Below are 140,813 nucleotides of genomic sequence, written 5' to 3' on the forward strand. Positions count from 1 at the left end.
CTCCAACACATGACACTTTTGTGGACACAGAACTCCCTTTAGAACAGTCATTAATTATTTTTGTACGCATGTTTTCTAAAATCCAAGGATAGATTTTAGGTATAAGTTAACTCAAAGTTTAACTAGTTCACGAAAAATACATTATTTATCAATAATAATATAACATATCCATAAGCATGTCTACCTAAAGGCGTTTCAACCTAATCATCAGCTTGCTTTATGTACAACAAATACACCAGATGCCTCATATAACTTTATGACTTTACCGGGTACATTTAGTCTTCTTGGAGCTAAAGTAATCCCAAATTTAAATTATCTTTGGCTCAAGTTTTTCCCACACCAACCCCCAATCCTTTTTATTTACTTTATTTTCCCTCTCTTCCATGTCTCTACAATATTTTTTTTCTTTGAAAAAAAGAGAAAAGTATAATTTCTTGAGTTTAGAACTAGTTAATGTGTATTTGGGGAAACATCTATGTGTTTTATTTTATAAACTTGACTCATGTAAAGGTAAATTTAAAATTTAATATATATGGTAACCCAATACAAAAATATAATTTTTCATATCAATTTAAACATGGTTTTAAAAAACTAAATTAATAAAATGAACATAACCCCATGACATTTCAACGTTAATCCCATTAATTGTTCAGTATTTTCTTGGCCATGCATATAATCGGAAGTTCATAGAATGAGTTGACTTAAGGCAATGCCGACAAATGAGTGGAAATAATTGTGTTTATAATTTGTGGAAGCACTAAGCAAGTTGATAATGCAACCCACATAGGTATCCCACTATATATATGTGAAGGCCATAGTTATAGATCCTCATTCCTCTTTGCTCCCTAACAAATTGATATACCAACCACGTAGTGCCAGATCTTGGAATCAATCAAGCTAATGGAAGGACAAACATAAGTAACCCTAATATATATATTAGCTGGAACAATGGATTAGATCTACATAATATCTCATGGCATGCCCTATTAGATAAACTATGCCCTCTTGTCTCCGCCCCACCATTTTGCCTTAGTTGTCTTTTCTGTGTGTCAAATTTGCCAACACTGTGCATGCAAACTCCGAATGACTCGGTAATGGTCATGTCCCCTGTCTTGTCGATAACTCTATCTAGCTAAAAATGGTAGGAAGCTTTTAAAAAAACACGATAAGTTACATTTCTTTTTTAAGATATATTTAAACATACTATTTATTTTGAAACTATATTTTTCTCCTTTAAAAACATAACATATATTATACTGCCACTTTTTTAATTTATTTTTTTTTTATAAATATATCATTGTATTTAGTATTAGTTTGAACATTTTTGCTATTCATAAAAATAAGAAAATTAAATTTTATTTGATTAAATAATTTATTGATACAAAATTAAGTCACTCCTGTATTCTAGATGTAATCTTTCATTAAAAAAACTTTGTACCTAATTTTTTTAAGTCATATTTTTTTTTAATTTTGTAAAATAATTAATGGGACAAAAATTAGTATACACCTATAAAGTTATATAATAACTAACAAAACAAAAAAAAAATAGCTGACAATTTTAAAATTAATCAAAATATCATCAATAGTCATTTTTTGGGTAATTCTAATAATTAGCTACTAATGATGAATATATAATTTAAATATAAAATCACAAATCGAAATTAAGGCATTTAATATCAAATTTTTAAATTTTGTCTAAAGAAGTTTAATTCTTCCACCCGCTATATTTTATAATTTCAAATTGTTTAATTTTCGTTTAGATTTTATATTTAAGTCATAGGTGCAATTAAGCACATAATTATAATTATACTGTTGAATAAGATGACATCAATGATAATAGTGTGATAGTTAGCGCTGGAGGATGAGAGCAAAGCCGATGATGACATGCCAAAATAACAAAAATAGTCATACTAGTGATAATAACGATGTAATAACAATGGTTGACATTAATGTTTTAAGAATCATACTGATTATTATTTTTCTCTAAGAAAGGGGCTAAGAGCCCAAACCATACTGATTATTTAACTCATATAGGTATAAGTAAATATATATTTTTATTATTATATATTATATTAAATAAAAAATTAACATAACATATTAAAAATGAAGATAAGTTAAATTTTAAATTGTTATAAAATAATCATATAATGTTATATGTAAGAAAAAATCAATAATAAACAAATTAATAAAAATTTTAAATGTTAATTTTTATAATTAAAAACAAATTGGTATTTATCACTAATTATGCTTTGGTTGATTCTAAGCTAATGGCAATAGTAATGATATCACAACAATAGAGATAATAACTATGGAATCAATGATTAATATAATGTTAGTTCATATTTTAAAATTAAAAAATCCAAATTAATGGTGTTATAAATTTATAAAATTATTATGGAGTTGTAATTTAAAATTTTAGAAAATTAATTAGAAAGATTAAAAAGATGGATTTGAATTACAGAAAATATTCTATGTTGAAATCCAAATGTTAAAAAGAGTAAGAGGAAGGTGGTCACTGAGATATATCCACCAAGATACAAACAGGGAGATTGAAATAGAAAGGTAGGTAGTGTTAAATGCGTTTGGTTAGATGTCTTTCATTTCTTATCTATCAAAACTTCCGAATGCGTTAGGGTCTCTTCTAGGACTTGTTAGAGCAAGAATCCAATTGACACTGGTCCATTCTGATTCAGGAGGGGTAGAGCAAAGATATGACTGATGAAACAGTGCTTTAATTTGCTCTTCAAAGACACCAATAACATGCCAAAACTCACATAACTAAATTGCAATGATATGGACCAATAAACCCAACAATCACCTGATGCTTGCTTAAAGCTATTGCCAAGTGCACATAACTTGCCTAACTCTTTTCATACCATATAGACCCCTCTTTTTTGTATCATAAGATAGACCAATCCTTTGTATCATAAGATAGACCCCTATCAGAAACCAATAACCTGGATTTGACACTGCACAAATTTTGTCGACAAATAAGTGCATAAGAGATATTATCCCACATGCACCATGTTCATATTCACGCCTTTGATAACAGAAAGATGATTAAAGGAATTTTTTAATATGTTTGTTTCTGGGTCCTAGTTAAGAAAATCACAATAGTAATGTGAAAATTGTTGTATTGCATATGAATTGGCGGGTGTGAACCCCGTAGACATATGACACCTTGTGACATAATAACTTAATGGTTACATTTTCTTTTCAATGTAACTTTACTTGAAGTCAGAAAAGTCCAAGAGAAGCACAAAATTCTAATTTCGGCTTTAATTTGTTGTAGCTGTCTGAGTTACGCTGATTTAGAAGTTCAAAGGGAGGTGTCAGATAAGATCTCTTCTAATTTCATTTTATAAGGGACCGACAAAAGGTGTGTAGATAAGTTTCCTTAGGAAATGCCAGAGAGTCATTTTCCTTGAATTAATTAGTCTTGCCTTAATTGTGAGGCTTGTTTCCCCTCACCATTACTTGAAAGCTTGTCAAATTTAAAGGAGTAGGTGCGCTGCCAACCACCAACTATGCAATCCCAACAATCAATACACACCACCTCTAAATGATTTTGATGTCGCTTTCTTTTCTTTGATTCATTTCAATTTTTATTTTTTTGTGGGTCAAATAAAACATGCCCATCTCATCTTAGAAAGTACCATGTGGGCTTCACTTAGCCCATATTCTTTTCTACTCAAAGCCCAAACGAATAAAATAAAATTATTACAAATTGGTTTCTAGGCTCTAATACCTCCCCCCTAAGGAAGGCCCTGATACCCAATTCCTATAATGTTATAGCTTTTTTGGCACAGAGAAAAAGTTTAAAGTAAAAGCTTACTTAAAGGAGGATAATAATTAGGATAAAATTATTCATAACATCAATAATCAATGCAACAACAAGACAATCGCAAACTAAGAGTGAGGTTTAAGTATTTTAGGATAAATTTTGGGGTAGTTTACAATTATATAATTTTGACCACTCATAATGCAATACATATGTATTTTTTTTATAAATTATAAAATTGTGACACATTATATTACGAGTGATCACAGTCACATAATTTTGAACTACCCAAAATTTTTTCGCATTTTAATCAAATCAATGTTATTTGTCTAAAGAAATACGTTACATCAATGTAAGAAATAATAATAATAATAATAATAATAATAATGTGATTCTAAAACTTCCACAGCCAACCTTGAACTGAAATAATCTTGCTCTGACCAGCACTGATCCCAAGAGGATTTCTCAAGTGAGGTTGAAGATCCATCGACACCAAGCCATATTAGGGAGCAGTATGATCATCCTTCCCCGTTTGCAAGAGTCATGCATCCAGAGAGTCATAGCAGTATACTATATGATCATGGGAAGTCTAGAATTGGAATTGTATGGTTTTATGGTAGAACCAAAGTTGGCATAGAATTTAGGGCAAGGAATGTTCGATTGAAGAAGCAAATGATGTTCATATATTGTGGTGGGCATTATTATTCCATTGAAATATCTTACATTGAAGGACAGCATGCGGGAATTCTTCTCTAATTACACATTTAGAATGTCTTGCACTAAACTCAAATTAAGACCTGTAAGAGATTCTGATTCCAGGATCAATGTTAGTTGCTTGGTTTATTATTCAAGTTTAACATAATATAGTATTACAAGTAACATATTTTTGGAAAATTTTGCTTAGATAAGGAAAATGTCAAGGATGCAAAAACACTAGTATACTTCTAAATAGAGTACCATTGTTAGTAATACTGCAATACCTACTAATTGACTTGTAAGGTTAAGCTTTTGGGAAATTTTTATTTGTATTATTTTTTTCGAAATAATTGATCACCATTGATACTAATACTGCACTCCCTAAAAAGAGTTATTATCGATTTTGATTGACACAGAGTTAACTTGAATTAAATAAAATAAAAATTGAAATATTTTACCTTAGGCAGAGACTATCAATCTGAAGCCACTGTGGATTTTCATTCTTGACTCCTTAGGCTAGAATACCATTTTATTATAGCTATGAGTATTTATTTTAATTTTATAAACCATAAACTATGGCATCAAGTCTAGCTTTGCAAGTAAGGTATTCCAAAAACAATTATCACGGCTCATATACTATAATTCAATATAATCCATAATCCATAATCCATAATCCATAATTATGATTAAACTTCTTCTACTATAATATGACATTTTTTTGTTTAACTCATTCAAATATTAAAAGATAAAATTAGTTTATAATTTATTAAAAAAAATAAAAATTATCTTCCAATAAAGTAAATATAGGAATGACAATAGGTATAATACTATAATATAATACTTATCTTCTATTTGTATAGATAGCAACTTTAATATTTGTTTGTACTTATAACTATTACTCGTATTTGTCTAGAAAAAAAATCTATAAAAAATTTTATTTATATAACTTTATGTTAATGATATAATAATATAAAAATACATAATTGTAAAAAAAAATTAAAAAAATAAAAATTTATATAAATATTATAATTAATAAAAAATTAATATATTATAATACGAGATAAGATGAATGTTTAGATATTTATATTCATATTTATTTTTATTAAAATTTGCAGATATTCTTTTATACTTATACTCGTGATTATTTAATAGACAAATATTTTATTTGTTGCGTGTAAATTTTATGAATATTTATTAAATACTTTAATCATTGCTATCTTGTTAAATATTATTTAAGATAACCTTTTACAAGTTAGTTTTTAAAAATTATAAACTTTTTATTTATTTATCAAGCAACTTTATTAATTTATTGACTTAGAAAATAAATTATAAAATTTTAAATTTATTGATCACACTCTTAATATATTTAAAAATATTTATTTAATATTATAATTTTTTAATACCTAAATTGATATTAAATATATTTTTCAAATACTAAACATTTTGCACATTTCAAAGTAATTTATAATAGTTTGAGTTAAAATGAATGTTTGGTTTAAAAATAAAATAAACTCTGAAATACAAGCTACTCTTTTTTATGTCCAGCAGATCCACATTAAATAAAAAACATGCACAGAATTATATTTCTTCAGGTAAAAAAATTAAGATAATATTAATTGTTATCTTTCACATATACCGTTTATCTGTATATAAAACATTGCAAGAAAGAATGCAGTTATAGCATTAAATATTATAATTAAAAAATATTATTTATTAATTTCTTAGCATATACCTTTAAACATATAATAAAAAATTTATACTTTGAGTTGTTTATGAGTCAAAATGAGACTCATTGATAAAAGATAAATTTAGAAGTTGAACAATTAATTTAAAAGTATATTAAATTTCAATATATATAATTGTAAATTCCATTTTCTTTAAATAAATAAAAAAGAATAAAGATTAAATATTATAATAGATTTGTTTCAAATGAATGAAAATTAAAATTTTCAATCATTTGATTGCATTATTACCAATTTATTTTTTTCTTATTTCATAATTTTCCCTATTTTTTTTATCAATTTTATTATGTTACCACATTATATTTTCCATTTAAACCACCAAAGCGTATTTGTAGAAATTTATCAATAAATTTAATATGATAATAGTGTAAGTTTTTTTAAGGTAATTATTACATAAATTGATATTTTTAATTATATAAAATTAATAATTTAATAATAGTATTTTCTTTTGTAAAATTTTAATATTTTAATTAAATTTATTTGTTAATGTGTTCTTTAGGTCACATGAGGAATAAACATAACATATAATAATATTTATATTAAATAAAAGATATATATTTTTTTTTTCAAAAAGTATGAAACGCGTTTTTATTTAATCAATTCTATTAAAATTCATTAACTTGTATTTTATATTGCAAGTTATTATTTTCTTAAGCATATAAATGTTTTGACACTGTGTATGCAGTGCCGTTAACAACTCGGGTGTAAAAGGCAATATTAAGTATTTTTAAAATAATAATTATGACTTTCATTTAAAATAATCTATATTATATTTCATATGTCATTAGCACGTGAGTTGGGAATACAAGAAAAATATTTTTTAAAATGTATTTATAGACAAAATAAATAATTTGTAATGTTGAAAACAAACTTCTACACACAAAAAAGTAAACATTTTCAAACACATTTTGATAAAAAAATATATATATTTAATGAAATCTTAATATTTATTGTAATTAACTTTTTAATTAATAAAATAATTATAAATTATAATTAAAATATATGAACATTTTAAAAAAATATATTAATATTAATATTTATTTAACATACTGCAAAACTAAATTAATAACTTCCTATACTAAAAAAGTTTACCAACAATTTGATTAATTAATTTAATATTTAATAAAAATATTAAATAGTATAAATATTTAAAATTTAAATTTAATGTTAAAGAATTACAATCTCTATATAACATCACAATATGTTGTAAAATTTAATGTATTAATAATATTAAATAATATAATTTTGTAATAAATTTAATATTTATTACTTTCTTATTGTGTATTCTTAGAGATGTGTTTAAAAACTCGATTTTTGAAAAAAATGGATTTATTACACTCAATATGTTTAATATTTTTATTATGTTTCTTTGAAAAAAAAATAGTCAAATTTTTTAAGTAATAGTTATACCATAATTGTAAACTATAATTTTATTATTTAAATATTTTTTAAACTTATTTATTACATAATTTTTTAAAATAGGTATAGTAAATTTGTTCATAACTTTTTAATAAAAACAAGGTAAGTAAAGATATTTCTTAATTCCTGTGCTAAAATATTAAATGAGTATTTTTAAAACAGAAAGAATAATAAATATGTTTTGACTTAAATATCATTATTTTTATAAACTTAATTTTAATCTTAAAATATTATTAATAAAAATTATGATTTCTTAAAAATATTATATAAATATAAATATTAATCAAAAAGTGTAATATTAAAGAAGGAATATTTTTTGATATATATATATATAGATAAAAAATATTAAATGAATTAATAATATTAAAATATAAAATATTTAATAAAATTGTATAATTTATTAAAGTTTTTGTATGTATCTCTAAAGATATATTGAAAATTTTATTTATGCAAAAATTTATTGCACTTTATAAATTTAATATAATAAATATTATATTTTGAATAAAAATATTATTTTTATATTTAAATTTGATTTTGAAAGATGATGTTAATAAAATTAATAGTTTAAAAAATATTATATAAATATTGGGTAAAAAGTGTAATATTAAAGAAGGGGGTATTATGTGGATAAAACACAGGAGTGATGTGGAAAGAGACAAAAAATGACTTGGCAATTGCAGGGTTAGTTTTGGTACTCCACAAAACGAACACACTCTTCTTCGCCTTCTTCAAGGTAACCGACCTTCCTTTACATCAGACTCTGTCTCCTACCTCATGTCCCTTCCTTCCCTTCCTTAACCCAATTCCCAATTGCTTCTCCAAACCCCAATTCCCCATTTCCATTCTCATTATTTTCCTCTTTGATTTTCCGTTCCAGTGCATGCACACCCTCGCAAAGTCACAAACTTTTATGATTTCTAAGCTCTGTGTCTGAAATTTCAGGGGCTTCATCGGTTTACTTGGTACTTGCAGCTCTATGGCGAATGGTGCGGATTCAGAGGAGTTTGTTGTGCTTTCTAGGGTACGGACGGGTCTGAAGAGGGAATTTGCCTTCGCCATAAAGGCTCAATCGGAGATTTGCGGTTCTCTCGGTAGAACCCGGTCCAGCCAGACCCGAAATGCAGTTCAGCTTCTTAACCGTTCAGTTGGCAAGAAATTCAAGAAGAACGATTCATTGGAGTCAACGAATGATGATCCCACTGGTTTAGTGAAAATCAAGGATGATGTTGGTGATGTTTTGAGCGAAGAGGAGGCAAAGAGTGACGTGGTGGACCTTGAGGAACCTAAGAGTGAAGTCGAGGCGCACAATGGCAGTGTTATTTCTGGTGAAGGTGAATTCTTGGAGGAGGTGAAGGAAAAGGTGGTGGATGAGATGGCACAACCTGTTTGTGAGATTGAGGTTAAAGAGGGAGAGGATTGTACTCATAAGTATGGTGGTGAATGCAAGGTGAAGCCTTTGAGGAGGTTTACACGATCAACGTTGAGGAAGACACTAGATGATGATGGTAACAGGGTGATGAATGATGTGGGTAATGTTGCTGAGTTTGATGGCGATGTTAAGAAGGAAGGTGAGGGTGGTCCTTCTACTCCAATGAATTTGTCTAAGGCTTGTGTTAGGAAGAAGTTTCCTTTGAAACTGAAAGATCTTCTAAGCTCTGGGATTCTTGAGGGGTTACCGGTGAATTATGTTCGCAGCTTGAAGGTATAACTTTGTTTACTTGTTATAGTTCTTGAGTTTTGCAATATGAGAATTATTATTGGAAGTTTGAGTGTCTAATTTGATTAAGAATTTTGTAGGTACGAACTCCTGGACTTCGTGGACTGATTTCAGGCAATGGGATTGTGTGCTATTGTGATATTTGTAATGGGGTTGAGGTAAGTAAATGAAGATGCATTTTGAGTTTTTGTGATTAGTGTCATCTAAAATCTCATGGCTTATTTTTTTGTTAATCGGTGAATGTAGGTTGTCACACCCACTATTTTTGAGTTGCATGCTGGTAGTTCAAATAAGCGCCCCCCAGAGTATATTTATCTTGAGAGTGGGTCTACACTCCGTGATATCATGAATACATGTTTGTACATTCCATTGGACACTTTGGAGGAAGCTATCCAAAAAGTCCTTGGGGACTTCACAATGAAGAAATCTAAATTTTGTGTGAACTGCAAAGGTTTGAATTTCTAGCGATTTATTTTCAACCCTCTGTTGATGTGTTTTCCTGTTTATTCTAGATAGTTTAATAAATAAAATTGAATTGTCTGTTGTACTTTTGAAGATGTTAATGTCGTGTCAAGACTATTTTGCAATTCATGCGTGGGGAAGAAGGACTGTCAGCCCAGACCCACTCAAACAATTGAGAATAGTTGTGTTTCACTAGCAGTTCAATCCAGGTATATTTATTTTGTTATCATAATTACTGCATCATGGTATTTTGTCAAAATTTAAGAAAGCTTGTGCCTCATAAGACTCTGAACATTTGTTTTATGGGACAATCATTTTGACATCTTAATATTCTAAAGGTGTCATGATATTTAATGTTTACCATATGGTGTTGCCATACATTAATGATAAGCTGATGAAGTAATACTGTAGACCTTGGTAATAATAGTACACTTATGCTGGAATTCAAAGTGCATCTTATCCCCTAATGTTAAAAGAAAATATAGCATAGAATATTCATTATAATATGTATTAGTTTCTACCCTTATAGGTTGGCAAGTTGTTTGACTCTGCTACAACGACAATTTATTTTCACACTTATAGACATGTTTCCATGCATAGTGAACATAATGCAATCTTGGATTTAAGTGTGCATGAATAGCATGGTTAAAGTTGATGTGGTTTGCATTTCATTTGAGCTGTGATAATATAACATCCATCTTTTTACCATTTCAGATCACCTGAACCAGTTATACCTCCAAAGTCATTAAACAATGGAATGAAACACAACAACTCTCATGATAAGAATCAGGGAAGACTAACTAGGAAGTAAGTGTGTTTCTGAACTTGTACATATCTAAAATATTTCATTCATATTTATTAGCATCTTATGTTGTGGCCATACTAGAGATTTAACTTCCTTCTACGTGTTTTTAAATTTTATAGGGATTTACGCTTGCATAAGTTGGTCTTTGATGAAGATGTGTTGCCTAATGGAACTGAAGTAGCATACTATGCTCGTGGAAAGGTTGCCTTGATAGTGACTCATTCCTGTATACCTTTTTATTTTTTCCAATTTTGCACTTTACTGAATGTTTTTTGGCTGTGTGGACAGCAACTGTTGGTCGGTCACAAAAAGGGATTTAGAATTGTTTGTAGCTGTTGTAACTGCAAGGTACTTTTCCTTATGATTTATTGTATGTCCCAACTATTTGCTTCAACTTGAATTTCTTTTTTTCTTAAATATATCAAACTTTGATGAACAGGTTAGTCCTTCTCAATTCGAAGCTCATGCTGGTTGGGCATCACGACGGAAGCCGTGAGTTTTTTAACCTATATTACTGGGTGTTGGTAACTTGTTATATGCAACAAGCTTTGCAATGAAAGGAATATTATATATTGAATTTGGCTGTCTTTATTTTTATTTTCTTGCTTTTTTCTTCTAATTTCCATTGTTTTTGTGAAAAGTCACCCAAGAATTGTGGTATGGTGTTATGGGAATAGACCATTGTTTCCTTTCTTATTTAACATTTTTCTACTACAGTTACCTGCACATATACACATCTACTGGAGTCTCGCTACATGAGTTGTCTATCTTGGCATCAATAGGCCGAAGGTTTTCTACCAATGATAATGATGACCTCTGCAGTATATGTCATGATGGAGGGGATCTTTTGTGTTGCGATGGATGTCCAAGAACTTTTCACATAGGTGAAGTCTTGCTTTTATATTTTAAGTAATTAGTCTTTCTTTTAATTGATATAACTAGTCATGTTTTATGTTGTAGTTTGGTACTTTGGTTGAGAGTTTGGATAACAAGTTCTAATCTTTGCCCATAACAGATTGTGTTCCTCTTCCATGTATACCAAATGGTATCTGGTATTGTAAATATTGTCAGAACTTGTTTCAGAAAGACAAATATGTGGAGCGTAATGCAAATGCTTTGGCAGCTGGAAGGATTGCAGGCATTGATCCTTTAGAACAGATAAATCAAAGATGCATTCGTATTGTCAAAACTCAGGAGCTTGAGTATGGTGGATGTGTACTATGTCGGTAATATGCTGTGTCATTTTTTAGTGAATTATTATGGAGTGAATTTAAATGTAACTTATTTTATCTTTTTTCCCAGTGGATTTGTTGTAAGCGATCAACAAGTAAAAATTTGAGTAGTATAACAAATATTTATTCCTAGGGCTCGCTTCTATTTTTCTCTTCTTTGGTACAAGTTTTTTTAGATTAGCCTCCTGTAATATACTTCATTTAATGTTTCAGAGGCCAAGATTTTAGCAAAAGCTTTGGTCCTCGGACAGTAATTATTTGTGATCAGGTGTTGCTTCATGTGAAGAATTGATTATCGTGCCTTAATAAATTTGTTTTAATTCCTATATACTATTTGAATCATTGATTAAATTATTGATTGTTGTGTTCTTGCAGTGTGAAAGGGAATACCATGTTGGGTGTTTGAGAGATCATAATATGCAGAACCTAGTGGTAAAATACATATATATTTTTTTTTCCGTTTTTGAATTTATTTATTTATTTCATCAATACATACAATTGTTGGGGAATTTTGTTTTTACCAGGAATTACCTGAAGGGAAATGGTTTTGCTGTTCAGATTGTGATCAAATTCATACAGCTCTAGTGAATTTAGTGGCCCGTGGTGAAGAGAATCTTCCAGATAGCCTCAGAAGTTTGATTAGAAAGAAATTTGAAGAACAAGGTTTAGAAACTAGTGTTGGTCTTGATATAAAATGGAGGGTACTAAACTGGAAATTGGTTGCTTCTCATGAGGCTAGGCAATTACTTTCGAAGGCTGTCGCTATCTTCCACGTGAGTTTATTATGGTTTGTGTTATTTTGGTTATTATTATTTTTTCAGTTACACTACTCTTAGTATGAGACTAAGAACTAGTTGACTTTTACATGCTTGTTTTAGCTTTAGTGATTTGAACCAATGGCTTCAGTGATTTTATTCATAACTAGAATCTGTGTTTTTTTAGGAGCGATTTGATCCAATAGTTGATTCTAATTCAGGCCTTGATTACATTCCAACAATGCTTTTCGGGTAAGCAAAATTTGCCTTTTTTGTACTATTGACTTTCTTTTTGACATTTCCAGACATATGATGCAATTTACTTTTTGTTGGTTAAATTTCTACAGAAGGGACATCAAAGATCAAGATTTTGGTGGAATTTACTGTGCAGTGCTAACTGTGAAGTAAGGCTTAGGGTGAAATATTTCTTGTTAAATGCATATTTTTAAGATACTGATTTTGGTGTGTATTTTATGTTTTTGTAGTCAAGTGGTTGTATCTGCAGGAATATTTCGTGTGTTTGGATCTGAAGTGGCAGAGCTTCCCTTAGTGGCAACTGTTACTGATTGCCAAGGACAGGTTGTTTAATTTACTTCAGCAATGAATATATCATTATTCCTAGTGTTTTTTAGTTTGAGAAATTATTAAAAAGTCAATATTGTGTGAAGTATTCTTAATAAAAATGTATGATCTTGTTTCAGGGTTATTTCCGGTTCCTATTTTCTTGCATTGAGGATCTGCTTGGATCTTTAAAAGTTAGAAACTTTGTCCTACCCGCTGCTGATAAAGCTGAATCAATATGGATTAACAAATTTGGGTTTTCCAAGCTAGACCAAGATGAGGTCTGTAACTTTTTTTTTTTTTTTTATGTTTGCTTTTGTTTCCATGTTTACTTATCTTTAATCTCACTATCATTCATCGTTCACGTTACAGATTAACAATTATCGGAGTTATTACCACATGATGGTATTTCAAGGGACCTCGTTACTAAAAAAGCCAATTCCTGCACTCTAAAGTACTTTTCACATTCATGTATGAAAAGTTTTGGGGAACCTCTCATCTGGAAATGTTTTTTTGGCTTGTTTTGCTTATTGCAAAGCAGAACCCTGTTCTATGTACAGGATCTATATTTTGGTGTAGAAAAGGAAAATCATTCGCTCTTGTTATATTTTTTGCAGTTTAATTATGATAATAGGACATGAGATTTTTGAGAAAAGCAAAATTTGATGTCAATTTCATTAATTACTTGTAAAAGTGGTTTTCATCGCGTTCCATCCCATATGTTTATTTATGCAGTAGTTACTAAGTTATCTTCCTACCCGTTAACCAGCTCCAAAATTTTAACTTTACTATTGTTTGTTCTTAAGTTCTTCTTCTTCCTCTCCCTTATAACTCGAGTTTATATAACAAACTAATAATATTTTGAGTTTAATGTAATATTTGTATTGTCGATCAAGTAAAATTCATAACAGAAATAAGAACGTTTTCATGGTTATTTTTTTATTTTTATCATTTCAAGTATATTTTGTACACTAAGTATTTTTAAATTTAAATTAAATTAAATTAGAATTTGATTTTTTTATATCAACCTTTAATTTTTGTATATAATTTGTGAATATTATTATTTTATTTAATATAATATACTATAACACTTATTGTTGAAGAATTTGTACTTGCATTAAGTAAAAATGTTATAATTAGTAAAGTCCTATATATATATATATATATATATATATATATATATATTAGATAAATAACTTATAATTGATGAATTCTGTAAAATTATAACAAGAAGAATGTCCACATTAAATCTTGATATTTAATTTATAAAAAAATAATTTTATAATTATTTATAACTCATGATAAAAAATTTAAAATATAATAACTACGCGTTACACAAATTACAAACTAACAAGTTACGCATAATACCTAAACATCATGAATGAAAATATGGGCTGGGCTATTGATTCAGCAACGTTCAAATTTTTGATTTAGCCTCACCGCCTCATAGAGTGTGTAGAAAATTCGATTGAGAAGCGGGAAAACCAAAATTTGAAATGGAAAAAAATCAAATCCTTAATAGCCGTTATTTTTATTTTAATTATTAAAATTTGAAATTGAATAAGGAAAAACATAAAAAAGATATCAGTATAAGGAATTTACGATTCCCTCCTTATTGTTCCCAAAACCAGTGTACGATATATTCCTTCTTTCTTCACTCTCTATTCCACTTCGCTTTCTCAATTCTCCCTTCTCTGGTAAGTAGCGATCGTTTCCCCCTTTTCTTTTCCGCTCAATTTTGATTCCATGTCGTTTCGCAGAAATCGACGGTCTTCTCAGAAACTGTTTGGTTTGCCTTTTCGCAGATTTTGAATCGACCAAATCACAAACCCTAGTTTTTGAGGATGGGCCAGATCCAGTATTCCGAGAAGTATTTTGACGATACTTATGAATATAGGTATAGGCACTATGCTAATTACTTCATATTCTCTGTGATTTAAATCACATGTCCTAGTTTTATGATTTTTTTAGTATGTTAATATTACTGTTATTTTGTTGTTCAGACATGTGGTTCTACCTCCTGAAGTCGCCAAATTGCTTCCCAAGAACCGGCTTCTCTCCGAAGTGCGTAATTACTTTCTTTTTACTTCCTTCAATTTCGTGCTTTGTGTGTAATTGATAGACGTTTATGATTTTCTCTCTCTTATGTAGAATCTGCTCTGTGAAAAGTGATAGAAATTCTAAGCACTGTTATTTCTTTTTCTGTAATTTTTGTATAAAAAGGCCTTTGGTGATATATCATTGGAGCTTTGGCCCAAGCTGGTGAAATTTATTAAGGATTGTTGGGAATGAGTGATGAAGTATGCTACACTATTTCGATAGGCGGAAGTTTTTTGAGGGGTTAATTGATAAGTGTAATGTATTCAATCAAGGAAAGGGGATATCGTATATAATTTATGTCAACTATTGTGAAGACGTTCAGTTCCAATGATTCTGCTTTTATCTTTTGTTTTGGGGTTCATATATAATTTGCATAAATTTGGGGGTTTTCTAATTGTGCATGTTTGATGAGTGATGCTGCTTTTTTTACAGAATGAGTGGCGGGCAATTGGGGTTCAGCAGAGCCGTGGTTGGGTACATTATGCAATTCATCGTCCTGAGCCACACATCATGCTTTTCAGGAGGCCTTTGAACTATCAGCAGCAGCAGGAAAACCAAGCCCAGCAAAGCATGCTTGTCAAATGAACACTTCTCCATTGAAATCTGAAAATGGAATACAATATTATATAGGTTTTTAATCTGTTCAAACGTGTATGTTGAGATCTAACTGTTGTGGAATTCTCTCTTGTGGAGAATTTTTATTTTTAATTGCCATTTGAATGTGTTCTGAACGGTGTGTTGGTGTACCTTCCGTGTACTCGTATGTTCAATGGGCTTTTAATAGTCATTTTCTGTTAGTTATTGTCCTTGAAGATTTCTGTGATTCTCATACATCAGTGATTTCGCGCTGCATTTGTTTGTGGGGAAGGTTTAACGTACCATGAATTATTGTCTTTGTAGCAAAAGGTTTAGTTAATTTTTATGAATATACATAACATAAAGAAATTTTCTTTCCGTTGAAGTCGAAAATTGGCATATCAAATTTTGAGGAAATACTAGGTTTTATGAGGATCTTAGCTAGATTGCTCACGTGTTTGTGCCACCCAAAAACGATGCCCAAGAAATAATCTCTTCTGTTTGTCAAATATTTCGTACGTGGATAAAATCCAAAAAGAAAAATAAAAAAATTGAATTCAATTAAAATACATTGAAAATATATATTTTTAGACCATAAATCAGTTTATTGCTTCAAGATTTGTTACTATTTTCAGGTGGAGATGGTAAAACAGGTTAATTTGTATTATTTTTTGTCCTGTCTTACATTAACTTTTAAAAACATGGGTTGAGACTTATTAATGTAAATATAATTTAAAATTGAGAGGTACAACTAGTTATCAAATCCTATCTTTAAGACTATGCAAAGTTATAAATTAAATGCATAATATTCTTAGATATAGCATGACAGTATTTTGTAATTAATAAAAAAATTAATGCATTAAATGTGTAAAGATTATTAGTTTGAGTTTTGTTTCTTTCCACGTAATAGTTCATGTAATCAGGAATTGAATCCATGCCGGCATCATTTCGAATAATTATTTTGCAAAAATAAGTTAGCTTTCGATTCTTGATATGCCTTTGAATAGTGGAAAAAGTTTGGTCAAAGTTTTTCAAGTATTTATTATGTTCTTCATTAAAAAATAAAGTTTTTTTTATAAGGTCTTGTTAATTAGTATTTTTATATGTATAAAAAACAAAAAAATTATTAAAAAATATGTTAAATACATTGTTATATTTTTAATTCCTTTGCATTCTTATTTTTTTAAAATTAGATAGCCATCCTTTTCTTAAGTTTTTAATGTTTGGCCACATGCTTACAAATTTACAATAATAACTTGGCTTCTTACACAGGGATTTTAAAAAAAACTCTTAGCCTATTTATTATTATAAAAAATTATATATATTATAATTATAATAAATAACTAAATTGCTTTACTGAAACTACACAATCTCGTATAATATAATAAATTTTTTCTAACCTATATAAAAGTTAATACATTAATAAAATTGAATATTACAATTTTTTAAATAAAATATTATTTTTTAATATGTATAATTTTGCACGAGATAAAAAAATAATACAATATAATATATGAATAAAACTCTTAGCCTATGTATTATTATAAAAAATTATATATATTATAATTATAATAAATAATAAATTACCAAATAGTTTTACTGAAACTACACAATCTCATATAATATAATAATTTTTTTAACCTATATAAAAGTTAATACATTAATAAAATTAAATATTATATTTTTTTAAATAAAATATTATTTTTTAATATGTATAATTTTGCATGAGTTAAAAAAATAATACAATATAATATACGAATAATCGTAGTATCAGGCCGGCCCGGCCCAAATTCTCTCATCTTGTTCTAGTGTGCCATTGCTCCTTGCATCTCCATTACTATCCTCTGATCTTCATTCTTCGCCAAACATTCACTGCAATTTAAAACTCCGATTGGCAAGTCAGGACCTGTTACCGGTTCCTAATTGGTGTTTCTACCAATTTCCAGAGATTAAAAATATATATACAAAATTGGTCCCAAATCTATGATTTTGTTCTTCAAATTCACACAAAAAATCATCTAGGGTTTTGAATTTGGGGCACTTGCATCCATGTCTCGAGCACGCAATCTAGTGGTTGCTGCAGGCTTAGTTGCTTTCGCTGGTGCGGGCATGGCATTTCCCTTCTACATGGCGTAAGAATTTTATTACCTTTTCCTCTCATTTCATCGTGCAACTTTAATTGTAACAATTTCATTTTGTTAATTTGAATTTCTTAGTTCATCAAGGAAACCTGTTATTGACCCAACAAAGCCACTCCCACCACAAGCAACATTTCGAGGGCCTTACATTAACACAGGATCACGTGATGTTGGTCCTGATCACCACACTTATCAGAAGAAATGAAACTCTTATTTGAGTTGACTCAGTTGGGTTAGATTAGCAAGCTCTTATGTATGTTTGTTGTTTGAAGAAAGGTTTTTAACCCCAATTTTGGTGGATCATGATTCTGAAGAACACGTGTTACAAGCATTGGAAGCAAACTAAGCAATAAGCAAGTGTTGTAGACTTGTAGTTATTTCTGTGAGAGGTTTACTTACACACTTTGTATGGTTTGACTTGCTTATTGATTTCAATACAAAGATTAATAATGTTGTTGATCATGTCACTTGTTGTATCTCTTTCATATGGACAAGGAGAACATTAGATTGCCTATCTTGACTTGTGGCCATGAAATTGCAAAAAATGAAAGATTTGTACAACTTAAACCTTTGGCAAGGATTAATTTGTAGTTGGGTTGCGTTTGCAAACTTGATTCTGTAAGGGGATGCCATTCCCTCAATGTGATTTTATTCACTAGAAAGTATTATTATAGTTGTTGCTTCTTGCAGAACTCAGGTTTGGGGATTTGTTTTTTGAACATTGCGATAATTTAATTGAGAAACAAATGCCTATTGAACGTTGTTTTGGCTTCCTCCGGTACAAATTCAAACACACTTCTAGTTGCTGCCAATGTTTTGATGGAAGATTGGCATACAGTTGCATTACTGTATCTACAGTTGAAATTGTATTCAGGTGACTGACTGCAGTTGTATGCTTATGCATTTTGGGCTTCCATATTCTATCTTTCTTGTGATGTTGGTCGCTTTGATTCCAATTATTCGTTCTTAGTTTTCATTATTTTCCTGTTGTTAAAACTGAATTCCTAGCTCTAGTTGAAAGTCCAATGGTGATGCCCGTGACATGGATTTTTAACTAAAGTTGTTGCCAAAAGTCCTCACCTTAACTATATCTCTTCTTAAATATATGATATTTAAAAGTTCAAACAGCGAAATATTTATCACACACCCTCAATTTTTTGAAGAACCTGTTCTTCACAATTCATTACCCCACACCATCTCGAAAACCCAACCCCCTCCTCCCCTCTCACCTCAAAAACTTCCTTTTACTGAATTGAGTCCTCTCATCTCAGGGTAGTCTCCATCATTGTCTCCTTAGGCCACTCCTTTAAACGAGCCTCTGTTGAAGTCTACAAAAACCTCCACTTTACTTAACTGTGATAGCACCACCCTCAATTTTTTAATCTCCAACCTAGCCTTAAAAGCTGCCATTATCTAACGATGCCAAACCACCCCTTGGTCCCACCGCATCTAACCTTTGAAGAGAACCTTGAATGAGCGCTAATATCTTTGAAGCCACACCGATTGATAACAAACATTTGTAGAAATCATAAAAAACAGGACGTATAAAGGGACAACTAGAAAACAACTGAACAACCTAAAACTACTAATGAACCAGTAGAAGAGCATAACATAAAAGGAAAGGAAAGGGGCACCAAGGAGGGCTTCACGAGTGGTGGCAATGGTTCAGGTTTGAGGGGTTGCTAAAGGAGGCTTGAAGTTATGAGGGTGGCTTTGTGTGGAGTAGGTTGAGTCCTTTTCATAACTGGAAACAAACTTTGGTCCGATAAATCATTTTCTCTATGGGCTAACTTGCCCCACACCGCGTGTAGAATTGTAGGCCTTCATTTTTAGACCCGCAAATGGTCCATAGGTTTGTTGGCTAGCCTATGAGCCAGCCCATGTACACTTTTTTTTTAAATTTTAATACGCTTTGTGGACAAAAAAAAAACCCTTTCATAAGTGGTAAAAAATATTAAGGCTCTTTTGCCTTTTGAATAGAAAAATTTAGGAGGGACAGTCACTCATTTCAAAGCAGCAAAATTCGTTTGTCTTAATCTACTCTATTAACCTTATATTTTAATAATGATGGTCTTTTAATGACCTAGAAGTGAATATATTTCTAAATTTAGTAATATCATCAACTTCACATAATTAATTAATGCTAAATAAACATTAAAAACTTGATAAAAAAAGTCATCTAGAGTCAGGCTCATTTTAAATAATTTAAATTTTGTAAAATTTGATTGTAATAAAAACATATTCAGTAAAATATTTATGTTTAAACACTTTCACCCTGGAAAAATGTGGACAGAATTAACATTTAGATAATTTTGATCAAATTCACTTTTCAATAATTAATATCTAAAATAAATTTAACATTTGTATCTCTTCAAACAGATGCATCACAAGTTGAGAGAGGTGAGACAAACGGCCAAACGTGCAGAGAACCATGGAGACTCAAAATTGAACACATGACACTCTAGTCATCCATCGTTTGAGTTCCCACTGTTTTTCCTCCAAAATCATCGTCTAGAAGCTCTCACGCTGTAGATTCTTGATACCACCAATACCAATTTGCCCCACGAGTCCTAAACGTATCTGTGTTACTTGGCAGCATCTCCATCAACCTAAGTTGTGGTTGTGGACGTCCATCGTTCCCTCAAACTCATCTTTCATCTCTCTTTTCTTTTTTCCTCAAGACAAAAAAAAGAAAAGAAAAAAACGATAGAAAAAACTCAAAAAGGGAAAATTGTCAACATAATTAAAGAGAAACATAACAGCAAACTTTGACAGAAAATTTTCATATTTTCACACCTATACTTTTTCGAAGAATTTCATGTTACTTCACCCTTTTATGTCTGTAAATTAACATTTAACACTGTAAAAACAAAACGACAAGACAGGAAAAAAAAAAGCAAAAGATCTTAGAATGACACTGTTGAACGGCATTTTGTCTGGAAACATGAAAGAACAGAGAGAAATATTTGAAACTTGCACGACTCAACAATCATGTTCCATTCGCTTATTACATCTCATCCGAACCTCTTTGTACAATTCTTCAAACATTAACACCTCAGAAAATTAAGTAATAAAGAAAGAATAACACCAGTGATGGCACTCCCACACTCCCTCTCTGCCTTAACAACCACAGTCACACTTTCATCACCGAGAAGCAAACCGCAGAAACTGAATCCCTTCTTCCCAAAGACCCAGTTTTTGGCCAAAAAAACGAGACCCAGAAGCAGAAGAAACGTTTCCCTAACCCCTGCACGCGTTGCTGCGCCACCAACAACAATTGAACCCGATCAATCATTCCCAGAAACCGAAAAGGAGGAAATTGAGGACGAATTTAATGATGAGAGTTCTTCATCGAAATTCTCTTGGAGGGATCATTGGTACCCAGTTTCTCTAATAGAAGATCTGAACCCTCGCTTGCCAACACCTTTTCAGCTTTTGGGTCGTGAAATCGTGCTCTGGTACGATAATTCCAATTCCCAATGGGTTGCTTTTGATGATAAATGCCCTCATCGTCTTGCCCCTTTATCTGTAAGTGTAAAACTCTCTCTTCTCCTGTTTTTGTTACTTTTTTTTTTCCTGGAGATTGAATTGAAGTTAGAGGGTTTGATTTGTGATCAAAATTGGGCGTCGGGTTTTGCAGGAAGGAAGGATTGATGAAGATGGGAAATTGCAATGTTCTTATCATGGATGGTCTTTTGATGGGTGTGGAACTTGTGTTAAGATTCCTCAGGCTTTGCCTGAAGGCCCTGAGGCACGTGCTGTTGGATCTCCTAAAGCGTGTGTCACTAGGTTCCCCACTATGGTGTCTCAGGGGTTGCTCTTTGTTTGGCCTGATGAGAATGGTTGGGAGAAAGCAAAAGCATCCAAACCTCCAACGTAATTGATTGATTTGATTTTGTCTTGTCTGATGAATGAATGAATGAATGATCTTAAAGTAATTGTAGTTGGGCCCCTTATAATGTTGTTTGGTGTTTAATTTATTGTTTTATTGACCTTGATGTGTTTGTTTAGGTTGCCTGATGACTATGACAAACCAGAGTTTGCCACGGTTAACATTCAGCGTGATCTGTTCTACGGATATGATACTCTCATGGAGAATGTCTCTGACCCTTCTCATATTGAGTTTGCTCATCACAAGGTATTAATAACAACTTTCAACTTGACTTTCGGGTGCAGGATATTTTATTTTCGTTTGGTTTGCTAGTTTATAATAATATTTTATTGGATTCTGTTGTAAGTGGAATTTGTTAAGGTATTAACTGATGCTGATGCAGTCCAAAAAGTTTTATCAGGGAGAAACTTTTGATTAGTTAATTCCATTTATTAGACATATCCACTTACTGAAAATGGTGATTAGCACATTTTAAAATTTGAGGGTAGGCTGGTAGGGTAACTGAGAAGCTTTCTTCATGGGTCACGTTTTGATTACACAGGATATAGAGAACCTTGATTCTCACGGCATGCTAGTGTTTCTAACATTCAATCTATTCTCTTGTGAACATTTTGTTAAAATGTTCAGCTGAATCTGGTTGGTCAATTATTTTCAAAGTGAAAGTCGGTGTATTAGGATCTTAAGCTTTTACCCGATGTTTAAAGTATTTGATTGTCTCTTAAGCTCATAGATGTGCTTTGTCTATTCATGGTCCATGTAATTCACTTGTTTCTTTATTCATATTCCTTATTAGTATGTATTATTAATTTAGACTCTACCGGGATAAGCAGTTGCAGTTGGCATTGTCTAGTATTGTTGGGGATTTTAGGGTTATCCATATCACTAACATGATCCACACTCCACAGGTTACAGGACGGAGAGACAGAGCCAAGCCTCTACCATTCAAGATGGATTCACGTGGTTCATGGGGCTTTTCTGGAGCTAATGAAGGGAATCCACGGATCAGTGCCAAATTTGTTGCACCATGTTATTATATGAACAAGTAAGCCAATGGCTTTTGTGTTGGAAGTAGATGTCATATGTATCTTTATTTTATTTCTCATGGGCATTATTTAATGCCAGTATTAATATCAAAGGAAATATATCTATGAATTCTGAATGTTCGTGACTAAAAAAATTGAATCCAAGTAAGAGAAAAATGTTAGCTTTCAAGTATCATGCATTAAGTGTTGAAAGAATCACATCACAAAAGCTAGTGCAATGCCTGGGTCATCACCCATGCCGCTTATATCAGTTGGTAAGAACTTTGAGAGAACTACTTAAATCCCGTACTTTACAATTGAATCCTAACATTCACCCTCACCCTCTAAAGAGCTGCTGGGAAAGTAATGTAGAAAATGTTTAACTTTATAATCAAACCTTAACATATCAGTTGCTGTTTAAGATGAGACATATCTTGCTAAAGTTCACTAGCTGTGTCTTCCCCATGTACTATTGTGAGGTTCTTGGAGAGGATTCTCAGATCAATTGTATGTCAATGTCAATTTAAGTAGGTACATCGATATATAGAGTAAATGCTGTTGCAGGCACATTCAACTCGTACTATCTTTGTAGGATGCTGTTTCCTTTTTTCTTTAGTTGCTACTGTAGCACAAAACACTTGACATTCCCTATTGCAGGATTGAGATTGATACCAAACTCCCAATAGTTGGTGACCAGAAATGGGTAGTATGGATATGTTCCTTCAACGTCCCCATGGCACCTGGTAAAACTCGCTCGATTGTTTGCAGTGCTCGAAACTTCTTCCAGTTCACAGTGCCAGGGCCTGCCTGGTGGCAAGTAAGATTTCTATGCTCATTGCTGTCTTCTAGAAGAATTTGTCTAGTTTGAAAAAGTATATATAAACCAAGAACATACATCGAAAGTATCTGTCTGTCCTGAAAAGGGTTCATGAAGAAGTTCTTTAAGATTTCCCTGACCTTCAACATCATTTACATGCTTCTGTTCCTGTATAAGTTGACATAAAATGTGGGTGTCGTATGTCAACTGAGATTCATGAGCATATTGTGGGAAAAATAGAGACACGGATTTAGTAAAAAAGTGACTTGGAATAATTTTATTTGTATGCGAGCGGTTGACAATGGTTGGATTTTGCATGGACATGGGACAGTTTTAGTAGCTATAACGAGGGTGAATGATTTTTGCAAGATTCCATACTTTATAAAACGTTTCTATTCTTAACTAAGTGTTAGAGATACAAATTTGGGTAAAGGGTAGAATAATAGCCTATGTAATTCCTTATACAAAATCAGCTATATTTAGTAACCATAACTGATGCAAGGGCTTTTGGCACGTCCAATAATTTGGATTGTCTTATCATTCTTTTTCTGACTTCTCTGTAGGTCTCTTCAAGTCAATTATTACTAGTATTCTCATATAACTACTGAGTAATCTCACTGCCTGCATTCAACTTTATGAATGTATTCATGCAAGCTTGGGTCTCACTTTTGGCTTATCCATGTTTCAGGTTGTTCCTAGGTGGTATGAGCATTGGACTTCAAACAAGGTATATGATGGAGACATGATTGTCCTTCAAGGTCAAGAGAAAATCTTTCTTTCAGAAACCAAGGAAGGCGGCGATATTAACAAACAATACACAAACATCACCTTCACACCAACACAGGCTGACCGCTTTGTCTTGGCATTTCGAAATTGGCTGAGGCGACACGGCAACGGCCAACCAGAATGGTTTGGTAATAGCAGCAACCAGCAGTTGCCATCAACAGTTTTATCAAAACGCGAGGTACAGTAACATGATCCAAACTTTTCATTTTGCACTCCCTCATTTAGAATAACACCCAACATTTTACATCATTTTTGTTTTTGCAGATGTTGGATAGATTTGAACAACACACACTCAAGTGTTCATCATGTAAAGCAGCTTATGAGGGATTCCAAACATGGCAGAAAATCTTGATAGGTGCAACAGTTGTGTTTTGTGCAACATCAGGGATTCCATCAGATACTCAGCTACGTGTAATTCTGGCAGGACTTGCAGTTGTCAGCGCGGCCATAGCTTTAAAATTGAACCAACTCCAAAAGAATTTTGTATTTGTGGATTACGTGCATGCAGAAATTGATTAAAATCATATCTCCAAAGGAATCACTGTTAGTTGTAAATAGAGTTGAAGACAAACACTTCATGCTTTAGGAGTGCAAAGGGTATATACAACAAAAGAAACTCTAGCTTATGTTATTGACTTCCAAGGTAGGTTGTGTGGATGATGTTATGTGTAATTTAAGTGTTAATAGTTAGGTGTATTGATGTATCACATGATTATTCCTTTTCTGATCAATTTTTATATTTTTCATGTTCACTTTCTTTTTTATATATTTTCCATTTTATTGTCCCTCTTCCTTTCAATTGCACTATCCATTGAATAATGATCCATTGACATACATTGAACAGGTGCTATATGGGTGAAAGGAAGAGAAATAGGAAAAGAAAAAGAAGAGAGAAAAAAAATGAGGCGTGATAAATAAAAAAAGATAGAAAATGAATATAAGAAAAGGTTACTGTGACAATATATAGCATAACATCTTTTACTTTGTCTTTTATTTTATCCATTTTTCCTTACCTCCCTTTTTTTTATCACTTTTAATTTACTGTCTCTTCTTTTTCTGACCTTTTTCTTTTTTTATATCCATTTTATGTCTTTTTTTTTTTCTATCAAAATAAGGTATCTAAGAATGATTATCCTTTTCTGAATATCACTGCAAAATGGCCCGTCACCCAAAAACCATGACAACACGCGAAAAAACAAAACAGATATTCTCAATTGGGCCAATAAAATTTGTTGGGTATCTACGTACTCGAATCAAATATGAACATGCTAAACAAGTTTTCAATTCATATAACGGGCTACTAAAATATGAGGTTACTACAGTTATTTATTTGATCGTCATTTTTCTTTCATTTTAAGCCTAAGAAAATTACACTTTCGGTAAATAATATCCAGTTGCACATATAATAGGTTAATAAATTATTAAATAAAATGAGTGAGATACAAAGATAAAAAAAAATTGGAGTGCATTGATGCACCTAAATTTGATACAACAATAATATAAATATATGGATTATCAATAAGCAAAATTAAACTAAACTACATTATATTAATTTTGAAAATAAAATTATATTATAGCACTGCTTTATTTGACTGTAAGATATTTTTTATTAATGAAATTATATTACATTCTTCCTCAATTATGTAAATTTTGAAAATTTGGAAATAAAATAATATTCACCCACCAAATATTAATTTTGTGAAAAAAAAAAAAAGAAATCTGCACATGCAATAATTATTTTTTATTAGTTTAATAGATTATGAATTTGGATCCTTTTTTATTATTGATCAATAAAATGTGATTTAATTAGAAAGAGAGATAATTTGATGGGTTAATTTAAATGCGAGAGAGAGAGAGAGAGAGAGAGCTTGGACTTTAAATTTAAAAATAAAAATAAATTATAAATTTTTTAATCTGATCCGATGCAACCTACTATTTATGTAGGCTGCTTTGTGTAGGTTTAGATTGCCTGCATTATTATTATTTTTATGTGTAAAACTAACTATATTTAAGTATTGCCTTATTGTATTTAAATGGTTGAAATTGGATGGATTGATGAGGCTTTTTCATTTGTTACTTGGATTGATACAATTAAATTTTAATATGTTTAATTTGGTATATATATATATATATATATATATATATATATATTCACTCTTATGATAAAAATATGGGCCTTAAAATAAATTATATATAAAAAAATATTATATAAGTTTGCATGCACAAGTCCACTTCTCAAATAAATTTGGGTTGAAACTTTTATTTTTGAAGGTTCAAGTTTAGCTTAATTCGTATAAATCTGTCAGTTATATTGAGTCGAATTAAGTCAGTAACACGAATTGTTAGTTCTATATTTTTTTATTAAATAAAGATTCATTATAATAAAATTAAAATCTATTAATCATATTTGATAAAAAAAAACGTGTCCTAATTTCTCCAGATTATTATTAGATCATATAGTTCGATAACAACAAAGGATTATCCATATATCTTTCAAATTAATAAGAAATGATATATCATTTACGTGTGTATATATCGTTTGAAGTGTAGTTATGCTAACACGGGTGCCGTTAAGTAATAGCAGATTCTATTATTATGAGAGTAAAATGAACAGATATTTCACAAAACATGAATAAATATTGATAAATTATGCAAAGTTTAGGAATAAAATATAAAATGTATAACTTATATACTCACAATCAAAGATATATAATTCAATAAACATCGAACATATATACAAAACTTTGCCTAACTTTATAAGTAACAAGAACGTAAAAATAAAATAAAATACATTGTGGGTTAGCATTTATTCCTTATGTACAATTGGTGACAATATCGTGTAATGCATGTGCTCTTATTAGAGCAAACATGAGACTCCGAGTAATCCAACTCACAAACTAATATGTAATGTACGTGCTCCTCAAACAACATTATTATTATTATTATTAGTCTTTTTTTCTACCTATGAAAAACATTATTTAGTCCTAAGCATATACAGTACTGATCACTATTCCCTTTCTAACATGCATTCTTACATAACACTGAGGTGAAAATAAGCGACATTCTACAGTATTATCACAATCTCTAGTACTTGGAAAAACACCCCCAAGAAACAATAATAAAAGAAAAGACTAACAAAGAAAAGATAATCCTATGAGATTGCTAAGGTGCAAATAAATTAATTTAACACACAATGTATTTTTTAATTAAATTTAAATTTTACTTTGATAAAGATTTACATTTAAAGTTGTTTCAAATTATCAAAGTAAACCATTAAATTTCATTAAAAAATAACACTACTAAAACCCTTACAAAACTTCACCTAAGTTTTTCCCATTATGATTTAAATTGATAACGCTCAGGAAGTGATACCCAGAACCATATATGCGAGGCCACAAACTAATCGAAGCCTACTTTATGCAGCGAAACCACAATTTCACACTTTCAAGCCTGCATACAGAAACAAATGCTGCACCTAAAATTATAAAATACGAACATATAAGTTAGTACAAGAAATCAAGAGATGAGAATAATAATTAATTTCCACTAATTTAGCATTTTTCATACACATATATTGTTATGTGAATGCACATAATCGATTACATGATAATATGGAGTATAGTACTAATGATATTAATTGAAGCTGGAAGAGCACCTCTTGATGATCAATAATCACCAAACACACGTCTCATTTTGAACTACCAGCAATATGCTGTTGTTCTGATTTCCCTGAAATAGCTGGTGTGTGTCCCACGAACAAAGCAACATGACCCATAAGCTTGTCTTTCCTAGAAAACGTAGTGCCACACGAGCACTGCCACTTGGGGTCCCCACAGTGCTTCTCATGTGTCCTCAAATCAGATAGCACCGAGAACTGTTTCTGGTTGCACCTCTTGCAAACATACATTTTGGGGCAATGGCTTCTCTTGTAGTGGTTTTTCATACAAACCATAGACTTCAAGGGTTGGAACCTTGCATGCTTTTGGTTCCACCTACACCCTTCATGAGGGCATGAATATTTCTTTGTACCAGTGCTCTCACCCAATAAGCTCCTTTTGTTTTTCATTGGGTTGCTCAAGGCTGCACTAGTTTTGTACTCATCCCCATGTGCTCTCATGTGCATCCTCAAATTGGCATCACGCTTAAATCCTTTGCCACAAACTTGGCAAAAATGTGTGTATTTTGCTAACAAATCCGCAGCATCCAATTCAATTATATCATTTTCATCCCCACGAGACATTAATTCTCCTCTACTATTAATGTTGGCTTCATCATCTCTAAGATTACAGTTACCACTACTGTTATTATTATTGTAACTTTCAGCAAACCAAGCTAGTGCCTCAGCCTCAGTATTGGAAAAGAAACCTTGCCCTTTAATAGTAATATCAGAACCTATGTTAATGTTACTAAGTACACCCTTATTATTGTCAAAGTTTGAGTGATGATGAGGTAACCTATCATGATCAATTTGTTGCTGCAGGTGCAATTCGTTAGTACTAGTAGTAGTACCTGGAGTAGTGGAGCCAAGAGCCATTTGTTGACAAATGAACCCCATTGAACTTGCAGCCACTATGATTTCTTGGATTGTGGAGTTCATGGTGGATATGGCCAGAGAAGTTGACTCGGGTAGGTTGTGTTCAGGGGTCATAAGAACACCAACCATGTTCTGGAGCTGACTAAGCTTGTCTTTGAGGAGTGAGAGATAGAAGAGGAGAGAACTTGGAGAGTGAGAAACTGAAACTGAGCCAGAACTTGCTTCAGTTGAAGGTGAAACCAAATATTCAGTCACAGGAAACATTTGCAACTCTTGAGAAGCATTTGAGAAGCTAGATGTGGCCTTGGGCATCGTTGTTGAAGTTTCTTAGTTCTTCCACTAAACCTAGCTAGTTTATAGTACCTATTTTATGGCTGCGGTTTAACTGTGACCAAGTTTTGTGGGAAGATTGGTTTTGACTTTGTTGGTTCATAAAAAGACAGGCATTGCACGCTGGGAGATGTAATGAGGAGTGTTTATTTATATAAAGTCTCATAAGCAAACAAATAAACGTCACATAAACATAATTATCTTTGTATTACGATACTATAAGAAAGATGTAAAATGCAAGTCAACTGGGAAGGTGTAACTTGAAACGCATCCCCACTTAATACCTCCCTTGCATGAACCCAATATCACATTTTGCAGAAGGGATAATCCAGTTTCGGTTACATCTTCATTGGACTGCGCCTTTAATTAACATATTTTTTAAGAAAATAAGTGTTTGAGGTTCCTTGTATATATATGTACACATGCCATGGTAAGTAAAATATATATATATATATTAGTCTGATGAATAATAGCAAAGAAAATTTATACTTATTAGTTTATATCTAACTAAAGATACCAAGAGAAGAGTAAAAAATATTAAATATGATCATATAACTGGGAAAAAATCAAAATAAAAAAGAAAGATAAAAAGTTATTATACAGATATATAAATATCATAGCTTAAAAAATAGAGAGATCAAAAAATTGAAAAATGAGTATAAAATTTGGGCTGTGTAAAGAATAAGGTTTTAAAATATTAAATTAACGCGCGCTGAATATTATAAGTTGGACTTAAGTCCTTTTGTTTATCTCTACTCTCTTTCTGTTAAATAAAGAAAATAATTATTTTTGTCATGTGTACTCTCAATTTTTTCTTATTTTTAATTTAACCACGATCTTTATGCTTATCTCTTCTACTCTTTGTGTAATTATTTTTTATTACAGTACTTATCATGTTTACTATGCGAATCATGCGATTGTATTCATAAAGTAAAATTATTTTTTAATGCAAGTTTAAGAATACGCTATAAAACACTAATAAATAATATTTTTTTGTTAAAAATTATAATCATTATTGCTATTAATGCATTAAATTTTATTATATTATGCAACTATTGATAAAACTTAATTATATAAAAAGTTATATTAGGAATTTTTAACACAAACTAAAGAAAACAATAATAAAATCACATAAATTACACAATACTTTTTTTTGTATCTCTCAATTATGTCATTATTTTAGTTTTTTTTTCCTTTTCTCCTTATCTCTCTTATTCATAGAGAAAGCTATATAAAATGTTATATAAATTAAATATCTCATTTATTTTTTTTTTGTTTCTATTTTTTCACTTAAAACATATGAAAATGTTAATTACAATTTTTAAGATTGAGTTTAAGTATATAATATCAATAATAAATTTTATTAAAAGATATTTATTATACAATTTGTAATTTTAATATAATAAATGAATTTTCTGTAATAAAAATTTATCATTTTAAAATACTTGTATTCAATTTTAAAAACTAAAATTAACAAAACCTTAAAACATATAGGATATAAGTGTGAAATGTGAAATGATAATTATTAATTTTTTATTTGTGTTGTGAATCTAAGGCAAGGTTTGAAGGGTTCATATGGCCAATCTTTTGATTCCTGTGAGGCATGACATCACTTGATGGGCCCACGCAGACTCCCTATTAATTTGCTTCGTAGAACCAATTATTCATTTCTATCGCAATCCCTCACCTTAAGTCAATTAAAGTGTGAGATTAAAATCTATTTACGGATAAAGGATTTTAAAATTAAATATAATTATAATGATAAATTTCAAATTTTTTATAACTTCATAATCTATTTATATATATTTATATGCTTATTATAATCTTATTCGCCAAATTTTAAAGTAATTATTATGAGTTTTTTAAGAAAATAATATTCCTACGTATTATTGACACTACGAAAAGAAACGTTGTCATCTTTTTATAATTTTTATTTTTATAAGAGATAGCTATGTTGTCAAAAGAAGTGAGAAATTAATGTATAAATTAATTAGTAAATTTTATTAGCTTTTATTTTTATTTCCACTTTTTTCTTTTATTATTTAATTTTTGATAAAAATTTTCACAAATACCATTGTAATATTTTTTTTAAAAATAGTCAAAATGAATCAAGAACGTTATTCCTAAAAATATATTATATATCTTGGAAATCTTAAATTTCGTTAAGTGATGTTTATTACGATAGTGTCATGTTGATTAAATATTAAATTTGAATACTTATATTATATATTAATTTTTTATAAAATAATAATGTATATTAAATTTTATATAATTTTAATATTTGAAGATATATTATTTAAATTTTAATATTTACTGTATTTCAAAAATATATTACTTATTAAAATAAAAAAAAACATGACAAAATGCTTATTAAACTTTTTATAAAATTGATTTAGTTTATAATTAACATTAAAATTAATGATTAAATTGAATAAATTTAAATTTTATAAAAATTTATTAAATATTGTAAGTATCTAAATTTAGTGCTCAGTATTAATAAATCTTAACTCATTTTAATAATATATGACCAAATAATAACGTGACAATAAAAAATTGTTAAATATTAATTAAAAAGGCTGAAGAATATCATTGACATTTGTTAAATAAACTCAATAGTATATTATTATTTTATTAAAATATTTATTGAAACCCAATAACAAAGATTCTTCGGACCTTTTGGTACGATGCATGAGACATAACAAGGTAATACAACGTATTATAATTTTATTTATTGTTTGAAGTGAGCACTCTCTTTTATAAATTGTGATAAAAAAAAACTATACATTAAAATAATAGGTAATTAAACATGTTTTCAAGAGGGGGATTAGGTGTGATTTAAGGGTTCTAATGCATGAATAATTGTATAAAGCTCAAATAAAAAATTTCTCTAGTTCTGTAACTGATTTAAAATATTTTATAACAAAGTAAACTTCTAAGTATACTTTTAAATAAAATTAGAGATAAATGACTTGTATTATCTAAATATTATTGCTAAAATTTATTTAATTTAGATTTAAATAATTTTTTAAAATTTAATTGTTGACATACCCAATTAAGTAAAATATATTTTACTCCTGGTAAGATTGTTCTTGGAGAGATCTTTGTCATACTAAAATCAAATATATTTTAAAATTATTATAATCTTAATAGAAAATTTAAATTTAACACAATGTATTAAGTTTATAGATATAGATAAAATGACATATCTCAAATCAAATAATTTTTTTTCATAATTTTTTAATTTTACAAGTTTTATCTTTTTGATTTTTTTATCTAATAAAATATAACATAATTATTGAATAGCAATGATGATTTTTCATACATTTGTTTTAAAATTCTATGTAAACTTGAAAACATCCATATATAGTATGAAAAAATTGCTAATTTAATAAACGCTAACAGTCATATGTTGCTCATATATTTTACTCAATTTATACACAAGTCTAGTTCTTTAAAATAGCTAATTTTCAACAAAAATGACAGCAAATAGATGATACTTTCATCTTTACTAAGTCAGATCAGCATCGCCAATGATATACTCAGAACTATTAAATGAAGGTTTCAACCCATAGGCGGCTCAAACAATCCAAATTTTTTTAATTTGACTTATAAGAATTTAAGATTATGGTTATTTGATTTTTGTTCTGATAGTATTGTAGTTGTTTAACATTTATTTGTAATAATTGTGTGAAATTCATGATATTAGAATGTATAAAAGTAAACTCATTTTACTTGTAGAAAGTTTATCACCGAAATTTAATTACAAAATTTATACACATTAAAAATAGGTTGTACTTAAAATATATTGGTTCATTTAAAATGTGACATCGTTGTCAACAGGTTTATACAGTGCAGTAGAAGTCAACTTTTATACTCACATCCATCAATAGAGGCCTAATCTAAAATATTATTATAAAAGTATAAATATTAAACAGTTTTATTCAATCAAGATAACTCAATTAACACTCAAGCACTATGGAATTTTACCCAAAATTTGGATGACTATAGAATATTCAAACTTGTATTCATGTTTTAAGATCACTTTAAAATAGATTATGCTTCTTACTGTTTTTTAAATTTATTTTAATAAGTTTTTAAATATGATTTATTAAAATATTTATTTTATTTTATCACAATTTATGATATAAATTATTATTTAAAAATTTTGTTAAATAAATACATTCATTTAAACATGTGTTTTCTCAGATATTAAGATAATTAAAACTTATTATTAACTTACATATTTTAATTTTCTAAACATTTATATGAAGATTAAATTTCTTCTCTTACAAACTTGAAATTATTAATTTAAGCATAAATTTTATATTTAAAATTATATATATATTTTGCTTTTCTCTAAAAAAAAGCAACGATTATTATTGTATTTTATCAACAACACACATTATTCTTATTTTTCTGTTATAATCTACTGTTTTTTTTGTTTTTGTTTTGCTAGATAATAAGTCGTAAATCAAACGACTATTTCACTTCAAAATATTTCATTACACAAGATTGACAGCATCTTAAGTAAGGGTAAATCAATCGACCACGCAATCAATTTAAATAGTTATCCTAAGAAAATTAATTACCAAATTTAGACAAAGAATAATTTTACTTTTTAATTGTATTCAAGAATTATAAAATATTATCATTTTATGATTTATGATGTCGTTTGATAATGAAACGACGTACAACCCCGAAGAAAAGATAAGAAACAGAACATTGTCATTATTTGAGTTTGCTGAACATCAATGGCATCAGCATTATCTTCTCTCTCCTCCACCTCTTCTTCACTGTTGCAACACACCTTCACAGGAAACTCGAAGGCTCCTACTCAGTTTCCCAACACAAGTGTGCGCTTTTTGGTCTTTGCTCAAAAGAAGGCAAAGAAAACCCGAAAGGTTTCAACAACATTCTATGCACTACTCCATAAATCAAATATTTTTCCGTGTTTTGTACATTACTTTGATGTTAATTTTGATTTTTGTAGTTGCACAAGAAATGGGTATACTTAGTTTTTTCTGGTGTGTAATGTGTTTGTGCTTTGCAGCATTATGTGTTTTTTTTTTTTTTTTTTTTTTTTAATATATAAAAATAAATATTCACTTGCTTAGCTATTTGTGAAATTAGATTATTTTGAAGGAAGATGTGGCTGATGTGGGAAAGCAAGGACAACTTCTTGATGTGAGGGCTGGGTTTTTCAGAAATTACCTGCTTCCTATGGGAAAGGCGCAAATTGTTACTCCTCAGTTGCTCAAGTAATGTATAATTAAACCATCTAGGTCTTATGTAAGACATTACTTAATATATATTTTTAAAATTTCTATACTATGGATTAGTGCTTGGAATTTGTTGTAGAAATAATGGTTTTGAAATACAACAGTGAGTTGCTTGGATAAGTTACTAGTGACGGCTTGTGTGTCGTTGTAGCGTCATGAAAAATAAAACTTCTCTGTAAAAAGCTCGTTTGAAATATGATTTACTTGTGTGTATAAAGTATTAACTGAACAAACTTTTAACAAAACCTTCTTTATTTGATTGGAAAAGATCACAGATATGTCTTAGAGTAATTAATTAGAATAATCATGTCTTTAGGAAGTATTTTTATCTCATCCAATGGGGCCTTGATGTTTAGGGTTGGACAGGGTTTTTATGTTTTCTCATAAAATTCAAAGTATTAAGTGTGATTCCTGCTTTATTAGTTCAGTAATAACTGCTCATCTTGGATTACCAAAGCCAAATTTGTTGTCCTATTTTACCCATGAGATTGCTTTTGTGCCTTCATAGGACAAAATATAAAAGTTCCACGTTTGTGAGTGTGACAAATCTTTGATTTAGTCATTTGTGCTTGTTCTTTGTTTCAGACTGTTTGTGTCTGAATCTTTTTCTATTAGGGAGATGATCATTGAAAATTCAGGAACATGCTATTTCTATGTGCAGTGGGTGCCATAAACTATAAAAATAGAAAATGTTTGCTGCAGTTTTGAACTGAGTTTCCTTGCATTGCCTTTAGACCTCCTCATTTTAACCTCCTCTCTGCAGGGAAATGAAGATAGAAGAAGAAAGAATTGAGGCTGAGAAAAGACGGGTAATGTTTCCTTTTCCTCCTATCCTTACTTGGGTAAAATTTATCTTCTGACAATGTGCAGTGAAGGTTGCTAGCAGTGAATAGGAGTAGGAAGTAAAGAATGCGTTGCTTTTAAGTTTTATCTGTAAACCTTGCATCCAGAGCTCTAAGCTTGTAAACTGCAAGTTCAATATTGCTGAATGTAAATTGCTTTTAAGATTGCCTTCGTATTATCTTCTGAATTTATTAATGAATTTTTTTCCTCCTAAGCAATTTTTCAGGATGTATCATGCTATCTAAGTTTACATATCTGTAGGTAAAAGAAGAGGCACAGCAACTTGCTCTAATTTTTGAAACTGTTGGGGCTTTCAAGGTGAAGCGTAAAGGCGGTAAAGGAAAACAAATTTTCGGAAGGTAATATTTGTTCCACACAATTATGAGAAGTCAATTTATGTCGTTGTATGGATTTTTTGTCTAATGTTTGTTTGCTGTTTAGTGTCACTGCTCAAGATCTTGTGGACATAATCAAGGCACAGCTTCAAAGGTACATTTTTTGATGTACAGAAATCTTTTATTATATCAGCATTAGAGATGTTCTTTGATTGAGTGCTATCCTGTACAATTACAGCTTATGCCTTTTCTTTTATGTGGCTAAATTACGTTGAGCTTCTAAAGTTTTGGACAAATTTCAGTAAGGTGTTTATAATTTCAACTGGTTCTATGATTAGTGCAGATGATTCTATATTTTTATCTAACTTAGGAGGTTTCCAATTTTGAAGTTTGAAGAAAGGACAATATTGATATTGTTTTGGATTAAGTATTTGATATAATTTATTTATGGAATTTAAACCACAATGCTAAAATATTAATACATTCATCCAATATGTGATACTTAATATAGAGAAATTCCTGTTATTTTTTAGCAAATAAGCATATTTGTACATGATACGTTGTTATCATCTGGCAATATTTTAAGTGCATTTCAGTACGATCTATGGCATTTTTTTTCTCTTCTCTTTTCCTTTTCTAGTTGTTAGCACAAAATACAACATAATTGAAATTCATGTGTGTGAGCCATTCTTGCATAATTCCTTGGAATGCTTTGGATGTGTTTCAGTCTATACAATGTTTGGAAAATTAGAAGAGGTTTAGAAAGCTTTTTAGAAATTTTGCAAACTGGATGTGCTCTTCATGTCATAGTCTATTCAATTTCGTTTAGGCTGTCGCACAACTGATTTTGACTTAAAATTTTATATGGTTCAATGGTCACATGTGAAATAATCATCCTAATTCTTGGAACCAGTTGTTCGCAAGGACTAATTGATGATTCTGTGTATTTTAATTTCATCTGTGATTAATTGCTTCGTGATATATTGTGCATTTTCTGTGATTCATTTCTAGGGAGGTGGACAAGAGAATTGTTGATCTTCCAGAGATCCGGGAAACAGGAGAATATATTGCAGAGTTAAAGCTTCACCCAGAAGTTACAGCTAGAGTGAGGGTGAATGTTTATGCTAACTAAGCACTAGTATATTGAGAAGTTCCTGTGCTAAATGGACAATTTGGAGCTAACAACTTGCATAGTTGAAGGTTCATAACCATCTTATGTTGATAAATCTTCATACTTCAAGCTTCATACAGCCTGATGCTTGAATGACTGTGGGAAATGTTACTTATGTCAACATTTTGTTTTGTTCATACCCCATTCTTCAATGTCTATTCATTTTTGAAGACAATGTTTGTAATGTACTACTTTATTGATGGTAAAATGTTTTTTTTTTTTGGGGTCCTTCATTGGCCTGGCCCTGGTGAGCATGAAAATGGAATATGAAGTGAACCTATATTTTTAGTATATCTTGAGTCAATAATCAAACTTAAATAAAAGTGTGAAGATAACTCAACAATCTTGCCCTTGTTGGAGATCAAACATGCTGAAAGATTGACATAAAAAATAAAAATAAAAACAAAGTAAAATGTTGCTGCCCAGGATCGAACTGGGGACCTTCAGTGTGTAAGACTGACGTGATAACCACTACACCACAGCAACATTCTTGCCAGTACCTTTTTACATTATTAAGATAATGAGGTTCCTGCTTCATTGTTCATTCACCTTAACCGAATGACTCAACCTTTTTGTGTTTTTTTATTCTTTAAAAAGGGGTAAACTTATTGCATTCACCACAAATATTAGCATTTGATTGCACACGATGCTCTGAATCATTTTATATTATATTACAATCAAATTAGCGATAACAAAAATTTTAAAAAAATTATTACCAAAGTATCTGATTATATTATTTGTCCTTAAATAGCCATAAATTTTTTTTATCATTGACTTCAAAACAAAATAAAATAATTAACTTAAAAAATTTTAAATGATAAAAATGAAGATTAATTTACAATAGTTTAAAATAAAGTTTAAAAAAGATATTTTTATTATTTTAAAAAAATCAAGAAATTAAATCACTTTCAAATTTATAATTTTATATAGCAGTTAAAATTATGACAAAATATATTTACATATAAAATAAATTATAAAAGCTTAAATTTTCAAATTTTAATTTTTATTAATTATCATTCCAATTTATTCTCCAAAATATATAATTTGTTATTTAAAAGAGTCAAATGTTAATTTAATATATGGAAGCGGTTCAATTAGTCAGAATTTAGAGACAAATCTGGGGCAACAAGGCAACATCTCGTAACCAGCTGAATCATCAGTGGATATATAAGTTGTTTTCGCAAGAATTTAGTACAGCATACTGTTTAATGCACTTCTAATTTCTAATTAGTGATTAAAATTTATTAAAATACGTAAAGCAAATATTAAATTAAAAATGAAAAAGAGTAAGATTAACATAAATTTTAATTAATAATTAAAAGTGGATTACTAATATTTTATTTGTATTTATTATGCTTCCTGTACGATAAAAAAAACTACCTTATGTGATTGGTATATCCACAATTTGGTTAGCAATGTTAAAATCTACTCAGCATTGGTTGTTCACTTTTGGTAACTATATACCTCACACCCCATGGAAAAGCAATGAAACCAAACCCAAATAACCAGTGAAGTGGATTTTTGGTAGCACAGATTCCACAAAAGTAAGAAACAGAAGTAAATTAATGAAAAGGAAGGGCAATTAGATCAACATCTTAAATGAATGGTTGTGGTTGGGATGTTTGGAAATTAAAGGCTTGTTTATGGTCAATACTTAACATCTATAAGGGATTAAGCAAATAGAATTTAAGGCCGGCCAATGCCCACTTTTTGGGTTATGGGTTTACACATGTACGTAGGGACATCAAGCCACATAGTAAACCAACTCATGCATTTGAGGCATTTGTCTCCATCGCCCAAACCATGAACCAATGCTACCGCAACACACTTGTTGTCTTAGCCCAAATGATTTTAACTAGACGTGACACTGCATGCTTCAGTCTACTTCTCTTCATTTTCTACTTCTCTCTTATAATATTTTTAATCTATTTGCTACTAAAGATAATTTATTCGAGCTTAATATATCAAAATTTACACGTGTACCTAGGTGTACTCTCTCTGGGTGTGTTGGGTTAGTTAAAAAACAGGACTGATAATTAATCCTCTTCTTTTTCTTCAAAAGGACATTGACATCTCAGCAGATAGCAGAGGCTTGTCTCATCGTGACTGGTAATTGAGGATGGGCATTTGGAGTAAGCAAAAGAAAAACCGTGCTTTTCTTCTTTATTGGGAAAAAGACAAAACGGTGGATCATATTAAGATGCGGTTCATGCGAATATTACTGCTAAGCCTAAGATAATTAATTGAACAAATGTTATGGAAATAGAGATTAATTACTTGACCATAAATTAAAATAGTCCTTTAATTTAAAGAAGCAAAGTAATGCTTTGTGATATTTTAGAATGAAATGATAAATAAATTACAAATAAGTTATGTATATAATGGGAGGTTACATGAGACGGGGGGAACCTCCCCCACTACATGTGCTAATGTCAATGAGTGATTTCTTCTCTCATATTTGTTATGCATTCGGACACCTCACGCAATGTACGTGTCCACATGCTTCGCTTACCAGCATTCACAAAAACGTGCACATAACTAACTTTAGATAAGTGGCCACTGTAAGTGACTTTAAAGTCTTCTCTCATCTCTTACCCATTAATATATGGTGACTTATGTGCCCTTGTTTCAAGCTATAATACAAATTAATGCCATTTACGTATTTCGTTTCCATGAATGAGAGAAAATGAAAATTGTTGCTGTTCGTCATGTCCTTTTCTCGTCTTTCCTTATGTGAACTGCATAAATAAGCCTCAAGTTTACAGCTACAAAAGAGTGAGATAAACTGTAACGTATGGGTGATGGGTCCAATTCCAAATACTGGACCATTCGTATAACTCCAAATCAAATGCTTGTGGCTTCAAAGTTAATAGTATCTTTCTTGGGAGCATCAATTTTGTATGGGGCTGGAACTCCCGTAATAGATAATCCCAAAGCTAATTATAAATCAATCATTATAGAAATAATAATAATAAATTTGATGAACTTTATATATATATCAATACATAAGAAAAGTAAGAACCAAACAGTTTGTTAATTAGGTGAGACTGATTTATTTAAAGCTAAAACTAATGAGTTGATGTGGGCCATGAAATGTATATAGTAAGATAATTGGTTCATTAATTAGTGTTTTAAATATATAGTAGTAAGAGACAGACAGGCAGCTAAATAAATTGAAAGATACGTGCTGATGGGTGTGCATATGGCAATGGCATAGAGTGCATATTTATCGAACTCAGTTTTACAAATCCTTTATTCTTGCCATTAATGAAAGGAGTGTGAGTGAGAAAGAGAAATTTTAGCTTTATTATAATAAAATCGAAAGCACACAAAGGGAACCTAATCCACGACTTTTGGTTGTGGTCGTGCTGCTGCCAAACCCTAGCTAGCCATGCCCTTGCACTCTCTCTTCCACTTCCCACTTGGCCCTCGCACATAGAAAGAACAAAACCCAACTCCACATAGACCCAAAAATATATGCAAATAACAAATAATTTAAAAAAATTAAGAAAAAGAAAAGGAAAATAAAGATGCCCTATCACTCGCTTTTCGTGAATGAAAGGCAACCATGAACACTAACCACTTACTTACTCAAAGTATTCCGACTCCAACAAGCAGATCATATATATCAAAATGGCAATTATTAATAAACCAAAAGAATAATCGAATGAATATAGATAATTACGAATAATTTGTAAATTAAAAATAACGCTAATTAATAATTCACATTGATCATTAATCAAAATAATAACTTCCAATTCTCCCACCCTGGCCTAATAATGACAACCCACCAAAGGCGGAGCACCAGCCAGCACCATAGACTTTTGGGTCGCCGGAAATTGAAACTTGGCCTCCCGGAGGTCATCTTCCGGCGCCGGAAGATTAAGATCCAATTCTAAAATATTCCGAGGTGGAACATCCACGGTAGCGACAACGTTGGTGATGGTAGTTGTGTTACAACTTGTGTCAGCCATGTTGGTGTTTGACGATGCTCTATGCCTTCTCATGTGTCCACCCAATGCTTGCCCTGATGTGAATTCTGAGCCACAAATGGAACATTCATGAATCTTGGCCTTGATGTTGTTACCATTGAAACCTCTATGCCCATGATTCCCCAATTGAAGCGAAATTGGAGGGCCACGAGCTTCTTCAAACTGATCATAATTCCCAACAACATTCATGTGCGGTGACGATGGTGGCGGTGGTAGCGGCGGTTTCTTTTCCTCAAGTTTGGGCTTTTTGTGACTCGCCCTGTGGCCACCCAATGCTTGAAATGAAGGGAATGTTCGGTTACACGTTTTGCACTCATAAATATAGAAACCAACTTTGGTATTATTAGCGGTTGCGTTGGCAATCTCAGTAAATCTGCGGTTGCTAGCGTTACCCTTTTCTATCTTATTACCATCACCATAGTCATGATCATGATTCTCACCTTGTTGCTTGTTATGATCATGATTATTATCTTTGGGATGATGATGATGATGATGATGATAGGATTCCCCTTCTCTACCTTGGGCTAAGAGAATCAGGCAATTAGCCATGTCTTCCTCTTCTTGATCAGCGCTATCATAAGTGGTGGTGGTTGATGAAAAGGAGGCACCGGAATTTGCACTTGAGCAGCTAGATGTCATAATCACGGTGGTGGCAGCCGCGGAAACGCCACAAGGGGACAAAAGTCTCAATCTTTTGGTGCGTTTTCCCTTGGCTATGTTGTGGGTAGCATCGTTGTTGTCCAACCCTTCCATCTCCATGTCACAAAAATCAGCTACTGTTATCACTCAAACGCAAACAACAGCTAAGGTAGAAGAGAGAATTAGAAACAGAAATAGAGACAGAGAAACAGTGATATATGTTTATGAGTATGAGTGAACTAGTTAGATTGATAGCTATGTATATATATGTGTGTGTGGATTTGGTAGTGAATGGCAACAAAAGACTTTGAAGCCGTCCCTCCTCTTATAACAGCTACTCTGCCACCCAAAATCTTCCTTGCGTTTCCAACCTTGGAAGTGTTACTAACAAGAAAAGTTCTTTTGTTTTCTCACGCGCTTTCCGATGCACTTCTCTCTACGCTTCCATCATGACCACACTTTTTGCTCTCTTTCTGTTTTACTTCTACTTTTTATTTTTTGTTTATAATATTATTGCTCAGGTGTGTTACTTTTATGAACGAATATTTTATTATCCCATGAGTTTGTGTGTGTGTTGCGTATGCCAAGCACATCGTCCAAGCTTGGGTTGGATTTCTATATATATGCAAAATACTATTCTTCGATGATTAAACTTGATTTTTATTTGGCAATTAATGAGTGTAAGTATAATTAATTAATTGTGTAACTTGCGCTTAATTTGTGTATTAAAACATGGAGGGGTTAGCGAAGGGTATAAAAGAAAATTAGGTTGAAATTAGAGGTGGAGATTGATTAGTGGCATCTTGTGGGTAACTGATAAAGTGGAAAAAAACTACGACCGAGAGTTAAATAAAGAAAGAAAGAAAGAAAGGTTGGTGTTAACGCTTAGAGTCGGTTTCAACGCTCTCTTTTGCTTAGAGCTTTAGGCCAACCAAACCAAAGGGAGGGGTATAAGAATTTACTCATAAAACCTATTCAAGCAAAGTGAGATTGCACGTTAAAAGCATGTTAACCCTCATAAGTTCATTCTTAGTCTGTTTAAAGAAAAGTACTAATACATTTGGATTTATCAGAGATTCAATCGGGTGCCTTTCAAGCAAACACCTTCATATCCATAAGAAGATAAACTATGGTAAGCAACTTCAAATGAAATACAACCAAATAACATGACCTTTATTTTATTTTATTTTCTAATTATGTCTAGAATATAAAATGAAATTTAATGTATAATAAATTTAATGTGTTAATAACCTTGAATGTTATAATTTTTAATTAAAAACTTACTACTTTTTAGTTTCTTAACATATGTCTTTTAGATATACATTAGAAAGCCATGATTTTTTTATTATTTATGAATTTTTAAATAAAATAAAGCAAAATATTACCAAATTAGAAAAAAAAAACAGGGCTAAATATTTAAATTTACATTATATATATGTTCAAAAAAATTGATAGTTTAATGACATAGTTTTATAGAAATATACTATTAATTTTTAAAAAAATATATTTAGAATTCTGAATAACCTTTAACTATAATTTTGAATAATAAATCAGTGGTTGATTATTGAGTTTAAAAAGAGCTACATGTAAAAAAATAAAAATAAAATAGGTGTGTTTCTTCTTGCAATAGCTATAAATTTAAATTGTCTGATATATTTCCAAAAGAATAAAATTAAAAATATTTAATTTTAAATTTGATTATGAAAATTTAATAAAAAATTTGTATTACAATATATATATATATATATATGTGTGTGTGTGTGTGTGTGTAATTTTATGTAAGGTTTCAATTATTCTTTTATATTAACTCTAATTTCACTCTATTTTGCTGCTAAACTTTATTTATTATTACTTTTTTAAATCACAGGTATTTTTATTTGACAAAATTGGATAAGATTGTTTTAAATGACAAAATTCTTATTCTACATCATTAAAATAAAATTCAAAATTATATATTAAACTGAAATACAAGTATTTTTTTTATTTAAATTGGATAAGGCTATTTTAAGTGACAAAACTTTTATTCTAAATATTTAAAATGTCTCAAACTCAAAATTATATATTAAACTGAAATAACTTTTTACTTGTTAAAATACCTATTAAGTGTATAATTTTACTTAATTTTGGGTCATGGGGAAAAAGAGGGACATAATAAGTAGAAGGAATGGGTTAATGGATATGGAGGAAGGAAGGGAGTAGCATACAAGTATACTACGTAAGCACTTTAGGACGGTTCCTACTTCCTACTACACACTACACACTACACACTACCATTCCTTTCACTTAAACTTCATCTTCTGCTTCTGCTTAAAGGAATATTGAGCTTAATTACAGCTCACCTGTCACCATAATAAACAATTGTTAAACATGTTCATCATTTCATGTTTCCAAACTAATCATCATCGCTTTTATTATTCTTATAAATAACTCCTTTTTATTTCATTATCAATGTATATAAATAAATAAATATTTTATACTTTTCTAGTAACTCGCTCATTTCATTGGTTGAACTGGAACCCGTTAGTTTTTTATATTAATATAGGAATACTAATAATATATATATCAATATTTTACATTCCTAAAATTGAATACAGTATATAATATATATTAATATAAATCCACAATATTTATATTAATAATATAAGTTCTATTAATTAAATAAAGACTAGAGTTAATTGATGATATATATCATTAATTAGTACATGACATTTTTTTCTTTTTTATTTACTTTCTAAATATAACTATAATGCAAGAATGTACTTCTCACGGATGGTTGAGATGATTAATCGACCATATTATTCAACGTGCGTGTATAGATTCTATATATAATAATCACTGTTGATGCAAGTAAATCTAAAACACCCAAATCATAACTAGCTATGTTAGTGAAAAAAACACGCCAAATGGTGATGCCATTGTAGATCTATAATAGAAATTAACACTAATTAATTGTAGTTGTATAATAGGATATTAATTATTAAATGAAAGATGAAGGCAAAGCAAAATGAAGTGCCAGTAGGAAGCAACGGTGGTTAAGAAGCTAGGCAATTGGAAATGTGTATTTGATTTGATATTATTATAGGATAGTCAAAAACTTGAGAGGAGAGAGAGAGAATGAAGCATTTCATTCTGATGAAGTGGTCCAAAATTTCAATAATAAAACGTTAATTATTGATCAATTTAGATAAAATCATTGACTTAATCGTCTCCACCAAGACATGTCCACCAGTGGGGGAAGCATGTATTATACCCATTATTAATATCTATAACACCGATGAAAATAGAACAGTTGAAGAATTAAGGTACATCACTAACACTGAATTGAAAAGAAAAAAAGTCTGCATCGGTAGTTGCACAGGGTTCTAATAATAAATTTATAATTTACCGTAAATGAATTTTCAAATCACTTCATTTCAACGGTATCTGTTCGATTTGGTGCATCTACTATATGTAAAGGGAGAACTACTTTTTTTATAAGTACTTGTATTTTTTTAAAAATAAATCATTAGTCTTATTATCTGTTAATTTAAAATTAATAATAATAATTATTATTTTAGTGTGAAAAGAAGGAGTCAAAGCTCAAGAAAATGAAACAAAATGCATTAGAATTTTACGGAAAGCCCGATACAAATAGCAAGAATAACCCGCACTTACTCCTTAGGATATTCCTTATGAACCACAAAACTTGAGTATTGCCTAATACTTTTAAGTAAGAAGGTCAATACACTTATTTGTTTTCTTCTTAAGACACGTACAACTCGGACAAATGTCTAGTTGTCATTATTATTGTAGGACCATATTAAAAATTATAAAAAATTAAATTTAATATTAAAGTAAGTTTATTGTTTTATAAAATGTTTAAATATGAAAAAAAAGTATACACACTATAATGGCGTTATACTCTGGTATTTAATTATTAACTATGCAAATTAAGTCCAATTTAACAGCATTCAAAATGTTTTCCCCTACTCCAGTGCCAATTGAATCGCAAATATACGTGCCAATGAAGATTGATGCAGCCATTTAACAGAGAGACACATATATAAGTGACATGCATTTGAGCTGCCAATGGAAGGTTCAATGCACACTGCAATGTAATGAATGAAAAGAAAAGAAATAAAAAAGGACGGCAGATTCTTAGCGTAGCAAATTGAATGTGGTAAGCTGTGTTGTGTGAGGCACGTAATGTGAGGATTGGATGCTCCCATAACATACACCTCTCATATCTCTAATTATTATTATTATTATGCTCTTCTCTACCCTTTTGCGTAGTGTCCATCCCTCGAAATTTTCTTTTGATCAAAAGGGGAAATATACAAATTAGAATTATAACAAATAAGAAGAAAGAGATAAGGGGGGCGGTGGATAAGAAAAATACAGCATTTATGCCATTTAAACTCAATTTGATGTGAATACTCAGTCTTTAATTTCCAACCAATTGCCATGCTACAGTATTCAATTTATTCAACTTCTCAAAGGTGTTACTTGAATAAATGTTGGTATGTGGTTACATTATTCTTCGGAAAACAATATATGCACATTTTGCGTCACCAAAATAAAATAAATACCTATTAAGTCAAATGTGTATCTTTGAGTGTCAAATAAGTATGTTTGCAGCTTATTATTGCAATATATGATCATATGGTAAGATTAGGACATATTCCTCGTTAAGTAAAGGGGTAAAATATATCTATATATAGAAACCACCAAATGCAAATGCAAGAAATTTACCAATGAAGACAAATTATTTATAAAAAAAAAGGTCAAAAGTCCACCTTATACATGATATCTTGTATATATCCTCCTAGCTAGCTATAGTTACATAATTAATGAGATGATAAGGACTGCTCAATTGTCAAAGAGAGAGTTCTCATTTTATGAGAAAAATAAAGACAAACAAAAGGGATATGACATGCTGAACTTAGATCACATATTCAATACTTGTATTTATAAAATAAAATTGTTAACTTGCAATAAATATATAATAAAAAATAGTTGGGAATAACATTTGAGAACACGCTCTTGAGATGGGAGTAGGGGACTCTTCTGGTTTGTGGAGTTGATGTATTCTTATGTTATTCAAGTGATAAACTAGTAAGAGACACTAACCCACACTAGCAATCACCACAAAGACACTGAAGTAGTGGACTTAATACTCCAACTCCACTTTAACTCTTTAACAGTTCACACGTCACTGAGTGAGAGAAGTTTGTGAACCACTCATGAGAACAAACAAGGTGGTTGCAGCTAAAGCATATATATATATATATATATATATATATATATATATATATATATGCATATATTGTTTGGTCAGCAGTGAACGAACTGCCTCTGAAAACGAAATTTTTCATATTATCCAGAATAGTATTAATTAACCATGCCAATCCCATGCGGTCCAAGACAGTGATAGGCCCCAAGAAAAAACACTTTATTTTCTAGATGGCAAAATTCCCACTTCACTTGCACAGGTTTTCTTTTTCCCTCTCAACTTCATTTTTCTGGGACAACGAGAATCAGGCGCTGTTTATTATAATGGGTTTGAAGTAAATTGATTAGTTGTTGATTATGGTCCTTAATGGAAAGCTGTATATTACTAATTAAATTGCTTATATGCAGAAATTTTTGTACAGTTAATTAATTGTTTGGTTGTGGGAATTGTTTGCCTAGATCTGCAGATGAAATGAATGGATTGTGATAGAAAAAATATATATAGCTTTCAAAAAGGGGGGAATCAAGCTAGCTAATTGCCTTCTCTAGTGAATAAGAAAAATGTAATTAACAACTTGGCTAGCTAGAATGATGAAAAATAATATAAATTGTTCATATATTATTTATCTTCGAGTTGGTGGAGGAAAAATCTGAAAAGAAAACAACAAAAGGTGGATTAGATATGATTTTAATATTATGATGATGGTGGAAGACTTGGAAATTAACAAGAAGACCAGCACTGAAAAATACATATAAAACCAAATATTTGATTTACGTGCTAATTAAGGAGTGCAGCTGCAAAATATAGTTGATAGCTAGGTACATGTTGGGCAGGGGCAAGTACAATGCAAGCAGCTAGGCATTGCTTATATCCAAAGTCATGTTAAACGCACACAGAAAACTAGTAAACCTAATACTCACTCCACCTCCACACAAAAAAGACAAAGTGATTCCTTGCAACTAAGCATGCACCATCTCCATTTTACATTATAATTAACAAGCTGTACTGAGCATCTTCAATTTGTTCTTATTTCATAATTCCAATATTCCCGGTTGCATTATTCAACAATAGTTTATCACAGGAGAAGTATGCTGTGATTTCAAGCAAATTTTATTTATAATGTTTTATTTTTATAATTCTGACATTTTTATTTTGTAAAAGAATATATCTAATCTCTACTTGTATATACTATATACTCAAAATTATGTTAATAATTAATCATAACCCTATAATGTTCTTGGTTGTCCATGAAGCAACCGGCTTTGACGGCAAAGTACTAGTACAGTTTTTCTAACATCTGATTAAAGCAATAAATTTTTTTTAATAAATAACATTTTTATTAAATTATAATATTTGATATTATTAATATATTATATTTTATAATTTCAGTAAAAATTTATGTATTAGATTTTTTTATGATACATTTAAAAATTAAATATAAAGATTTGCATATAAATAATATTTCAAAACTACCAAAATAATTGTAAAAGCAATTAAAAAAAAAATATTATTATCTATACTAAAGAAGATTCTATTATACCATTGAACACGTAGATTGCTTATAATAATTTTTATTTAGCTCACTTTTAATGAAAGATAGACAAAAATGAAGTTTTATAATTAAGATATTAATATATAATTCATCCAAAAATAAATTAAAAAAATAAGACATGCAATCATTTGGAATTATATACTTGCTTATAAATGTCAACGACATCTAACTTCAAACGGTATTACATTATTTATTATTTTATACATTTTTATAAAAATGAAAAGGTTTGCGGTTTGAATTGTTACTTTATAACTTTTTATAAAGAAATTAAATAATTAAACTTCTTCTTTACCCGTATATAAATTTTAATTTTACGTATTTTCAGAAAAAAAAAATGTGAACATAAACAAGTGTAACTTTTTCTTTAAAAAAATATATCAGTGTTCAATTTTTGTTTGCCATTAAACTGTGAAAACATGTTTTCGCTTTAATTTACCTTAGGTCATAACTAATGTAGTTTTCTATCTGATTTTTTTTAAATCTTATTAATTGATTTTCTTCAGTTACCTGCTTCATATTACTGAAAAATGAGGGAATAAGTTTCAACTTTTGTATAGATTTTTCTAAGATAACACTCCTTAAGTCAGATAAAAACATATATAGCATTATGCTATTTATAGAATTCAAATATAAAAAATTTAAAAGGAGTAAATGACTTAAAAAAAAACATATATTAGATCTTTACAAACGAAGAACTATACTACCAAGTATATATATCGAAGGAATTTTATGTAAGTTTTGTTAGTTTATTTTTAAAATAGACAATAGTTGGGATAAACATATAATGCTACAAAATATATTATTACTTACGTTATTTTGAATTCCTTTTAAAATTTGCACCATTTAAAAAAAATTCAATAATTATTATTACCAAAAGTAATTTTATTTTTTCAAAGAATTAATGTAAAAAATATAATTTTATGAATTGAAGACGCGCATGGGCACACACATATCTCTTTAAGGAGCTGTATCTTCCGGTAGGCAAATCCACTATTGTATGACACAATTCTTAGATATTACAAAAGTTTAAATATGTTTTTGATATTTCAAAATACACCAATTTTTTATTTTAATTTTTTTAAAATTGTTAATTTTGTTTCTTTTCATTGATCTAATTTCATTGACACAAAAATTGACACATGATAACATGAGATAGTCACATCATCATTTAATATGATAAGATATTAAAATCAATAAATTTTAAAATGTGAAGAATAAAACAGAAAAAAGAATTTTATAAGGACCAAAATCAAAATTTGATGTACTTTTGAGAAATAAAAAATTATATTTATAACCCTATTACAAATTACAATAACATAAATTTTTTTTCCTTTAACAGTTTATTTTTTTTAAGATAATTAACTCAAGTTATAATAGTAGAATCTTTATTTTTTTTTCATTCTTTTAAACTTTAAAATATAAAAATGATAAAATTAAACAAGTAAAGCCACACTTGATACCAACCACTTAAGATCTAAAAAGAAAGAAAACGCTTAAGGTGATGGAAAGTTATCATTGATGAAAAGAGTGAATTAACTGATACTAACTTGAGCGATGTTACGTTGAAGATTCATTAAACTTAATTGATTAAGTGGGAAGTGGGAAAAGTGTAGAGTGAAGACAAGGGAAGTCACGGGTCGGCAAATCCTTTGTTTGAACGACAATGACTCAATGCCAACTCCTAAATTGCATTGTGTTAGGTTTACCGTTTACAAATAATATTTTCACTCTTTAACAGCGTGCATGCTTACCTTGTGAGAAAGCCTTTTCCCTATCTGACTTCAACATGCAAACCAATAACCAAAGCCAATACCCAAAAAGAAAGAACTAAAAAATTGCCTCTTGCTCAAGGTGCAATGGCCCGTGTACACTGTTAGCTCCCATTAGTGTAAGAATAACCAATATGTCACAACATATATGAATAAAGGTTTGATCAACCTGAGGCCATTGAATGGCCATGTGGCATGTTCATATGTGTTTCTACTTCCTAGAGTGAACATAATATATGCTTCCATTTATTGAGTTTAGGTGAAAAGATAGACTGTGATTTCACCCGGAGAAAGAAGGAGAGTTTTGTGGCTGAATTAATTTTAAAAACGAGTTTTTAAATGTTTTATTCTTTAGGGTTTAGTTAAAATAAATAAAAATAATATTTTTTTTATTAAAAACATAATATTGATTATAATTTAATTCATATTCTTAAGGTGATAAATATTTTTCTTTCAATAAAAGTTTGCTACTTTTAATTACTTATTTTAGCCTTAAGAGTTGAGGCTAATATTTTAAAAAAAATATATGACACAAATTTTTACAATTGTTAATGCACACTTAAAAAAATCACTATTTGCATTTTTACTTACTATGTGCGTTTGTATTTGTTGTATTTTAGGTGTGGCCTAACAGTTTAGGAAATAAAAACTTTATAAGAATTGATGTGATTGTACATTATGTGCAAATTTGTGATTGTAAAATTTAGCATCCATCACCAAGTCAGTCCAATCTTTAGTAGTAAATTTGAATTACAGGTTGTTAGTAATCTGCCCAATACCTACCTAATTGCAAGTTGCTTCCATTCTAAGTCCAACTTCCAACTAGAAAAGGTCTTCACTAACAAAGTAGTGATGGTTCATAATTAATAATGGAGAAAGGAGTTGAAGAAGCTTTCCAAAGCCACATGATTTCATTTTACTAACAGAAACATTCTTAAGCCGTAAGATCGATTGCTCTTTGGCATAAAAATGAATATTACACGCTGCGTCAACCAAAATTATGTTCACTCAAGTTATATTTCTTTCATCTCAACTTAAGTAATGATAAGCTGCATTTAACGGTGATATATATATAAAATAATATTTTTATACTAGTGTAAGTCTAAAAAATTTTATTCTTAATATGAATTTTTTTATTTAAGTTACATTTAACATATTATAATTTATTACTTCAATAATCATTAAATGTCTTTCACCTATTTCTCATAGTGTAAATCGATTCTTATTCTGACTCAGTTCCTGGTATTTTTACTGTTTGTAGATTATCAGAACACCGTGGCAAGAGTTTATATTCCAGTTAAATTGAGAGCAATTGCTCCTTTCTCCGATCATGTTTATGAAATATAATTATCAATATTTTTATTAAACATAAAAAATTAAAAATATTTTTAAATCTATTAATTGTTAATTTTTTTATACTTTTATTTGTTATAAAATTTACATTTAAAAAACACTCGGGTATATGACTCATTTAAATAAATATATTTATTCCGGTAAGATTTAACTACAATTCACCTTGACAAAAAAAAAATATAACTCACCAAATATCAACATTAGTATAGTACAAATTCGGCATGTCGAAATCTGTAAATTCAGCAGACAATTAGTAGAGGCAGGTGTGATTTTACAGACGCGCACTGCGGGCCATCTTTTCCGATGGTAGAGTTCTATTTGTTCTTCACCACCGAAATGCAAACAATGTTACAATTACAAGCCAAACAACTAAACGGAGTTACTGCCTTTATTTGTTTAATTTTTATTATGGCCTTATGACAAAAAAACATTTCACTTATGACAAAGAAAAGACATTTCACTTAATGGATCAAAAGAAATTCCTGATAGATGCTTAAATGCAACCACATTCACATGAAGTCATCTCATCCTGGATCCAAAACAAGCCGAAAAAGCTAATTGGTTTCTGCATCACATATTTTTGCAATTCACCCTACAACTTAATTTTTCTTCGTTCAAGAAAAAAACACTATATTTTTTTTCATCGTTTTTAGAATTTAATTTTCAAAAATATATTTATTACATTACAAAAATTAAATTTCAAAAATTCTTTGTAAATCACTTTTAAAATTAAATTTCTAGAAGTAATTTTCAGGAGTGACTTTCGAAATGTGTTGAGCATCTTTCAAAAATTAAAATTTGTAAGTGACAAGAAGTGCAAATAACAAAAACAAGTAGTACAAAAAAAATCCAACTGTGTCATCTTACTAACGTAGCATTCAAACTCAACACCCCACACCAGCTGCTTAACTGAGGGCGGAAATCCTGCACCCAACTGAACATATGAACGTTTAGACACAATAAACCAGCTGTTGCACTTGCACCATTATAGCTAAGCCAGCACACAAGTAATATCGAATATCAACGTAGGTCCTTTCACAAGCAGGCCACAAGGACCACAGGAATCAATTTTATTGAGTACACACTTGACCGCATGATAAATTTTATTGGGGAGTACACACTTGACCGCATGATGAATCTCTCTGGTAAGAACTAAAATGTTTTCACGATTCATTTGTGCACTCATCTTTAAAAGGACTCATAAGCTTCATAGTTTACATTAGTAACTGAAGGAAGCAGACAACAGTAGGCCATGCTTCACAAAACATGGGTAACCGAGGAAAGAAAACATGATATCAGATTCAGACAAAATAACATGACCACTGCAAAAACATTCGCCTGTATTTATACTGGAGTCAAACCAACCACACCTGCAAACATGCAAGCACAACAGACACGTTATTGTAGATGAGAAACACAAAAGTCTATGATTCAGTGATATTGGAGTATAAACATTAAACAGATTGCAGGCATATAAATCAGCTACAGGTTTGGAGATTTGGACTTAATAAGCTTGACAAAATCTTTCCAACTGGCAGGTGACCACCCGGCAGGGCAGGTTTAACCCTTTGTCTAAATGAACATTATGCTTATACAAGTTTCTAATAAACTCAACTACAATAACTTTTTTTCGGTAGTTGAAATTTGAAAAATTATTAACATACTTTTAGTTTATATAAAATAATAGGTTATATTTGCAATGATAACTATGCATAGCATACTATAATTTAAAATATTCATAATTCGGATCAAGGCTGGAGGGTAGGGAGTCTTGATCCCTATGGGCGCACCATGGGGTTGGCTTGACCTGCCTTTAGAGTCTATCCACCCCATTGCCAAGCATGCAACTGAACAGGATAATCAATGCCCTAAAGATGATAATCGGCAATTAGCGTTTCCAAAGCTTTGTTGCTCTAAATCTTATGTTTTGAGACAAATTGCAAGTTTAATTCATAGTTTATATCTATTAAAAAAGTTTATGTACACAAACTACTAATCTGTCAGAAAAGACAGAGTATTCAAGCTGGTAATTTCCTGTTTTTAATTTTAATGTAGGAAATAGAGACCATTTAACATGAAATTTGTCCAATTTAGTTTCCAGACAATATTTTATATCAAAGGAGGCAAAGAAATAGGACAACCCCACAGTTATATCATTGCATAGGTCTAAGCATATATACAAAGATTTTCTAGAACTCCAGTCACCATTTCTCACTATAAATCATGTGCATGAACTAACTTTTAGCAATATATGCATGTCCATAAATCATGTCTCATTTCAAATTGGTAGTAGATGATATGTATCTACTATAGATCAGGAACCAACTTACTTAGCATTTTAAATGCATAACTTTTAAAATTAGTATAGAGCACTTGAAAATCACAAAAAAACCGTGCATTATGTATTAATGCAGTTTGTGAGGAAATCATTGTACTTTTTATCAAGAATGAAAATTAATCACAAAATAACATGTAGTCATATCAGAATAGATAAATTGATAAATACAAAAAGTATAGAACTCTTTTCATACCACATGCTAATCTTCCACCAGCATTTCCAGTTGTCAAACTAAGTTCATGCCCACCTGTAAAAGTATAAGCAATGCAGATGAGACCAAAGTGAAAATACTCCAGTTATGATTAACACATCATACTTAAAACACAATGCTACAATTGGAATGTGAGACATAAAATGTAAGCAAGAGGACAAACAGCCAATTTCATGTTCGTGTCATTCCTCCAGTGAAAAGTACATATTCATCTACTATTAACTTGGGCAATATGAGTGCTGAAACTTGAGAGAGTAATTTCATCTACAGCACAGGATCCAAAGGCAAATATAAATAAGTAAATAAAATGAAATAGCTAACCCTTTCCAAGGTCATCCTCAAGCTCGTGAACCACTAAGGCTCTTCCAACTACAGAATTGGGGCCAGAGAGCGGTATCTGCATGTTTATGCCATACAACATGATTAGCTACTTTCAAAATGGAATTACTTTGTTCCCAAGAGACAAAAGGCTCAGAATTCAGACCCGTCTGCAGGCATAAGAAGCATAATTTGAAAAATATGTATCAAAAGAACAACCATTATGTTAAAATAAAAATAAAAGGAGCACCTGATTATCCACGATTGTAACCTCTGCAAGCCCTGTGATTCAAAACAAATGACAAAACTGAACATAAGCAGGTCCAGAAAGCAGTTCCCAATAGAGGGAGACAAAAGAAAACAAGTAATACCATCTGCATTAGCAACTATGTTTCCCAGGTCACCCGCATGACGGACTTCATCCTCAGGAGCACCATGTGTCAGGTTATTAGGATTAAAATGTGCTCCTAATTATATCATTCAAGAAGCAAACACTCATAACTTACTGAATCAAACCGAACTGCAGCGAAAAAATGAAAACAAAAATTGAGACATAGGTCAAGCTGCCCTGCTTACCCGTTGATATACACCCATTCGTGGTGTCACCATACTCATGCTGCAAAAAAATTGATCAAAGTGTCATGAAAACACAAACACACACAAAATAGCAGTAACAGATAATGATATGAAGTAAGAAGAGAAGAAAACACTAACAAGGTGAAAACCATGAAGCCCCGGAGTAAGACCAGTAACACGAACACTTACTGTAGTTGGGCCTACTCATCAAACAAAGAAACAACCACTCATCAAAATGCACTATCACTTTCACAGTTTGACATATCTACCAAATGCTAGTAGTAGCAGTAAGAAACTAACCAACCAATCTCAAAACTCAAATACATGGATAGAACTATCAAACTCAAAAGTTCATTTGAAGATTACGAACATGAAATTGCTTTATAATTGGGAGTGAATGAGAAGAGTAGGGAACAAACCATCGTCTTCTTGGATGAGTGTGGCGACGCCTTCGACGGCTGAGTTACCTTTGAGGACGACGACGGCTTTCTTAGTGGCGGCGACGACGGTGAGCGGTTTGGAATTGGGAGAAAGGGTCAAGAATTGGGGAGAGAGTTTGACGGAGACGCCGGAGAAGGATGATCGGAGAAGTGAATTAGGCTGAAGTGGTGACGGTGAAACCAGGGTGTGCGACGCCGTGGCGAGTTGCATTGTGACGGAGATAGTTAGTGGAAGGTGTTTGTGATAATGCAACAGAGAGTGAGAGAATGTGTGAGTCAATGGTTGGTTGGTGGCTAAAGCAAATTACTATATAATCTTTTCCACCATCCACTCACCACACTTCACTCACTCTCTCTAGACACCTCCTTTGTCTTGTTTTCATCTTTGGCTGTTCTCAATCTTAGATGGACACCTTTCAACATTTTTTTTAAAAATAACATGGGTCTTAGAATACGTAATAATTTTATTTTCATTGAAAATTATAATATTTAATATTATAAACATTTATGTGATCACCCTCAACAAAAATTTATATTATTAATTTAACTAATGAAAGTCGGCTAATAATAATGACCCACGTTGTTCTTTCTTCACGGTTGTGATCAAGCATTGGTATAGCGGTTTAGTTTTATATAGTGAAGAGTTTATTAGTGCATATTTAAATTAATTCATTTTTTCCATTAAAATTTTTATTAATGACCTTTTAAAAAAATAAATTGTAAAAAAATACTTTTTTTAAAATTCAACTTTATCTAAGATTAGTTTAATATCTTTAGAAACCCATATAATTAACTTGTATTGAATTTATTTTCTTAGCCTAAAAATTGAAGCTCGTCAAAATTAAAATAATCTTTTTTTAGAAGTTATATCTTGTATCTACATAAGTAGAACTTTTATTATAGGTTTAGCATGACTAAGATTAAAGAGAAAACATTACGTAATAAAATAATAAAAATTCTCATCCATTATATTTTATATACGTGGGATTAATCTATTTTACAAAAAAAAATTAAATTAAATTTTATTATGTACAAAAAGAAAATTCAAAGCCCCGAATCTTTTGTGTAAATATGAATCTCTGTATTTTGTACATTGTGTAGTCGTATGAATGAAACTTTGACGCTGAAGTTTCATATAAAATGTTGGACAAGAAAATTTTGCTTCTCAATTTGAAACTTTTAATGTGAGTAATGCAAAATATCACAAGGTTTGAATTCGATTTTTTTTTACCCTAAATGATCTTGTATTTTAAGTCAGCATCATCATCTATCAATTTTTAGAAAACATCCAATTACAAGTAAATTAGTGGAGAATTAGTCAAATATAACTTTATTTTGGCTTTAAAACTCAGACATTTGGCGGTACTGACATAGATTGTCGCATCAATTAGGATAATAACTTTTATTTATACACTTGGGATAGCAATTTTAACACAAGTCTTGCAAGGTGTAGCATTAATCTTATAATTTTAAGATCCGCTTATAGAGAGATAAGCATAAGCGCCAATATAAACATAAACAAATGTATGTCTTTGCGGGGGTTGATTAATCTTTGTAAACATCCTACTAATTGTTCTAAAAAAATGATACGTCTATTAACAGATGATAGCTCAAAATAGAGTTGAGTCAATGTTCATAGTTAACAAGTACCTAGTAGCGACATGTATATTACATAGTTTTATGTCTCATCATAATCGCTCTAATTAATGCAACCTTAATTAGATTACATTATACAGTTATAGTTTGAAAGGTCAAGCATGAAAAAAAGGTATGAATTCAAAGCCTTGGTTCATAAAAGCTCCAGTCACCCTTAGCTTCAAGTTGGGCAGGTTAATTTCTGGCTCAGAGCCTTTTGCCTGTGTTCAAGTTCAACACATCATTGACAAAATCAGTAAGCAAAAACCACAACTATACATAAAATGTTAGATTAGTTAACTATAAACGACAAGGAGAGAATAATTTACATTCAATGAAAATGTAAGTTGGAAACTATCACGAAGAGTGGCCAAATTTGAGTTCTGAACATTGAAGCCAGTCAGAGATTCAAGAGACCTGTACAATGAGGCTGCCACACCTTCTCCTTTACTGGATACTATTTTCACATAAAACCCTCTTTCATCCACTTGAAACATGTCCATCTACAAAGTAATATCCACATATGTTACAATAGCTTCCAGAGCCTAAATAAAACCTGCTTAAGGAGGGTCAACAAAAAAACCTGGATGATCTTCTTGCAGTTGCAGATTGAAAGGCTGTTGTTGGTGAATTGAAAGTTAATGGGATTTTCTCCTGATCCTTGATAATTTTTGGACATCAATAAGGATGTTTCAAGTCCTGCAATGATAGAGGCCTTATCCATCTGCCCATGTAATTATTAGTTATATACATCAGTTATATTTAACTTTCAAATGTAAAGCATGTAATAATTAATTCACTTATTATTAAGCCACCTATCAAGTTTGTTTTGTATGAAATTTACAAGGGCTAGCCTTCTCAACTATGAACCTTAACCTTTACAAAGATAAATTTTAAACGTTTTGCATTTTCAATGCAAAAGTTATCTTACATGGTGTGGAGAGGTTAATTTCTGTAACTAATATGAGATGTTTGTAGCTTCAAGAAACTAGTTATAAAGAAAATTTTGGGTAAGAAAAATACTTTTACATTGGCTCCAAACCTCCAACTCCAATGCTTCAAGACCCATCATTAAGCATTGAATTAAATGTTGATTAGAAAAATAATGACTTCAATAACAGTTTTACTAGCTTATATTAATCTAATTGTTTCTCTCCTAGGTAGTCTTATAATTTGCAATAGGGACATCTACCTTAGTTATGTTGGGAACCAAAGACCTCAATGTATAAAGCTTCTCCTTCATTCTCCCTCTTCTCCTCCTCTCAGAAATCAAAGTCATGGACCTATCAGTTTTTCTTCTTGGCTTAGTAGTAATACTCTTAGTTGCTGTTGTGGTGATTGTTATTGCAGAAGAATCCTCCATGTCATTTTCTTCTTCTCCTCCCTTGGCTTCCCCATCAAAACAAGAGAAGGAGCTAAGTGTAGTAGAGCTTGGATCATAAACATTAACAGAATCACTCTTGCACTGATCAAAAGGGATTGAAGGATATGAGAGGATGGAGTTGTCAATGAAGCAGTCATTGATAAGCTCGGAATTGAAGTTACAGATAGTATCATTGTTATCCCCACGAATCAAATTGATAAACTGATCTAAGTTGGGATCTTCCACAAAGTTGTGTAGCTCGAAGTCATTAATGTGCACCAGAGTCTCCTGATCAAAATCCATTTTGTCCATAGTTGACATATTTCATTAATATAGAGATGATGCGAGTACTGAATTATAAAACCATATGTTAAGGAAATGTTAAAGGCAGTTGTAAATGTAGTCACATATTTCATTTTCAATCATGCTGGTTAGCATAGCATTTGATATTGTTATTTTAATTTGGTTTCATGACTAGTATAATTAATTAAAAGTTGTGTTATAGCTTCTTCATTGGCATAATGGTCACTTTCTGATCATGCATGCACTTGTTTTCCTTCATACTGTGTGTGTGAATGGAATCCAATGGGAACATAATGACGCTATTCCTCACATATTTTAAATTACTGTGACATTGAAGATGTAATGTGGTATACCAACTCCAAAATGTCAAGTGTGAGAGTAAATAATTGCACACTGCATATTTATATACTGAACATAGCTCCTAATTATACAATGATCTTAAGTATATTATTCAAAGTGTAAAACAACTACGGTATTTGAGTGGCTCAAGAGATGTTCTAACATTATAAATTATACTTTTTACGATAAAACATAATTTAATTATATTATTAAAAGTTTTTTAAAATACAAGTTTAATTCAAGTTAACAATTCGGGTTTCAGGCTCGCCCTTATTTAGACCACAAATAGAAGTTAATTCGGTATGAATTTACATTTTATAATTTAACTAATCTAAACTTAATTTTCAAAAAAATCTGAGTGAGTTGGACCAAATAATTCAAATTTATGGCTTGAATTTAAAATTAAAAACTTAAACTTGATGTTTTATTAGGCTTTAATATGATCAGCCCAATCAGGAGCATGCAATATAGGAAATGGTAATTATTGTTCTATTTATACTAATTAGAATCAATAAAAACACAGGCAGCTGGTTTATTCTACACAAATAAAAAAAAAAAGCCCTAAATATTATCGAAGTTTCTATATTTCGTGTGACGTTGGGGGCGGCAGCATGATCATTGATCTCTTCGCTAAGGATTGGCTTGGATATTTAATTATGAACTAAAATATAATGAAATGGAATTGAATGGACCAAAACTATCATTTTCTTATTTTAATATTTTATAAAATTATGTTAATTTTATTATATCCCCAAATTGAGAGAACAAAAAAAGGATAGAGTGAGATAGAATGTATTTTATTAATTATTATTCTTTTTTATTAAAATTTTAACAATCTAAATAATAGCACATAATAAAATATCCCTTTATCTCACTCCCCTAATTGAGTCATCATTTCATTTTTGTTCATTATTTGGGCTACCCAATTGCGTCAATGGTACTATCCCAAAGAATAAAATTTAACTGGACCGTTATAGAACTGGGCTTTATCTTAATAGATAGAGTTAGACATTCTTTTTGGACCAAAGAAGTATATTTATTTTTATAACTAGAAATAAAAAAATAAAAAAAAAGGCCAGAGTGATTATTTAGTTCATTCAGATTTTAAAACAAATAAAATTTAATTACCAAAATTTTATTTATAGGAATTAAGCTTGTTTAATGTGTGCTTGAATTGAGTTTACAAACTTAATTTTACAAAATTAATTTTGATTAAAAAGTAAATTAATTTGATTTAGAAACAATTATTTAAAAAGTTGATAAAAATTATATATGTATACGTGTGTAATTTTATCTCTTAAGCTTTCTTTAAGTTATCTTTATTATAAGAAAATATAATAATTTCTCATCATATCATTATAATTATATAATCATAGATGATTAATTAGTTTTTTTCTCTCTTTCATTGTTTGCCTATGTATTTCATACAAAAAAATATATTACTTTTTCAAACTATAAAACAATAACCAACATAAAACAAATAATTTATAAGAAAAATGGCAGATGAACAACTTTTTACTATGCATTTATTATATGTTCATATCTCACGTTAGTTTCTTATAAAAATTAGAATAGTCTTCTTTCTATGAACAAACTTTTGAGAGTAAATTAAGCTAAAGTTTTTTAATATCATATCAAAGCCTATCCAATTTGAATATTAGATTACCCACAATATCTAGCTTTTGTTAAATTATTCTTGCATATGTCTAATCTTGCAAATTTGATACACTAGATATTTCATTTTAAATATAAAAAAAATATGTTAAAATGTTCCACATTAATAAAAATATAGTTAAATAATCTTTCTATTATGAGCTAATTTTTTAGTGTGGATTAAGTTTAAGTTTCTTAACATCATATGAATCTCAAATAATTCTCTTTATGAAAATTTAAAATGCATTCTACAACTGTTGTTATTCATTTTTCCCCTTTCTAATATTATTTTTCCTTCATGATTTATTATATCGTATGTCAATATTATTCTTCTTCTTTATTATTATTTTCAGACGTGTCTTATTATTCGTCTTAATCCTCTTTTGTCATCTTTTATACACCTTATCCACAAGTCTTATCCATTGCACTTTCTTCATTATATTGCATATGAAGATTTACCCTATTTTCTTCTTGGGTGCATGCATCTTTGCTTATTAAGCTTTATATTCAACCGTTATAATTTACAAAAGATCAAGTGATTGTATTGAAGTGATTTCTTACATATGATAAACAATTTTTATGGGACAAACTGAAATAATTTTTTATTATATAATACAAAAAAATTTATAATATACGTTAGCCCCCCATACATGTATCTAAGGGATGATGATGGTCCCCACCTTGTTACAAAATTGATTGGATAAGGAGAACGCACGCAATAACTTTGGAAAAGCAGAGAGATGGCCAGGCTTGCATTTTAATGCAGTCACAGTTTTGGACTTTTGTTTTATTTATTAAAATTAAATTTTATATATATCTTAATTATATTTAGTAACTTAAAATTAATTTTCTTTAATTTCAAATCAGTAAACACTAAAATCATGACTAACATATATAATACATGCTTGAAAATTTAATGAAACTACGTTAAATTATATTTCAACTTAGATATAATTTATAACATTGAAAACGTATACAAAGATGCCAATAGTCATAAAACTGGACTGGCAATAAAACTGTGTGCCAAAGACACACATACAGATACAGCTATGCCACCATCCACACTCCACACTACACATGAATCATGCATCCTTTTATTAAATAAGATAATTTCTTAAAAGAACAACATAATAATGATATCAATTTAATAATATGAATTCTAAGGTTTTGTCGGTATAAAAAAAGTTTATGTTAATATTTATTATCAAATTTATTGAATAAAATAACAATTAATTATGAATTAAAATTAAATTCTTAAAGCTTTTCCTTCTCCCACTGTATTTTTGTCCGAGTCCGGGTTTCACCTATCAATTCAAATATGTTAAAATTAGAAATAAATCTTTAGTGAAACGTCTTATACAATAAAGTCAAGCAATAATAATTATAATAATAACTTTGCATTTAATTTTAGAAACTTCAGCAAAATCTCGAATAATTGTAGTTTCCATTAATAGAATTAGAATCCATTATCGTTTCAATTCAACTTTCAAATGGGGTTATGACCTTAGCATAGATATTTTGATCCTTATTTAAATATCTCTAATCAGCTATGATCATGTAAGGCCTTGCGTGTTGCCGAGTCAGCATGTGTCGATAGAGACAAACGGTGTGTTATGGAATAATGGAAGTAATACTAAATATTTAAATAATATTAAATTGCCACTGTCGCTGTTCATATAAATACTCCTAAGCTTTCTTCTGCCACCCAAAACTCAGAGCAATCTAACAAGTGGGTTTTGTTAACACTTGCACACAACTTTATGGAAACAACGGCAGAGGTTGTTTCATCTCATTCTCTAGTATCAGAGTCCTCTTCTATGGAACTTGGAATTCAGAATTTTGGGTATGTCTTCATTTTTTAATTTGATCATTTTCAACTTTTTCGTTTCATGTATTTGAAAATTTTGTTGGGTTGGGAATCTTTTCACGTTTTTTATTAAAAAGTAGAAATTTTCTTACCATGGTTTTCCCATTTTGTGTTAGCTGCATGCATTACAAGAGGAGATGCAAGATAAGGGCGCCTTGTTGTGATGAGGTTTTTGATTGTAGGCATTGCCATAATGAAGCCAAGGTATAAAGTTATGTGTTTTTTTTTTTTTTTTTTTTTTTTCTGAGTTTCTTTGGTTTGTGAATGTTTCATGGTTGAGTTGAATTGTATTGGCAGAAAATTCAAACTTGTTGTTACCCATTTGATTTTATTTGAACAGAACTCTGAGGAGGTTAATTCTGCAGATCGTCATGATATCCCACGCCATGAAATTAAGAAGGTTCGTCTTTGTTTGCTTCCTATTACTACTCACTTCTTGAATTTCCATTGGGTGTTATACAGTATGATTCTTTTGATAACTGTTATCTTGCACCTTTGAGTAATTCATTTTCTTTGCATCAAAATAATAATCTCAAAAAGAAAAAGTTACTTACCATCATAGAATTCTCAGAGAATTGTCAGTTTTATACAAGGTAAGGTTGCAATTTCATTTGAGCTCTCTTCTATTTTTGGATTTGAGAGCAAAACAAAATCCTAATAATTATCAAAATTTTCTCACTAGTTTAAACCATATTTTGTTTATTTTCAGGTCATCTGCTCCTTATGTGATACCGAACAAGATGTGAGTTCTAAAAATCTGAAGTTTAACAATCAATATTAGGTATACATAAATATGCTTGCACCTATTGATCTGTTAATTGTTTCTCATTCCCTCAGGTTCAACAGTACTGCATAAATTGTGGAGTATGCTTGGGCAATTACTTTTGTGCTACATGCAAATTCTTCGATGATGATGTAATTCTCATGGAATAGTCTAATAGAAATTGAGCCAGGTTTCCTTCTTTTATTTTGGTGCAAGTGGTAATTGTGCATATCGTATTAAAAGTTGTTCAATTTTTCAGATTTCAAAGAACCAATACCATTGTGAGGAATGTGGCATCTGCAGGTAAAATTCTTCAATCAGTTTGCTGACTGCTATATATTTCACCTTCCGTATTGCTTAACAAAATTTGATCAATCATCTGTTCTATGTAATTGTTTTTACAGAATTGGAGGCAAGGATAACTTTTTCCATTGCAAAAGATGTGGTGAGTTTACTGTTCCAAATGCTTTGTTTCGTTTTTCTTGTACATTTTCACCACTGGTTGATTACTGAAATCTGCCAATGTTTGCTTTAGGATGTTGCTACTCCAAGGTAATGGAAACGGGGCATCGTTGTGTAGAAGGCGCAATGCATCACAATTGCCCTGTTTGCTTTGAGGTAAAACAAACCACTTGTGCTATTCTAGGCTGAAATTTGTCAAAGAAATCTTGTCTGATTCTCATTTACATAATTTCATCTTGCAGTATTTGTTTGATACAGTAAGAGATATTACCGTCTTACCTTGCGGGCATACTATACATTTAGAGTGTGTTGAAGAAATGGAACGACATCATAGGTAAGACATTTATATTTATATGTCACTAATGAAGAAATTAAAGTGTTATTCTGGTATACCTTATGGATCTAATCTTGCAATATTCTTATGCTATGCTGCCATGAGCCAGTGTTGTGTACCTCAGACAACCTTCAACATTAATTCATTGTTATTAATTCATCCTTTTAAACTGGATACAGGTACTCATGTCCTGTTTGCTCAAAATCCATCTGTGACATGTCAAGTTTGTGGAAGAAGCTTGACGAAGTGGTATGTAGATGCCATTTTGTTCCTTCTCCTTTTATAGATATCTTTAGAGTTTTGTTACTTTCAGTCTTTAAAACTGAGTTTAAGCATTCAAAAATAGTAAGTTTTTATTGAAAAAATCCCATTTATTACATTAGTTACAGAAGTGTGATAAATATATTTTTTATAATAAAATTTTACTATTACTAATTTCTTAGAGACCGAGGTTAGCATTTTTCATATTTTTATAAAGAGCTCATGATTACATCAATGTAATCCGTCTTCATATAATTATAACATTCTTGTATTAAAACTTTGGTCAGATTGCCTCAACACCAATGCCAGAAACTTACAAAAACAAGATGGTGAGTGACAACTCTAAAGCTTCTGACCTATGAATTAATTTTAACTTGTAAGTTGTAATGGCCCTCTAATTGAGTAATTGTATAAAATCAGGTATGGATACTTTGCAATGATTGTGGAGTAAACTCTCATGTACAATTCCACATTGTGGCCCATAAATGCTTAAGTTGCAACTCATACAATACTAGACAGATACAGGGAATACCTACTACATCATGCTCATCTAGGGTGACTGAAATGGTAAGATGAACATTGGGTTGCAGAAAGGTCTTGTCTTTCCTGAGGGATGGAAATAGCTCTTGTAGAGCTCAGTATCCAGTTTCTCAATTCTCCTTGTTAGTATTCTTTTGATGATATTGGAAGAGGGCTGAAAGCTTACACAAGAAAGTAGTCAAAAGTTCCACATTTTGTAAACAAAATTTTCCTTCTTTCTTGCAACGTTATTCTTTAGTTATTATCTTTTACTTTATTATCTTCCAAAGAAAAAAGGCTCACTTCAAAAATGTCTTTATGTATACTGACTCCATTTACAGCATTACCTTGACCAATGGCACCAAATGATAATGCAGCTTTAAATAATGTGTGCTAATATGCTGCTCCAAAATTACGGCATAACTAGATTTTTCTTACTAGTCGATTTCACCTAATAGATAAGAATTGTTGTAGGAGTTTCATTAACCCAAGTATGCATTCATAAAAAATAATAAATAAATGCAGTAAACTAAAATCACATTCAAGTGGTTAGATATTATGAGGGTAAAGTCGGTTCTGGCTGTGTTGAATTGGTGTCATGAACCTTTGCATTTTAAATTTTTCATTATCTGGAAGAAATCAAATTGATTCTATTAAGAATTTAAGATATAGTTGACGAGGGAAAGGATCTTTTCATTGCAATTTTCACATGACACAGGTTATGTGAATATAGAGATTATCAAAAATGTTAAATGCTTGAACCCAATTAAGGTATTTTTTTGTTATGACTTTTAAGTTTTGTTTTATGGGTCGTAAGAAATTTGAAATACAATAGTTCGTAGGCAAGGCCCAAAGGCATACTTACAATTCAGGGTGAAAAGAAAACAAATCCTGCAACAAAACTAACACTAATTTAATTAAGTGACCGTAAATTTAATCATAAAATTTTGTAAAATGAACTACAAAAATTATTTTAATAAATTATATTAAAATTTACTAAAATAAATTTAAAATAACTTCTAAGAGTCCGTAAGCTCTTTTAAACACTCGAAAAGTTGCAGCAGTCAAATCTCAGAATAGCTTTGTCGATGTCACCAAATAGTCCCAAATATTGCCCTGTAACGGGTTGCACTGGTCCATTTAAAAATCCACTTTGCTTGTTAATCAATTACAATGATTTTCTAGTTCAATCTACAAAGACATATCTGACCCCAAAAAAAATCCTGAAAGAGACATCCAATCCAACCAGCCCAAATTTTTTTTCTTTTTTCCCCTGTTTTTCAATTTTTATTATGGACCAAAAAGAAATTTATTTTTAAATATATTAACAAAATTATTTGGAATAACAATAAAATTTCAAACTAAATATTAAAAGGTCCAATAAAATCATAACATCCCGTATAAATTTATTACTATGCAACACCTGTGCAATGAAGATCCAAGAGCACCCAAAAGGAGAGAATATGATAGTGGGAGAAAAAGATTAAAAAGAGGAGATTGCAGAACAAACACTACTCCATGATAGGTAAATTGGCCTACTAGTCCTTTGCCTTGAGTGAAACTCAAGATTTGTTAAATGGCTAACTAATGATTTTCTGGGTCAAGATCTCAATAGCCAGACAAATGCATGAAAGGACTAACCCTGATATACCTTTCCAGACAAAAAGCTTTTAGACATCACCTTTATGCTTCTTTCCCTCAAGTTTGAAGCTATAGACAGAAGAGTATAGGGACCCATAAAACAAAACTATAGAAACCCAACTTTTGAATCCTTAAAGTAGTCTTACACGTGAGTCTATTCAAGTAGCCCATACATTTTTGGAACAAAATTGTCACATTAAGATACTTCTTGTCGTTTGGACTAATGCTTCTTACAAAAGTACCTTCAATCCCTTACATAGAAGTCCCAAGTTTAATAAAACATGCAATGCCAATGTAGAACCAACAAAATATAATCATGTTCTCAACTCCAATCACCACCCCTACTATCATTGCGCATAAGTTAATGGGGCCTATCGACTAGAAGCATTAAAATGTCAATTTGTCTATAGACATTTTGGTTTCCGAGAAAGAAAATCCCAGCTTTTGAAAACCTTGACTAGAAGCTCACTTTTTAGGCTTAAAAGGGTCCATAAAATTAGCTTTTTAACCAAACTTTAATTTATCTTTGACAATTACATTTGGTCATCCAAGATATATTATTTTGAGGTTAAGCATAAGCGCATCCAATGTCAAATTCAAAGTCACATGATTGACAATTGACAACATCAGCCAAGAGATGGGTTTGAAAATGACCCGCACTTTTATATTTTTTCTCTACACCTTTTGCCCTTGGAGGTGCAAGCTAGGTAGCAACCAATAATTTGAAGCATAAAAAAGCAAGGGTGCAAAAGGAAGATATTGTATCCGTAGTTACAGTAGAATGTGCAATCACTTCTTTCAAGATAGCAAGTCCCTCTCTCTAACCAGCACAATATATTTAACGAAATGGACCACTGGGACCACATCTGCACTATTAGCTACTCTTTGCTTTGAGTCAATCGTCCAAATATTTTCTCTCTATAGGCTTAAGAAAATGTCACACGGACCTACCAAGATATATACAATGATGTTGAATTCAAACTAAAACTGAAAAACCAGCAGTTTTTCTGTTGTCTAAAATCTTAAACTTGAATTTTCAAGAGCTGCTAGATGCTGTGTCACAAAATGGTTTAGACTGGATTATAACCCGAGCTCCTGAAGCAAGCCTGTTGAGTAAAAATCATTTTTTTTTTCCCAGTTTAGATTGCTGAAAGCTGTAAGAATATAATGATAATTTAAAAGGCCTTACAAAAAACAAGATAGAGTCAACACTTAACTTTCTTCAATTTTGATCACCTCCTCTTCTTCTTTAAATGAATCTATCCTCTTTGATTGCTTTTTCCCTGACAAAGATTCAGTGATTCTTTTGCTGCTACCATTAGATGTTACTGAGGAGATGCCTGAGCTATCAATTCTATCTGATGAGTTCCTTGGTCCATCAGAAACAGGGGATCTCATGGACTCACTTCGTGGATGCTTGGTCAATGAAGCCTTGATTGCTCGTGGAATGCATTTTGAATGTCCAGAGGATGATTCTTCTTTGTCTTCTCGTGGTTTCTGTTCTTTATATGTCCTGCACATTTGTGTATTGTGATGACTGATGACTACCATGTTCCTATCAGATGCCAATCAAAACAAATTACAAAACTCTAAAGCACGAATCCAAAAAGCCAACTACAATAGTTCTTGATCCTAAGTCATTTTCAGTAACATGTTATGAAGACAAGTCTCCAAATATGGAGCTATTTTGTAGAAAAGAAAGAGAATAAAAAGCAATGAAATTCACAATAATGTATGATAAAGGGGCTGCCTACTATTATTCCATAGATTCTCAGTCCAGTCTTTTTCTAATAGATGTTTCAATGATTCCCCAGCTTTGATTAAGACATTAAGTATTAGGTTGTGACTAGTTCATTTCTTGCCCAATCAAGAAAACAACTGCAAGTGTAACTCTTCCCTCACTAATTTGTAAGGTTGCAAGAGAAGATTTTTGAAAGCAAAACTTACCTCTCATCGTTGTAGGAAGAAGAGCGTTTCAGAACATTATGTCCATCTCCTTCCTTGAGTTTAGTCTCAACTAAGCTTCCACTAAAATATTCTTTGTCTTCCAATCTGAGGCTCATCAGCTTTGGATTCTCGGCCAAGCAATCAAACTCCCCCAACATAAAAGAAGTTGAGAACAATGGAGAAGGAAATTTCGAATTGGAAAACCTAGGTTTATAGGAAGGAATAAGGCCAAAACTGTGGTTTTTCACTGATATTGAGCCACATGAGATCAGTTGCATCAGCAAATTTGAAGCCTTCAGCCTTGTGTTGGTTGGCACACGCATGCTCTCCTCTTCCAGAATCCTAAAGCTGTTCACTTTGCTAGCATCAGCTCTAATCAGAGACTCCAAAGTTTCAGCCTTCCCGACAAAAGATGAGGAACTTGAAGTTGAGGGAGGAGGAGAAACAGTATCCCTACAGATTTCTGGATTATCCTTCACTCGTGGAGCTTCAGTTTGACAAATTTCATGGCATTCAGATTCTAATGATCCATCCTCTGTTGACACACCCCTTGTACAAGTTTTTTGAGTTTTGGGTCTCTTAACATTTTCTTCAGTCTGAGTTGACGCATCTGCCAATCCGTCCGTTTTATAAATTTTATACTCTGTCAATGCCAAGCTTAGAGGGTCGCTCTTTCCAGCTCTAGACTCCGGAGAAACATCAGAGGAACCAGTATGTGGTTCTTGGGAAAGCTCATCATCTTGGGAGTGTCTTGTCTCTTTCCCATTCATGCTAGAAGAGGAAGAGGCTTCGTCATGGCTCCTACAAGAAGCTGGTCCTGGCAACAGCTTCACATTCTGTATTTTAACATTGCCAATGGGACTGAAACGATCTGTAAAGAAAAATCCAATAAGACTAAGGTTGCAGGCATTCTATGTCATTCAAGACCTGGAAAATTACTATTTGTTGAAGATATTTACCTGAATTGGATTCATCAAAGAGCTCAGAACCTTTGAGAACATATTCGTTTCCATGGGCCGGTAGAATTAAATCATCTTCGCAGAGATCATGCCATACAAATCCATTCTTGTAGCTTCTGAATTACAAGAACAAACACCAATGGTGAAAACTATATGCATTAATTCGACCAAGTCTTCAACAACCCAACACAGAACAATCTCAATTGCTTCACCCGACAAGGTAAATCTTATGCTGCCTTGACTTTACTAAAATTTTAAAGGAAAACATGAAGCAAATATAAAGGCAAAAATCAATCAAATCTCATATTTTTTGTCGCTTTCCCTCAACATACAAATTGAACACGAGAACATAGAAAATGCAAAAGCTTTCTCACCTCTTGCAAGACCATGAATACAAGGAAGCCATGCCTCTACCTCTCAATGCGTTTAGTCTATCAATCACATCTACACACAAAGCAATCGCTCAAAATCCACAATCCACAAACGGGTAAAAAACAACCACATTTCAAAAAAAAAAAAAAGTACTAGTGTTCCATTTTGTACCTCTCAAGTATAGTCCATCAGGGGACGAAAGTGGGACCTCCATGAAATGAGGGTGCTCTAGTTGCCTATTTCGACAGAGATAGTAAATCACAGGTACCTTCAAACTCTGATGGTATTTTGGGGACTTCTCAGTCCACACTTTGGCCCTCTCAGGACTCACTTGCCGATACTTCTTCATCCGCGCTTCCATTCTCACATGCACAACACCAACCCCACCAACTACACACCGCTAAAAATTGAACCTTTCTCGAGTCCTTAACTCCAAAACCCTGTCAAAGAGAACCCCATTTTCTCATTAGCTTCATTCAGTGCAAAATGTAACTGGTTATGGTGGATGTTTTCTGCCACCATCACAGAGACTGCCCAAAATCAGATCTAACTAGCTAGTAAATAGTAATACCAATATGCAAGTAAAAGCTGGAATCTTTAACAACATAAATAGAAAAAATTCACAGATACCTTGAAAGAAAAGAGGGAAGAGAATTAGAAGCGGAGAGAGGAATGAGGAACGTGTCATATTGGTGAAGTGGAAATGAGAGGGTTTCCACAATTGAAGCGTTGGGAAAGACAGAGATAGTGAGAGTAGAAGAGTTGGGTTTTTGGCGGATTTGATGGAATTGTTTGATGTTGTTGAGAGTTCGGATGTGTCTGTGTTCGGTCGTCTGACTTTGTTGTTCTTTCCACCTTTTATAATACTAATTTTCGTCTTCTGTTCTGTCCTTTCCCCCAACTACCATATTTGCCCTTCATATCGTGCGCGGTAAATTTCAAAGATTAAATCACATCCTGCAATTTTCTTAACATCATCCACGGTATATTAAATTATATATATTTTCTTTCATATTAACATTGTAAATGTCAACTACCATGTATTGGCCCTGAATACGAATTAACGACAGCATTTTTTAAAGTTTTACTTTTTATACTATGTTCTTTTTATTATTATTAATTATAATATTTTAAAAAATTATTAAATTTAAAATAATCATCTGATACATTTTAAATTATGTATTAATAAGTTTATTTTAATACAATAGTATTTATGTGTACGAAAAAAATATTAATTTAAGTATAAGATATTTTTTTTATGTTTGTCTACTAAAATTTTATTAAAAATTATAAAATGTTATAAAATTATTAACATTAATAACATTAAATATTATATTTAAAAAATATCATTTCTTTAAATTTTTATTATGTATTATTAGACACACGGTAAAAAAATATAAAATAAATCTTTCTGTAAAAAATTTATTAAATGAATATTTAATTAAGTTGTAATTTTAAATATATCTATGATATTTTTATTATACTACAAGAACTTGTAAATTCAATTAAATTTGTTGAAATGAGTTTTTTAAAATATTTTTATAAGTTTAAAAATATTTTAAAAAAATGAGAATCATGAGTTTTCTTTTAAATTTTTTAAAAGTATATAGAGTTTCACCCCTTTATATCATTATTTTTGGATGAAAATTAATTATTTATTATATCTGATAAAGAAGTTGAATTTTAAGAAAAATCTTCAAATTATGTCTTCAATTCAAAATTCATTTTTTTCTCTTTTTTTTTTCATCCAAGCATAGCGTATTCTTCAAGTACAAAAAAATTATATCATGTTATGAATTGTATGAAAATACTAAATATTTTTATGGGTGATTGATATTAACAATTTGTATATATAATATACAACTTGTGATATTGTCCATTGGTCTTTATATGATATCTCAGTTTTCTATCGTCGGTGTTCAAATATGATTAAAAACTAGTAAATTTGGATATCTGTGAATCTAAATAATGCATGTAAGTAGTGTTACCCATGTTCAAGAGTGCATTTATAATCGTGACAATCATTTGTAAATTATATTATTTCAAACTGAATAATTAATTGTAATGATACTTAAAAGCCATATCAACACTGTATAACTTCAGTTAGTATGACTTAAAAAAACAAAAAAAAAAAAAGCCTATTACAATATCTAAGTTTTTCACTGCAAAAGCATCTTTTGTCATTTTGAAGAGAGAAAAATCAATTACCTTCAACGAAGCATGGCCAAATGTTATGGAAGTAGTTTATTCTTGAAATTAATGATTTTGGAAGTGAATGTTTTGAAAGCACGAAGCAAGAATGATAAGGAACTATATATGATGCAGACATGTGTATATAGATTTCTAGATCATTACAATTTATAAGCAATGATCTGAAGACCATAACACGGTTTCTTTCTCGCTTTTGACACTGGCCGACCTTTCAACAAGGCCAACTCATACTTGCAAGTAGGAATTCATTTATAATGTAAAACATGTTCATTTCACTTATATTTTACTCTAATTTTTTAATTCCACTTTATAAATAAGAATACTAAAGCAAATGATATTTTATAAAGTGTATGACTAGTAAAAGAAATGATAAAGTTTGGAGAGAAAATATTATTACACTTAAATTTTCAAAGATTAAAATAGCAAAGTTAGTCTTACCTTCACACAGATTTTAAATTATAAGAACAACTTGTTCACCTTTTTATTTCACTTTGCACGCAATTTCTCCGCGAGGCAATTGGTTTCACTTCCTTCACCTACTTTGATCCACGTTTCTTAAATTTTCAATGGTGCGCAATGAAAGATATTAAAAACATCTCTAAAAGTTAGGCTCTGAAAACCAACGTTAACTCCTCAAATCTCAATATCTAAATCGTACATTTATTTGGTTGAGGACCCTTAAACAAGTTGTTAAATGGTGTTGAAGCCAAACAACAAGAAGCAAAATGGATTTGGTCAAAATGAATATAATGGGTGTGACTTATTTTCCACTAGTGATTTAGCTGCTTCACCTAGCTGTCATCTTCCCGAGGTAGGTTCACTCTAATGTATATGCTATGAGTAATCAATTGAAAAAGGTTCAAAAGGGAAATGAGAATGAGTGAGCATGCGTCAAACATGCTTATTGCCCAGAAGATAAGATCAAAAAATGTTTGGCATTGCAATCAGTTCATAGTATCTGTTTGATAGACATTCTCCATCATGAAAAGAAGATTAGGGAAAACTCTAAACAAGCATGAACGTATCTTAATTGTACTAGTGTACGAGTACGTTCACTTATTAATTTATTTGTCTAAAAGTAAGATTAATTATAAACCAACGGATTAGAGAAAAAAATTGTGCATTCTTGTGATCCTTTTTGGAATTTAACAACAATTATGAATCACTTATTCACTTATCACCTGCCTAATGCATATTACATCGTGTAATTATATAACAACCATTGAAAAATATGTATACTTTAGTGGAAATAGCATTGATAATTAACCAGCTAATTAAGTGTTGCGTGTCTGAAAATGATGTGCAAAAAAAGGGTCAGTCATAATAATTTTACATGGGTGAACTATGTTGTTATCATGTATGACATTACCACAGTTGTTAATCTGTACTCAGCTAAACACCTCTTGCATTCACATTCATTCAGGTTAATCTACCTTCATAAGAACATGAATGGTGTGTTTTTATTAATGACTAACTACAAACTTGTCTAATGTCATCATGAATTGAAATGAAGTCAGGTTAAAATAAAGAGGACACAAATCTTATAATAAAAGAATCGAAGCTTAACTGAGGCCCACAAATCAATTCAAGCAATTATTCTCTTCTAGTAGCCTACTTTTCTTACGAGGCATATGCCATTGGCCATAACCACATCATTTATAAGGTTAAAGGAAAAAAAAATTGTTTTTATTTCAGCACTCAGCATCCTATATATAGGCTCTAGTCATTATATCCCACTACATGTATATATACTTGTTTCAATTATACACAATGGGCAAAAACACTTGAAGGGAATGTGTCCATCATAACTAGCAACTGTCATGATCAAGGCAATGGAAAAAAAGGGGGGGACAAGTGTGGGAGAGAGACAGAAACCGGAGTGTTAAAAAGTTTATATTTCTAATAATACAAGGTAAATTGTATATTATTTATAATATTTACATATGTTATTTATATATGTATAGAATTAATACAAATGATCTATTTTTCATAAGTTATTTTATACTGCTAATAGAGAGTATCATGAGCTTGGTAAGTGGAAATTGAATTTAGGTTTATTAAAAAAAAAATAATAAATTAATAAGTTTAAAATAGAAAGTGTGGTTTTGGTATTTGAAGAAGATCATGATATTAAAGGTTTTCAAAGACCATTCAACAAAAGTTATATGCCACGTTTATATTGTAAAATTTGATGGATTCAGGTATTTTTGAAACTTTCTTTTGTCTTTAGTAGCCTAGCCTAATGCCAATTTAATTTTATAGAGTTCTATTAGGATTGCTTGAATTCCCATTAAGAAGCACTCAGAGTGAAGATACTTCCTTTTTGCAAAGACAAAAGTAATTGTTATAACAATTTGATGAGATATCGACAAATAATTTTATAGGAATGTAGAAAATTTATTTATTTATTTGTTTAGAGACATATAATAAAAACTTATACATAATAATTTTTATTAAAAATAATAAAATATGACATACTTAATGTATAAATAACATTACATGCTAATTTTTAATAAAAAAAATTGTTTTTTTAATAAATTTTTTAACATACATCTTTAAACACATGTTAAAAAAATAAGAAATTATTAAAAAAGATTGACTTATTTGTCAAGCGATCATGAAACTCATAAAGTGCTTTAGAGTATCCATTATATTGGGAGTTCATGAGCAAGCAGCAGAAGTGTTATGATATTTATGAGTCTTTTATATTTCGAACAAAATTGATGCGTCTAAAAGAAAGAGTTACGCACATTTATACCACTTATCCAAGATTGCCCAGCTGGCTGCCTTTGAGTTGAAGTAGTCTCACATCTATTTCAACCACCTGATGGGTGCAATTATGCACCCAAGTGTTGCGTAATTATTATTTTTTAAATCAAAAATGTTTTTTTTGGTCCATTAACTTGTTAATAGGTTGGGCCTCCGTGTTAATAACCTGTTATCCAGTTGGTATGTTGGGCCTTGGGCCCCCATGTTTTTGTTATGGAAGCGCTGAGGTTAGTGGATAATGGAAGTGAGAAGAATTTACGAGTTTCATTTTTCAACGGTAACGATCATCTTCCGCCGACGAAGCTTTGGCAGAGTTCCAATTCCGAAATAATCTTCCCGCCATTTTTTATTACTTTCCCAGCACTGCATTTCTCTCTTCGACTTTTCAGTTAGTTAATGCTCCCACTGCATCTACGACCATGCTTCTCTCTTCCCTTCTTTCGCCCCATCACAGTTATTAGGGTTTCCTCTCTCTTCTCTCTTTCTCTCTGTTTCACCCCTCACCGCGCCATGTCCAAACCACCCTCTGCTTTCGACGCTCTCATGTCCGGCGCACGCGCCGCCGCCAAGAAAAAATCCCCACAACAACCACAACCACCTTCCTCATCCCCTAAGAAAAGAAAATCTCCACACTCCACTTCTACTCAAAACCCTAACAGCCTCAAAACCCCCCTTTCTTCTTCCCCCATTGAAACCGTTCAACAACCTAACAAACAGCATGAAACCGCCGAGCCGGAACACAAGATTCGCCACGTGTCATCTTCTCAGGAGATTGTCGCGGAGCTGAAGAAACGAGTTCCGCAGCTGAAGAAGAAGCCTTCGGAGTTCGATCCAGCTTCGGTGGCTTGCTGGGAGAAGGAGAAACCTGTGCCGTTTCTCTTCCTCTGCTTGGCCTTTGACATGATTGCTGAGGAAACAGGAAGGATTGTTATCACTGACATTGTTTGCAATCTGTTGAGGACCGTCATACATGCCACGCCGGAGGACCTCGTTCCCGTCGTTTACCTATCCGCCAATCGCATTGCTCCGGCGCATGAAGGGCTGGAATTGGGAATTGGCGATGCCTCTATTATCAAGGCGCTCGCCGAGGCGTGTGGAAGGACTGAGTCGCAGATTAAGAATCAGTATAAGGTGATTGATTACTTTATATCTTCTTGTGTTCTTATTGTTGATGTGAATTTGACTGAAGAAGATTTTTGTTGTTGGCAGGAAAAGGGTGATTTAGGGTTAGTGGCCAAAGCGAGCCGTTCCTCTCAGTCTATGATGCGTAAGCCTGATGCATTGACTATTAGGAAGGTTTTCAACACTTTCCGCCTTATTGCCAAGGTATGTTATAGTCATTATTAGGGTTATTCACTTTTTTGCATTACTCAATCCTGTCCATTCTGCCTCAAGCTTGTGGTTTGTTTGTTGTTTTAAATATTAGTGTTTAGTATTGTCCGGAGAAGTTTAATCTACCGATGCATAGGGTAGAACTTAAAATTGTTGTATCACAGGATATTAATTTTCTATCCATATATCTTTTACTGAAAGCTATGGCTTACGAAAAGTTGTGTTATATGTTTGTTGTGATCTTTAAATTCCTAGTTCGCTATTTGGTGGGTATGTTGGATTTTAGTATGCATGGTCTGTGTCCTGTAAGAGAAGGAAAGAGGATTTTGTTTGGATTTACCATTTTTTTGTTCAGTGTTGAATGTTGCTAAATTTTGCTTTTACTTTGATTTTTGAGACAACTTTTTGTTGAGAGCTGAATGTTTAGTTGTTTACTTTGTCTTAATTTCAAAATGTGTACAGGAATCTGGAAAAGATAGTCAAGAGAAGAAAAAGAATCATATCAAGGCACTTCTTGTGGCTGCAACTGACTGTGAACCTCAGTATCTAATCCGTTTGCTACAGGTTGAAACTGTACTTTTTTATTAAATTGTTCTGGTGGGCTTACTTCTTCATCTTAGTGACTTCTTGCTTTTGTTTTCTAGACAAAGTTGCGAATTGGGTATGCTGAGCAAACTCTCTTAGCTGCATTAGGCCAAGCTGCAGTATACACTGAAGAACACTCTAAACCACCTCCTGGAATTCAGTCTCCCTTAGAAGAGGTAAGCCAATCTGATTGAGAGTGGGAAATATGGTGTAGAGAGTGAATTGGTTTAAATGTCTTAGTTTTGTAAGGCTAGGGCAAATAGCAACATGTGCTTTGGGTTTTAAACATTTGAAGTGCATTGGCACTAGTTGGGGATGGGGGGTTGCTGCTGAAATGGATATTAGTGATTTTTGGTGAAGATACCTATCTTTTTCCTGTTTATTCTGCATTTTAGGAAATTTTAGGCTGTAATAGTCCATTGAATTTCCTTTCCTATTAGATTTTTCAATTTCTGGTTTAATTTTGCATCAGGCTTCAAAAATTGTCAAACAAGTGTATTCTGTTCTTCCTGACTATGACAAAATAGTATCTGCACTGCTTACGGATGGTCTATGGATGCTTCCAAAGACATGTAATTTTACTCCTGGTGTTCCAGTTGGACCTATGCTGTCAAAAGCAACAAAAGGGGTATCTGAAGTTCTAAATAAATTCCAGGATGTGGAGTTTACCTGTGAATACAAATATGATGGAGAGCGTGCCCAGGTGATTCTTTTTGGTCAAGTTTTCCATCAGAATTATAGTGCTTATAATACTTATCATGTGCACTAAGATTAGCTGTATTGAGACAGATACATTACATGGAGAATGGCTCAGTTGAGATTTACAGCAGAAATGCAGAACGAAACACAGGGAAGTTTCCTGATGTTGTTGCTGCAATTTCAAGGTGAAAAACATATTAATATTGTATTTGGGGTCTGGTTGACTTTTTTGGGTTGTTTATGGACACGTAAATGAATTAACACCATAAAGCTGCATTTAACAAAGCAAACACACTTAATGACTGGTGATTATTTGAGATAAATACATTAGTCGCTTCCCGGTAAAACTTTCAACTGCATATTTTCTGATATTCGCTGTCAATGAACAGGTTAAAGAAAACAACTGTATCATCATTTGTTCTTGATTGTGAACTTGTTGCGTATGATCGGGCAAAACAGAAGATCCTTCCTTTCCAGGTAATCTGTGTGCTGTTTTTTTTTTTTGTGGGTGTCAATACATCATTTAATGGTAGTGTAGAAACCTTTTATACAAGCAATTGATCAAAATAAGTCCTTTCATATATTATGCTTCTGTTTTTTTACTTATCTTGGTGATACAACTTTTCAATTTCTCATATTGTGGGGGAGTTGAGATTAGACATATGACTTGAAAGACAATTTTTTTAACTGATACATAGGAGCTCCTCTCCTACAGAAGAGTTGGGATGTGAATCAGAGGTAGTTATCGCTTATCTATATCCCTTCAAAATAGAAATTACCTTTGCCTTGTTACTATTTACTTGTATCTGCATTTATGCTATCCGAAGTCGTATTATCCAGGACTTAGAATTTAAAATCTCCTTTGACTCTTTCAAGAGTATGCTTATGTTTGTGTTTAGCCTTCATGATCTAATATCTTGACAGGTGCTTAGCACTCGGGCTCGGAAAAATGTATCTATGAGTGATATAAAGGTTGATGTTTGCGTATTTGCTTTTGATTTGTTGTATCTTAATGGCCAAGCACTTCTTCAGGAAAACCTGAAAGTCCGTAGAGAGGTACAACTTTTTATCTTTTCTCTGCCAATAGTTTCATTATATTGTTTTCCTTATTAAGTAGCTAAGTCCTTGATAGGGAGAGCCAAGTGTCGAAAACCGAAAATCTGATTCATTTTTTAAGAATTTTTTTTTTTAAGATGTACATCCACAGAACTATGAGAGGTGTGCTGATTGTTGGTTTGGGGTTAGCATCCTGCCTTGGGGAGGTCTAGGTGGATTGTTGTAAGATTTCACTGTGGTGCTTGGCTAGGACACTTTGGTAGAAATTGTGCATTGACGAACAATCTATGTTGCATAGATATAAGTACAACAACAGTAAAATATTATTTTATTTATGAATATCATATTGATAATCTAGAACAAATTTTAGTCAAATAAAAACTTTACGAAAATAGAAATCTAAAAGAATAAGAAAATATTCTAAAAAATATTAAAAATATCACATTAATAATTAAATAATATAATTATTATAAATAGTTATTCCTAAGTCAAAAAAAATATTTTTTTAAGTTTTTAAAAAAATAAGATTAAAATGCTTACTTAAAAATTAAAATATCTAAATAAGTTAAAAAATACCAATTAGGTCATATTTGGGTGATAACATTTTTGAATCGTTTCCAAATGCTCTTTCACAAAGGTTGAAATCCAGAAGCAAGTGTGGTACACAGTTGATACAAATGGAAGTATGCTGTATGCGTATCAGTATTGGATATGGATACGACACACATGATGATTTTTCAAGTATCCCTGCAACATAGATAACAATTATGGCTTTTAACTCAATAGTAAGCAATTGATTGAGTAGGTGCTGTCAAACCAAGTTTAGGAGTTATATTTCTGGAAGGTTGATTGTGTGAGGCAGGAGGAGTAAATTTTATTGCAAGCTTGTTGGCTTTGGGCCAGCAAATTGTGTGGGCAAGACCTTTGTGGTTGGAGTTTAATTGAATTGTGTTGCTTGGGTTGGTGCAGTTAAGCTGAAAAGGTTGAGCAATGTCTGATAGTAGCTGTAGCCTATGGCCTTCTGGTTAGTGGTCAATCCAATATTTCAATTGGAAATTGGGGAACTCAGGAGATCAGGTTTTTAAAATTTCAGTTTGGTAGGGAGGCCATATTGAACGTCTTTTATACTGTTTATCAAATGTTAATTTTCAAAAATGATTGTATGTTGAGTTTCTGAATTGTCATTTCCCATAAGTATCGACTTTATATAAATAAGAACCATATGTTGATGGGTGCCTACTTTCCTCACTGCAGCATCTCTATGCCTCTTTTGCGGAAGAATCTGGATTTCTTCAGTTTGCAACATCAATAACATCAAATGATGTCGAGGAAGTACAAAAATTTCTTGACAAAGCTGTTGATGCAAGGTCCACTGATTCTTCTACTTAATTTAAATTTATGTGGATTTCATTGTTTTGAGTTAAGATTATATACATTATTTCAGCATAGTTCATTATACTTTTTATTTTAATGTGATTGCCTTCTTAGTAAAAACATTTGATAGGCATTGAAAGACATCATTAGACTACTTAATTGTTTGTCTACCACTCAGTTCTTCAAACTGTGTTTTTTCTTGCAATAATTTGATCAAGAATGTTTGCCATTGATATTTTACTTGTCTCTTGATATGTAGTTGTGAGGGATTAATTATTAAGACATTAAATGAAGATGCTACATATGAACCTTCCAAGAGGTCACTCAACTGGCTAAAACTGAAGAAAGATTATATGGAAAAGTAAGGATGTAATGTTCATTATTCTTAATTCTTTTCTTATCATAATGTATTTCTATTTATTCATTGGCTCTAATTTGCAGTATAGGGGACTCACTAGATTTGGTACCTATTGCTGCTTTCCATGGTCGTGGGAAACGTACAGGTGATTATGAAGTGTATTCTTTAATGTGGCAATGCCTATGTTTATTACTTATCTTTCTTATCGTCATGTGGGAATAAGGCTAAGCCCCTGGGATTTTATTTATTTATATACTTCTATTATTAGCCCTTGGCTCAAAGAGTTTTGAAATGAAAGTGGCATGTCTTGTAGGGGTCTATGGTGCCTTCCTCCTTGCTTGCTATGACAGCAATAATGAAGAATTTCAAAGTATTTGTAAGATAGGTAAGTGTTTTCATGTTAAGTCACCACTGAGTTCATTTGTTTATTAAGCTTAATTCTTTCTTGCAATCTTCATGTTATGGTGAGTAGGAACGGGATTCTCTGAAGAAATGCTCGAAGAACGTTCTACTAGTCTTCAATCTAAAGTGATTCCCAAGCCAAAGGTCCCGGCCTCTTGTTTCACTCTAAACCTCTTTTCAGTTCTGCTCAGTATATTATGAACTAATTTAAACATGCTCTTTGATTTCAGGCATACTATCGATATGCAGAAACAATCAATCCTGATGTCTGGTTTGAAGCCAGTGAGGTAAGAAATATCTTTACTTGGCAATTTCATTATTTTCTTTTCCACTTATGTCCTTTAGTGTACTATGATTAGTGTGTTGTCTTTACCTGCCTCTTACTGTTCCCGAGTTTTGAAGTTCCTATTGCTTAAATGAAAGGCATGGAAGCATTTTCATACTGTTGGAAATACTATCATGGTCTGATGCCACTCGATCAAGGCTGAATGGTCTCGCAATATGATCAAGTGGTCAGATTGGTTACATTGCTTTCTGGTTTAGTGAATGTCCTTGAAGATGTATTACTAATTACAATGTGGATCATAATATGTGCAGCCAGCTAAATGTGATCATTTTCTTTTGTATAATTCCTGGGACAGTGTAGCAAGCTTTTGACATGAATTGCTTAATCAAATTTCTCCCATCATGTAATGCAATTCAATTTTTAAGTAAGAGGTGAAAGATCTGGAGTTGACATGATTTTTTGCCAATGCCTTTTTTTAATTATATATTTTTATCCAATATAATTGAATTATGCTCTCTAGCATAGATTTTAACATTTAGTTATATGTTACTATATTTCATCCAGGTGTGGGAGGTGAAAGCTGCAGACCTGACCATTAGCCCTGTTCACCGTGCTGCAGTGGGCATAGTAGATACGGACAAGGTAATAGAAACGATGGCTGAAATGTCAGAAGTTTTCTTTTTCCACTCTGAAAATTCTGCTTGTTAACATTGTTTAATTGCTAATAGCAGCTGCATCTAACTTTTATTGGTGGCACTCTTAAATTTTCTATATAGGGCATATCTCTTCGGTTTCCACGTCTACTTCGAGTTCGGCTGGACAAAGCTCCTGAAGAGGCCTCATCATCTGAGCTGGTAAAGTTCAATCTTCATTCTCTGACAAACAGTATATGGTGGACGACTGAGAAAGAGTAATGAGGAATTGAAAATTGAATTATATGGTCTTGCTTTACTTGCTTGTTTTCAGGTTGCTGAAATGTACAATGCTCAAAAACACAATCACACAAACAACCAAGATGACAATGAAGATGATTGAGGGAAAAATTGTCTCACGCTGAACTATATATCTCAGTACTTTTACTGATGATTCCATGAGAGTAGACGTGCAGATGCAAATTCTTTGCCATACATAGGTCAGATGGCATAACTGCTTATTCAACATGATTGGAAATTCAGGGTAAAACGTGAAATGAGCTTATGGAGGGTCCAAACAAAAGAAATTTGCGCTGAAAGCATGTTAGCTGGATCATTTTTCAGGGGGTGGGGGGTACCTCGTTATTTAGTGCTTGTGTAGAATTGATTGTTCTTTTAACATGATACTGCAATTGTAAGGCTGCCAGCGTTGACGAAGAACGCTGTTTAATATTTTGCACATGCTAATGGCATCTCAAATTTTGAGTCCTCTTGTCAAATGATTTACCGGTGCACGTGTCTTGTAGAGCTTTATCTTTCGGTTTTCAATAGTAAAATGTTGTATTAGACTTTCTTTCTGACTGTACATGCTACTGTTTCAAATATCTAATTCTAACGCTTCAATGGACCTGACTCAAGATAAGATTGAATATTATTTTCATATTGGAATGATGGGCGATTCTTCTGGAAGCCAGATAAACTTGTTAGGGAAAAGGACTGGGTTCAATGATTGCCGTGAAGGAGACACTTAGGTGAGATCTGCCTAATGTTTTGAATGGGGTATGAGTATCTAGTCAAGCAAGTGATCATCTTCAAGCCTCCGCGTTCTGTGGAATAAGCCCTTGTAAACCGTTTTCACTTTGATCCTCTACTTAAGTTTTACCATTGGATCAAACTATTTTTCGTTCTTACTTAGTTACTTTTCTTTCTTTTTTTCCGGGGCGTGTTTTGAATTTTCGTTCTTGCATACTCGAAATGAACTCTCTTTGAATTTTCGGCTATTTGAATATAGGCGGCATTCTTGTTGGCCCGATGTATATAATGGGCCTGGGCTTTATTTCGTTAAAACTTTCGTTGTGATATTAACTTGTGTCCCCCGAGTTTTATTTTATTTGGCTTATTTCAGCCTACTATTGACTAAAGCTTCGACGTCTCTTGTCTTGTAAGGCATGAGTCGCGTCATTTGCGCAGCCAGTGTTCACCCTTCACAAGAGGCTTAGCGTGTTTTCTAGGACTTTCTTGTTGCCGTCACTGGCAAGGATGCATTGATGTAATGTTTATTAGCAGAGCTAGCTGGATGAAAGTAACGTCTTTGTTTTTAATTTTTTGCAACAAAGAAAGCAATTAGCTATACCTTGCGCTAACCACGCAAGAGAGGAATACAGGAAAGATCAGAGGTCAAAATGCCCTAAAATCTGAGGTTCTTCAATAGGAACAGTAGTATCATATGCTGGATAAGGCTAAGGCTTGGAAATTATGTGCAGTACGCACTATTTTTAACAAAGTTAATGCGGTCTCTGCATTTACCTGTCTGCTTTCAACAAGACTATCCATGTGACTTCCCTTTACCTGCCCTCGACACTGTCACCTTGATCAACATTACCACTGTTATAGAACATGGCTACACTTAGTATGAACTCTGATGCTGACACCCTTCTTTTAGATCTTGAAAAATTAAAAATTGGCACAAAAATAATGAAAATTTGTAACTAAAGGATTTTCTAATATCACAATCGCTCTGGAAGAGAAGTGGCAGACTATGAATTAGAGGGATAAGCAACTATCTGCGATAACAGTTGTTTAAAGATCGAAGACAACTTTTTTTAATCATTTTCTGGTGTACACAATAATATGATTCAACTTTTTATACCACAATTTGGTATTCTTGATTTGTTAGCAGAGTCTAATTTTACCTTTCATTTCCATGCTTTCATCGAACATCATGATAGGTAACACAGATATATAATAGTCAAAATTATCTGCTCTTAAAAAGAAGTATTTGGCGCGCTCTAAATGGAAATCATTAACAGATTAGAGAATGAGGAGACACATAAAAGAGGCTTTAGTGAATTAGAATTACAAAAGATAAGAAGTAATATAAGAAGTGAACAATGATAACTTGTCCAAGAAAAGCTTAATATAATGATACATCACACCAGCAATAGATCCTGATTCTGATTTGTGGGTCCACCTAACCCGACACGCAGAGCTCATGGCCGTCCCCCTTGGTGGTTGGCCACACCATTTCCCAATCCCAACGACTACAGACCCAATCACCCATCCTCTTAATTGTTGATGTGATCGCAGACACCAATCCCTCTCTCTCTCTCTCACACACACATTACTTACTGAACTACAGTATCTAAGTTACATTACAATTTTAGTGACCCTTTCACTTCACACAAAACAAAAGGAGAATGTGAATAGGGGAAAATGCCAAGGATAAATAAAGTCTTCATCCAAACATTACCATAAAGCCAAAATCAAGTATTTTTTTCCTTCTTGTTCTTCTGCTCCCACCAAGTTAAATCAGGATAACCTCTTCTGTCCACTGTACATATGCTAGATCAGTTCAACACCAGGTTGCTATTCCTAAGCTTTAAATCATATTAACTTTGTTGTAAAGATATAAATTAAAAACTGAATGGATAAATCAGACTTAGTAGTCAGTGGAGTAGAATCCTTTGGTACTTGGTCTGTGAGGGAGAATCAGAGCCCTCACAGAGAACCCTTTTTCTACTAAGTCTTGCACAGTTGGAGGGAGTATTGTTAACAAAAGAATCTTGGTGGAGGAGCTGTGGCGGTGAAGGAATGGTGACAGGGGGAATCTCAAAGGACTCAAGAGGTGGTGGTGGGTGTCTCCATTGAGGAAGTGGTCCCGCAAGGAGCAGGGTCTGAAGAAGAGGACCAGCTTTCATAACCGCTTGCAAAAGCTTTCCCTTTTCTGGCAACGGTTTATCTGGTGATATCAACTCAATCATTGACTCTGACAAGGGGTGTTGTGGCAAATGCTCCATCACTGGAGAGGAAACAATGCTTCCTTCACAATCTGATGATGAGAGGCCATTGTTGGAGGACTCAATTCCTCTCCTTGGTTCATCTTCAATGCTTGAAATCCCTGAAGCAGGAGCAGCATGCTGCTGCAAAACAAACTTCTCCAAAACAAGCCTTTGGCATTTCTCTTGTGCTTCATCTCTTTCTCTTATGACTTTGTTGAGCAGTTCTTTAAGGCTAAGTAGCTGATCATCCCTCTTTCTGAGTTCCTCTTGAACAGTGGCTCTTGTTTGTTCAAGCTCAAGAGTAGTGTACATAAGGGACTGCTTCAGCTCGTCCATTGATTGAGTCTATCATCAAAGTTACAACATTTTTATGCCTAAAACATGCAACTAAGCACTTCAATGAAAAATTAAAAAAGAAGATAAAAAGTAAGTACCTTTCCGTGGCAGTAGTAAGCCCAACTTAGAAGGGGGTTGCGTTGATTGTCCATGCTTAAAGGGAATGGAAGAAGAGGGAGAGTACAGAGTGTGAAAGAAGAAAAGAGTTAATGGTTTTAGATTTGGGGAATGATGGAAGGAGTTTTATAAGAAGCAGGGAGTCCAAGTAACTGTTGGTCTTTGTGGTTTTTGCTTTGCCTTCTAAACGGGGTTTGGAGAAAATCAAAAGCACAAAAAAGGCAAAAGCCAAACTGTGGCCAAATCCTACGGCCCCTATTATCCCTATGCCCTCTATCTATCTAATAATATCTCCTCGCTTCCCTCTTATATCTCACTATTCCATGTTACTTCCTAAGTTTCTATGCCATCCACGAAACTTAGGTGTATTCTTTTATTATTTTTAATAATTTACATAGTAAAATTTTATATTAAAAATACTTAAAAATTATATCTAATTTTTTTTAAATATGATATTTAATATTTATAGGATAAATAAATAATAAAAAATATATTATAATATTAAAATAAATTTAAAATTTTATTAATTTTAATTCAAGATAAAAAGTTAATAATAGTAAAATTTTATTATTAAAAAAATATTTATTATAATTTTATAATTTTAATATAATAATTTTATTGTATTTTTTTTATAAAAATTTTATATTTATAAATACTTAAATTTAGCCGTAAAATTTATTTGTAATATTACGGGTTTGAATTTTAAGATTGACTACTTTGATTGATTATAATTTTTTATTATTATTATTTTGGTAGGAGGATTTTTCTTAACATTTTTGTAGTGGGATTTACTTTTATAAGAAAAAAAAAAGAATAAATATATTTAGATACTGTTTAATTATCTTTATTATCAATTAATTTTTTATGTGAATTCTATTAATAAAAAATAAAATTAAATTAAATTATTTAATAAAATTTTATAAATTCATTTATTTATAAATAAAAATGTTTGAAAAATAAAAATATATTACTACAGACATATAATTTCTGGTCTTTAACTACATGTTTGCATTAAAATAAATTTGAACTTAATCTTTAAGTTAGAACGAAATTTGTATACTCAATAGTACAGATTATATTTGCTTGAAATCATCATCCATTTTTTATTGCAAACAATCATGCTGGCAAAAGAAAGATGTGACAATCAACTGTGAAATCCTTCCTTCTAATTAAGGATGGATGAATAGTAAGAGGATTTTTCTTATTTTCTAGTGGGATTACTTTTTTGAAAAAGCTGATAAATATCTTTTGATATTTTCTCAATATCATCTTTATTATCAAATTGTTTTTTATGTGAATTGTATTAATAAAAAATAAAGTTAAAATTCTTACGACATGTAAACTAAATATATATGAAAATCGAAAGATGTTATGGAGGAGAAAGATGTACAAGGATAAAAATACTTAAAATTTAATGATTTAGAACTTATATAAAGTTAATTATTTATCAAACCCTCCATCTAAAATTGATAGTATAAAATTTTAAATTGAATTTAACTATATGTATGAGTCAACTATTCCATGGTATGTTTTTAATAAGTTGTGTGATGGACTGAAAGCCAAAATGAGCAATAAAAAGAGGGGACAAGAAACCATTTATAACTTTTCTTTTTGTTTTAACGATCTCTGATCTCTTAGACAAGTCCTCTTCAGGTCTGGCAATTGGCTTTTCCAGCATCTTGCATACTATTTGATCAAGAAGAAGATCTAAGAAAGTGACCGTATAAAACAGTGATAACCTTTCAACTATTAAATAACAATAATAACAAAAAATGAAGAGCTGGACGTGACATGTCCCTTGAAAAGGCCAATTATACTCAAATGATCTTCCTTCCTTCTTTTCTTTCTTTTTGAAACATATTTTTTTGCATTTAACTTGAAAATTATGGATTGCAAGTCTCCCAAAATAATATATTCAATCCAAGGTGACAGATGACTCCATATTGGGAGGAGCTATCAAGATCTTTTAGATGTTAATTAATCATGTTGTATTAATTGTGTTATAATCTTAAATTAGCATCCCTGAATGCCAAAACATTAATTGTTTAGTATGGTAAAATTAAAATATAAAACCTCTTAATCCATACGAGATTAATTAGATTCACATGAATTTCTTTTTAATATCTTTATTTCAAATTTATCATTTCTTTCTTGAAATTAAGAATGTCATGATCGCGTTATTGCTCGCTTGATTTAACGTTATTGAAAATAGATTTACGTATATTTTAACGCTTTAATTATAATTTTTGTATTAAATTCATGTTTATTAACTTTTGAACGTGAATATAAATGCACACTTCATCATTTCAAATTTTGCTGGCTTTTGACTGAGATTTTGCAACAGTACTTTGAATTCATGGGCAACTATAGGCTACGATCCTTATTCCCCAATGAAGGTAAACTTTCCTTCTGTCTCGTTTTTTACATGTACATGTATAACCATTTTTGGCTAAGTGAACTTACCCTTTTCATTTTCATCACACATGGGCTGCGTCGTGAGGTAAATCCAAACATTTATTTTGTTTTTGTTGCATAATTTCAATTTGTTCATCGACAAGAGTGCCTCACTTTGATTTTGCTTCTTTATTTAAACTACAAGAGAATTTTTGAGATATTTTCATGATATGAAAACTTGTCCTATTTCCTTTAAATAAAAACAATCGTATTGCATAATTTGATTCATTTCATTGACTGTAATCTTTCAAAGACCCAATAGGTAACGTGACTAGATAGGTATATCGAGGTGGATCTTATCTTATAGAAACATGTTGATTAAGAAAACAGAAGATCGGTAGTGTGACAAAGTGTATTGAATTTATGTACTTTGTATGAAATTAACGTCTTGATAAAGGAAACTGGATATTTTGAACGTTTTTAAAACCCTTTTTAGTATCTTTTGATCCCAATCTAAGGGCACATTGAGCACTTAATCTGAAAGCATAAATTGTATAGCTATAATATATAAGCATTTAAAGAGTATCAAAACATATTTAATATATTTTTTTTTATCTCTTCTCTTATCATATCATATCACATATTATATCTATCATTTTTATCTTTTTTATTTCTTTTTCTCTCTGAATGTAAACAATGTCTACAAAATATTTTTCTAAATTGTACGATGACAGTCTATTCCTCTTCTTTCCAGCATAATCTTTTGCTATTTTATCTTAACTTTTCCTTATCAATATTACTCTGCATTCCCATATATCTGGCCTTCATCTTCATATAGTTAATCTTAGCAAAACCGGAATCAAAACTTTCACATAAAATAATCATAAAATATTAAAGCTTATACGAATCATATAATCATAAATTGAAATGCTAATCTTTGTCGTTGTTTCTTTTGTCACGGTGTTTGTTCTTTGAATTCTACTTTCTTGAAAATGTTACATGCCAAGTGTGTGGAGCATATTTTAATTTAAAGTTTATATTTGGGAAATCGTATTCGTATAATGCCGTGAGATAAACAAAATAAACCCATTATCGGTTTTGTAGATTGTACTTTCTCCATTGTGAAATCAACTAATCTCAATTATCCATCTGGCTCTTCAACATCTCGGAATTAGCAGTGCCTAGGGACACTTCATAATACGGTTAAACATCTCTACTATCTAAAGAGTTTATTTTAACATCAATGCAATAGAAAATTTTCACTTGGTCTCCACTCCCCAATATACCAAGAGATAATATTTTTTATATCTTCACAGTACCATAAGAGCTACAATTAATTAATTCCCAAGTTCCAACTACTCATGAGAGAAGTTTTCTCACTTTATCTCCAACAAGAAGGTAAGCTTGAAAATCTAACATCTTTTACGTGAGAACAATAAGATAAAACTTAGAAAAGATTTGATATATAGTAATGTAGATATCATGTGCCAATAGGATGCATATCTCTCTAACTTGTGCTTTGGTTGACGATTTCAGCAGTTTGAGCGTGTGGAAGATGCTTGATCCAAATTGACAAATTGAAGGGGTTTTGTGTGAACATTCCCAGCAGCATTGCGTGTGGAAGATGACTAATATTTAGAGTAAATTGATGTTTTCCAGTAATTAATTAAACTTTATAGCTAGTACAATCTTAAAGGTCAATTTGATATTCTTTTAACTTTTAAGAATTAGAATTTCGAGAGAATTCTTGTTTGCTAGCTTGAATTTATAAACAAATGGTTTCCCGTTGAAAAACCAACTCGCCGGTCTTCTCTTCATATTTGCCCATTATATCTCTTTCATCATGGGAATGACTTTGATTTTTCTACACGAGCATGTCGGGTATCAAAAACTAGAAGCAGAAACCCACTTTACCAATTCAAATATGATTCTTTTTTTATCAAATTTTCACACGATTCCTTGTTAACATGATTTTATTTGAATTGAGTAAGGTACGTTCTTAATTTGATTATGAAATACAATGTCATGAGTTTCATAATTCTATTAATAAACACTTATAAAAAAATTAGAATAATAAAATAAATTAAAAATAGAATAATTCTATTAAAAGCTCATTTATCTAATTGTTTCTTAAACACCTGCAAACTTTTTTCAGAACTTGATATTTTTAAGACTTTTCTTTTACCATTGAAAACTCTCATAAGACATAAACTAATCAAAATGTAGAAAAAGGACATCATTAAGTGAAAGGTGTCAGTTGTCAGTTTATTGTTTATTGTGACTCATTCTCAACAACTCTTATCTTTGATTTCTTAAAATACTCTTAATTAAAATATGTCTTGTGTTATATTTAGATTTGTTGTCACACCTACACCGTAAATCTGAAATTGATAATTATAGTAATTGATATTGAATATAAATATTTTTTATGTTTTTTATTTTATTTTTCAGACTAAAATAGAATTTAATTATTTTATTATATATATAATTTATATTCATTTTAATTTATTTTTAATAATAAAAGTATTTGAGTTTAGTTTTAAAATACAAGGAATAATAATTTCAACAAAAGATAAAAAGTATTGTTTTTAAATTAATTTAATTTGCGGTGAATTTAAAGTTAAAAAATCTAACTATTTTGTCAACTATAAATTAATTTGGTTCTTGAATGTTTGAATAAAATCATTTTAAAATTATTTTTTCTAATTATACATAATTTTAATTTGGTCGGTATATCCAGTAATATTTTTTGTATGTGGTAATGTGACTGAAAAATTTTCCTCAATAATTGTTTTTTAATATATATATTTAAAAATTAAAAATAGTATACTAATATATTCCCTAATGATTTTATAAATGTAAGGAACATTAATATGTACTATGATTGCCCAACAATTATCAACATGTATGTTTTAAACCTTATTATATGTTTTCTATTACTTGTTTTGTTTTATAAGAGTCATTTTTGAAAGTTAAAAAATTGAATTTTTTTTATTTAAATAGTTAAGAATTAAATAATTTTATTAAAAATTGTGTATATGATAATAACAATAGAATAATAATAATTTTTAAATATTTATGTAAGATTTACATTTCAAAGTAAATATAGAATACAATTATATTAATTTTAGAGTTATAATAAACATATAAATTAAAGTTACGTTCCTCACACTTTTATTATATTTGTCATCACTAACATTAAAAAAGATAATACAATTGTACAAACTAAGTTTTGCAATTGGTGCTCCTTACAAAAAATTTTAGTGAGTGTTTTTTATAGTCTGATATAATTAAATGATACTTATAGTCTAAATAAAATTGAACTTTTCCAACAAGTTTATTTTTTATATTCGATCTTATATATTTTTTTATTAACAATCTGATTTTTCTTAGAAAAGAGATTATAGTAATCAAAATTATCCTAACATCTATTTTTTTGTATTTTAGTAATTAGTAATATTTTTATACTGACTCTTAAAATTATTGTATAATAATTTTTTGATTGTTTTTATGTTATATTTTATTTTAATATTATTTCTTAAAGAACGTATTATGAAAATTAAATCTACACATTTGCAATTCAAAACTTAATAAATTGAATTCAGTTGATAATTTTATTACATTTCATAAGTAAACTATCTTAACACTTCTTCGGTGAATATTTTTTTTCCGCCTTCGGATGTTCTTGTCAATCGAACCTTCCTCGCGTGTCCTTTTCTATATCAATCCTATAATCAAATGGTTTTGCCTTACAGACGGTATGATAATTACATTAATATTAAATTATATCTTGAAAGCGTGTCCAAGGAGAAGTGATTTTCTGGTACTGTTAAGTTTTAATTACCATTATCGATTATGTAACTTTTTTCTGTCCTGCAATTCAGTACATAATATAAGAAGCCTTATCGATTTTAAGATTAATTAAAAAAAATTTGTTTTCCTCGGCATGTCATTTTTGACAAACCAAATAAATGAAAATTATTGTTATTAAAACATCTCACGGAACTAAACTTTGACTTGAGAAATATGCCTCTATAGTAGCAGGCTACCTCGGAATAGAACCCCTAAGGACTAGGTATTTTTGGTTAAAAATGTTAGACACGTACAATTTTTATATAAATGTAGACATTTGACTTTAAATTTTCTTGCTACTACATGGACAGATAAGAAGGATGTGAGAATATACGTATTGTATAATTAGCAATTTTTTTTTACCCATTTCGATATTTGTTAATTTACTCAATCATCATGATAATATCATATAAAGGGTCAGGAGATAAGCTTTATTGGTCCCAAAAAGGAGCTGGTAACCAAACTTTCCCACCAATATTTGTCCAAAGAAAGGTGAGGGACCCCTTTGAACACGAAGTCCTACTAGATAGAAAGGAGGCTTCCATTTGACGAAATCAAGACCCTAACACTGTAGTTTGAAGGAGTATCAAATTTTATTTTGATGGGGTTAGCTATGGATGGACTATGGTGGTAGCCTACAACACTAGGAACATATCCCCTATAGGTAGGGCACGTGGTCCATTTTAACCTTGAAGATATGCCATATTTTAGTCATTTGTCACGGCTAATGGCCGTTAAACTTAAGAGGGTAAATTAGTTAATTCCATGATGGGTTATGATATAGGACACTTACTAGTTACATATTTAATTTATGGCAAAAGCTTATCATTGTTTTCTACTTTCAAGAACGAGAATGATAAATCCAAATTGATAATACAAAGCCCAAACCCAAAAGTAGTTGAATAGGGCGCCGCACCTTTATGTCCCATCTGGGTTTGATTTAGAATCTTTGTAATTTGGGTTCACCTTTGTCAAATTACATATATGCATGCTAAAGTGTGTCGATTCCTGCCTAGGAAGCGGCAAATTTAAGCATAATAAGGGCTGGTTAGTGGTGATAGCTCAATTGCACGTTAAGCTTGCCAGGTTGGGAAGATGCTAGAAAGGAAGGACCTTGAAACCATAGTTATGGTTTGAAGATTGTGATTTTGATCTGTTTGTGAATAGTGAACCTACCAGGTTTGTTTAGGGCATGACCAACCTTCGCCCTCTCTTATTGAATATTACATATAAAATGGTACCAATGGATGGCATTGATTTGTTGTCCACTTGTGGGGTTCAAGAATTTGAGGAACTTTTGGCCTTTGTGCTGTCCCCTACTACGGATCATTTAATTTATATACCCTTGATTAAATAACGTGCGGTATTAATTTAGAGTTATGAAACAAAATGGAATGAAGTAAAATATAATATAATGATACTGAATTTTATTATTATTTTAATCGTATTTTTTTATATTAGATTAATTGTGATTACTAAATTAAATATAATATAAGAATTTAACATTAGTTAACACACTTTGCGCTAAAATAAAGAGAATAAAAAAGAGAGAGAAATAATATTCCCTACTGCAGTAATTGTTGTCAAAGTCGTGTGTTTATTATTTTAGGCATGTTATGAAGCCACAAAAATTTGAGAATTGAAGTTAAATAATAGATTTCGTAACAAAAAGATCAATGATAGACTTATTATGATACTTATTACGATTATTAATTTAATCTATCAATAGCAAAAATGGAAAACTAACACTTCATGCAGTTACACCTCAACACGCATACACATTGTTGGGATTTTAAAAAGATAAAAATAACACAAAATATGAAAAGAGAGTTGAAGTGTGTTTATAATATTTAAAATTTGACGGATAAAATCTCAGCTTTAATATGAAGAAGTCAGTCTTTAAGAAGTGAAGATGAAATTATCATGTGTATTATTGATAAATTTTTATGGTTTGGAAAACTTCAAAATTAATTCCTTCTTAGTTAGTAAAACAAGTAAAGATAGAGAAAGAGATAGAAATATATTTTTTTTTTAAAAATAAAGTTTATAAACCTCCCATTATAAGGTTTTGTTTTATCTTTTACAAACTTGTCAAGATTTTTACTAAAACGATTTTGCAACAAATAAGAATAATATAATCCTAAGAATCTAAGTTTTTTTTTTCCCATAAAACTCTTCAAACTCTAAATTAAAGTATTCTCTTATACAAGCATCATTAAGCTTCATTATCTTTTTAAAAAACTACTACTATCACTTAAAATAAATAAATGATGAATAATGATATGTAGTAGTTCTAACTCTTTTGCTCATGATTTACAATAAATGTGCAGAAAGAATGAGAGAATAACAGCAGAGATAGGGAGTAACAATGATTTTGGAAAAAGTTAGTGGTAATCAAGAGCATGTTTGTTTGATTTTTAAAAAGAGTTTTTTCTTTTGTATTTTTAGTTTTTAAAAATGCAAACAAACATTATCTAAGTCTTTATTCTTCTCTATTTATTTTTAAACCATTGAAAGATGTTAGAGACATTTAAACAATGGGTATTGGAGGAAAATAAAACTGATCGGTCTATATTTAATACACTTGATCTGTATATCAATTCTTCAAGCAATTAATCATAATTTTTATCCTCTATGTCGGCAAAAACTAGAGTGAATAATTCAAGTTAGAAGTTTTTATTCTTTTGTAGGATAGGATGCTTTGTGGGAAAAGACTATTTTTTATCACATTAACTTTTTTGTGTTTGGTATGGAGCTCTAAAAATCTACTATGTTTAAAGATTGACCTTGAACTTTGTCTTCTTGGGCGAACTTTAAAGAGTACGAGACATCTATCAAAATAAACCATCTTGAGATGAATCCTTCAAACTGAGTAACTGCCAAACAAAATATGTTCTTCAATAAAATCTAATTGTCTTATCCTATTCTTGTAAACTTGGAGCATATCATTAACTTTTATAGTTATTTATTTAATATTTTTAATGTGTATTTCATTAAAATCTTGAAAAATAAAATCGTTATAGTCCTAAAAATTTTTTAGTAGTTTTATATTGTTATTTATACTTGAGAATCATCATATTTAAATTCTTGATAAAACTTATATAGTAATAATCATGTAAAATCTTATGATGTTAAAATAATAATTTTTTCTCTCCTAGCTATACTTTTAAATAATATCTAACATGGTGTGTGTGGGATAAACTCATTTTTTGCCCCACATTATCCTATTTACGCTAGTAGCTACTAAGTTGTAGCAATGGCTTCTGATCCGATTGGAAATGTGGAGTAGTGCATAGTTCTTGTGGTATATATTAATGAGATAATAAGTTCGGGACCTTTACAAGCCTGCAAGATATTCTAAAATGAATCCAAACACATGAACACAAAAAGGAAAATATGAATTAGGGTCCCCCGTTTGCAATTTGATATATTATTAGCACTACTTTGTTGGTCAAAAACGGTAATGTTGATTTTGTGTTTTGGCATGAATAAGAATATTCATCGTAAAGACTCAACATATGTTAGCCAAGTGATTTATCTTGATTCGTTTTGGCACATCTTAGGAGTGACATTTACTCCATCTTCATGTTGGTTATTCTGTTTTGTTCAAAGAATAAAAAAAGTTTTTAAAAAGTTGAATTATGTGTCGTTTTTAAAACTAATGGTATTACTTATAGATTACATAATACATACATTTAAAGTCAAATTTATCAATTCTTTTAATCCTAAAGTGTCCATCAATGTATGGGGGAGGGTGAGATATATTTCCACATGCATGCATGGTTCGATCGATGTCGCACATATACAATATAATATAGAAAACTTGTAGGTATACCTTTAAATAGGAGAATTTTCACGAAAATGAAGTATCTTATAATTTGCTTAATGGTTTGTACAAGTCCTTTTTAATACTCCATTTAAACGTTCTAATTCATAGAGAAATAACATTGAAATTATCTTCATCCAATAGGAATAGCAGAAAAGTCCTTTAACTATGGCTGACTTGACTAGGTTAATAACTAGAATTATGTGGGTTCATGGCCAACAAGTACTCGCAATAGAAACTAAATAGTATAATATAATTAAACTCAACAACTGCCAGCAATAATTGTACTTTATCCTTAATTTTAAGTATATTTTTAATAAGAGATAAATTCTTAAATATAATTTTACTACTTGAATTGGGAAATTTTAAACATTTTTTGCTTAAAACATTTGAACTCAACGCAATAAACAACTGCCCTTAATTTGGTTTCGTTTTATAACGGAAATTCCAAATTTGAGGGGTTTTTATTCTATTACAAGATTGAAAATTCTGTCCGTGCTTTGATTTAAGGATACATGCCTAAATGCTTTATAAACTTGAGCTGATAACAAAATAAAGTGAAAGATAATACTTAACTAAGCGGTTTAGTTGCCAAAGAATCATTCTGCTTACTAAAAATCAGAGTGATCTCAAAGTTAATTGTGTTGTCTCTTGCAAGATTTCACAATGGCTCTTGAAAAGAATTAACGAATTTCTTTTAGAGGGCAGTTAAAGAGAGTCATATCTCTAAGCTTGTATCAAAAGGGTAGATGGATAAAGTCATATTCTACCCTTTTTGACTCCTTCACTTTTAGTCTTTTGCACACACTAAAACATATACACCAAAACAAAATGAGGGGAAGGGGGGGAGTGAGTGAGGGGGATATACATTATGCATATAGATAGATACCTACAATATTGATCATGTGTCATATCCAAATTTATATGATAATATACAAATTAAAGTGACCGTAACTTCACTTTTACCCGCTAAACAAGACTTTGCTCAACATATACTTATTATTTTCATATTTTTCATTATCATCACACAAAAGTAAAATGTTAAGGTTGTATATTAAAACAGTGAATAGAGTGTTAATAATATTTTTGAGCAATCAACATTAATTTTGTTTTAAAACAACACTAAAAATGAACATTAAAAAGAAATAAGAAGTCGTTATCCAGCTGATAAAAAAAAAGTTGGTGTCCACATCAAAATCTTCAATTAGATCAACTACGAAAGACCATAAGTTACTTTAAAGTGCGCAAACATATTAATTATCAAATCTTATAATTATTTAATGCACCGTTGGAATATGACCAATTTCAGCAGACGGGTGATGGGATCAACAAATTGCATTTTACAGATTGAATTACTGTACAAGAAAATCAAATCAAACTGATTAATTAGCGTTTGTAATGAACAAACAATAGCTAATTTACATAAGCTTGAGTTATCATGAAAGATGGAATATAGCTTTGATTAATTAAGTAGGAGATTATTAGATTAACCCACACAGGAACATAACAAAGGAGAGTGCTTAGTCCACCGTAAGTGGGGTCTTAACGGCTAATACCTGTCGGGAGAGGAAGCTTAGAGAATCATGGATGCCAACTTTGTTTAAACCGCGTGGGCTCCATTAACTCAAAGTAATTAAGATTAGGAAATAAACAAATTAATAGGAAAAATGGATCATTTAGAACCAATGCTTTTTTTATTTAAAGTTTTAGGTGGGTCGTCAATTCCATCGCCAATCATATCATGTTTTGCTGATCTTTGGAATCCCAAGCAGTGGTTTAACGCAAAAGATGCGGCCCCAGTTAACTAAAGTTAATATTAAATAATTAAAATTATTAATCAAGAATTAATCTAGAATAAATTAGCAAATTATCACATTGGTACCCTCTCCTTGTAAGCAAACTCTACTAGGATTATGACTTCAAAAAGACCATCTTTGAAAGATATGATCGATGTGATGTATAGCTAAATTAGTGAATATTTAAGGACTTTTATAGGATTAAGTATAATAATTTCAATTGCTTTCTTGCAGGGGGAAAATGTAATGATATATAAATATAAATTATAAATGACTATTTTCAAAAATAATAAGTGGATGAAGAGCAAAATAATATATTCATGTTGAAGTAGGGATTATTTATAAATAATTTAATTTTAAAAATTATATAACAATAATTTATTTAAAATAAGCTCATTTAATACAACTCTTGTTACTTGTGTCTGTGTGTGTACAAGAGAGTAAAATCTACTTAAAAACTTCACTGACAAATTACTAAGGAAAGAAACCCCAACTGCCACATAATTTATTTCTTGTAAATTTATGTATATTCCGCTTAATTTTTTTCTTTAGCTAAACTTAAAGACAAATAATTTAAGATAAAAAAATTATAATAAAAGAGTGTAAAAATTACCCAACAACCTAATCTGAAAATGGTTAAAAAAAGGTTATTGGATGATAGTGTAACTAACTAACATCACATGTTGAACAAAGAATCTAATGTCATTTAAAAAATGTGAAATCAGAAGATTTTGGGTCTCGAAGTGTAAGTAAAACGACGGCACGTTTGTCCCATTGTTCCGACCAGATCTTGCATGTAGACAACTTAGATTGTTAGTTAACGTTCCTTAGATACTGCCGCGTGGCCCAATCTGATTTCCAACAATCCCCATAAACCAAAAGTGCTCTAAAGTTAAAAGATAAAATATATTTATTAAATAATATTTCTAAAGTTATTAAATGCTTTAATTTTTTAATAATATTTTTTTCAAGACTACAAGTAGTGACTACAATTATGTTTAACTCTTTATTTTGTTAAAGAATAATAAAGTTTTACATTTTATTTAATTTTTTTACGAAGTGGGGGAAAAGGTAGATGAAAATGGAGGTGAAAGCAATTGATCATAAGGACAGGGAATAAGAGTGAAGAAAGAGGAGATGATATTGGTTTGTGAGTGAATGATATTATTATAACAGAAGGCAAATCATTGTCAAAACAAACACCAAAAGGAAAGGATTACCATTGTTATTACGCATAAAAATTGAAAGAAAAGAAGCTAAGAGGAGGCCCCACACGGTTTCTCCGTAAAGGCTTTGGTTAATGGAATCACAAAGAATTGAGGTATTGACTATCAAGTCTAATGTCACATGGTTGCACAATTTCTATTCGGTCACAAATCACTTGTCACGGAAAAAGTTCACATGCCTTTAAGACCTTTAAAGCTCTAAATCATTTCTCGTGTCATTTTATTCAATACAATGTTCTGTTTTCTTTTCTGAAATTAAATTTGGGTACAACTTCATTTGTTTTTGGTCAAGGCTGCATCTTATTTTATGTTAATTAGAACTCACTTGGACCCTACAATAAAAACTTGACGGGCTTCGATCTTGAGATGCTATGAGATCTTCAACACAGTTTGTCAATATTTGGACTGCTTAAGGCCCACATATAATCTTAATAGCGTAGGAACTTGTAACACTTGGACCAAAAAACAAGTTTCAACCACTAGTTATAGATTTTTTGGTTTTAGCTTCCTAAGTTTTTCCCATAATTTTCCCCTTTTTGTAAGTATTCCTAGAGATTTCATTTGGTCACTTTATCATTTTACAAGAACATCTGTCAAATTTATTTAGTCTTATAAGGGTAACTTTCATTTCTTATAATTATTGAAAATATAAATGATTATAATAATAGTTAAATAACTTAAATTATAAACTAATTAAATATATTTGAAATCATATATTTTACTCCATATATTAGGATTTATCCCAAGAGACTGTTATTTTCAATTAACAAAAAAGAGTGATGAAAGTATAAGAACTTGATGAATCGTAGCCAACAAAGTAACAACATAGGATACAACATACACAAATCAACATGAGCATAAGATACATATGTTAAGTGGTCAAAGAAAAAACATCAAATATAGTTGTATCAGTTAATCTTGAATATCTTATTCCAGTCTTCGCATCTTGACATTCAGTGGAATCTCCTTGTAAGATTGAACCTTCTGAACTGCACTTCGTAAGGGTCTTCCAAAAGAATACCTCGGAGCTTCTCTTCTTAAAACAGAGCTTTCCCCTGTTTCTGTTTTTAAAGTTGAAGATCTCAGCATGTTAGGTCCAGGTTGATTGACAAGAATTGCAGCATCCTCTAACTCGAACAAATTTTCTAAAGGTTCATGTTCATGGGTTTTGAACGTAGCAGAATGTCTCCTCAAACGTCTCCTGTATAGAGCAATTTAACATATTAACAATTTTCTTATTAAATAATTATTTTGTAAATTCAAGAATATTCTCTGGAAAGAAAATTATGAAAGCCCTTAATGCAATTTCAAGTATTTCATGCATTCATCGCAACTAAATTTTGGTACTTCTTCAATGAGCTTAGGCAATATAAACGATGCATTGTTAAAGCATGAAACTAACCTATTGTCTTTGGCTTTGTCTTTGTTTGTATTCTTGGAAGCAGTAGAAGAACCAATAGCTGCAAAGTTCCATAACAAGTTTAAACAGTGTCGAGAGAAAAAATGTGAAAAAAATTTACATGAAGCAAGTGCCAGCATTTACATCTACTCCTTATATGTCTTCTATTCTTATAGGGTGGTTGTTGTTCGTCATTGCTAGCTTCAGGGGGTGGCTGCCCTGCTTTTTCATCCCCTTCCTTGAGCCAATCAAAACATACAACAAGAAAAAGAGTGAGAAATAACATACAGAAATGTCATTACTATGGCATAAAAATGAGTGAAGGGTTTTGCACAGGAACCTGTGTCTGTGACTGTGGCAAAGTTGAATTCTTTTCGTTGTTAAGCTCCACTTTTTCCTACAAAAATGGTGTGGTCCGGTTCATTTATGATGATAAAAGAGGGGAGAAAAAGTAAAAGGAAGCAATTGTGTTGGGCCTATATTGCAGATTGCAAAGGAGTGTTTTTACACCACACGCGCACCCAAAATTCGGGTCATTTAACTCGAGCTAAAATAATGTTCTTATGGCTCTTTATGCACATATCTTGCCAATTAACATAAAATATTGAAGATATAGGTAGCAGAACAGACGAGGCCGGTGGAAAACTTAAGGACATAACAACAGATCAATTTGAAGGTGCATATAAAAGCAAAATTCTGCAATTGAATCTTAATTTCCAACGAAAATCGTAATTGTATATATTCTCTGTCAATTGCAAACAGTATTAGTTCATGAAAGCAATTAGGTTGACGCCAATCATTCTTATTTTCTTAAAAGTAAATTAAAAAACAAAATCATGTTAGTAAATGAAGATTCATGTCAAGGGAGAAACTTCCCATGCATTCTCTTGCCAAAGACATCTTACACGTTACATTTTACACTTCATAATAGAAAGTCACACTCCCTTCGTACACATATGACAGACGTTCAAATTAAATAGACTTTGATACCATATTAGAAAAGTAGTCCTTACTCTAAAAGACAACTCATTTAAGAGAAGGATTATGCAAGTCTTACAAGGTATATTCTGGCTATATTTCTAACGGACTTGGGACATCTTAACACTTCAAGTTAAAGTAACTGAGATGAAATTCAAAAATCAAGCTTGGAGCGTAGCATACCTGCACATCCATAGTCCTTCCTTTAATTAAAGCAGCCCTCCACAAAATCTCATGTTGCAGCGTTTTTATCTGAAACCAGTATCACGCAATTCAAAAAAATGTTTTTTTTTTTCTGTTCTTTTTTATCTTCAAAAAAACCATGTTAAGGTGCAATCCACAGATATTATTGGAGGAATGAACTAACTCACTCACCCTTTCCCTCCCCAAGTTAAGCTCCTGCAAAATCAACCACAAAAACAAAACCATTACTATAACCCTCAATCAACCAGTAACGCAACGTGATTGTGCAATTTCGAAACTCACCGCTAGCATGTGGCTATTGGACTGAGCAAGATTCCAGTTTTGCAGCTGCAGCTTCTTGATATCGCCTCTCAGCCTCTGCAGCTCCGCGCCACTCACTTCAATCATTTTACTGTTCAAATTTTAATCAAAACAAGAAAAACAACATAAAATTAAGAACTTCATTGCTTCCTCGGATTACTCAAAAACATGTTTAACGTTAAGGTAAGAAGTACGAGAAAATACTTTCTTTCGGCAAGGAGTTGGATCAAAGCCGTTCTTTCCTGCATCAAAATTCAACCCACAAGATTAAATAAAATAAAAAAGAAGGAAGAATATTAGGAAATAAAATAAGATAAAAATGAACCTTTAGGAGTTGTTGAATGGAATCATGGTGAGAGGGGAAGGTGTCAGAGTCATGAAGAGAATGTGGGTTGTTATATTGTTGAGAGTGAGAGTTAATGTTGGTGATATCAGAGAGCTTTTTCCGCATTAAGCTTCCAATTGATTTCTTCGCCATTGTTTCGAAACACTATCGAATAATTGAAATTGGGGTATTCATTTGGAAGTGAAGAAACTTGGGTTGAGGAAGAGAATGAGTGTGAATGAAGCAAACCAAAGCCAAAAGCCAAAAGCCAAAAGGAAGAAATGGTCGCAGGAAAGGTTTTTGAAACGAAAGATAACTAACGGTTTCTCCAACCAAAATTACCGTTGCGTCGTCCCAACTCCGAACCTAATTTCAAATCTTTCAGAGCATTCCGAACCTCCGTTTTAAATTAACAAGTTCCATATTAAAATATAATAAATATATTATCAATAATTAAAAAAACTTTATGTTTTTTATTCTTCGAGTAGTATCTTAAAGAAATTATTTATTTTTTTCCTAAAATTTATTCACAAATATCTAATTTATACTCTTTCTTTTAAAAAGAAAAACAGCACGTGTGATTCTCAACCTTTTTCTTTTAAAATTCAAAATTTAATGAATTAAATATGTATCTTTTATATAAGTTTAAATATTTTGATTTTACCTTATACTTTTGATATTCTATTTAAAATGATTTTTTATATTCCTTTTATAATTCTAAATATTTTTCGCTCTCATTTTTAAATTTTTACTTGAATTTAACAAGCAATGCATTAAGTACTTGTCAATTTCATTGGAATTCACCTTCTCAAAAGTGATTGCATCTTTTAACACTTGAAAGAATAGGACATGTCATTTTTACCCTTTCGACCGTAAAATTTAAATTTTAAATCTTTCTTTATTCATTATGCTTTTTTTAATTAATTTTAAATTCCTTTTTCAATGCAGTTTTCTTCGATACAGTAATATTTTTTTTCAAGCTAAACCTTGTTAAACTAATTATATTTTTTTTTATAATTTTCAGATATTTTTATTTTATATAAAGTTAAATATCAATACATTGCATAAAATATTTACTGGTTACATAATATTTTAAAATAAAAATAACTAGTATGATTATACTATTTTCATGTTAGTACTTAGTAGACCTTTACACATACATATATAATTCTTTCTTCTTATTTGATTAAATAAGAAAACGTACAACAAAATAATTTTTTTAATAAATTAACATGTTCCTAATAAGAAAATTAGATAAATAAGTGAAAATAAAGTAGCAAGCCACGTGAAACAAAGGGTTATATAGGAAAAAGAAAAACATGATTTTATCTTATGCCTCTTTTTTTTGACAACTTTGAAAAGAAATAAATTTATATAAGCTTTACTCTCTTTTTTTAATCTCACTTAACTTTTTTAATTTACCAAACAAGTTTAATCCTTTCCATCACCTTAAATTCTTTCTCACATGATTCTTGCTTTCCTAAATGAGTATCAAGTAAGGATGTAATTGTTAGATCATCATGATTCACTTTGATTTCATAAATAGGATAAAATAGTATTTTCCTCTCTCATGTAATGTTTAAATTATATTATCTTTTTAAAATTACACTCACCTCTTCCAAAAATAACTAATATATTATAATTTTGTCTATTTTATTATAAACAAATTTATTAAGGTCAAATTTTTCTTCATTTTACGACCCAAAATGATTAGCCACTTGGTATTAATTCCTATAATGAACTTTGAGACTTCAAAAAATGAAATAAGGATTTAGTGCTATTTTAAAGCCAATATGTCTAAACTATCATTTCATCTAGTGAAGTTTAAAAATAAACAATGCCATATTTAAAATTAACGAGAGAAGTTGATGAAAAAGAAAATACTCATAAGAAATCCATTCATCATTACTCAATACACAAACTTGTTTTTATTAAAATAAATTAAAGTATAATTAACACATTGATTTCCTTATAAAAGAGATAATAACTTTTAAAATATAATGAAAAGAGAGTCTAGTAACAATAACATCACTCTTTCAGATATTCTTATTGTTATTTCAAAAGTTAGCAATTTATAGCCTTGGATGAGCAACAAATCTTAATTCACGTCAGCTAACAAAAAGCCAAAACAACCAATTTCACCCTTCATGTATGCTCTTAGAACATCTCATGCTTAAGGAAAGGAGAGCATTCTGTACAACTCTGAAGAATCAGATGTAAGAGTCAAGATAAGCTATGTAGTGATTGGTGCCAATGCAACACAGTATTCCTTAATCTTTCAATCTCTAAGATCTGGCCATCTCAGGACAAGAAGAGAAAGACTTGACAGAAATGTCTTACCTACAAGTAAAATGACAAATAAGTGAAGATGCACTCTAAAGGAAATATGTTTATGTGTGTGGTCATTTGTGAGACAAGAATGCAATGTTGGGACATATCTTCTAAGATTTTACTGGTCTGTCCATGAGATTGGATATTCGTTTCAGATGAAGTCTCATGATAAAGTACACATCATTCAGTTGACCAAGCAATAGGATAAGTATTGTCATGTACCTCTGGCACCAACTACTAATATGCACAATATATGCCAAAGGTCTACCTATCTATTAGATACTAGATAGCTTTCTTTAAAATATTTTCATCTCATTGTTACTTGATAAAATTCTGGGTATAGGATACTGAAGATACCTGAAACCAATTATTTATAGATAGAGAAGTGCAAAAGATATGCTGCCCTATGACGAACCTGTAAAATGAAATTATTTATATACATGAAATCACACAAAATAAATCTGTGGTTAAAAAAAAGTAATAAAGTTGTTTCATTCACCTTTGATGCATATGATCGTAAGTCCGTGGCTGAAATTAAGCTAGAACAATGTCTAAGAAAAAGACAGAACATCTCATAGATTACTGGATTGTCTTCAGTATATAAGTTGGACAAAACCCAATTCTCTGTCAAAACTAAGTGAATGTACATCTTGAAGAAATCACAACTTTTGTCTTTGAAGTTAATTTCTGTAAGTGATCTGACAATCTCTTCTCCACTGTTAATCTGAGAAAAAGTCAGCTCACTTTTCAAAAATTCAGAAGCAAATCTCTATTCATATCCATGCATACTGTCACAATTAATATGGTTGTACTCAATGCTGATTATTTTTTTTGTTTAACAGAATTTTCTCACATCATTTTGTTATTGAGAATCAAGTCTTAAAACTTAAAGTCAACTTGCACATTTTGCTTAGTGTTTTCAGTTTGTAATACACAAATATTTTAAAATGAAAATGAAAGTTCAAATAATAAAACCAACAATGCTTATTAATGCATAGATCTACAGTTCTACGCTCAAACAAAAAAAAAGACTATTTTCCAAATTACATTTACATTGAATTAATGAATATGGAAATATTAAGAGTCATATTTGAAAATTTAATTGTTTGTAATACTTTGGATTTTGGACTTAAAAAAATAAAAATATTAAGGGCATACTTGAAAATTTAAGTTGTGGAGAATTTTTGAGATCAAACATGCCTTAGTAGTATTTGTTAATACCATAAAAAGAATGAGTGAGAAAAGCTTTGACAAACATTCCATAAAAATAAACTCAATGAATAATTTCACAAACAGCTCTTCTTTTTTTTCTAAATTATTACACAGCAGTTTCATTTAAACAAGCAACATTAAACATAATCTATAACTTGCTGCTCATATACTAACTTTCCATCACATCATTGGGACCTTCAATGTACCTTTCATATGCACAAGCATAAATAAACTTTATGAGAGAAGGGAAGGTAGCATACTCCATCAAAACAAGAAAGCAAGGTCTGATAAGCAATTGTCCTTCTAAGTTGCTTACAACGAGAGTTAACTTTTGAAACACATTCAATAGTCTGAATGCAATTCAAATCTTTAGAGATCCTGCACAATCAAGAGAGCAAAAATAAGGAAAGGAAAGCAATTACAAAGTCAAGGGCAAGATTACTAACAAAAAATTGAAAAAAAAAATGACCTGCAAGAAATGAATTTTGCTATGTTCTCACAACTTGAGCACCATTCCTGGTCTGTAAAGTAATTAACAATTGTCTGCATGCAGTCACTCAAAAGCACCAGCAAACCTTGAAATTGGCGATCAAGGAATAGAAAAATAATAATTTCAACTATCTCTTCGGCTTCTACAGTAGAAAACATAGCTTGTTTACTCCTGCAATGAGAATCAAGAGAAATGAATTGACATTATCATACTTTCAAAATTTTATTACTTGAATTATCAGTAGGAAATATAATAAAAGCAACCTCAAACTCAAAGGATGACCAACAAAGAAACAAATAACAGAAAATCATTCAGGTTATCCTCTAAGTAGACTCACTGGTGTTTACTACCTTATCAGACAACAGGCAGTGACAAATCTGACCCAAGCTATAATATTTTGTGGTGGTCCTCCAATGGCAGAATCTAAAAGACATTTAGATTGTTCTTAGAAGCATGATATATACCAATGTAAAAATATAGAACACTTCAACTTTACAATGCTGAAAATTAACAAATTCATATTTCTCTAGAAGGACAATCCATCTTTCACAATGAAGAGATAAACTAGTGCAGACATAAGAAATTTACCTGAACATTTAGGATCAACACTAGATGAAAATTTGAAGAGAAACCCGTAAATGTCAAGAGCTCTTCTCAAATCTGTATACCCAGGAAACCAATCAATTTTGACAGGCAACTCATCAACCTGGTAAAGGATGATTGTTAATCATAATATTTAATATCAATAGTGAATAGAGTAATTAAAAGAAAGATGCCAAGTCGTTATTTTTATCATTGGAACAATGCCAGAGAAAACAAAGAAACAAGTTTACCTCCTTTTCAAAAGAGAGAATTGCACACCAAAAGTCACTAGAAGAGTTTTGGAGCTCTTTTTTGGATGAATATAACACTGAAAGAACAAATTAAAATATATGTATGACTATCTTGCTGCTATGTTCATAGTTAGTAAGAAAAATAAACGCAAAAGTCTATGCTTTCACTCACTTGTGTTGAAGGCCCAAATGGCTACTGGCTTTTCAACATGACCACGCAGGAAAGCTAATTTTGAAAGCCAGCCATTAACTAATAACCCTTCAAGAAAGATATCTCCTGAAAAAATGCATAATATTAACTGACATAAGATACCACTTAAAAACAAAAACATCAGTTTTATCTGATAGCATGCATATAAGCAGCAACTTGATAAGAATCTGCCTTGATTCAGTATTTTGCCATGTTAAAAACAGATTAGTTTCTTAGCGTTGCAAATTAACAAAGTAGATAACATTGTAGCCTTAACAAACAAGACACCATAACAACCTTTGTCAGAGGCCAATTGAACCACAGAATTTAGCTTGTTGTTCAAAAAAGATTGTAAAAGGTTACAACCTCCAGTATCAGGAAAATCTAGAGAGGGAAAGGATTTCTGCATTTCACAAAATGAAAACATTACTAACCTCAAATATCCAAACAATTAAGAGATGAAAGTAGCAATCCATATACAGAGCATTTGACTTAGTATAATGACCTGATCTCCAAAAACTTTTATTCCCCAAGGTGGAATTTCTTGATCTTCACCGAAAGCTTTCAACTGCATGAAAAAGGCAATCAGCAACAGATGATGATAATTACACAAAAACATAAGCAAAGAGAGAGAGAGACAAGAACAGGTAACCTGATTGTGACATTTCTCAACTAGCCTAGTTAACTTGGCTTCTTTGCTATCTTCATCATCATAAGTACTTTTATTCTTCTTTGCCTTAGTTTTAGCCTTCTTCTGCTTCTCCAAAAGCTTGTCCTGTTCTCTATAATGGTCTTTAAGAAGATCATCCAACCCAATAACTTTCTTCCTGGTTGACATTCAAATTTCAATTACTTTATTTCTATAAACCACTGTTAGAATAAACAAAAGGAAACCAATACAACGCAAAACATGGATCATCACAAAAATTGCAAAAGGGAACTATAAAACCCTAAACCCGATTTTAAAAAATGAAACTTGGAAGGGTTGGGTAGATGTAAAACGAGTTTGAGAAAAAGAAAAACCTTTTATTGTTGATTGGAGGAGATTTGAGAAGGTTGTCTTCTACTTCGAAATCCAAAGGGTCGTTCATATCCATCACACAGAGTTTGTGCTTGAAAACTGAAACTGTTAATTTGCAAAGTAGAGTTACGAGTAGTGAATGCGGCAAATTTACAAAACTAATAGTTTTTATGGGCTGCCACGCCTATTTTTATGGGTTCCTTATTTGGAGGGAAAAAATCTTCAAATATCCCCTTGTCTTTTTTTTTTTTTTTAATGTTGACAAATAAAAAGAGGAAGGTGAATTTTAATGTACAAGATTGAAATTAATTTAAATTTGACTTCCTTTTTATAGATTTCTCTAATTAAAAGGGAAAATCATTTATTTCACATTCACATTAGAAATATTTTAATCAGTTTTTTTTTTTAACTTTTTTAAAAGGATAACAAAATATGATTTTTTTTCTTTAGAATAAAATAATCTCTCTCAATAACACAAGACTAAAAAGTGTAAGGCCTTAAAGCCCATATACTCTGTTTTTGAGCCTGTAAAAATTTTTGTCCAATTTCTAATTGGACAACAGCAGCGGATTGACCCAAAAAGAAAAAGATTTGGACATAGGACCTTACCAAAAATTTGGATTTTTTCTCCAATGTTTTTGACTTCTCCAGGCCCGTAACAAATAGGCTTTCTGTAGTTTTTTAGTCAGAGATAGAAACCATCGAATCATGACTAAAAACAAAAAAATAAACCATAATATGATGATTCGTTGGGGTTCCCAATAATTCTATGGACAAAGAAAAAGGATGTCTTTAACTATCTTATTCTATAAGAAAGTGGGCAGATTTCTTAAATATGAAATACTGAAGCCACGCAGGAAGCCTAAATATATGCCCCACTGCATGAATTTAATTCATTTACAAAAAAATTTAAATGTCAGTTTTTCCTCATAAAGAGTTTAATAAATGTTAAACTAAATTCAAACTTTTTATTCTCCTTTTCCCTTCCCTTTAATCCTAATAAAGGTCATTTAGAGCATTTTTAACCATGTAGTTAAAGAAAAGTTGTATAATCTTCTCACTTTAAATTCACATCCATACGTGTATAATATGGACCTCATTTTTCTTTATAAATTGTTACAAGTCATCATGCAAAATTGCTCAGATGTAATCAATTTTCATTAGGAAATACTACTAGCTATACAAGAATGATATCACCGATCTAAAGCTTAACATGGTCAAATACTCATTAAAGAAAGAAACCTCAATTTTCATGCCAAGGTAGGGGACATGAAGCCAATATACTCCTTCGCCCTCCAAACCAATGATCCAATGTCCCCCACTTCTTCAAAACTCAAGCATATGTGAAAATAATACTAATAACTAAACTTGCCAATTGCCAACCTTTAAATTCAATTCATATTCCAATTCAACTTTGGTATTCCCTCTAACGTGTCACATGCACACATGAGAACATGTTCCCATACCCAAAGGCAATTTTCATTGAACTTTTCACTACAATAATTTGGAAGATTCTACATTTGATGACAGAGAGGGCACCACTCGCTGTGTTAAGTGACTCTTGTCCTGTCTTTTGTTTAAGCCATGCATGTGCTAACACAGCTCATACCGCAATGCTGTAGGGTCAGTGCATAAACAAAATTCCGCTACCTTTTCCCATTTCTAACTCCTCTTATCAATTATCATGCATATATAGGGTGTTCCTTTCTAGTTTTTTGTACACTTTTAACTTTATCAAAATATATATCTGCTCATTTTGAGGAATATTGCATTGGCATATGAATAAATGCTGTGATAAAAACTGTTCCCTTTTCATAACCCCATCTTTAAATTCGGGGGGGAATGTGAATGCATTACTAACAGCGTTAGTTGTGTCTTTCAACCTGTATTTTACAACTTACAAATAGTAATGTGTTTCAAACAAAATGGCTTAATATATTTGCTAGTGGGTTGGTTTTCCATCACTTGGTGGGTGATGCGTGGAAATTATACCTATATGATCTTAATTTTATTGACTAGCATTGTCTGAAATTTACCATAAATTAACATATATACATCACCATGAATTAAATATTCGTCCTTTTTTGCTCTATTGCGAATGGGCAACTCAGGCCATGTCTTCCAAATTGTTAATTTTGGAAGACAGAGACTCATGGTAGTGTCGTTCCCATTAATGTGTAAAACTGTGGATTGACCTAAAACCTAACTCCATAAATAAATGCTTGGGGATATTAGATATAAAATTAAGGTCTTGCTAACCTCAGTTGTTACGTTGCATTAAATATACTAAATAGTAATTTTATTTTAAAAAATACACACATGCGAAGCCATAAATTTCCAAATTTGTCTGCAGACTAGACATTAGCTTAGTCTATGTTAGAGATAATAACAGAGAGTTGGACCCAAGTAATGCAAAGTTATAAAGATCCACTCTTCTGTTGTGAAATTGTGATGATATTCAAATCTAAACTAAAAAGGAAACTTTGTTTATAATTAAGATATTAAACTCATGATGGAAGTAGTGGAAACTGGAAAGCGTTATCTCACCATAGAACACGGCAAAACCCCACCTAGCAACACCAGAGGCAATTTAATTTAGTCCTGTTGGTTTAAAGTTAAAATTAATTTCAATCTTTTTTATTAAAATAAATAAATGAATATTTCATTAATATTAAGAAAAATTATGCATTATAAATTTATATTATATTTTGTAAACATGAATTATATTAAATTTTCAAAATAATAATTATATATATAATGATAGAGTGTTTTATTAGGCTTTTTTTATCATAATAAAATAAAATAAAAATTACACAAATGTCCTGTTTAGCATTTAAAAAAATACGATTTAAATTAATTTTTTTTGAAAATGAAAAATGATTTGAATCGATTTCAGTTTGTTGTGCATATTTATTTCTTAAAAAAATTGATTTTCATCGACTGTAGTTGCTTTTTTTTTGTATCAAAGTCGATTTAAATCGACTTCGGTGTGGAAAATAAGTTAATTTGAATCGACTTCAGTGCATAGAGAAAGTCGACTTGAATTGATTTTAGTGTAGAGGGAAAGTCAACTTGAATTGACTTCAATATAAAAGAAAAATCGACTTGAATCGACTTCAGTGTAAGGAGAAAGTTAACTTGAATCGACTTTGGTAGAGAGAGACGTGCTACCTATCCGCCATGACCTTAGAAGGAAAAAACATTTTTGAGAAGAATCGACAAAAAGAAAGGAAAAAAAAATACAATGCAACTATAATGGAGATGAATAATAATTTAAATTGACTTAATTTTGTTAATCATAATACAAGTAAATTGTTGTGTAAATGTTTAAAAAAATTATTTAATTTTTTCTGGATTTTTTAATTTAATCTATCATTAAATATTTAGTTGTCTAATTAAAATGATTGGTACACATATTGTATAAACGTCTGTTAAATATTTAATAAAGTGTAAGTTATAAAACTGGTAGTGTATTTTATATTAGAATTTTTACTATTTATTGCAATAAATTAAACAATTATAGTTTTAGGCAAGTAAACATTTAAACTGTAACTTAGTGAATTAGAATAAATTTAAATTTAATGAGTGTTAATTATATTTCAAAAGTTTTAATTATTAATTTGTATTGTAGTAATTTATTTATTTGTTTTAATGGACTTTATGTATTTAAATAACATTAATTAAATCTACCTTTCGTGTCAAATGCTGATGTTATGACTTGGTTACAACTATATTTTTAATAAAAAAATCTATTTACATCAATGTCAAATTTATTAAAATAATTATTTAAAATTTGACATACTTATATTTAGGAGTGTGACTGTGTGCTGTGGATCTGATATCTAAATTTTTTTTATAGGTATTTTATTCAAAAAATTTATACCAATACAAATAAAACACATAATAAGTAACAAAAAGTATATATTATTTATATTATTTACTATATGGTCCGATTATATATATAAATTGTATATTAAATTGTATATTTTAATTTTTTATAAAATTTTAGTTTCAAATAAAATATAATTCATATTTAAATAATTTTTATTTAATATAAAGAAAAAGAATTAAACGTAATACATTAATATAATAATTAAATAATTAAATGTTAATAATAATAAAATTAAGAATATAAAAAATATATTAATATAATATTATTATTTTATTTGTAAATTTTATTTCGTTTAGTTTTGATTACGTCTTGTTCCTGTTTAAATACTTAACTACTCTTTAACTTGTTTAAATATAACAAATATGATAATTTGTTATTAAATAATTTTTTTTTTAAAGTGTAATCGTGTATAAATATTTTTAATTTTTATATAATATAATTTTTATTTAATATAATTATAAAAAAATTATAACATAATATATTAATAATAATAGATTAAAAATATAAAAAAATATTATTAAATAAACAATGTTATTTTTAAATTATATATATATACCGACATTGTCAAATTTATCGTGTTTTGTAAACAGCTCAAGTGTGACTTGTTTATTTAAACAAGCCTTAAAAAAATCTAAACATTATTTATTTATTAAAAATGTCAGGTCAAGCCACAGGCTTTTGTCGTTAAAGTTGATTCTAGTCAATTTATCTTACACTAAAGTCAATTCAAGTTAACTTTCGCTTTGTACTAAAATCGATTTAAGTTGACTTCCTTTTTGTACTAAAGTCGATTCAAGTTAACTTTCTTTCTACATTGAAATTGATTCAAATGAATTTTCTCTTTACTCAGAAGTCGATTCAAGTCAACTTTTTATCTACATTAAAGTCGATTTAAATTGATGTTTAGACCATAAAAAAAAGTAACCACAATCTAAACAAATATGACACAGTACACGACAAACCAAAATCGATTTAAATCATTTTTTATTTTTAAAATAAATCAATTTAAATCGTTTTTTTTTAAATACTAAATAGGACATTTGTGTAATTTTTTTATTATAGGACATTTATATAATTTTGATTTTATTTTATTTTATTACGGTAAAAAAGCCGTTTTATTAACATAAATTTATGATAAATAAACACAGAAAGAAATATATATTTTTTATTAAAATATGATAATTTAATTTATAGCTATAAAATAAACAGTCATAAAGAAAATTTTACAATCAGTAGGGTATTATGAGATTTAGCCATTTAGGTGTGCGCAGGGGAAGTGCACTGTGCAATCATTACTTAACGTGTCACTGTTCTCTTCTATCCAATGCACCGTTTCAACATAGTTTGCAACAATGCCACCAACAAACAAATGGAGGACACCAGAGTTCAATTTTACCACTGTATGGTTGCTTATGGTTATGTTTCGTAACACTTTATTTAATGATCATAAAATAGTAAAAACATAAAAAAAGTTTATTAAAATCGCATTCAGTTTATAATTGTTAATATTTTATTTTTATTTTTATTTTTCAAATTATATATAGTTTATGTTGAATAATTAGCTTTTCTTCAACTGCAATGAAAGTTGAAACAAAATCTACCAAAGACAAGGACCTCCCGCCTTTGGTATTTATCTTTATAATCACGAAATAGAAAATTGACAAATTATTCAGTGAACCGATAAATCCTGTTGTGTCTCTATGCACATCTTTCCTTGGCTTTTATGTGTTACACTATGCGTGGTCGTGCCCGTTTCCTTAATCAACCAGGGAAAATGACTTAACTTGAAAAGAAGAAGAGATAAGAAAAGGAAAGTGAAAAAAATCACCCATTATCCTAAACAGTGAAAGGGATTTTTAAAAGAGATAATTGTTTTTGAAAAGTGTGTTTAAAGATTATAAAATTTTTGATATGGCGGCTAATTCCATGAATTTTGTCAGTGTTGCATATATACCATCAAATATATACCCATTAATATTTGGCAAGTGACAATTGAAGCCAGTGTTTGATGGGAATTATTAAGGAAATAATGATGGCAACGTAGGCTAGACGCATTTTTAGTTTTATTTTTTTACTCCATGTTTGTGACTCTGCCTTTGGTTGTGGCTGCTCAAACAAGTAATCCAAATGAATTTTGAATGCTTATCCGACTAAAACGCCAACCAGAAAATTCCTCCAATAGCATCAAATTTCACATAGAATGTCTCTGTTAGATTTCATTTTAGGTGACGCATACTAATCCTGTTGCCTTTGACCCTAAGACACAACCAAATTGCTTATTCTTTAATATCTTTAAATCACATACCACCTTGCCCGGTGAATAAATCTGCGTTCCCATGCGTCAACAAACGCAGCTTTGATCGGTTTAAAAGCCTTTGAACCCATCAAACCCATTTGTTTTGAACCCTTGCACTGTTTCCTATATTCTTTTCCTCCCTTTTATGTGTTGCTAAAAGAGAAAATCATTGCCTTGCCGTGTACGAGACTTTTTAATTATAGAAAAATCATGTCCCATACTTACCCTTTTCTCTTTTCCCAAACACGTATCATTCTAGCTACGATCACCTTTCATTCTGGCCACTGCTTCTGTCCAGGGAAAGTATTATTCTTAATGAAAAAACAAACACGAAATAATTCCTTTTCAGCCATTCTCTTTAAATTAGCTTTTAGACTTAATAAAAGTTAGCTTTTAAACACGTGTCGAATAGTTCATGCCATCATATACACATCTTGAATTTTAAAAAATAATAAGGAATTACTGAGATTTTAAACACCCACACGTAATAGTTTTATAGGTCTACGTTCTTTTCATTTACTTGACATGTTTCTAATTTTATATCATATCCATCATAATTTTATATCATATCCATCATAATTTTTTAAAAAACCCATAAAAGTATAATAATAATAATAATAATAATGTAAAGAAATGGATATGAAAGCCCGCGTAATGTTAAAGCTACAAAAACAAAGAACAATCAAACGCACACGTAGCATGATAATTATTTATGATATGAAGAAAGCAAATAATATATATATATATATATATATATATATATATATATATATTGAACAAAATAATTGTGTGCTGAATGGATCAATATTTGTTTTCTGTCTCTTTCGATCCTTGAAATATATCATTATATCATGACGTAAAATGAATGACTTGCCTTGGTTTGACAGGACTCATTAGTGATAAGAGGCTTCACGATCGTATTTTTAATTTTAATATTTTCATATTCTTAATTTTATAGTAGAAGATGTCTTTTTTTCACAGTAAAGTAATATTACAAATTATTAAAAAAAAACGTATAGAAGTGATACAAATCAATTTAGAGCACTCTTTGTCACGCATCATCTCCACTAATGTTTTTATTTTCTTTTGCGAGTGTATGCTGTCTATTTGCAAGTGATACAATAAATGTTACAAAATTTACATGATTATTACAGAATAATCGTGTAAGGTGCATGGTATAATATTTGAATATTAATTGTTTTATTTGTTCACTTAAAGCTTAATTAAACAAGTTAATTTGTCTGGGGCAATTCCACATATTTCAGAAGTTTAATTCCTCTTAATAATTAGAGGGGAAAGATTTAGGTTGGTAGATTTAATTTTAACAAACAAGAGCATGTAACTTAACTATGATATAAACTTTTTTATGTGGTTTAACTATGATATAACTTTACGATTTGGATGGGAACTTCGTTCGATTGGCATTCAATTAGCTGTGGTTGGGAACTTCCCATTACAACGATATTCTCTTTCTTTCCCCTCTCTACAAAGTTTACATACAAAAAGTATTGCTTTTTCAGAACCTTTGCAATTGACGTGGGAGGTCCACAAAACATCTTTGGCTCTCAAATTTATTTACTTTTTTTGTTTACTTTGAGTTTGAGCTTTCATGGTTGCCTTGTCAGACTTTTACGTCCTTCTAAATTCGAATATATATATTCATTTCAAATTCCACCCCCTCTATCGAACTTTCCAGCTGATTAAACTTATAGCTCTCCACCATTAATGCACTGCACTTAATTACAACCAATGTTAGATGTGTTGGCAGCACCTTATCCAAATATCGGTCCCAAAATTAACAATAATAAGGGTCCTCTACTCAAAAATAAGAGTTGAGAAATATCTAGTTTTATTGTATTAAATTTTTTAATTATTCGAAAAATATTACTTAATTTTAATATTTATTTTCCTTAGCATTTGTTTAATCATAAAAAACGATAATTTAGTACAAATAATAATAATATATTTTAAAACCTCGATGATCTTTGGCACCCGTCCTGCATAATTGCAAAGCATTACATCAAATGCGACCCACTGTTGAATCACATTGACAATTCTTCGTCGTAGCTGTATGCACAATGCACCATGTTTCTTTGTATAATGCATGTTTAAAGACAACCTTATCTCCTTATTTGCATAATAATGCCATGAAAATTGGTTGTACGAGCAGTCACAGCAACTCCAACAATGCGCACATCAAATGGGTGTTATTGTCGTAAGAGGTTGGATCAAAATTTAAATCCACTTGTAAAATTTTCCTTTTTAACATATCTTTTAGTGCATTCACTTTTTCACTGTCCAATTTTTATCTTTTTTAAGGGTCTGTGTTCGATAAGGGTATATATATATATATATATTGTCTGGATAGATTAAAAAAATATAAAAATCTTATCCACTGATTTGGATAAATAAATAATTAAATTCCACAATAATAAATCTAAACAAGTACTTCTTTTGTATTACATTTTTCTTAGTAAAATAGTTTTTATTTTTATATACTATAAATATCTTTAAAAATGTATAAAATGAAACTATGCCAGAAATAAAAAAAAAAAAAACCCTCCCAGCCCATATACCCCCTCTCCCTCACTCACTTCCACTCATTTTGAGGAATTTTTTTTAATTGTGACAAAACAAACAGTAAAAGTATTTTTAACCGTGAATTGAAGTTTTTTTTAAGTGTAAAAATAATAAAAGAAATATTTCTTTTAATGGAGCATTATACGCATGGTTAAAAATAAAACTTTTGTAATATATTCCAATATCAAATTATGTGCTAGTTATCGTCTCTATTCCTAATTATTTATTTTGAAAAAAAATATACACAGACTAAAAATTTCAATCAGTTTATTATAATTATTTGATAAATTTTTTAAGATAGTATTTATTATTAGTTTTTAAAAAAAATTACTTAACCAGTGTAATTACTTATTTATTGGGTCCTAACTCTTCTCTAATACTGCATGAGACGATTTGAAGAGAAAAAGATGATCAACATTTATAATTTTATTAATATATGAAATTACAAATAATAAATGAAATTGTTAATATATTTAAAGATAAAAATATGGATTAATTATATTAACATTTATAATTTTATTAATGTCAGTTTTTAAAATTAATTTAAAACATTTTTATCATTTAAATAATTATCTATAATAAATATTTTATTAATAAAATTAAACATTTTTAAGTCCTTAAAATTAATTTTGAAAATGCTAATATTTTATAGAAATTTATTAATTAATTGGATTCTTTTATCAATACCTAATGGGTGCAAATGCAAAGAAGTGATTTCAAATGATAAAGCTAAAAGAACAGAGACAAAAAGCTGCATAATAACCGAGTCCCTGGCCAGTTCTCATCTCTGATCCGTCGCTAGCTTTCACCATGTGACCTCAGAAACAATCCATCTCTCTCACACTCTTTCTTTGTCATTGTTAGTTTGTTGTAACACTTCGTTGTTTGTCTTTGTTAGTTTGTTCAACTTTTTTTTTTTACCCATTAAAATGCCCACTAAATAATTAGGGAATAATCGAAATCTAGAATACAACTAGACACTCCGATTAAAATACTGCCACAACAAATGCCATAACGATTTTCATTTTCAAGCATTAATATAATCAAAACCCCACTTTTTGGAAATACAAAATTAAATTAGAACCACCCTTTGTTCTCTTCCTGTCACTGTTTCTTGGTCTCTACTTCTTCCCAAACCAGAACCCGATAGCACCCCATCAACTACCTCTCATTCACCCCTTCAACACCTGTGTTTGGTTTCTTCCTCTGACTTTAAATGAAATGGTTCAGCATAAGAGACCCCCAAATAGCAGGGGGTACTATGTTAAGATGAAGCTTCTGCACAAACATGGCAGGCCTCAACAAGAAAAGAGTTGCTTCTACAAATACTACAAATGGGTTCTCTGGCTCTCTCTCTCCCTCTATTTTTTCACTTCCTACCTCATCAGCAACAACCATCACCACCACACCACTCCAACATCTCACGACAAAACAACCCATGTCTCTAGAGCACTCTTCGAATCAAACAACGCCACAGCTCCACTACAAAACAACCTAGGTAGAATCAAACCCATCTTATTTATAATTTTTTATCAAATTTTTTTTTAATAAAGCTCGTAATTTTATTTTTATGTTTATGTTTTTGTTTTGTTTTTACAGGTCTGAAGAACCTTAAGGTGTTTGTCTACGATCTTCCTCCGAAGTACAACACGGATTGGTTGGCGAATGAAAGATGCAGCAAACATTTGTTTGCGTCAGAGGTTGCCATTCACAGGGCTCTGTTGACCAGCGATGTGCGCACGTTTGACCCTTACGAAGCTGATTTTTTCTTTGTTCCAGTTTATGTCTCTTGCAACTTCAGCACCGTTAATGGGTTCCCAGCAATTGGTCACGCGCGTTCCCTCATCGCTTCCGCGGTCAAACTCATCTCTTCGGAGTACCCATTTTGGAACCGAAGCAGAGGTTCCGACCACGTCTTCGTGGCTTCTCACGATTTCGGTTCTTGTTTCCACACCCTGGTATGTTAACCACACCTCAGTTTCTACCGTTACGTTGCCCGTGTTTTGTAACGGTTTGTTGCTCTTGCGTTGCTTTCGTAGATTCGATTCTTCGAATGATTTTGTTTCTGTTTTTGACTGTGAAGGAGGACGTGGCGATGGAAGATGGAGTGCCAGAAATCATGAAGAATTCGATCGTGTTGCAGACGTTTGGCGTCGTGTATGATCATCCGTGCCAGAAGGTTGAACATGTGGTGATTCCGCCGTACGTTTCACCGGAAAGCGTGCGCGACACGATGGAAAATTCTGCGGTGAATGGACGGCGAGATATTTGGGTTTTCTTCCGTGGAAAAATGGAGGTCCATCCCAAGAACGTTAGTGGAAGATTTTACAGCAAGTAATAACAATAACATAACTCCCACTTTTTAATTTTAGTCTCTAATCAAACGTGTAATCATGCTCTAATTGTTTTGAATTTCGTTTTTTCACTAATGAATTTACGTTTTTAACCTTGAAGGAAAGTGCGGACGGTGATATGGCGGAAGTTCAACGGTGACCGGAGGTTTTACCTACGGAGGCATAGGTTTGCCGGTTACCAGTCAGAGATTGCTCGTTCGGTGTTCTGTTTGTGTCCTTTGGGGTGGGCCCCATGGAGTCCGAGACTGGTTGAATCGGTTGCGTTGGGATGCGTGCCGGTTGTTATAGCCGATGGTATACGGTTGCCGTTTGTTTCCGCCGTGAAGTGGGGTGAGATTTCGCTTACGGTGGCGGAGAGGGAGGTGGGGCGGCTGGCGGAGATTCTTGAACACGTGGCGGCGACCAACCTGAGCACCATCCAGAGGAACCTGTGGGACCCAGAGACGAGGAGGGCCCTACTTTTTAACAGCCAGGTCAAGGAAGGTGATGCCACGTGGCAGGTCTTAAGAGCTTTGAGTGAAAAGCTGGATAGGTCCTATAGGGGTTCGAGGGTTTCGCGCCAATTGGATGTTGACACGTAATGGGTGTGAATTGGGCGCCAAGTAGGTTACTATTTTCCAGTGAGGACAAGTACACGTACGCTCGCTGCATGGTAAGCAATAAATGATATTTAGTGGAGAACAGCTGGAATTTCTTCAGAGATGGAATTTTATGACTCACGGTGGGGCCCAGAGGGGTAAAAGATTTGATTTAAGATTTTTTCGAGTTTATTAATGGTGACGTGGTTAATGTCTGGATGACATGGCTGGAATTCATTCGATGGTTGTGCGGTTTGTAAAAAAGGGTAAACGTGAACATACTACTGAAAATTGGAGGCCAAGAGAAATTTGATGGTGGGAGCTAAATTTTGTAAAATCATTTTTGCTGTAAATAAAATACCATTATAAAAAGATTATAAGATGGATACACTGTTTCAAAATTCTAGAGCTAGTGGTGGTGCATTTTCTTATATTTTATAGTAGTAGTTGCAGTAGATTTGTTAACTCGGAACTGAGTAAAGGATGTGTGAGAAAGGGGGGAGAGTTCTTGGGGTTTGGTGAGTGAAATGATTAATGAGAATGGGCATGGATGGAGGAAGATGAGGGATGTGGGGTGCGAGTGTGTCAGAAGTGTCAGAACTTTTATAGTGGTAAGTTTATTTTGAATTTTTACAAGTTCATGTTAATAGGGTGTGTCAGTGGTCACGGATATATGAGGGTGTCAAAATCAACGCAGGCATGAAGAGGATCCAACAAGTTCATTTGAATTTTGGGATTTTCTTGTTTCTTCTGAACTTAGCATATCTCAAATGGACTGGTTTTACTCGATAATAGTGACCATTCGTGGGGCATATAATCAAAAAGTAATATCCATATATGCTTATATTTCGTTAGTTATATCATCGCATGTTCATTTGGATGTTATGGTTTTAACTTAATTATCATATTTTTCATTTTATTTAAATTTTAAATAAATAACTTTTGAGAATCTTATTTTTATGTTAGTTTAGGGCTTTACTTGAATTCGATTCATTTATTATTATTAAATTTTAATGCTGGACCACTTACGGTTGAAGGTATATGTCCTTGTAAATACTACCTACAAAAGTAGAACAATTTTCTCCCTTCAATTAACTTTTCATTTTCAATTATTCTTTTCATGGTTTTCGCATAGTACCATTATGTTCTCGCCATTGAAGATTAATCCATTAATCAAGATATATTAATGGGCTAGGCATTTTCATGGCAAGTTTTCTTCATTTTGCTCTTCAACTTAGGGCCCAATACTGATTTTTCGTTCCCAGACACATTGTAAGGAATATGTTTTGTTTTTACCAAAAATAAAAAAGAAGTAAATTCTACTGTGCTCCATAAAATGAGAAGGTAATATACACTTTTAGTAGTTTATTTAAAAAATATATAAATACTCTTTAATTTATAATATGTTAAAGTAATCACAAATTCAATTTAGAAAAAATATATAATATCTCCTCAAATTTAAAAGTGCAATAGTAAGTATAAAAAATAAAACCACCTTAATTGGTAAAAATTACCTAACTCATTTCTTATTCCTACTTAACCTTTGAGTGCAAACTCTAAAATATGGACTCGAGGTTTATTTAATTATACAATCTTATTTGTATTTGAAAGATATTTTAAACAGCACACAGTTAGTGTTATTGAGGAGTGTTACATTCTTATTCACAATTTTATTATATTAGTATTGTGCCATCATTAAATGAAAGAAAAATGTGCATTTTCTTTAACTATATACAATTTTTATATGTTTAATTTTTTAAAATTCATTTAAATTATAATTTAGCTACTTAATTCTATTAATACACGATGTCAAATTCATAACTGCTGACAACTAACGGCCAGCAATAATAACTAATTTATGTTGATAATAAATTAAGAGAAGTTATTTTTTAAAACTTATGAATTATAAATGTCTGAATAAAGTTATTTCCTATAAAAGAATTTGATAATATAAAGTACCGACAATTATTTGATAATCACTGATCTATAAGAATATGCTCGTATTCCAAAAATAAATACTAATATTTAATGGTTATGGATAAATATGATGGGTGTTAGATGTGGCATGGCCTTGGCCTTCAGCTTGGGAAAAAGGGGTGAGATTATTGGATAAACATCTCTTGTTGGTTTTTTGGATGTCGTTTCCATTATCATTTATCAACAAAAGAAGTTTCATTCATAGATATGGAATTTTGATAAACAGCTCTTTACTTGTTAGGGTTTTGCATGTGTTCAAATCTCTTTATCCCCTCTTCCAAGTAAATTAATAGTGCTGCTGTTGCTTTCATTAAGCCTTGATTTTTCTTATTTCTTTTATCATGCACAACATTGCTAATTCAATGTATGGAGAGTGTAAGAGAAAAATGATTTTTTTTCAATAAAATAATAATTTGTTTTTAAGATATTTTTATTGGTGATAATATTATGTCATCTTTTTGAATTTTTAAAAATAAAAAACAACAAATAAGTTTTTCCTAATGATTAATTAAAATATAATATAAAAATCTCATTTTTATTTTTTCCTTATCAAATCAATATCCTTGTCTCTCATTTAGGGGTCGCTCATGGGTATTTGAAACCACAAAAGCTACATCCAACCTTTTAATTATGATATATATTTAAAAATATTTAATTGTTTTCCTTAATTTTCGTGATGTACAATCAGTTATTAAATTTTTATAATCCATTTTAAAATTAAATCTTTCAATTAATAAAAGAGCTAAATTATTCGGTCTTAGGAGATATTTGATGAAAATAAAACTCTATATGAACTTTAATTTTGAAACTTCTTGGTTTATTAAGAATAGTAAATAATATTCTATAAAATATCCATTAATCTATAAAACAATTGATCTTTTTCTATAAAATCCAATATTTTACGTGATATTTAATTTATTTTTTACATTTATAATATCTTTTAAACTTTTAATTATAAAAGGTAAACATATAGAGATATGAATTTCGCATTTCTATATTACTTCTCGATAATTCCATGCTCAAAAGATTATCCTTATCTGGATTAAACACTAATTTCATGAAGTCTAATCCTTTCATTATTGGTATGTTTGACTAACTTTGCTTTGCCTTATCCGAACTCATTTGTCTACTTTTTCTAAAATGTTCTCTTGCGATTTGTTCGGAGTCACAAAATAGTTGATTTATGTGACAAGAAAATTGCTTAAAAAAATATGAATTCATTCACTTTTAACATATATATTTTTTAAAAATTTAACTTTGATATCATGTCAGTGTCAGTTTAAACACTAAACTCTAAAAACTTTACAAATATAGCAACTCCCTAAAATTGGTTATATTAGACTGGTCCATGATAGACGATTTTGAACCTTCCTCATTGAAAAGGTCACTCAAAAACATAGTTAAGACTAAATCAATTTATTTAGTAAAAAAATAAGTTACCTATATTTAATAATGATGCTTATTTTTCTTTAGGATGAACTATTCTCCTTTCTGATAAACGTTTAAATCATATTATTTTTCTTTTATTTTAAACAAACATCTTAGTGAAGAAAACAATTATACAAAATTTTGTTTAGGTACATCTTTTCTGAAGTAATACTTTTTCATAATGACAACTTTTGTGCTTTTAATTGATTTTTTTAAATAACAAAAAAGACCGAATGATTTGGTTATCGTATCCTTAGTGGTTGGCAAGAAACTCATCGATCAAACTATAATGATACAATTGTTCAGATATTTAATTATAGAGTGGCCCATTTTTTATTCTTATCGATTCTATACAAAAATCATGTCAGGCCTTGGCATGGGCCAGCAATATTAGCATTAGCATGGTAAATTTTACCCTATAAGATTATAACCATTATTGTGGTCCAACGTGAGTTACCAAACTCAGGCAAAAAGGTTCTCTGAAAGGGGAACATGTCACATAACATATTTAGAAAACATCCGAATCAATTTATTTGAACAGTAACATAAGTCCCAAATAATAGTCCAACACGATTACACAAACAACAAAAACATTCCAATCATTGGGAGCTTGGACGTTCAACTACTCTTGCAATTACACTTAGCAAGCAGGACCATCACAAAAAACCCCTCCTTAATAAACTGTTTTACAATTGAAATATGCAATTGTAAAAGGTAACTTACAATTGTAACACCCCATATGAATACTATGTTTAGATTCATGTCTGGATTTAAAGTTTACTTCATTAGTTGTAGTTTCTTCATTATATTCATTACTATAAGTCTTTTAACGAATCCAAACACACTAGACTAGTACTTAAATCTAAATTCAACGCAGTTAAAAAATGACACAATTGGTGCAGATTTAATTTGTACGAACATAAAATATAAGTACTTCATATTTGACTGCATCAATTGTACATTTTTAACTGCACTGAATGTAGATTACTAGCACTCTGGGGTATGTGTGTGGTCTCTCCTAGGGTCATGGCAATAATTATAGACCATGTAGTTATTTTGGACCCATTGCATGGCTGCAAATTGTGGTGCGCTAAGACTACCAAAGCCAGATGATGAGACAGAAGGTGGCTGGCATGATGAAGGGCTTTCAGCGGTGCAACCTTGGAGTTTGAAGTTTTTGTACCTACCAATGAAGGGTTGGTATTTATAATCAGCTTTGTATTTTCCATTCTCTGTTGCCCAGGAAGATGCATCCCATATTGATCCATACACATACATTGGTCTTGAGGGGTATGTAGCATCACTTTTCCTAGGATACCTCCTTATGGGGACATCATCCACAAAAAATCTGCACATATTGTTTCCATAATAAGACAAAGTACTAAGCAACATACAGAAACCTGATTCCACAAGCAAGATAATAAGTATCACAATCATCTGAATAGCCAGTGTGCGTTAAAAATCCTAGTCAGGTCTCATAATGCGCTATGAATGAATAGTAAAAAGTGCTATATATTATAGTGTCATAAAAAGTCAATAGGTTAATTAGACAGGGGGTCATTATTCCAGTGTTTCTGTAAAATAAATTTGCCTTTTCAACTGAATTATTTTAAGGAAGCGTAAGCAATCGTGTATACAAAGTAGTTGAGCTGAGCCACCCAATAGCATAATTCTCAATTTTTTTACATATTTTTTTAACTATGATTAAGCAAATTTAACGTGTATCATAATATAAGCATGGTTTTTGTGTAGACAAATAGGATATATTATAAAAAAAATTAATGAATATTAAATTATAAAATTTTTATTGAAAGTTGTAGCATATAATTTTATTGATTTATAGAAGAAATAATTAAGGGACGTTGAAATTGGGAAAATTATGAGCATGAGAGTGCATGAAAAATATTACATTATCTCGCTGGGTTTCCATAAAACGGCATAGTTGTGAAAATCCTGTGTTGGGTCGAACCAAAGATGAAACCTCAACTCTCTTCCTATAATGTTTCCGTCTCCACTTCCTCTGATGTACACATTTGTCTGCAAGACATAAGGCTTATTTGGGGTAGTACCAAGGAACTCAATGTCAATTTCATCATGGTTTCCCGGGTGGTCTTGGTTGTTTGAAAGCTGAAATTCTCAAATGACAGAACAATGGGTTGAACAAAAAGATATTAAAAATTGCACTTGAAAGAAGATATTCAATTTTTAACATTAACTGAAGTTGTAGAGTAATAATTCTCACGTAGAAAGACGTGATTACTCCCGCAGTATAACCAGGTTGAAGCTTAATGGAAGCGCCAAAGTATCCAGATCGATAAGAGTGAAGTGACTTGAATCCACTTCCTGTGTTACAAGAAATCTATTGGTAAGAGTATGCTTTAATGTCGTAAGAGAGAATAATGTAGTGTTGAAAAAACTGAGTAGGAGGTGAATTTATGGGAAATTTGAAGCTAAATTTTAGTGAGAGTGAGACTGGCGTGTTTGGATTAGCATCAAATCCACTCAAAGGTAGATTCATTATAACGCTGTAAGTTATAACTTTTACGTTTTGGTTTTATTTGGTGTCCAAACACGTATATACCTGAGTTAGAGTCAAGCCAAATTGTCAATGAGCCTTGGTCTAGTCTTTGATGCTGAGGTCCCCAGAGGTTTCTAAGTCCTTGATCAAAGCTAACAGGACCAATTTTGGAACTTGGGTAGTAGCCAGGTGAAGGTGGACCCTGAGCACTAGAACAAATAATGAGTGAGAGTACAAGAAGAGAGAGGAGAGGAAGTAACATATGGAGAAAAGAGGATATTGATAATGGCATTGTAGTAAGCAGAATGACTCTGCTAAGTTCAGGGTGGGGCAGAAGGTTATAGGTTTGTTGGTGCTTATTGAAGAGCATGGCTCCATGGTTTGATATATAAAGGGGTTTGGAGGCCCTACAGTGCCAAAAAGGTGATAAGTTAGTTGATTGGGGAGTTACACACGAGGACAAAAAATTATCCCATTTGTGATAGACATTAGGGGAAAAATGTTCAAGTTGTGTTGTGGACCTTTTCCTTGTAATGTCTTCAAGGGAAGGAACTTCCTCTTCAAGTGAATACCTGTTAGTTATAAACTTGTAATGCATCACTTAGACAGGTTAACATGAAGGAAGAATGACTCCTTGATAACTTCCTTGATGATATTGATTTGGTTACTTCTGACGAGGTCACATAGTAGAGGGCAGGGATAACTTTAAATATGTATGGCTCACCTTACCAAACCACAAAACATCGTCCTTGAACACTAGGACAAGGTATATACTGAATAGAAAAACGTGGGCAACTAATGTATCACCATGTTTTCTTTGGGAAATGTGATGGGAAAGGATAACTTCGTAATGAATGATTATTTTCTTCTTGGCACTTTCTCATAATTTCAGACAATTTCTTCTTGCTACTAAATAATCAAGGTTATTATTATTATTATTAATTTAAGGTAATTCAGGCTGACACAAAAATGAGTTTCAGTTTCAGTTTTGAATGCTGGCCGCACAGTGGTTTAGTGGTGAGGCTTAGTAACTTAAATATTGTAAGGCTTTCGAGATATCCGTACAACAAAACAGTGCATTTAGATTTTAGAAACTGATTCTCTTCCATGACTTGAATTTGTCATAATGTTATATGCTATAGTGGGGTTTATATTTGGTGGGTGAGTCAACATTGTGCAACTTGAGTGGACCTCATAACCACCAAAACCGATTTTCCACTTTGCATATTTTGACCATTGTTGAGAGCATCAAGCTGAAGTACATTTACTTTCAAGATCACATTTGTTGGGTCTGCAGTATCAACGACCTTGGAAGTTTTCTATCTAATCATACAATTAAATTTTGTATAATATTTTTAACTGCTCTCGGTCTTCTGTTGATCTAAAATAGCAACAACGAAATCTCAACAACTCGATGGAGTAATAGTAGAACTTATGGTCACTTCAAAGAAAACCTGCCTCAAAGTAGTTAGCAAAATATGAAGATTATGTAAATGCTTAATTGATAACGACCAGTGTATAGTTGAAGGGGGTTGACAAACTACCATATAGTACCATTTTTTAATCTTCACTCTGTCGGCAACTTCTTAATTGTCACCACTTCATTGCATAAGCCAAGAGTAGTTTTTAACAAGTTCATGGTTCATGAATTGAGGAAGAGTGCTCTTTCATAGGAAGCAATCCTTATTTTCAGGTACATGAAATTGTACCAAAACTTATGTACCTAAGTTAGTAAAATAACTTAATTTGAAGGAACAAATAGATTGCTCAAATTTTTCATGAATGTCACATGTAGATAAGTTACTTCGTTTGAGTGAATTTGACACTAATCTAAACAGAGCTAGTCTCAAGCCTTTTATGATTGAGCAACATTTCTTGGCTAGGAAATTAAGCACATCTAAAAGATTATTAGAGATTTAAAGAGTGTAACAACCAAGTTGTAAGATTGTAGATTACCCTAATGAATGCAAATTAACATATAGCTATAACGAGTTTATGGATGTATATAATTATTTTTATTAAAGAAAACAATTCAGCTACGCAAGTTCTTGTCCACATTACCATCTATAAGTAAATGCGTCTACCATATGTTTCGCAGCACTGTTTCCATGATTTCTGGTTATGGTACAAAATAATTGTCATTCCAATCCCAGCATGGAAATGTATTCCAATTATGAGAAGACTCATTGCTCTGATACGACAACGTCATAGAGAAAGCCAAGTTCAACAATTTCAGATATTAATTAGCCGGCAATAACTTGTAGAAATATAATTTTCAAATCAATTATTTGCATGAGGTAGCCTCTTCTATAGAATGCTGAAAAGATGAGACAAACGTGTTTATTGGATCATTGTTGGGAGGCTGTAGCGTGCAGCCTTTGAATTTAGTTCAAAATCCTAATGGCCATAAAACAAAAAGCTATCTGCAAGCTTCCTACCACGTTGTTCTGTCTCTCCTAACAAGCCAAATGGTCTACTACTACTAAATATGTGTCAGCCTCTATATGGAATATATGTACATCATTTTAAGAACCACGCCTTGTGTTTCAAATTCCAACCATAATCTAAGAGTTTGATTAAGTAATTTCTCATGTTAAATTCTTGTAAATGGAAAAATTAGGAGTTGAGATTTGAAAAATGATTATGTCCTCATGTTTCATTTAACGCTGTTAGCTCAAGTTTTTCATTTCACTTTTATAAATTTTTCAATATGTTTATAAACACACGTTTATTAGTCAAAATCAAAACTCTCAAACTTGGAAGTGAAAATTGTCTAGAATTTAGGATGAACTCTTACTAGCATTCTCTAGTATAATATATAGTTAATTACCATAAAAGTGTTACTTTCTATTAATTCTTGTGTTAATCTTCCATAATAAAAATAAAATGGCAAAGCTGTTTAGCTAAGAGCTGCTGAAATTCAAAGACACAGGGCCCCAAACAATTTAATTGGTCTACATCCGCCACCTTCCTTCCATTGTGAATAATAATAAAGCATTCATTCTGAAAGCTTTCAACCCTTCAACCTTTTGGTGAAGTCTTGAAAATGGTTTATTTTCAATTCAGTGTTTGGTAATAATCAATATGAGCTTCAAGTGAAAATTCTAATATAACGTTAGAATTAGATGTACTAATCCATGTGAAGTTTTAGATATAAATGAAATATCACATTTTATGTAGGGATGTAAAAAGATTTAGACAAAAACTAAAATATTTATTAATTGTTTATTATAATATATTTATGTTTTTGGTAGGCCTTGGTTTTTCCTTCTTTGATGACAAAAATGATATAAAAAAGAGGCGACAGGATAAGGAGTGTTGTGTCTGCCAAGATCTTAATTTTTGTCTGTTATAAAATGTATACAGAGGACGGAAGCAAAGAATGGGAAACATGCTTACGTTAGAAGGCTGGCTGCGATTTTGAGTTTTCAATTGCAATTTGCCCTTTTATTAAACTCTGGTATCAGTCGTTAAAATTTTAAGTTACAGACATTTTAATCTTAATTTTGTAAAATAATATAAATATATTATAATCTTAATTTTGTAAAATAATATAAATATAAAAAGTTTGTTTTTTTTAATTTATTAAAATTTAAAGGGGTTCGGATCAAGCTTCGGCTAACAAAACAAAAAGGCTTTCAAGAATCAAGAAAATGGTTGCAATACTTTTTATAGCTTGCACACATTACAAAATATATAATTTATTAATGGATTGAAAATGTTAAGAATTATATTTAACTTTTTCTTAATATAACATTCGTTTAATAAAAAAATAATCGTCAAGGATTCACATGTCTTATAAATTTTAATTTTAACTATTTATTATAGAATGTATTAATGTTTACATATAAACTGTAAATTATCAAAATCAAATTTTGTGATAATAAAATAAAATATAATAATAAAAAATGTATTTTAAATTTCTTTTAGATTAAACCAACTGTTGATTTTCGGCAAAAAAATATTATTTATTAATATATAAAATTATTAAGTATAATAGTTTTTATAAATATAATCTTTATCTAATAAGAAATAAATTGGTATAAACTTTAAAAATTTATACTAATAAATTATGTTTCATAATAGATTACGTATATTCATATTTTTACTAATAAAGTTAGTTGTTGGCATAATATATCGTAATGTTATTATAAATTTTTAAAGATTATGCTAATAAATTTTTTGTTAGACAAAAATTATACTAATAGAGACTATTACAACATTTGAAAAAATTATTTGTTAGTAAATGATAATTTTTATAGTAGTTTTTAAAAAATATATTATATTTTTATGACATTTTCATCATTAATGTTTTAAAGATAAACTATTTTAAATGCATATTGTTCTAAAATGAAATAAATAAAAAGTTAGACACGGGTGAAAATTCATTTTATTGTTCAGAACTGCTTGCTACTACCATGTAAAAATGTTGAATGTGGGGTACATTTAGATTTAATTAAAGTTTCCACCCTTAATTTTGTAGTATAAAAATGAGTTGAAAGCGATTATTTACCCTCCAAAGAACGTTAATGAGTGATAATGGAACTGAAAACTTCCCTATATTTTTTATTTCAATTCATTTCGTGCTACTTTGGTTAATTATCTGCTCACTGCCAAACAATTTCTAAAGGATGGGATAGTTAGCCACATGAATTTTAATGCACATCCAATGGCATTTTCTTAATTTTCTTTTAACTTACTCAAACACACACTTAATGATGTTGTTATCTTTAAACATGAAAACCCTTTTAAGCTCGAAACATGAATTAATGACCCTTTACAAGTTCTGACCCAAAACACAGCATGATACAAAGCATTGCATAGGAAAGAGAGTAACCCAAAAGTACGAGTTGCACTCACTAAACTCCACTGTCATGTCATGTGTGAAATCTGAGTTTGTATCAATATAACAATATTATGCTCCCTAAGGCATTATAATTCTGCTCAAGTTTAGATATTTCTCAATGGCGTTATGCGTCAAAGAAGAATAACAATAATTGCAAAAGTGGATTGAAAATTTGTAGGGCCATTGGATTCTCAATTCTCATGGTCCCATGATAATATATACTCAAATTTTAAACCATGGAGATCAGGTATGAATTATTGCGCATAAAATACATTTTTTTTCTACCCACCAATTGAATATATCAGTTTGGAGTTTTTCCAATTAGATTTTGGCTTGTCAAATTTAATACATTGCTTTCACCTAATCTTTTGTTCAGATTTGGGACTAGAATCAGCGACATGATTTGAATCCATGAACACAAATATATGATGCTGATTAACGAACTTCACGTGCTATATCTATGATGATGCAAATCAAACGGTGAACTACTAATATGTTATGGGGATGGATTGCATCCGTTAAAATCTGTAGAAATTGTCAGCATATGGAGTGATCAAATTCCAAACGCTTTATGAAATTCATGTCGTTTAGTTGAGATGTATCAGTGATAATGCCCCTTTGTACTCGTACACATCGTAAGCTACTCTGCCGACAGTTGATTGTACCACAGCACCCAACACAGTATTAACCCTTTTGGCTTATATCAGGTTTTGTTTAGTACTGTATATTTATCAACTTGAATCCTGTTTTTATGATTGTATGTATAAAACGGGAGACAATTCTCTTTAGTTAGTAAACGGAGTGCAGTAAAAAGAGAAAATTTTGCAGTGAAAGTATAATAAATGTGATTTTTTTTAATAAAATTATATTATTTACGAATGAGAAAGATTTTATTCTGGTTTAAATTTTTTTATTTAACTTATAACGAAGTAATAAATTATAATTCGCTTAAATCGAATATAAAAAATTTTAAACACAGAAGATCTTGCTTTATTTATAAATGATTAAATTTAATTTTTAATAAAATTTTGTTTTAAATTATTAAAAAATATTTTTAAAACCAATGTTAATATTTCTTTACTAATTAAAACGCTTCGTTGCTTGTGTTTATGCTGAGGAAATAAGAATGTGTGAAAGCTTGAAAGTTTGATTGGAGTGAAAGGAGAAGAATGTACGAAATGGATTAATGCTTAGGTATTTACGTACCCCCTTCACTTCCAAATGCTGATAATCATTTATTAACCCAAAAGATGTTCGTTACACATCTCATCTCAAATATATGCAGATCACATAATCAATGTGAAAATGACTACAATTAGATCATAAATATTTTATAAATATAAGATAATATGTATGCAAATGTTTATACTTTTTTTTTAAGACAACTCTAAATTCAGTGCTCTAAAATTACATATGTTATTATATTAGCTTTTTTAAAATTTTAATAACTAAATTAATTGTTTAAAATTTGTTTGTTTCTTAAATTTTCAAAAGATTTTATTATTAAATTAATTCATTTGTAATTGAATTTATTACCAAATTAATTATTAAAAAAATTAATTAATTGAAATTATAAAAATGATATTAAAAAAATTATAGGAGACTGTGCGCTTCCAAAAAAATATTTTTAATTTTACTTTTAATTATAATTTTTTTTATTGTTTCTTGTATGAGTACTTGAAAATAGAATGAAATAAAACAAGATAGCATATTTAAAATTGAATACCAAAATAATTTTTTTAAAAACCAAACAATTTATGCTTTTAACATTTTTAAAATGATTATTTTGATAATATAATGTTTAACAGATTAAATAATGACAAATAATAAATAAAAATGGCGACCGAGATTTTTAAACGACTATGGCATGTTTATTTTTGTTTTATTTTTTAATTTTTAAAATTTATATTTTAAAATGATTATTTTTAAGAAGAAAATAAAAATAAAACTTATTTGTTAGTTTAGTTTTCATGACTGTTTTAAGATGAAAAACTTATACCAAATCTTTAGAGACTGTTTTTATGTTTTAATTTTAAAAACTGAAAATAAATATTTATTTTTAAAATTTTAAGTTGACATACAAACTTTTATTATATTTTTATTTTTAAAAATAAAAAGCTATATTTAAAAAAAAATATGAATATTATTATAAATATTTTAAATGCCTAAATTACTATCCTCTAATTATGAATATTATTTTACAATCATTATATTTCATCCCAAAAAAGATGTAGACATAATTTCAAAGAATTAAAATTTCAAATTATTATAACCATAACCAGTAAACAAACAACATACAACGGCAGAAAAAATTAAATATGCTATAAAAACAAGTGTTCCTTGCCTCCAAATTAAATGAAAAATTAACCATAGTGTTAAAAACTTAAAAATCCTTTCACTTTTTTGTTTTTTTAATTTTATGAATAATCCATTCTGTGGAATACGCGTGAAAGGGGAAAAGGAAGGTGGTGGTGTTGGAGGGGTGTTATTCGTAGCATCGAACAATCGTCTTTGATGAATTGATTGCTTCAGTGAGATCTGATCTTTATTGACTTTGACAAAAAGAACAGGTTTTGAAGCAATTGTCTCTGTGGGTAACGTTCGTTCTTTTGGATCCCTCAAAAAACCGATTTTTGGTTTTGGGATCAGTGGGAAATGGAGAAGGTGATGAATATTCTGAAGCCGAAGGCAAACCCACAGCAGCTATTGAGGGAATGGCAGCGCCGGCTTCGTCAAGAGTGTCGTAACATTGAGCGCCAAATTCGCGGTACTATCCTCTCTCTTAAACCCTAATTAATTTCCTTTTCTACTTATTTGTTGTTATGCCTGATTTTATGTTTATGGGCTTCAATCAGATATACAGAGAGAAGAAAAAAATGTGCAGAAGGCGATTAGAGAAGCTGCAAAGAGGAATGACATGGGTTCTGCAAAGGTTTTTATTTTATTTTTTTGACTTGTAATTAGTTAATATTTTTAGTGCCAGAGAGTATATATATTTTTAATTAATCATTTTTTGGGGTAGTGTCACTGTCATGCAATAATGTGATTGAGTTTTAGGGATTGAGAAACGAGTGTCAATGTGGTAAAGCCCATAGATGATGACAAAAATGTTGGGGGAGGAGATAGTGTATTCTTTTGTCACATGCCCTTGCACACCTGAAGAGGGGACGGAGGGAGAGAGTAGATGGGAGAAAAGCCTTGAATATGGACTCGTGATTCATTTTATCTGCTTAGTGATGAATGTAAGGAATTGTTGGATGGGCATTACCCTAGCATTGAAAGCAGAACTGGATGGTGATGTTGCTAAAAGTTTCTATGAACTATGATGGACTTTTTAGGACTAGCAAACATTAAATTCAGTGAACTAATAATGAAGCTATTTTTGGTTTGTGCTAGTGTATGACCTTTTAGGTGGTAATTTGTTTTATCTTTTGAGATTTCAATGTTCAAAGGGGTAGGTCAGTATTTTAAAAAAGAAATAAATTCTCCTTTTATGATATTTGTGCTATTTGCAGGCACTTGCTAAGGAACTTGTGAGATCTAGGAAAACAGTGAACCGCCTTTATGAAAATAAAGCTCAGTTGAATTCAATATCAATGCACCTTGGAGAGAGTGTTGGTAGGTTTTTCCATGTTTAATTGGCCTTAATTTTACCTTATAACAGATAAGGACTTCATGTTAGTTACTTGTACTTGATACCAGCCTTTTTTTCTTTTCAAATTGATGCTTATTTGAAGAACTTTAGTTTTCCTTAATTCCTCTTGTTAATTGAATGGTATTTGTAAATTTGTTGACTTCTTTAATCCCATGTGAGATTAATTGTGAGATAGTATAATTCTACGGCTGCCTTGAGCAATCTTGATTCAACAGTGCAGCATGTTTTTATGAGATCTGCAAGATAGATAGAACAATCTTACTTGTGAAATTGTTGTATCGAGCGATCTTACTGATCTTCCAGAAGCTCGATTGTTTTTAAAATAAACATGACAAACTGACCTTTTTAGGAGACCTGTTTGATTAAAAACTTTTGAGCATTTCACACCTGTTGATTTAGTCTGGCCTTTTCTTCTATTTTCTTCTCTTCTTCACACAACATACATTCTAGGTTTCACCCCTTCTGGGTTCAACTCCTTGAGGTTTGTTTGCTTCTCTTCTTGGTATTAGTGTGCTTCAGCCTTTGCAGGGCTCTGCACAACTACTGATCCCTGCTCTTCCTTCCCAGTTTTGGTTTGTTGCTTCTGGTCAAGGACCCAATTTCTGTTTGGGACCTTGGGTTTGACTTCTGAATTTCTGGGAAAAAGAAGGACCCACCTGAGTTGCCCTGCCCTAGGGCTGTGCTGTTGACTGCTTTTCCTTTGTTTTGTTTCTCTATTTTTGCTCTCTGGTTTGACTTGTCCAACTCGTGCACTCTTTTAGTTTGTATGTCCAGCTTCTGCACTTTTAGAGTGTGTTTGGATAAGTAGTTTTATTAAGTGCTTATTTAATAAATTTTTATCTTATTAGAACTCATACCAAAAATTTGACCATGGAACTCATTGGAATAAGTTAAAAAGAATTTATAGAAATAATAAGTTATTTTCATTAGTCCACATAAGCTCCCCCACAAGCCACAAGATCTTTCAAATACGTTGTTAATGTTTTAGTTGTTATCAGAATTTGTCCATATTATATTATGAATTCAAAATTGTCACTTGTCTTTCTTATTCATTTGTAAATAGATTTTATTTAAACGTTAGTTGTAATTTTAAGGTGGTTGTTAATTGTTGTTATATGCCTACAAAATTAATTTTATATTTAAAGTAAAATCTTAGAATTTTTTTTACGACTGCATGTTTAGGTGTTTCACTCCCTTGCCAATCCTAGGTAAGATATCCAGTTTCAGCCTTGTTCACCTGAGGTAGAAACTCCAGAATTTACAAGGACACATACACATAAAAAATAAATAAAAAAAATCAACCCTACTTGGTGAAATTGGCTACATGAATGAAATGATACCACTGGTCCTATTACAAATCATGTATATAGATAAACTGAGAGAAACAGAATTCAATGGAGGATTCGTATTATTGGAAGTATTGTAATAATAGTAAAATAAAAACAGAAGCTCCCAAGCCAAAAGATGACAATCTCTCCTACTGCTAAACTGAACCTTGTAACCAATTGGATTTGCTTTCCCTATCTACAAATCTACTACTGACTTTTCCATCCATCTCCCACTTGACACCTTTTCCACTATCGCTGGGCCTTGAGCCTAGGCTTATATGAGTAAACTTGTAAGGCTTTCTTTTTTGGCTTAATTCATACAACAAATTTTAAATCTAAGGAAACTTAAAAACTCATTCCGATGATGTGACAAGAAAAATATTGTTGTATGTTTTTTTACAAATATGAGGCCATTTTATGGGCATAACTGAACTTTATTGGCAAGTAAATCTTCAAGTATAAAACTTGTAAGGCTATTTTCATATGCTGTCTATAGACTCTTCCAAAAAGGCCCATAGGCTGATTTGTGTATTGTTTGGTTCAGCTTTCTTTGCTTCAGAATTTGATTTGGCCTGAGGCAATGACTAATGTAACAAATCATATATACATAGTATTCTCCCTCTACCTGCTTATTACAAATAGTTAAATATAATATTTAGATTAATAAGTTCATGTTTTAGCTGTGAACTCTTTTGTAATTACTCATCATGACCGATTTGAGTTATTACTTAATTAGAATTTTGTTCCTTGGAAATTCATGATTTTTGTTGTTTTTGCAGCAATTGCTCGTACTGTGGGACATCTATCAAAGAGTGCTGAGGTTATGAAGCTTGTCAATAACCTCATGAAGGCTCCTGAAATGGCTGTGACAATGCAAGAGTTCAGCAAAGAAATGACAAAGGTATGCCTGCAACGTAGAAGAATATCACTTTTCATAATCCTGTCTCCCCTCCCTGTTGTTAGAAAACATAATTGCATTTGTAGTCACCTTGAATCTCGTCTCTTTCAGGCAGGAGTTATTGAGGAGATAGTAAATGACGCCGTTGACACAGCACTGGATTCGGAGGACATAGAAGATGAGATAGAAGAAGAAGTTGATAAAGTCTTAACTGCAATAGCCGGTGAGACAGCCGCACAACTTCCTGAAGCTGTGAGGAAAGAAAGGGTTAAGCAACCTGCTCAAAGCGTTGGTGCTGCCGAGGAGGTATGTACTTTGTATATGTAGTTCACTTTCCTTATAACACTCTTCCCTGCCTCACAGTTACACTAACTGTGTCATACATTATTATTTGTAGGAAGAGGCTATAGCTGAGGGTGTTGATGATGAGGAAGAAATGGAAGAAATAAGGGCCAGACTTGCTAAAGTTAGGTCATGAACAAGTTTCATGTCTTGCACTCTCTACGTTGTACCTTGGTATATTATAAGAGATATTTGCAGGTTTGTAACCTGTTTGTGATATTTACATTGGAAAAGATAATCTATGTTCCTAATGGGAAAGAGAATATTGGGATGGGCAAGTTCTTATGTAAATTACCCGAAGTTCTTTTAAGATAAGCGCAGAGCAACCTCATCCATGCTTTGAGGATTTTTTATTGTACAGTGCTCAGAACTGCCTCTAAGCAAAATTTAGCTAATTTCAATGTTTTTCTCAATAAACTTTTACTATCCAGACCTTAACAGATCCACCTGTGTGAAATCTTCTACCAATAAATTAATCAGCAACTTATTAAACTTACTTTATACAAATTCTTGCAAGATCTGGGTATTCCGTGTAAATCACTATTCACTAGTCGACAGGAATAAAAAGGTCTTAAACTAAACTCGTGGACCCATAAATCATATTTTACAACTTGGGTCAACTAAATTTATGACTAGCGTTTTCATTGTTATGATTTCCGTGTTTACTCCCTCTATCGTTTTCTCATTAAGCAGATTTTTCAATGATAATGTGATTTTTTTTTGTCCAAGACATTGTGAGCCACAAGTGATTGAATTTGGACAACGTTATTAGCGCATTTGAAACTATGTTTGAACATATTTTAAAATTATTTTAACATAAAAAGTACAACCAGTAGCATTAAAGTAGATATGAATGTAATTCTCTATTACCAAAACTCTACTTTCTTTGCCTAATAAAAAAAATTAAATGTCGAGTTTCTTTTGCAAGGAAAAGCACATGCTTTACTCGTTAATGAAAATAGAAAAGAGGGTATCATGGGAAGCCAAAGAAACTTGACGGAACTTTCCAATATAAAACAATGGTTCGTGTGTCACATAAAACATGATGCTTCTCGGGATAAACCTTTCTGTTCTACGGATTTAAAGACGAGTAATGCTGAAAAAAAAACTCTCTCCAATGTATTTTTTTTAGTTTATTAAAATTTATTGAAAATTAAAAAATTAAAAAATTAAAAAAATATTTTTAACTCATAATAAAAAATTATATTAGAAATAGTGTCTTAGTGGGCCTTTTCTTTACACCTACCATATTCCATTATCTATGAATGCTTTTGTATACTAAAAGCAGAAAAGTGGAATGGTAAAACCATGGCACATCAATTGTGACCACTTGAGAGCCGTGTGTTACACTTGTCTGTCTCTCGCTACAGCGATGTATTTCGCTGCAGCAATAGTTTCTTTCGTTACAACAAAAATTACACTTTAATTTTTATAGAATCTCGTTATAGTGAATTTTTTTTTTTGTTTAAATTAACTTATTTTTACTTCAACGAAAATGCAAATGTTGAATTCAAGAGAAAAATCCAGATTCATTAAATATTTACACATGTGATTTACGGGATAATATAAAAATAATGCAAACTTAAATTTTAATTTATTTCACAATTTATTGTTAATTGCATTTCATTGTGAATAGGATTACAATGCTAAGCCTAAGAGCATCAATAACGGATCAACGCTCCTTTTCACTCTCACAGAATAAAAATTAATGAAATAAGCAATTTCAAAACAAGAAATCTTCCACCTTTTATTATAAGCAGTGACGGAGGTTTGGTCACCCTCAAAATTTTTCAATAAATGTTTATGAAAAATAAAATAAATCAATTTTTTAGTAAATTAAAATTTATTTATATACCTTAATTTTTTTAAATTCTCTTATTTAGTTGTTCAAAAGTTTAGTTATATAAGAAATTTGATCTGTTTTATCCTTTGTCTCTTTTTTTATAAATATTTATTGAGAAAATTATTCAAACCAATCTTATTTATATTTTATTAACTCTATATAAAATTTATTATACACAATATACACAGTATTGTTGATTTTTTTATTTATAGTTACACGTTCTTGAATTTTATCCCCTTTAATTAAAAATTCTGGCTTTGTCCTTAAATTGAAGCATGCGATCTCTATTTAAAAAATAAAGTTCAATTAAAAATTGAATCCTTATATTTAACATTATTTGTTAATTTAGTTTCTATATATAAAAAAAATTCTATATTTTGGTGCATACACAAACTTTTTTTTTGTTTACAAATTAGTCTTCATCTTTTGTAAACAACATAAGGGGGTTAGATTATTATTTTTCTATATAAAATAAATTGAAAAAAAAATATTAAGCATAAAGACAAACATGTAAAAAAATTCATGCAAGAGATAAAATAAAGTATAAATTTATTCATATAATGATTAAAATAAAAAAAGTTGTTAAGTATAAAAATTAAATCTAACATTATGGTAACATCAACAAATGACAAAGACTATTTTTGTAAGCTTTTTTTTATATATAAAAACCAATATATATAATTTTTCATATGGACTAGACTAAAAAATTATATTCTACTCTTAATATAATTTTTTGTTTAACAAACACCAATAATTGAGATCGTGAAAAAATACATCACCCATAAAAAAATTTGTGAAATTTAATTTTAAATTGTTAATTTTTTTAATCAATAGGTATAATTCCATTATTTATTTTTTTAGTGTGTGTTGCTCATGTAATTAAATTCAAAAAATTGTTTATCTCCATTTTCCATTTTCCATTTTCCATTTTGGACTACAGCTATTTTGCTAGACCATTTGTTCCCTTTGCCTCTTGAATTTCTGCCTCCATAGCCTCTCCTTGATTATATTTAGTGTTTTCTCCTTCAACAAAATTATGGTTTATTCTAAGTGGTAACTTAAAATGACAAAATTATCTATACTCTTAGATATTTGCAGTTAAAAATTTATCACTGATAAAAATATTTGTGCTTATTAATATATATTTTTTAATTTGCTTATTAATGGAGTGGGTATTAAGGTATTTCACAGGTATCCGTATGTACTAAAATATATATATATATATATATATATATATATATATATTTAAGTACATATTTTCTTTATATTATCGTTTTATGATAATTTTGATGTGTTTAACTTATTATTGCAACAGAATATTATATTACTTTTATAATTTAAGTATTCTATTTTTTTAATTATATATTTTTATATAAATTACTTTAAATTAATTTATTTTCTACTAATTCAATATCCACAGAGGTATAAAGGGGGTATGGAATGAACTTTTGCCTGCAGCTATTATCCCTAATATAAGCAAGTTAACATCCTAATTGCAATATTTGCTCAACGTTTACTTGCACCAATGCTAATTAATTTTTCTTTTGCCTTTTCTATGAATCATCGACAAGGTTCCTAACTCGTTCACAATATAAGGATCAATTCTTGATGTGACTAAGTTGGGTCACAATCTTCAATGAGACCATCAAGTGTAGCACCTATGGAACTTCAACTGATAATGGAGTCTACTGCAGACAACAAAAATTCCAGGATATTCTTTATTTTTAGCAGAGTATAGGCCGAATTGATATCCACAAATAAATAGTTAATATCAACTTTAATCTTTTACTTCTTGATTTTATTAAAAAAAGTATTATAATTTTTTATTTTACAAATAATATTTATTTTGATATAAAACAATAATAAAAAATAAAATCATATTTTTATAAATCTTTAGATTAAATAATTTATGCTTACAATTAAAGAGACTGAAAGAGATTAAAAAAGAAAAAACCAGTGTGTTATTGTTGATGAGATGAGACCAAAAAGGCATATAGGCTTTAAATATGCTTAAGGTGGGTAATTAAAGTTGTTGCTTTTCAACTGGGAATGTTATATTATATATAAAAAAAAGTGCTTTTTTTAAAAACATTTTTATTTATCCTTTTCACATATATGTTCTAACCACGGAAGTTTTGCTTATTAAGGGTATCACTTTTTGTTTTTTCTCTTCATGACAGATATTAAAGCAGAAGAAAGAAAAGGATCTATATACACTTTGTCCAAAGATGTCACCATATATATACAAAGTATAACATTTGTATAAAAAGCATATAATAGAATAAGTGTTATTTGAATCAAATCTTTAAAAACATTAATTATATCTTGACTCTGTTTTTATGGTTTTTTTTTCAAATACTAAAATAATTCCTGAATTAAACATTGTTATAACAATCAAATATTATCCAACGAGTTGGTTATTAAATTTAGTTGAAGTTTTAATTTTTTTAATATAATTTATTATTAGATTTATTTTAGTATATATTTTTAAAAATTTATGGCTCTTTCTTTGTTTTATTTTTTAAAGATTTATTTATGTGTGCAAACTTGTGTTAAGTCTTATTAATTGTATACTTTCAACCAATCAAAAAAGTAAATTTTACACTTTTCTTTGTCTTATTTATTATTTTCATCATTTTAATGTATTTTTTCATT

General features: G+C 30.7%; 18 protein-coding genes and 1 non-coding gene across 23 annotated transcripts; 9 read left to right on the top strand and 10 right to left on the bottom strand.

The window, feature by feature from the left end:
• Nucleotides 1-8,614: 8,614 nt before the first annotated feature.
• On the top strand, nt 8,615-13,623 carry LOC113859749. The gene is made up of 18 exons (XM_027492446.1): nt 8,615-9,340; nt 9,436-9,513; nt 9,602-9,806; nt 9,912-10,026; nt 10,532-10,624; nt 10,742-10,823; nt 10,911-10,970; nt 11,062-11,114; nt 11,340-11,506; nt 11,638-11,848; nt 12,068-12,122; nt 12,230-12,286; nt 12,379-12,627; nt 12,797-12,861; nt 12,957-13,013; nt 13,095-13,188; nt 13,311-13,451; nt 13,543-13,623. Exons 1-18 carry the CDS (start codon nt 8,615-8,617, stop codon nt 13,621-13,623), a joined length of 2,589 nt encoding a protein of 862 aa, XP_027348247.1.
• A 1,161-nt stretch (nt 13,624-14,784) lies between these two features.
• Nucleotides 14,785-16,127, top strand: LOC113859036 (cyclin-dependent kinases regulatory subunit 1). The gene is made up of 4 exons (XM_027491853.1): nt 14,785-14,867; nt 14,976-15,067; nt 15,174-15,234; nt 15,703-16,127. Exons 2-4 carry the CDS (start codon nt 15,015-15,017, stop codon nt 15,853-15,855), a joined length of 267 nt encoding a protein of 88 aa, XP_027347654.1. The 5' UTR covers nt 14,785-14,867; nt 14,976-15,014; the 3' UTR covers nt 15,856-16,127.
• A 1,511-nt stretch (nt 16,128-17,638) lies between these two features.
• Nucleotides 17,639-18,442, top strand: LOC113859257. Its single transcript, XM_027492069.1, has 2 exons — nt 17,639-17,978; nt 18,063-18,442. The coding sequence occupies exons 1-2, from the start codon at nt 17,896-17,898 to the stop codon at nt 18,187-18,189; spliced, it is 210 nt and encodes a 69-aa protein (XP_027347870.1). The 5' UTR covers nt 17,639-17,895; the 3' UTR covers nt 18,190-18,442.
• A 2,390-nt stretch (nt 18,443-20,832) lies between these two features.
• LOC113857686 (pheophorbide a oxygenase, chloroplastic) lies at nt 20,833-25,251 on the top strand. Its single transcript, XM_027489809.1, has 7 exons — nt 20,833-21,512; nt 21,625-21,860; nt 21,996-22,122; nt 22,782-22,918; nt 23,556-23,715; nt 24,404-24,679; nt 24,766-25,251. The coding sequence occupies exons 1-7, from the start codon at nt 21,078-21,080 to the stop codon at nt 25,018-25,020; spliced, it is 1,626 nt and encodes a 541-aa protein (XP_027345610.1). The 5' UTR covers nt 20,833-21,077; the 3' UTR covers nt 25,021-25,251.
• A 2,938-nt stretch (nt 25,252-28,189) lies between these two features.
• LOC113859750 (protein SENSITIVE TO PROTON RHIZOTOXICITY 2-like) lies at nt 28,190-29,347 on the bottom strand. The gene has a single exon (XM_027492447.1). The coding sequence runs from the start codon at nt 29,345-29,347 to the stop codon at nt 28,190-28,192; it is 1,158 nt and encodes a 385-aa protein (XP_027348248.1).
• Nucleotides 29,348-34,077: 4,730 nt separating this feature from the next.
• Nucleotides 34,078-37,282, top strand: LOC113858425 (50S ribosomal protein L9, chloroplastic). The gene is made up of 6 exons (XM_027491088.1): nt 34,078-34,266; nt 34,496-34,623; nt 35,408-35,453; nt 35,749-35,846; nt 35,929-35,976; nt 36,834-37,282. Exons 1-6 carry the CDS (start codon nt 34,117-34,119, stop codon nt 36,952-36,954), a joined length of 591 nt encoding a protein of 196 aa, XP_027346889.1. The 5' UTR covers nt 34,078-34,116; the 3' UTR covers nt 36,955-37,282.
• Nucleotides 37,283-37,406: 124 nt separating this feature from the next.
• On the bottom strand, nt 37,407-37,479 carry TRNAV-UAC. The gene has a single exon. It is a non-coding gene; the product is annotated as a tRNA-Val (tRNA).
• A 3,123-nt stretch (nt 37,480-40,602) lies between these two features.
• LOC113858527 (zinc finger protein ZAT5-like) lies at nt 40,603-41,917 on the bottom strand. The gene has a single exon (XM_027491211.1). It carries the CDS (start codon nt 41,742-41,744, stop codon nt 40,767-40,769), a length of 978 nt encoding a protein of 325 aa, XP_027347012.1. The 5' UTR covers nt 41,745-41,917; the 3' UTR covers nt 40,603-40,766.
• Nucleotides 41,918-52,295: 10,378 nt separating this feature from the next.
• On the bottom strand, nt 52,296-55,740 carry LOC113857425 (superoxide dismutase [Cu-Zn], chloroplastic). 3 transcript variants are annotated; one of them, XR_003503247.1, is made up of 9 exons: nt 55,373-55,718; nt 55,092-55,153; nt 54,954-54,993; nt 54,749-54,844; nt 54,628-54,659; nt 54,381-54,456; nt 54,223-54,298; nt 54,042-54,095; nt 52,406-52,880 (listed from the first exon to the last, which is right to left on the bottom strand). XR_003503247.1 is itself a non-coding variant. In XM_027489295.1 (8 exons), exons 1-8 carry the CDS (start codon nt 55,602-55,604, stop codon nt 52,855-52,857), a joined length of 618 nt encoding a protein of 205 aa, XP_027345096.1. In that variant the 5' UTR covers nt 55,605-55,740; the 3' UTR covers nt 52,296-52,854. The 3 variants fall into 3 exon arrangements, 1 of the variants encoding a protein (XP_027345096.1); XR_003503246.1 differs by lacking the exon at nt 54,223-54,298 and having other exon boundaries at nt 52,422-52,765; nt 52,803-52,880; nt 55,373-55,717; XM_027489295.1 differs by lacking the exon at nt 54,223-54,298 and having other exon boundaries at nt 52,296-52,880; nt 55,373-55,740.
• Nucleotides 55,741-57,144: 1,404 nt separating this feature from the next.
• Nucleotides 57,145-58,703, bottom strand: LOC113859212 (transcription factor FER-LIKE IRON DEFICIENCY-INDUCED TRANSCRIPTION FACTOR-like). Its single transcript, XM_027492026.1, has 4 exons — nt 58,221-58,703; nt 57,612-57,752; nt 57,358-57,531; nt 57,145-57,249 (listed from the first exon to the last, which is right to left on the bottom strand). Exons 1-4 carry the CDS (start codon nt 58,701-58,703, stop codon nt 57,145-57,147), a joined length of 903 nt encoding a protein of 300 aa, XP_027347827.1.
• A 3,663-nt stretch (nt 58,704-62,366) lies between these two features.
• Nucleotides 62,367-65,375, top strand: LOC113857824 (E3 ubiquitin-protein ligase RZFP34). 2 transcript variants are annotated; one of them, XM_027490048.1, is made up of 12 exons: nt 62,367-62,529; nt 62,670-62,757; nt 62,894-62,953; nt 63,263-63,295; nt 63,391-63,468; nt 63,576-63,619; nt 63,721-63,761; nt 63,852-63,934; nt 64,021-64,112; nt 64,292-64,361; nt 64,661-64,702; nt 64,794-65,375. In XM_027490048.1, the coding sequence occupies exons 1-12, from the start codon at nt 62,447-62,449 to the stop codon at nt 64,947-64,949; spliced, it is 870 nt and encodes a 289-aa protein (XP_027345849.1). In that variant the 5' UTR covers nt 62,367-62,446; the 3' UTR covers nt 64,950-65,375. The 2 variants fall into 2 exon arrangements, with proteins under 2 accessions (XP_027345849.1, XP_027345850.1); XM_027490049.1 differs by lacking the exon at nt 63,263-63,295 and having other exon boundaries at nt 62,407-62,529; nt 63,400-63,468; nt 64,794-65,196.
• A 2,370-nt stretch (nt 65,376-67,745) lies between these two features.
• On the bottom strand, nt 67,746-70,627 carry LOC113859752 (protein UPSTREAM OF FLC-like). The gene is made up of 6 exons (XM_027492448.1): nt 70,442-70,627; nt 69,983-70,251; nt 69,814-69,883; nt 69,440-69,555; nt 68,481-69,351; nt 67,746-68,088 (listed from the first exon to the last, which is right to left on the bottom strand). The coding sequence occupies exons 2-6, from the start codon at nt 70,170-70,172 to the stop codon at nt 67,746-67,748; spliced, it is 1,590 nt and encodes a 529-aa protein (XP_027348249.1). The 5' UTR covers nt 70,173-70,251; nt 70,442-70,627.
• A 4,404-nt stretch (nt 70,628-75,031) lies between these two features.
• Nucleotides 75,032-82,367, top strand: LOC113857904 (DNA ligase 1). 2 transcript variants are annotated; one of them, XM_027490186.1, is made up of 17 exons: nt 75,032-75,922; nt 76,001-76,117; nt 76,586-76,687; nt 76,768-76,884; nt 77,181-77,411; nt 77,498-77,592; nt 77,797-77,884; nt 78,332-78,463; nt 79,718-79,830; nt 80,097-80,198; nt 80,279-80,340; nt 80,509-80,580; nt 80,668-80,741; nt 80,828-80,884; nt 81,448-81,525; nt 81,660-81,737; nt 81,850-82,367. In XM_027490186.1, the coding sequence occupies exons 1-17, from the start codon at nt 75,188-75,190 to the stop codon at nt 81,916-81,918; spliced, it is 2,322 nt and encodes a 773-aa protein (XP_027345987.1). In that variant the 5' UTR covers nt 75,032-75,187; the 3' UTR covers nt 81,919-82,367. The 2 variants fall into 2 exon arrangements, with proteins under 2 accessions (XP_027345987.1, XP_027345986.1); XM_027490185.1 differs by having other exon boundaries at nt 75,063-75,922; nt 80,509-80,565; nt 81,850-82,252.
• A 366-nt stretch (nt 82,368-82,733) lies between these two features.
• Nucleotides 82,734-85,401, bottom strand: LOC113858446. Its single transcript, XM_027491107.1, has 2 exons — nt 85,228-85,401; nt 82,734-85,138 (listed from the first exon to the last, which is right to left on the bottom strand). Exons 1-2 carry the CDS (start codon nt 85,279-85,281, stop codon nt 84,461-84,463), a joined length of 732 nt encoding a protein of 243 aa, XP_027346908.1. The 5' UTR covers nt 85,282-85,401; the 3' UTR covers nt 82,734-84,460.
• Nucleotides 85,402-99,267: 13,866 nt separating this feature from the next.
• On the bottom strand, nt 99,268-101,699 carry LOC113859753 (shugoshin-1). Its single transcript, XM_027492449.1, has 9 exons — nt 101,547-101,699; nt 101,426-101,463; nt 101,204-101,312; nt 101,093-101,116; nt 100,901-100,969; nt 100,080-100,136; nt 99,884-99,977; nt 99,743-99,800; nt 99,268-99,541 (listed from the first exon to the last, which is right to left on the bottom strand). Exons 1-9 carry the CDS (start codon nt 101,697-101,699, stop codon nt 99,268-99,270), a joined length of 876 nt encoding a protein of 291 aa, XP_027348250.1.
• Nucleotides 101,700-104,158: 2,459 nt separating this feature from the next.
• Nucleotides 104,159-107,788, bottom strand: LOC113859754. Its single transcript, XM_027492450.1, has 12 exons — nt 107,626-107,788; nt 107,255-107,429; nt 107,108-107,170; nt 106,900-107,005; nt 106,585-106,689; nt 106,413-106,489; nt 106,168-106,285; nt 105,930-106,002; nt 105,559-105,750; nt 105,350-105,467; nt 104,377-104,601; nt 104,159-104,292 (listed from the first exon to the last, which is right to left on the bottom strand). The coding sequence occupies exons 1-12, from the start codon at nt 107,697-107,699 to the stop codon at nt 104,245-104,247; spliced, it is 1,374 nt and encodes a 457-aa protein (XP_027348251.1). The 5' UTR covers nt 107,700-107,788; the 3' UTR covers nt 104,159-104,244.
• A 9,393-nt stretch (nt 107,789-117,181) lies between these two features.
• LOC113857955 (probable glucuronoxylan glucuronosyltransferase IRX7) lies at nt 117,182-120,261 on the top strand. The gene is made up of 4 exons (XM_027490308.1): nt 117,182-117,889; nt 117,991-118,349; nt 118,475-118,725; nt 118,846-120,261. Exons 1-4 carry the CDS (start codon nt 117,613-117,615, stop codon nt 119,324-119,326), a joined length of 1,368 nt encoding a protein of 455 aa, XP_027346109.1. The 5' UTR covers nt 117,182-117,612; the 3' UTR covers nt 119,327-120,261.
• A 3,454-nt stretch (nt 120,262-123,715) lies between these two features.
• LOC113859103 (xyloglucan endotransglucosylase/hydrolase protein 31-like) lies at nt 123,716-125,538 on the bottom strand. The gene is made up of 4 exons (XM_027491919.1): nt 125,310-125,538; nt 124,971-125,071; nt 124,638-124,855; nt 123,716-124,076 (listed from the first exon to the last, which is right to left on the bottom strand). The coding sequence occupies exons 1-4, from the start codon at nt 125,536-125,538 to the stop codon at nt 123,716-123,718; spliced, it is 909 nt and encodes a 302-aa protein (XP_027347720.1).
• A 6,939-nt stretch (nt 125,539-132,477) lies between these two features.
• Nucleotides 132,478-136,750, top strand: LOC113858338 (vacuolar protein sorting-associated protein 24 homolog 1). Its single transcript, XM_027490935.1, has 6 exons — nt 132,478-132,859; nt 132,948-133,024; nt 133,608-133,710; nt 135,855-135,976; nt 136,085-136,279; nt 136,371-136,750. The coding sequence occupies exons 1-6, from the start codon at nt 132,748-132,750 to the stop codon at nt 136,449-136,451; spliced, it is 690 nt and encodes a 229-aa protein (XP_027346736.1). The 5' UTR covers nt 132,478-132,747; the 3' UTR covers nt 136,452-136,750.
• The last annotated feature ends 4,063 nt before the right edge of the window (nt 136,751-140,813 follow it).

Source organism: Abrus precatorius, unplaced genomic scaffold (genome assembly GCF_003935025.1).
Source record: "Abrus precatorius isolate BTA unplaced genomic scaffold, Abrus_2018 Scaffold2, whole genome shotgun sequence".
Classification (NCBI taxonomy): Eukaryota; Viridiplantae; Streptophyta; class Magnoliopsida; order Fabales; family Fabaceae; genus Abrus; species Abrus precatorius.

Bases quoted from the DNA above. Each gene is read 5' to 3' on its own strand.
- LOC113859754 (XM_027492450.1), bottom strand. From the start codon at position 107,699: ATGGATATGAACGACCCTTTGGATTTCGAAGTAGAAGACAACCTTCTC. The intron at 105,468-105,558 runs GTCATTTTTTTT...TTGATTGTGCAG, and splicing joins GCAAAATTCATTTCTTGCAG to GATCTCTAAAGATTTGAATT. The intron at 104,602-105,349 runs GTATGCTACCTT...ACTTTTTCTCAG, and splicing joins TGCTTTCTTGTTTTGATGGA to ATTAACAGTGGAGAAGAGAT.
- LOC113857686 (XM_027489809.1), top strand. From the start codon at position 21,078: ATGGCACTCCCACACTCCCTCTCTGCCTTAACAACCACAGTCACACTT. The intron at 21,861-21,995 runs GTAATTGATTGA...GTGTTTGTTTAG, and splicing joins AAAGCATCCAAACCTCCAAC to GTTGCCTGATGACTATGACA. The intron at 24,680-24,765 runs GTACAGTAACAT...TTGTTTTTGCAG, and splicing joins CAGTTTTATCAAAACGCGAG to ATGTTGGATAGATTTGAACA.
- LOC113857955 (XM_027490308.1), top strand. From the start codon at position 117,613: ATGGTTCAGCATAAGAGACCCCCAAATAGCAGGGGGTACTATGTTAAG. The intron at 117,890-117,990 runs GTAGAATCAAAC...TTGTTTTTACAG, and splicing joins TCCACTACAAAACAACCTAG to GTCTGAAGAACCTTAAGGTG. The intron at 118,726-118,845 runs GTAATAACAATA...TTAACCTTGAAG, and splicing joins AGTGGAAGATTTTACAGCAA to GAAAGTGCGGACGGTGATAT.
- LOC113857425 (XM_027489295.1), bottom strand. From the start codon at position 55,604: ATGCAACTCGCCACGGCGTCGCACACCCTGGTTTCACCGTCACCACTT. The intron at 54,096-54,380 runs GTTAGCTATTTC...ATACTTTTACAG, and splicing joins TGAGGATGACCTTGGAAAGG to GTGGGCATGAACTTAGTTTG. The intron at 52,881-54,041 runs GTATGAAAAGAG...GCATGTTTGCAG, and splicing joins TGGTGGAAGATTAGCATGTG to GTGTGGTTGGTTTGACTCCA.
- LOC113858446 (XM_027491107.1), bottom strand. From the start codon at position 85,281: ATGGACAATCAACGCAACCCCCTTCTAAGTTGGGCTTACTACTGCCAC. The intron at 85,139-85,227 runs GTACTTACTTTT...CTTTGATGATAG, and splicing joins CTTACTACTGCCACGGAAAG to ACTCAATCAATGGACGAGCT.
- LOC113857904 (XM_027490186.1), top strand. From the start codon at position 75,188: ATGCTCCCACTGCATCTACGACCATGCTTCTCTCTTCCCTTCTTTCGC. The intron at 80,885-81,447 runs GTAAGAAATATC...TATTTCATCCAG, and splicing joins TCTGGTTTGAAGCCAGTGAG to GTGTGGGAGGTGAAAGCTGC. The intron at 81,526-81,659 runs GTAATAGAAACG...TTTTCTATATAG, and splicing joins GCATAGTAGATACGGACAAG to GGCATATCTCTTCGGTTTCC.
- LOC113859752 (XM_027492448.1), bottom strand. From the start codon at position 70,172: ATGGAAGCGCGGATGAAGAAGTATCGGCAAGTGAGTCCTGAGAGGGCC. The intron at 69,884-69,982 runs GTACAAAATGGA...CTTTGTGTGTAG, and splicing joins TGATGGACTATACTTGAGAG to ATGTGATTGATAGACTAAAC. The intron at 69,556-69,813 runs GTGAGAAAGCTT...CTTGTAATTCAG, and splicing joins TATTCATGGTCTTGCAAGAG to AAGCTACAAGAATGGATTTG.
- LOC113859749 (XM_027492446.1), top strand. From the start codon at position 8,615: ATGGCGAATGGTGCGGATTCAGAGGAGTTTGTTGTGCTTTCTAGGGTA. The intron at 12,628-12,796 runs GTGAGTTTATTA...GTGTTTTTTTAG, and splicing joins AGGCTGTCGCTATCTTCCAC to GAGCGATTTGATCCAATAGT. The intron at 13,452-13,542 runs GTCTGTAACTTT...TTCACGTTACAG, and splicing joins CCAAGCTAGACCAAGATGAG to ATTAACAATTATCGGAGTTA.
- LOC113858338 (XM_027490935.1), top strand. From the start codon at position 132,748: ATGGAGAAGGTGATGAATATTCTGAAGCCGAAGGCAAACCCACAGCAG. The intron at 133,711-135,854 runs GTAGGTTTTTCC...TTGTTTTTGCAG, and splicing joins GCACCTTGGAGAGAGTGTTG to CAATTGCTCGTACTGTGGGA. The intron at 135,977-136,084 runs GTATGCCTGCAA...CGTCTCTTTCAG, and splicing joins TCAGCAAAGAAATGACAAAG to GCAGGAGTTATTGAGGAGAT.
- LOC113859750 (XM_027492447.1), bottom strand. From the start codon at position 29,347: ATGCCCAAGGCCACATCTAGCTTCTCAAATGCTTCTCAAGAGTTGCAA.
- LOC113859036 (XM_027491853.1), top strand. From the start codon at position 15,015: ATGGGCCAGATCCAGTATTCCGAGAAGTATTTTGACGATACTTATGAA. The intron at 15,068-15,173 runs GTATAGGCACTA...TTTGTTGTTCAG, and splicing joins GACGATACTTATGAATATAG to ACATGTGGTTCTACCTCCTG. The intron at 15,235-15,702 runs GTGCGTAATTAC...CTTTTTTTACAG, and splicing joins AGAACCGGCTTCTCTCCGAA to AATGAGTGGCGGGCAATTGG.
- LOC113859103 (XM_027491919.1), bottom strand. From the start codon at position 125,538: ATGCCATTATCAATATCCTCTTTTCTCCATATGTTACTTCCTCTCCTC. The intron at 125,072-125,309 runs GTATATACGTGT...CTTGTAACACAG, and splicing joins TTGGCTTGACTCTAACTCAG to GAAGTGGATTCAAGTCACTT. The intron at 124,856-124,970 runs GTGAGAATTATT...TGAGAATTTCAG, and splicing joins GAGTAATCACGTCTTTCTAC to CTTTCAAACAACCAAGACCA.
- LOC113858425 (XM_027491088.1), top strand. From the start codon at position 34,117: ATGGCATCAGCATTATCTTCTCTCTCCTCCACCTCTTCTTCACTGTTG. The intron at 34,624-35,407 runs GTAATGTATAAT...TCCTCTCTGCAG, and splicing joins GTTACTCCTCAGTTGCTCAA to GGAAATGAAGATAGAAGAAG. The intron at 35,977-36,833 runs GTACATTTTTTG...ATTCATTTCTAG, and splicing joins ATCAAGGCACAGCTTCAAAG to GGAGGTGGACAAGAGAATTG.
- LOC113857824 (XM_027490048.1), top strand. From the start codon at position 62,447: ATGGAAACAACGGCAGAGGTTGTTTCATCTCATTCTCTAGTATCAGAG. The intron at 62,530-62,669 runs GTATGTCTTCAT...ATTTTGTGTTAG, and splicing joins CTTGGAATTCAGAATTTTGG to CTGCATGCATTACAAGAGGA. The intron at 62,758-62,893 runs GTATAAAGTTAT...TTATTTGAACAG, and splicing joins ATTGCCATAATGAAGCCAAG to AACTCTGAGGAGGTTAATTC.
- LOC113859212 (XM_027492026.1), bottom strand. From the start codon at position 58,703: ATGGACAAAATGGATTTTGATCAGGAGACTCTGGTGCACATTAATGAC. The intron at 57,532-57,611 runs GTTTTTTTGTTG...ATTACTTTGTAG, and splicing joins ACTGCAAGAAGATCATCCAG to ATGGACATGTTTCAAGTGGA. The intron at 57,250-57,357 runs GTAAATTATTCT...ACTTGAACACAG, and splicing joins AACTTACATTTTCATTGAAT to GCAAAAGGCTCTGAGCCAGA.
- LOC113859257 (XM_027492069.1), top strand. From the start codon at position 17,896: ATGTCTCGAGCACGCAATCTAGTGGTTGCTGCAGGCTTAGTTGCTTTC. The intron at 17,979-18,062 runs GTAAGAATTTTA...TGAATTTCTTAG, and splicing joins GCATTTCCCTTCTACATGGC to TTCATCAAGGAAACCTGTTA.
- LOC113858527 (XM_027491211.1), bottom strand. From the start codon at position 41,744: ATGGAGATGGAAGGGTTGGACAACAACGATGCTACCCACAACATAGCC.
- LOC113859753 (XM_027492449.1), bottom strand. From the start codon at position 101,699: ATGGCGAAGAAATCAATTGGAAGCTTAATGCGGAAAAAGCTCTCTGAT. The intron at 99,801-99,883 runs GTAAATGCTGGC...GGAACTTTGCAG, and splicing joins AAGACATATAAGGAGTAGAT to CTATTGGTTCTTCTACTGCT. The intron at 99,542-99,742 runs GTTAGTTTCATG...TGCTCTATACAG, and splicing joins GACAAAGCCAAAGACAATAG to GAGACGTTTGAGGAGACATT.